We start from the raw sequence: 116,581 nt of genomic DNA, 5'->3' as shown, positions 1-116,581 counted from the left end.
TTTTTTTTGAGACGGAGTCTCGCTCTGTCGCCCAGGCTGGAGTGCAGTGGCCGGATCTCAGCTCACTGCAAGCTCCGCCTCCCGGGTTTACGCCATTCTCCTGCCTCAGCCTCCCGAGTAGCTGGGACTACAGGCGCCGGCCACCGCGCCCGGCTAGTTTTTTGTATTTTTTAGTAGAGACGGGGTTTCACCGCGTTAGCCAGGATGGTCTCGATCTCCTGACCTCGTGATCCGCCCGTCTCGGCCTCCCAAAGTGCTGGGATTACAGGCTTGAGCCACCGCGCCCGGCCGAAAAATTTCAATCTTAGTTATATTTTGGTAGCAAAATATTAAACTACAGGGGATCAGATTTTATTTCTCCAAAATGGGAAACCTGTGAAAATTTTAAGTTTTTATTTGAGCTTTGAAGAAAAGTAAATATTAGTATTGAACTAATTTACATCACTACTTCAGTTGTGATGGTTAAATGACAAAAGGGATATATATGATGTGAAAAATTCATAGAAGTTGAAAGCTCAGCTAACAAATTTCTATTATTTTACAGGAGATAGAAATTTCATTGACATGCCTTAGTTTTTAGAATTAAGAAAAACTCATAAAATGAAGGTTGAACCAGTCTTGCATCCCAGGGATGAAGCTGACTTGAACATGGTGGGTAAGTTTTTGATGTGCTGCTGAATTCAGTTTACCAGTATATTACTGAGGATTTTCTCATAGATGTTCACCAGGATATTGGCCCGAAATTTTCTTTTTTTTTTTTTTTTCTTGTGTCTCTGCCAGGTTTTGGTATCAGGATGATGCTGGCCCCATAAAATGAGTTAGGGAGGAATCCCTCTTTTTCTATTGTTTGGAATAGTTTCGGAAGGAATGGTACCAGCTCCTCTTTATACCTCTGGTAGAATTTGGCTGTGAATCTGTCTGGTCCTGGGCTTTTTTTGGTTGGCAGGCTATTAATTATTGCCTCAATTTCAGAACTTGTTATTGGTCTATTCAGGGATTCGACTTCTTCCTGGTTTAGTTTGGGAAGGGTGTATGTGTCCAGGAATTTATCCATTTCTTCTAGATTTTCTAGTTTATTTGCATAGAGGTGTTTATAGTATTCTCTGATGATAGCTGTATTTCTGTGGGATCACTGGTGATATCCCCTTTATCATTTTTTATAATATCTATTTGATTCTTCTGTCTTTTCTTCTTTATTAGTTTGGCTAGCAGTCTATCTATTCCGTTAATCTTTTCAAAAAACCAACTCCTGGATTCCTTGGTTTCTTGAAGGGTTTTTCATGTCTCTTCTCCTTCGATTCTGCTCTAATCTTAGTTATTACTTGTCTTCTGCTAGCTTTTGAATTTGCTCTTGTTTCTCTAGTTCTCTTGTGATGTTAGGGTGTCGATTTTAGCGCTTTCCTGCTTTCTCCTGTGGACATTTAGTGCTATAAATTTCCCTCTAAACACTGCTTTAGCTGTGTCACAGAGATTCTGGTATGTTATGTCTTTTTTCTTATTGGTTTCAAAAAACTTATTTATTTCTGCCTTAATTTCCTTATTTACCCAGTTGTCATTCAGGAGCAGGATGTTCAGTTTCCATGTAGTTGTGTGGTTTTGAGTGAGTTTCTTGAGTTCTAGTTTGATTGTACTGTCATCTGAGAGACTGTTTGTTATGATTTCCATTCTTTTGCATTTGGTGAGGAGTGTTTTACTTCCAATTATGTGGTCGATTTTAGAATAAGTGCTATGTGGTATTTAGAAGAATGTATATTCTGTTGATTTGGGGTGGAGAGTTCTGTTGCTATCTATTAGGTCCACTTGGTCCAGAGCTGGGTTCAAGTCCTGAATATCCTTGTTAATTTTCTGTTTCGTTGATCTGTCTAACATTGACAGTGAAAGTCTCCCTCTATTATTGTGTGGGCGTCTAAGTCTCTTTTTAGGTCTCTAAGAACGTGCTTTATGAATCTGGGTGCTCCTATATTGGGTGCATATATATTTAGGATAGTTAGCTCTTCTTGTTGCATTAATCTTTTACCAGCTCTTCTTGTTGCATTAATCCTTTACCATTATGTAACGTCCTTTGTCTTTTTTGATCTCTGTTGGTTTAAAGTCTTTTATCAGAGACTAGGATTGCAACCCCAGCTTTTTTTGCTTTCTGCTTGCTTGGTAAATATTCCTCCATCCCTTTATTTTGAGCCCATGGGTGTATTTGCACGTGAGATTGGTCTCCTGAATACAGCAGCACACTGATGAGTCTAAACTCTTTATCCAATTTGCCAGTCTATGTCTTTTAATTGGGGCATTTAGCCCACTTATATTTAAGGTTAATATTGTTATGTGTGAATCTGATCCTGTCATGATGCTAGCTGGTTATTCTGCCTGTTAGTTGATGTGGTTTCTTCACAGTGTCATTAGTTGATGCAGTTTCTTCATAGTGTTGATGGTATTTACAATTTGGCATGTTTTTGCAGTGGCTGGTACTGGTTTTTCCATTTGATATTTAGTGCTTCCTTCAGGAGCACTTGTAAGGCAGGCCTGGTGGTGACAAAATCTCTCAGCATTTTCTTGACTGTAAAGGATTTTATTTCTCCTTTGCTTATGAGGCTTAGTTTGGCTGGATATGAAATTCTGGGTTGAAAATTCTTTTCTTTAAGAACGTTGAATATTTGCCCTCACTCTCTTCTGGCTTGTAGGGTTTCCACAGAGAGATCCACTGTTAGTCTGATGGGCTTCCCTTTGTGGGTAACCCAATGTTTCTCTCTGGCTGCCCTTAACCTTTTTCCCTTCATTTCCACCCTGATGAATCTGACGATTATGTGTCTTGAGGTTGCTCTTCTTGAGGAATCTCTTTGTGGTGTTCTCTGTATTTCCTGAATTTGAATGTTGGCCTGTCTTGCTAGGTTGGGGACGTTCTCCTGGATAGTATCTTGAAGAGTGTTTTTCAACTTGGTTCCATTCTCCCTCTCACTTTCAGATACACCAATCAAATGTAGGTTTGGTCTTTTCATAGTCTCATTTCTCGGAGTCTCTGTTCATTTCTTTTCATTCTTTTTTCTCAAATCTTGTCTTCATACTTGGTTTCATTAAGTTGATCTTCAATCTCTGATATCCTTTCTTCCACCTGATCGGTTTGGTTATTGATACTTGTGTATGCTTCATAAAGTTCTTGTGCTGTTTTTCAGCTCCATCAAGTCATTTATGTTCTTCTCTAAACTTGTTATTCTAGTTAGCAATTCCTCTTTTTTTCAAGGTTCTTAGCTTCCTTGCATTGGGTTAGAATATGCTATTTTAACTTGGCGGAGTTTGTTATTACCCACCTTCTGAAGCCTACTTCTGTGAATTCATCAAACTCATTCTCCATCCAGTTTTGTTCCCTTGCTGGTGAGGAGTTGTGATCTTTTGGGGGAGAAAAGGCATTCTGGTTTTGGAATTTTCAGCCTTTTTGTCCTGCTTTTTCCTCATCTTCGTGTATTTATCTACCTTTGGTCTTTGATGTTGGTGAGCTTCGGATGGGGTTTCTGTGCGGACGTCCTTTTTGTTGATGTTGATGCTATTCCTGTCTGCTTGTTAGTTTTCCTTCTAATAGTCAGGACCCTCTGCTGCAGCTCTGCTGGAGTTTGCTGGAGGTCCACTACAGACCCTGTTTGCCTGGGTATCACCAGCAAAGACTGCAGAACAGCAAAGATTGCTGCCTGTTCCTTCCTTTGGAAGCTTTGTCCCAGAGGGGCACCCATCAGATGCCAGCCTGAGCTCTCCTGTATGAGGTGTCTGTCCACCCTGCTGGGAGGTGTGTCCCAGTCAGGAGACTTGGGTGTCAGGGACCCACTTGAGAAGGCAGTCTGTCCCTTAGCAGAGCTTGAGCACTATGATGGGAGATCCGCTGCTCTCTTCCGAGCTGGCAGGCAGGAACATTTCAGTCTCCTGAAGCTGTGCCCACAGCCGCCCCTTCCCCCAGCTGATCTGTCCCAGGGAGATGGGAGTTTTATCTATAAGCCTGTGACTGGTGCTGCTGCCTTTCTTTCAGAGATGCCCTGTCCAGTGAGAAGAAATCTAGAGAGGCAGTCTGGTTATAGCAGATTTGCTGAGCTGCAGTGGGCTCTACCCAGTTCAAACTTCCAGGCGGCTTTGTTTACACTATGAGGGGAAAACCGCCCACTCAAGCCTCAGTAATGGCTGACACCCCTCCCCCAACCAAGCTTAAGTGTCCCAGGTCGACTTCAGACTGCTGTGCTGGCAGCGAGAATTTTGAGCCAGTGGATCTTAGCTTGGCTCCATAGGGGTGGGATCCACTAAGCTAGACCACTTGGCTCCCTGACTTCAGCCCCCTTTCCAGGGGAGTGAACGGTTCTGTCTCACTGGCATTCCAGGTGCCACTGGGGTATGAAAAATAACTCCTGCAGGTAGCTTGGTGTCTGCCCAAATGGCCACCCAGTTTTGTGCTTGAAACCCAGGGCTCTGTTGGTATAGGTACCTGAGGGAATCTCCTGGTCAGCAGGTTGCAAAGACTGTGGGCTGGAGAGAACTGTTCCTCAAGGCACAGTCCCTCAGGGCTTCCCTTGGCTAGGGAAGGGAGTTCCCCAACCCCTTGTGCTTCTCAGGTGAGGTGATGCCCCATCCTGCTTCGGCTCACCCACTTTGGGCTGCAACCACTGTCTAACCAGTCCCAATGAGATGAGCTGGGTACCTCATTTGGAAATGCAAAAATCACCCACCTTCTGTGTTGATCTTTTTGGGAGCTGCAGATGGGAGCTGTTCCTATTTGGCCATCTTCGATCTGGGATCCCGATAATGTGATTATTATATGTCTTAAGGCAGTCTTATTTGGATTGAATCTGATTTGAGACCTTTGCCTTTCCTTTACCTGGATATTTACGTCTTTTTCCAGGTTTGAAAGGTTTCTGTTAATATTTATTTAGATAAGCTTTCTTTCCCTTTATCTTTCTCTTCTCATTCTTGAACTCCTATAACTTGAAGATTTGCTTTTTTGATGATGCCCAAAACTTTGGAGCTCCAAAATATCTGTTTTGATTATAGTCTTATTACTTCACCTTATTACATTTCTCATCCTGGTCACTTATAGTTTCCTTCAGTTTTTTTAATTGTTTCTTTGTATTTTCAGAGGTTCAGTAAGCTTCTTAAAAACAGTGATTGTGAGTTGTCAGGCAGTTCATACATCCATTTCATTAAGGTCACTGACACCTTATGTTGTCCATCTGGTTATATTACATTTCCCTGATTGTTCTTGATCGCCGTTCTCATGCACTGATCTCTGCACAGTTGAAGTAGGAGGTACTTATTCCAGTCTTCACAGATTGGCTTTGTCTGGGAAAGCTCTGTGGCAGATGTAGGTGGTGCTGGGATGCCAGAAGCAGCCATGATCAGTTCAGGGCTGACAGAAGCCCAGAGCCCAATATGGCAGACACAGCAGGAGGGCAGACCTGCAGCCCAGGACAGATGTAAACAGCACAGCACTGGCTTGTGTCAGAAGGCTGGGGCCTCTGAGAGCTGCCTGCCACTGAGGGCTTTCTGGAACCTGAGGCCAATGGAGTCAGCCCAGTGCAGGAGGGTGGGGGGGACTAGAGACCAAGTCAACCATGTAAGCTTGAGGGTGGTTTTAGAGGATCTGTCAGTGAGTACCAGCTTGGAACATGGGGCTGTGGGGTTCTGCCCAGTGCTGTGGTAGGCCTGGTGTTAGCATCCATGGCAAAGTCGTGTGCTCACTTCCCTCTTTTTCCCCCAGGAAAATGGTATCTGTCTCTGTGTTGTGCTGCCTAGGGTTTGGGGAGGAGTAATGTGGGTAATGAAAAACTGTCCTTCCTACCCTCTTCAATGAGTCTTTTTAAAATTATTATTATTATTGTGCTACAACCAAGTACTACGGCTTTTCACCTGGTTTCCTTAGCTCTTATGAGGATATTTTAGTACATAGATAGTTGTTCAAATTGATGTATAAGACTCATCTACTGTGTGCCGAATACTGAGCATACCCTCCTTCCACAGACTTTTCTATTAGTTAATAAAGCTGTCAAATGCAATAAATAGAATAAGTTATCACATGTACCTCAAATTAATAGGGGTTCATTTCCTTATGTACTAAAATGTCTGAACTTGTAGGCCGCAAGATTGGCTTCCACAGGTTTAGGCATTGGGTTCTTGTTTAAGACAGAAAGAAAACGTGTCTCGATCAGCCACATCTGACCCTTTTGTACATAAGAGAAAGCTTTCCCAGAAGGCCCCAGCAGATGTCTGCTTATTTCTCACTGATCTGAACAATGCCACACAGTCAATCCTACTACAAGGAGACTGGCGAAATGAGTAAAATACTTAGAATTTGTGCCTTTGTTTTTTGGGAAGGGGTCTTCTACAGTAAAGGCAGGCAAAGAAGGAGGCTGGAAATAGGCGCTAAGTTAGTGAACTAACAATGTCTGCTGCAATGGTATCTGTATTATATTTACATAGTTCCAAAATTATGTATCTAATGTTAAAAAATACAACTGGGAGATACCAACATATGAATCTCATTTATATATACTTAATAAAATGTCATTCATTCAATACTATTGAATTCTTATTTGTACAGTAGTAAACACAACCCAAAAACACCTTTTTCTTGTGAGGTTTACCGTCTAGTAGGGTAGAAAAAGATTAAAATATGTATTAGGTGGGAGTATGTACTATGAAGAAAAATAAACCACACTAAGTAGAGAAATTAAGAATGTAGATGTAAGGTAGGTAGGTCACTACTTCAGAAAGGGTAGTCTAATAGGGGTCTAAGGAAGTGACATTTGAGTAGAGATGTGAATGAGGTGAGGGACTTATGTGGATATCTCAGGGCACAGCCTTCCAAGGCAGAAGAAACAATAAGTGCTTGGTATGCTAGGAAGATGGTGAGAAGACTACTGTAGGTATAGGACAGTGAATGAGGGGGTAAGTAAGCAGTGATGCCATCTCAGAAGGCATATCACAGGATACTGTAAAACAACACTTTTAGGGAATCATCACTGTTAAAAGTGCTGAAGTAACTCTGTCACCTAATTTCCACTGTGAAGCTAAAACCAATGACTGTATATCAGGTACACATGTTAGCATGTTTAACTCCAATAACAAAGTTTAGTAATGATTTTAAGTAATCTGAGGTTCATATTAGGTAAGGCTTTCATAGACTCTATTATAAATATATTATGTCCTCCTCATTAGGCATATGGCCTGCTAATCCTTGTCATATAGTTGTGCAAAAAATGCTGGATAAAGCAAATTTTATCAGATTTAATTAACAGAGGACCTACTGGAGCCTTTATTATACTGATCTGCACTTTGAGTCTTCAAAAAGAAGATATGGTTAATAGGGCATTTCTATATTTAATGTACTATGAGAACATTTTGTTAAGATTTTGAGAAAAGCAAACAAGGAAATGCTGTTATATATTATAGTCTATGGATATTTATTGTGCTGACAGTTTGTGTGGAAGAAGGGCATGGGGAACCCTTCCTATTCATATCTATTTGGTTCCTCAGTTAATGAGTTCAGAGAGTGAAGAGCAAGACTACACAAGGCAAATGTGTATTTCTGAAAATATGTTCAAACTCATTTGGTTTCTGAGTTTAAATAGTGAGGAATACCTGTATATAGGTAAGCAGTACATTAGATATTTAATTAAAGATTTGGAAAGGTAACGTCTAAAAATATATTTTGTTGTATTTAGCAAACAATTGTAATGCCAAGTAGAACTTTTATCACATTTCTCATTTAAAGTACAGATTTGTTCCCCTGAAACAATGAAGTTGCAAAGTAAGCATTTTCAGATGAAGGTAATGCTTATTTTTTAAGATGATCATTATTTATCTCCAAAGAGATACATTTATTAGCACTATCATATATTTAAGACAATAACAGACTCATGACATAAAACACGTTTCATAAAATCGCTGATTTTAAAATGTTTCTATCTGCCAAATGCAGCCAAATTAATAATTCAGCTATGTCTAAAATGCCATAATCAATACAACACCTTTAATGCAACTGAGAAACATTATTTCAAAAGACAATTGACTTATGAAACAGACTACTCTGTTCTTGTTTCAAACCAGACACATTGTAAAAACCAAGCTTTTCCAAAAGAAGGGCAGTATCTACTAGCAGACAGGAAAATGTAACGTGCAGCAAACGCAATTACTACTAGGCGCAAAGTAAGCTGTCTACAAAGCTGAAATAAGTTGAGAACAAAATAGCTGAAAGCAATGATTCTCAAATAGTAAAGAGCATATGAGTCACCTGGGGAATGTATTAACATGCAGATTCTAATTCAGTGGGTAGAAGGCCTGAGATATGTATGTCTCTGACAAGTTTTCAGGTGATGCTGAAGCCACTTGTCTATGAATCCCTTGAGTAGCAAGCCCTGAAGTATACTATTTATAAAGTATCTACATCTAAGATGCTGTTGGGAGAACCATATACATGGCTCAAAATGATACTCAAATACTTTCCTTAAGAAATTATATTCAACTAGAAAAAGAAATAATAAATTTTCCAAAAACAAAATCAGACAAAACACCCATAAAGCATGAATATTATAAAATTATTCCTCAAAATTATTAGCCATTTCATCCACCTAATGGTTAAACTAATATCTCAGAATGATGAAATGAGATTATTGAATGTTAAGAACTTCAGGATCTCCTTAGGAATGATTTCATGAATATGACAACAAAAGCATGGGCAACAGAAACAAAAATAAATAAGTGGGACTAATAAAATTCAAACAACTTCTATACGGCAAAGAAAACAATCAACAGAGTGTAAAGGCAATCTATAGAAAGGCAGAACACATTTGCAAACCATATCTCTGATAAGGGGTTAATCTCCAAAATATATAAGGAGTTCTTATAACTCAGTAGTAAAAAATAAATAACCCAATTAAAAAATGGGCTAAGGACTGAATAGACATTTTTCCAAAGAAGACATACAAATGAACAACAGGTATATAAAAATTTTGAATGTCACTAAAGAACAGACAAATATAAATTAAAACCACAGTGAGATATCACCTCACACCTATCAGAATGGCTATTATCAAAAGAAACCAAAAGACAACAAATGTTAGTGAGGGTGTGGACAAAAGGGAACCCTTGCATACTGTTGATGACAATGAAAAATGATATAGCCACTATAGAGAACAGTATAAAGGGTCCTTAAATAATTCAAAATAGAACTGCCATATGATCCAGCGATCCCACTTCTGAGTATTTGTCCAAAATAATTAAAATCAGGATCTCAAATAGATATTAGAATTCCTATGTTCATTGTAGCAGCATTCACACTAGGCAAGTTGTGGAAACAACCCAAATGTCCATTGACAGATTAATGCATAAAGAAAATGTGGGATATAGATATAGTGGGTACTATACAGCCTTAAAAAAAGAAGGAAACTCTGCAATATGCAAAAACATGGCTGAACACTGAAACACTATGCTAAGTGAATAAGCCAGTCGTGGAAAGTCATATACTGCATGGTTCCACTTATATGAGGTATCTAAAATCATCAACTTCATAGATTGCATTAGTCTGTTCTCACACTGCTATAAAGATACTACCTGAGACTGGATAATTTGTAAAGAAAGGAGGATTAATTAACTCACAGTTCCACATAGCTAGGGAGACCCCAGGAAACTTGCAAACACAGAGGAAGGTAAAGGGGACGAAAGGTACCTTGTATATAGCAGCAGGAGAGAGAGCGAGGCGGGCGGTGGGGAGGGAGGAGAAGGAGGGAGAGAGACAGAGAGAAAGTGCCAGACATTTATCAAACAACCAGATCTCACGAGAACTCACTATCACAAGAACAGTGAGAGAGAAATCCACCCCCAAAATCCAATCACCTCCTACTAGGTGTCTTCCTCAATACGTGGGGATTACAATTTGAGATGAGATTTTGGTGGGGTCACACAGCCAAACCGTATCATTCTGCCTATGGACGTCCCCAAATCTCATGTCCCTTTCACATTTCAAAACCAATCATTCCTTTGCAGCCAACCCCAAAAGTTTTAAATCATTCCAGCATTAACTCAAAACTCCAATTCCAAAACCTCATCTGAGACAAGGCAAGTCCCTCCCACCTATGAGCCTGTAAAATCAAAAACAAGTTAGTTCCTTCCAAGATACAATTGGAGTACAAACATTAGGTAAATGTTCCCATTACAAACGGGAGAAATTGGCTAAAAAAGAGAGAGAGAAAAAAAAAAGAGGACATAGGCCCTATACAAGCCTGAAACTTGGCCGGGCAGTCAATAAATCTTAAAGCTCCAACATCTCCTTTGACTCCATATCTCACATCCAGGGCATGCTGATGCAATGAGTAGGCTCCCACAGCCTTAGGCAGCTCTGCCCTTGTGGATCTAATGGGTACAGCCCCTGTGTCTGTTTTCACAGGCTGGCACCAAGCTGTCAATTGATCTAGTATTCTGGGGTCTACAGAACAGTGGTCCTCTTCTCAGTTCCCCTAGGCAGTGCCCCAGTGGAGACTCTGTGTGGGGGCTCCAACCCCACATTTCCCCTCTGCATTGCTTGTATAGAGGTTCTCCATAAGGCCTATGTTCCTGCAGGAGACTTTTGCCTGGACATCCAGGCGTTTCCATATATACTCTGAAATCTAGGCAGAGGTTCTCGAAGCTCAACTCTTTTCTGCACACCCACAGGCCCAACACCATGTGGAAGCCACCAAGGTTTGGGGCTTTCACCCTCTGAAGCAACAGCCTGAGCTGTTCCTTGGCCCCTTTTAGCCACATCTGGGGCTAGAGTAGCTGGGACACAGGGCATCAAGGCCTGAAGCTGCACAGAGCAGCAGGGGGCCTGGAATGGCTCACGAAGCCATTTTTCCCTCTTAGGCCTCTGGGGCGTATGATGGGAGGGGCTATCACAAAGATGTCTGACGTGCGGTGGAGACATTTTCTTCATTGTCTTGGTTATTAATATTCATATAATTGCTTATGCAAATTTATGCAGTGAGCTTAAATTCCTGCTCAGAAAATGGGTCTTTCTTTTCTACCACATGGTCAGACAGCAAACTTTCCAAACCTTTATAGTTTGCTTCCCTTTTAAACATAAGTTCCCATTTCAAACCATCTCTTTGTGAATGCATATAACTGAACATTTTCAGAATAAACCAGGTCACCTCTTGAATGCTTTGCTGCTTAGAAATTTCTTCTGCCAGATACCATAAATCATCTCTCACAAGTTCAAAGTTCCACAGATCTCCAGGGTAAGGGCAAAATGCTGCCAGTCTCTTTGCTAACGCATAGCAAAAGTGACCTTTGCTCCAGTTCCCAGTAAGTTGTTAGTCTCCACCTGAGACCAACTCAGCCTCAGCCTGGACTTCACTGTACATATAACTATCAGCATGTTGGTCAAAACCATTCAGCAAGGCTTTAGGAAGTTTCAAACTTTCCCACATCTTCCTGTCTTCTTCTGAGCCCTCCAAACTGTTCCAACCTCTGCCTATTACACAGTTCCAAAGTCGCTTCCACATTTTCAGGTTATCTTTATAGCAGTAACTTACTCTGCTCATACCAATTCTCTGTATTAGTCTTTTCTTACACTGCTATAAATGTACTATCTGAGACTGGGTAATTTTTAAAGAAAGAATGTTTAATTAACTCACAGTTCCACGTGGCTGAGGAGGTCTTAGGAAACTTGCAATCATGGTGGAAGGTAAAGGGGAAGTAGGGCATGTCTTACATGGCAACAGGGGAAAGAAGGGAGAAGCTCTAGACACGTATCAAACAACCAGATCTTGTGAGAACTCACTATCATGAGAACAGCAAGGGGGAAATCAACCCCCATTATCCAATCACCTCCTACCAGGTCCCTCCCTATAATCCCCTCCCACGTGGGGATTACAATTTGAGATGAGATTTGGATGAGGACACAGAGCCAAACCACATCACAGACCTGAAGTGCAGAATTATAGTTTCCAGGAGGTAGGGGGAGAAGAAAATGGGATGTTGTTAATCAATGTTATGCCTATAAAGTTTCAGGTAAGCAAGATGATAAGCTCTAAAGAGATATTGTATAACATTATATGTATCATCAATGACCATGTATTACATGCTTAAAAACTTGCTGAAAGTAAATCTCATATAAGTGTTCTTACTTACTTAAAATAAAAAGCCCACAAAAGTTAAAAAAAAGAAAAAAGAACCTCAGGGTCTCTTACTAAGGAGATGCTGATCTCCCTGGCCAAAAATGAGATGGCCAGCTAAAAAGGGAATAGTGACAAGTGAAACAAACGGAGGGTGGCAAAAGTATGAAGCTAAGCAACACTACACCCAGCAATAGTCACTTTGAGGAATTCATCTTGAGGAAATGAGAAGACATATAGCAATGAAACACACACACAGAATAGGCTGTATCAGCCAAAAAGTATAACAGTGATCAAAGAAGGGAACTGGTTGACCAGGTGTGGTGGCTCACATCTGTAAACCAAGTGCTTTGGGAGGCCAAAGAAGGAGGATTGCTAGAGGCCAGGAGTTCAAAACCAGTCTGGGCAACATAGTGAGACACCCCATCTCTACAAAAACTAAAAAAAAAAAATAGGTATAGCAACACATGCCTGTAGTCCTACCGACTCATGAGGCTGAGGCAGGAGGATTGCTAGAGTCCAGGAGTTGGAGGTTACAGTAAGCTCTGATCACACAAGTACACTCCAGCTTGAGTGATAGAGTAAGATCCTGTCTCTAAAATATAAAAACAAATAATAAAAAATAAATTAAATAAATTGTGGTGTATCTATAGAAAAAATACATGGGAAAATGTCCAGAGAACACTGCTAAGAACAAAAGGCTAGAGAACAGCATACACAAAATTATTACACTTAAATAAATTCACATATAGGAATAGCAGATTGTGAGTAATTTATGGAGGTTTTCTTGCTTATCTGAATATTCTGTTTTGCCTAAAAGAAATAAGAATTACTTTAATAAAAGCAAATAAATATATTTTTCGTCAGCACAAATATATTGGTTTTAGAGTTATATCCCCCAAATTAAGATTTTAACCTACTTTATTTCTTTGTATGTGAATCAGTTTCCTCACCTATAAAGATGGGAAAAGGCCAGACATGGTGGCTCATGCCTGTAATCTCAGCACTCTGGGAGGCTGAGGCGGTTGGATCACCTGAGGTCAGGAGTTCGAGACCAGCCTGGCCAACATGGTGAAACCCCATCTCTACTAAAAATACAAAAATTGGCCAGGTGTGATGGCATGTGCCTGTAGTCCCAGCTACTAAGGAGGGTTAGGCAGGAGGATCACTCGAACCCGGGAGGCAGAGGTTGCAGTGAGCCAAGATCGTGCCACTGCACTCCAGTATGGATGACAGAGCGAGACTCTGCCTCAAATGATAAATAAATAGATAAGCATATCTATGTCACAGGCCTACTGGGTAAATTAGAAATAATATGTATAAAGTGCTTACCACTTTTCTCTTTTTAATGATATGGCTTACAAATAGTTTCAGAATTCAGGGTTCTGAATTTAGTGTTTAAAAAAAACAAACAAATTATGATTAGTGCAAGCAATCATTCTACAGCATTACCACTAGCAATTCATAACTTACATCTTCTTAATGAAACATAGTTAACAAAATTATTCTTTATAGTTTGTTAAAAATTTTTCTTATCTTTAATACTGGTTTTTAAATAAAAGATTTTATTATGTATAAATATTTATTGAACATCAAAACAGTCAATATTCTACTTGAGAATGCTCTTCCCCACACCTCAACACCCATACACTCAACTAAACGTGTTCTCAATTTTTCTTTTATTTTTCATTATTTGGGGATTTAAGTTTAATGAGTCATCTTTAATAAAATACTCCAATGGGGGGGAGGGTGCCCAAGATGGCTGAATAGGAACAGCTCCAGCCTCCAGCTCCCAGCGTGAGCAACACAGAAGATATGTGATTTCTGCAATTTCAACTGAGGTACTGGGTTCATCTCACTGGGGCATGTCGGACAGTCGATGCTGATCTGTGGGTGCAGCCCGACCAGTGAGAACTGAAGCAGGGCGAGGCATTGCCTCACCTGGGGAGCACAACGGGGAAGCGAATTCCTTTTCCTAGCCAAGGGAAATTGAGACACACAACACCTGGAAAATCGGGTAACTCCCACCCCAATACTGCACTTTACCAAGGGTCTTAGGAAACGGCACACCAGGAGATTATATCCCACACCTGGCCCAGAGGGTCCCATGCCCACAGAGCCTCCCTCATTGCTAGCACAGCAGTCTGAGATCTAACTGCAAGGCGGCAGCCAGGCTGAGGGAGGGTCACCCACCACTGCAGAGATGTAAGTAGGTAAACAAAGCCGCCAGGAAGCTCGAATTGGGTGGAGCCCAACGCAGCTCAAGGAGGCCTGCCCCTCTCTGCAGACTCCACCTCCGGGGACAGGGAATAACTAAACAAAAAGCAGCAGAAACTTCTGCAGATGTAAATGTCCCTGTCCGACAGCTTTGAAGAGAGCAGTGGTTCTCCCAGCATGGAGGCTGAGATCTGAGAACGGACAGACTGCCTGCTCAAGTGGGTCCCTGACCCCTGAGTAGCCTAACTGGGAGACATCCCCTACTAGGTGCAGACCGACACCTCACACCTCACACGGCGGGGTACACCCCTGAGACAAAGCTTCCAGAGGAAGAATCAGACAGCAACACTCACTGTTCAACAATATTCTATCTTCTGCAGTCTCCGCTGCTGATACCCAGGCAAACAGGGTCTGGAGTGGACCTCAAGCAAACTCCAACAGACCTGCAGCTGAGGGTCCTGACTGTTAGAAGAAAAACTAACAAAAACAAAGGACACCCACACCAAAACCCCATCAGTACATCACCATCATCAGAGACCAAAGACAGATAAATCCACAAAGATGGGGAAAAAGCAGTGCAGAAAAGCTGGATATTAAAAAAATCAGAACACATCCCCTCCTCCAAAGGAACGCAGCTCATGGCCAGCAACGGAACAAAGCTGGACGGAGAATGACTTTGACTAGTTGAGAGAAGGAGGCTTCAGTCGATCGAACCTCTCAGAGCTAAAGGAGGAATTACGTAACCAGCGCAAAGAAACTAAAAACCTTGAAAAAAGAATGGATGAATGGATAACTAGAATAATCAACGCAGAGAAGACCTTAAAAGAACTGATAGAGATGAAAACCATGACACGAGAAATACATGACAAATGCACAAGCTTCAGTAACTGACTCGATCAACTGGAAGAGTATCAGCAATTGAAGATCAAATGAATGAAATGAAGTGAGAAGAGAAATGTAGAGAAAAAAGAGTAAAAAGAAATGAACAAAACCTCCAAGAAATATGGGATTATGTGAAAAGATCAAATCTATGTCTGATTGGGGTGCCTGAAAGTGATGGGGAAAATGGAACCAAGTTGGAAAACGCTCTTCAGGATATCATCCAGGAGAACTTCCCCAACATAGTAAGGCAGGCCAACATTCAAATTCAGGAAATACAGAGAACGGCACAAAGATATTCCTTGAGAAGAGCAACTCCAAGACACATAATTGCCAGATTCACCAAAGTTGAAATGAAGGAAAAAATCTTAAGGGCAGCCAGAGAGAAAGGTCGGGTTACCCACAAAGGGAAGCCCATCAGACTAACAGCAGATCTCTCGGCAGAAACTCCAAGAGAGTGGGGGCCAATATTCAACATTCTTAAAGAAAAGAATTTTCAACCCAGAATTTCATGTCCAGCCAAACTAAGTTTCATAAGTGAAGGAGAAATAAAATCCTTTACAGACAAGCAAATGCTTAAGAGATTTTTTCACCACCAGGCCTACCCTACAAGAGATCCTGAAGGAAGCACTAAACATAGAAAGGAACAACTGGTACCAGCCATTGAAAAAACATGCCAAAATGTAAAGTCCATTGATGCTAGGAAGAAACTGCATCAACTAACGAGCAAAATAACCAGCTAATATAATGACAGGCTCAAGTTCACACATAACAATATTAACCTTAAATATAAATGGACTAAATGGTCCAATTAAAAGACACAGACTGCCAAATTGGATAAAGAGTCAAGACCCATCAGTTTGCTGTATTCAGGAGACCCATCTCACATGCAGAGATACACATAGGCTCAAAATAAAGGGATGGAGGAAGATCCACCAAACAAATGAAAAGCAAAAAAAAAAAGTAGGGGTTGCAATCCTAGTCTCTGATAAAACAGACTTCAAACCATCAAAGATCAAAACAGGCAAAGAAGGCCATTACATAATGGTAAAGGGATCAATTCAACAGGAAGAGCTAACTATCCCAAATATATATGCACCCAATACAGGAGGACCCAGATTCATAAAGCAAGTCCTTAGAGACTTACAAAGAGACTTAGACTCCCATACAATAATAATGGGAGACTTTAACACCCCACTGTCAACATTAGACAGATCAATGACACAGTAAGTTAACAAGGATACACAGGAATTGCACTCAACTCTGCACCAAGCAGACCTAATAGACATCTACAGAACTCTCCACCCCAAATCAATAGAATATACATTCTTCTCAGCACGACATCGCACTTATTCCAAAGTTGACCACATAGTTGGAAGTAAAGCACTCCTCAGGAAATGTAAAAGAACAAAAATTATAACAAACTGTCTCTCAGACCACAGTGCAATCAAACTAGAACTCAGGACTAAGAAACTCAATCAAAACCGCTCAACTACATGGAAACTGAACAACCTGCTCCTGAATGACTACTGGGTACATAACAAAATGAAGGCAGAAATAAAGATGTTCTTTGAAACCAATGAGAACAAAGATACAACACACCAGAATCTCTTGGACACATTTAAAGCAGTGTGGAGAGGGAAATTTATAGCACTAAATGCCCACCAGAGAAATCAGGAAAGATCTAAAATTGACACCCTAACATCACAATGAAAAGAATTAGAGAAGCAAGAGCAAACACATTCAAAAGCTAGCAGAAGGCAAGAAATAACTAAGATCAGAGAAGAACTGAAGCAGATAGAGACACAAAAAACCCTCTAAAAAAATCAATGAATCCAGAAGCTGGTTTTTTGAAAAGGGCAACAAAATAGATAGACCACTAGCAAGATTAATAAAGAAGAGAAGAGAGAAGAATCAAATAGATGCAATAAAAAATGATAAAGGGGATATCACCACCGACCCCACAGAAAAACAAACTACCATAGAGAATACTATAAACACCTCTATGCAAATAAACTAGAAAACCTAGAAGAAATGGATAATTCCCTGGACACTCACACTCTCCCCAAGACTAAACTAGGAAGAAATTGAATCCCTGAATAGACCAATAGCAGGCTCTGAAATTGAGGCAATAATTAATAGCCTACCAACCAAAAAAAGTCCAGGACCAGTCGGATTCACAGCTGAATTCTACCAGAGGTACAAGGAGGAGCTGGTACCATTCCTTCTGAAACTATTTCAATAAGCAGAAAAAGAGGGAGTCCTCCCTAATTCATTTTATGAGGCCAACATCATCCTGACACCACAGCCTGGCAGAGACACACCAAAAAAAGAAAATTGTAGACCAATATCCCTGATGAACATTGATGCAAAAATCCTCAATAAAATACTGGCAAACCGAATCCAGCAGCACATCAAAAAGCTTATCCACCATGATCAAGTGGGCTTCATGCCCGGGATGCAAGTCTGGTTCAACAAATGCAAATCAATAAACGTAATCCAGCATATAAACAGAACCAAAGATGAAAACCACATGATTATCTCAATACATGCAGAAAAGGCCTTTGACAAAATTCAACAGCCCTTCATGCTAAAAACTCTCAACAGATTTGGTATTGATGGAACGTATCTCAAAATAATAAGAGGTATTTATGACAAACCCACAGCCAATATCATACTGAATGGGCAAAAACTGGAAGCATTCCCTTTGAAAACTGGCACAAGACAGGGATGCCCTCTCTCACCACTCCTATTCAACATACTGGTGGAAGTTCTGGCTAGGGCAATCAGGCAAGAGAAAGAAATCAAGGGTATTCAGTTAGGAAAAGAAGAAGTCAAATTGTCCCTCTTTGCAGATGACATGATTGTATATTTAGGAAACCCCATTGTCTCAGCCCAAAATCTCCTTAAGCTGATAAGCAACTTCAGCAAAGTCTCAGGATACAAAATTAATGTGCAAAAATCACAAGCATTCTTATACACCAATAACAGACAAACAGAGAGCCAAATTTCGAATGAACTCCCATTCACAATTGCTTCAAAGAGAATAAAATACCTAGGAATCCAACTTACAAGGGATGTAAAGGACCTCTTCAAGGAGAACTACAAACCACTGCTCAGTGAAATAAAAGAGGACACAAACAAATGGAAGAACTTTCCGTGCTCATGGATAGGAAGAATCAATATTGTGAAAACGGCCATACTGCCCAAGGTAATTTATAGATTCAATGCCATCCCCATCAAGCTACCAATGAGTTTCTTCACAAAGTTCATATGGAACCAAAAAAGAGCCCGCATTGCCAAGACAATCCCAAGCTAAAAGAACAAAGCTGGAGGCATCACGCTACCTGACTTCGAACTATACTACAAGGCTACAGTAACCAAAACAGCATGGTACTGGTACCAAAACAGAGAAATAGACCAATGGAACAGAACAGAGCCCTCAGAAATAATACCACACATCTACAGCCATCTGATCTTTGACAAACCTGACAAAAATAAGAAATGGGGAAAGGATTCCCTATTTAATAAATGGTGCTGGGAAAATTGGCTAGCCATAAGCAGAAAGCTGAAACTGGATCCTTTCCTTACTCCTTATACGAAAATTAATTCAAGATGGATTAGAGACTTAAACGTTAGACCTAAAACCATAAATACTCTAGAAAAAAACCTAGGGAATACCATTCAGGACATAGGCATGGGCAAGGACTTCATATCTAAAACACCAAAAGCAATGGCAACAAAAGTCAAAATTGGCAAATGGGATCTAATTAAACTAAAGAGCTTCTGCACAGCAAAATAAACTACCATCAGAGTGAACAGGCTACCTACAGAATGGGAGAAAATTTTTGCAATCTACTCATCTGACAAAGGGCTAATATCCAGAACCTACAAAGAACTCAATCAAATTTGCAAGAAAAAAACAAACAACCCCATCCAAAAGTGGGCAAAGGATATGAACAGACACTTCTCAAAAGAAGACATTCATACAGCCAACAGACACATGAAAAAATGCTCATCATCACTCACCATCAGAGAAATGCAAATCAAAACCACAATGAGATACCATCTCACACCAGTTAGAATGGCAATCATTAAAAAATCAGGAAACAACAGGTGCTGGAGAGGATGTGGAGAAATAGGAACACTTTTACACCGTTGGTGGGACTATAAACTAGTTCAACCATTGTGGAAAACAGTGTGGCGATTCCTCAAGGATCTAGAACTAGAAATGCCATTTGACCCAGCCATCCCATTACTGGGTATATACCCAAAGGATTATAAATCATGCTGCTATAAAGACACATGCACATGTTTACTGCAGTACTATTCACAATAGCAAAGACTTGGAACCAACCCAAATGTCCATCAGTGACAGACTGGATTAAGAAAATGTGCCACATATATACCATGGAATACTATGCAGCCATAAAAAAGAATGAGTTCATGTCCTTTGTAGGGACATGGATGCAGCTGGAAACCATCATTCTCAGCAAACTATTGCAAGAACAGAAAACCAAACACCGCATGTTCTCATAGGTGAGTGAACACCTATGAGTGAACACCAAGTGAACAATGAGATCACTTGGACACAGGAAGGGGAACATCACACACTGGGGCCTATTGTGGGGTGGGGGGAGGGGGGAAGGATAGCATTAGGAGATATACGTAATGTAAACGACGAGTTAATGGGTGCAGCACACCAACATGGCACATGTATACATATATAACAAACCTACACGTTGTGCACATGTACCCTAGAACTTAAAGTATAATAATAAAAATAAGTAAAATAAAATAAAATACTCCAACTCAGTCATGAAAGAAAAGAAAGAGGGGGTATTAGAAACTACTTTACATCCAAGAAAGAAACAATAAATAATTCTGAAGTATGCACACAAAGCTTACAACATATTACATGTTATAATCAGGGTGGTTACAAAGAGCCTAGGTAGGAGACATGGAAGCAGCTAAATTCACCTGGGTAAGTTAATCAAAGTTAAATATTTAAACTCAGTCATGAAAGATGAGTAACTTCCTAAATGAAGAATATAAGGTAGAGAAAGCAAAACAGAGGGACCACTTACAGATGCACTAAAGTCCATGCCATTTTCAGAGAAATAAGAGAAGCCTGGACCAAAGAGAAGTGGCAGGAAGGGGTGAGGAACATGAAGTGGAAGAAGATGGAAAAGGAAATGTGGGGTAGGGCTAAAACATGAATGAATTTGGACACTATCCTTCATAAATGGTGATCATAGATTTACAGGCAAAAAACTGTCATAACCAAGTATAGTTTAACTGTAATTCAAGAAGGAGATAGTAAGGGTTTTAACTAGGATCTTGAACAGTGGGAGTAGAGAAGAAAAGAGACAGTTTAAAAGCAAAAGGGGTTAAAAATAACCAATTATATGCAAATGTGATAACTAATTATATGTGGATAATGAAGGAAATAAAGTCATGAAAGATTCCCATGTTTCTAGCTTTGGCAATTGGCTAAATGATGCTATAAATTTAGATAGAAATTCATGCAAAGTCGGAAGAACTTCAACACGGCATTGTCTATCCTAGAAAACTTTGGAATTGTAGGTGGATCCAGTATCACTATAAGAATAGCTATTTTTCACAAAATGAGTGTGTAAAACCTGTCCCAGAGTATGGCTACCTTGGCAAATGTATATATTTATCCTAAGGATAAATAGTGCTGTTTATTTACTGTAATAAATTCATGCTTATTTTAAGTATTTGGTAGAAAAAAACACCTTTGTAATCTTTGATGTTTTCTTGCAATTCTTTTGATTGTGATCGATGATTTAATTATCTATAAAGATACTCTTATAGTCTGGTTTGGTGTTTTATATTTGTTTGTTTGTTTGTTTGAGACAGGGTCTCGTCCAGTTGCTCAGGCTGGAGTGCTGTGGCACGACCATGGCTCACTGCAGCCTTGACCTTCCAGGTTCAAGTGACCCTCCCGTCAGAATTCTGAGTAGCTGGGACTCCAGTGCATGCCAACAAGCCCAACTAATTTTTTTATTTTTGTTCTTTGTAGAGACTGGGTCTTGGTACGTTGCCAGGGCTAGTCTCATACTCCTGGGATAAAGCAATCCTCCTGCCCTGGCCTCCCAAAGTACTGGATTACAAGTGTAAGCTACTGTATCTGCCCCCTGCTTTGTTTTTTGCTTAACATTATGACATAGCCCTTTAAAGGAATATCTTAAACAAAATCATTATGTAGAATTAAGGTAAAATAAGAAGGGGTAACTGCCATTTGGAAAGCCCAGCCATATAAGACTATGAATTAGAAAGCCTAAGGTCATAGTATTGTCACTGACCATGTTAGTAAACTTTATTTATTTATTTTATTTTTGAGATGGAGTCTCATCCTGTTGCCCAGGCTGGAGTGCAGTGGCATGATCTTGGCTCACTGCAGCCTCTGCCTCCCAGATTCAAGTGATTCTCCTGCCTCAGCGTCCTGAGTAGCTGGGACTACCGGCACATGCCACCCCACCCAGTTAATTTTTGTATTTTTTAGTAGAGATGGGGTTTTGTCATGTTGGCCAGGCTGATCTTGAACTCCCGTTCTCAAGTGATCCGCCCACCTCAGCATCCAAAGCGTCCTGAGTAGCTGGGACTACAGGCACATGCCACCCCACCCAGTTAATTTTTGTATTTTTTAGTAGAGATGGGGTTTTGTCATGTTGGCCAGGCTGATCTTGAACTCCTGTTCTCAAGTGATCCGCCCACCTCAGCATCCAAAGTGCTGGGGTTATAGGCATAAGCCACTGCGCTTGGTTAGTGCACTTTAATTAGTCTTTAACAGGAAGAAAAAATGAGATTTATTTATTAGTTTCTGTGGACAAGGTAGTAAATACACAGAAGAAACCAAGACAGCTGAATTAAGCATGTTGCACAAGAGCATACAGCTAAACTAAAAGGGGAGTTAGGACTCCAATCTCAAACTACTGACATTTCTAATTTTCTTTCCAATATACTATACTGCCTCTCTCCAATTACAAGCCAGGTAGTATGATACGTTTTCTGAACCAGACCAGGACATTCATCTGGAGTGCTAGGAAATTATTTAGGGCAGTGGGTCTCAATTCTAGTGGTGGTGAAGAAGAACCAGGCATAGTGTTCCTTTCCAGTTCCAACATTCTGTGACTCTGCAATCTTCAGAAAGGTTATTGAATTTTTCTTTTTCTTTTAAATGGACTTCACACAAGAAAGAATTTGGGGCAAGTTCCTAGAGTAAGTGAAAGCAAGTTTATTAGGGAAGTAAAGGAATAAAACAATGGCAATTCCATGGGCACAGTGGACAATTTTTGGCTTCTTGCAGCTCCCAATCCTATCAGTTTCCTTCACAAATTTTGTCGTATATTACTCAATACACATTGGTCTACAGTTTCTTCTCAGAGGCTTGCACACAATTCCTATGATAATTAGGAAAGAATGTATGTATATAGTCCATAAGCAAAAGCTGTACCTTTTTGTCATTTGTAATTATGTTTCTCAATGGTAATTATTAATTTCTCATTACATTACTTTTTATTTCATTTCTAGCTTCTTTAAAAATTATTTATGTTGGCTGCTGTATTTGCTACAGAGCCCTGTAACTGCTGAAATCTAACCTACCAATGCATTCTAGACAGTCCTGTTGGCCAGTAATTTTTCATTTTTTAGGCTTCTTGACTGTCTAATGCTTTAACACTTATAATAATTGTAGCTACCAATGATTGGGGACTTATGTAAGATCCATGTGTTCAACACTTTGTAAACATTTCTTAATTTAGCCTTACCAACAACCTTACAGTAATACATTTTACATTTCATTTTTTTGGAAGAGAGAACTAAGCCCCAGAAAGGGTAATTAATTCACCTAAATGATCCCTTTCAGTGCTGTGCAGTGTCTGCCCCAAAAGCCCACGGTTTAAACCAACTTAACTATGTTGCTTCTCATTATGGACCTCCACAGCATAACGAAATCATGAGATAAGCAGAGGATGGAGCATACTGGTTAAGAGCACAGCTTCTTAAGCCTCATGGCCAAGGTTTGATTTCAAGCTTCACCACTTACTAGTTTGGTGACCCCAGACAAAATATCTAACTTCCATATGTAAAATGGCAATAATAAAGTAAGCATCTTACAGGCTGCCGTGAACATTGAGTGAACAATATATCCAAAGGGACTGGAGCAGTACCTGGCACATAGTAGACACTATGTAAATGTTTATTGTTTTTGTTACCACTGCTGTTACTATCTATTATTATTGCCATTCTTTGACTCCCATGTAAAAATATTTTTGAAGTCAATCCTTTAGAGGTGGCATACCGTTTAAGAAGGTTTATTCATTTTCATTCATCAATATCAGTCTTACGACTTCTGACAGATATTAGTCTAATAACATTAAAGAGAAAATATTCTCCTAAACTTTAACTCCAGCTGACTTTAGAACAAACATGTAAGAGTTACCAGGCCTGGCTACACACTTGGATTAACTGGAGTGCTTATACAAATTGTCTGGTCACTTGAGTCCAGGAGTTCAAGGCTGCAGTGAGCTCTGATCACACCACTACACTCCAGCCTAGAATCAAATAAACAAAAAAAAACTGTCTGGGGCCTATCCCAGACTTATAATACTCCCAATGTCTGCAGAATTTGTAAAAAATCTCCCCTAGTGATTCTGATGCAGCTGGTCCACAGATGAACATTTGAGAACCACTGCACTACACATTTCTATAAGGCATAAAGAGAAACCAATCCAAAGAGATGAAAATATCCATCTCTTCCCTAAATATGTTCCTAAAGTAAAGCTCTATCCTCTATCAAAAGGCTAGAAATATAAACCTCCATGCTCTGGGACCCTTATAAAGGTGAAGCCATTACATTCTCAGTATTTATTACTATCTAATAGATAGGAAGCGTCTGGCACTTGGTATGACAACAGTTACTATTAGGTGCCAATCAAGCAGTCAAAGATTTTTGACTTCTCAAGTGTTTAGTTCCAAACTAATAAAATCTAAGGGTTACTAAAAAGCAAAATATCCTAACACAAAGACTGGTCACTTAAAATAAAGGAATATTTTCCTATAATTTCATGTGTGCTGAGATGAGCACTACTCTTTGACTCATAAATGTCTGTAGTGGCTGCAAAGGCTTTTTGCTCTGGAACACTGCTTTATTTTCTTTCTTCCTTAGGCTTAACCCCAATAATAAACGTATTCACCTAATATAGGTAAGATGATAGCACTGCATCAAGGAGATGGCACAAAATTCTCCAGAGCTTGCTGGTAGAGCAAAACTCAGCAATTAGCATCTGAGTAAGAAGAGAATCTTAAACATGTCACAACATACACTATTCCCCAAACTATTACTGATTAGTTTAAAGGCTAACTCAAACTTCTGGCTTCAACATTTCACATAATGATTTGGGACCTATATAACTAATGAATTAACTGAAAGAGAGCACAACTCTTCCTCATCAAACTCAGCAAGTCTGTGGCATCTAGTTTTCATTAAATTTCCTCCATTTGAGGATAAATGGAGTGTCTTGCACATATACTTAGTTTATTCAAAATAACATGAGGAAAATTAGATTTTCAGGGCACGTTGCTCATTAATAAGTACAAAAACCTCACACACACAGGCATCCCAAATGAAATCTATTGTCTTTGTCATTAATACACCTCTAGTCTGTGACTGTCATTACCTCTATGGACCAAAATGGACACTAGCAGTCTGAAGGTCTTGGCATAGCTTTGTGCTACTTGGATGTTATTTATGTACCAAGAAGATGTGATTTATTGTCTAATGTTTCTTTACTCAGATTGGCTCCAGGCAACACTGTGAGGTAGGTCAATATTATCTTTAGTGCTACACCTTTTACCTAAGCAGCCCTTGCTTTCATGCGGCTTTCTCTTTTCAGAGCCCACTGAGCCTTTTCAAACAATGCCTTGTGCCTTTTACTTTTCTTGATCCAGCTCTGCCATGTAAACTTAATTGCCCTTTGTCCTACTTAGGCAAGACCTAATGGACTAATCTGATCATTTCTGTCAAATTATGATACTAATGGTGGATACATAATGAATTATGCCTCCCAGAACACACACTCATTTTTGGAACCCCAAGAAAAACTAGAGAAGTGAATAATGTGGAAATTCCAAAGAAGGTTAGAGAAAACATTAATTTATTTAGAAGCTGTCAAGACCTGCAAGTAGTATCTACCTCTTCTCTTTCAAGGTTGGCCTGACTCAAGAATTCCACCAAAATTATCTGTGGTAAGCAGAATATTACTTCCCTCCCTCCCCTCAAAGAGGCCCATATCCTAATCTCTCGAACCTGTGAATCTATTATGTTAAATGGCAGTGGAGAATTGAGACTGCAAATGGAATTAAGGCTGCTAACTAGTTGACATTAAAATAAGGAGATTATCATGGATGAAGTGGGTGGGTCCAAGTGTAATCACAGGGTCCTTAAATGAGGAAAAAGAAGACTGAAGAGTCAGAAACAAAGAGATGACACTGTGAGAAAGACTCAACCGGCTATTGCTGGCTTTGAATATGGAAGCTGTGCATGAGCCAAGGTTCAGGCTCTACACGCCAGAAAAGGCAAGAAAACAGACTCTAACCTGGAGCCTGCAGAAAGAAATGCAGTCCTGCTAACACCTTGATTTTAGTCTAATGACAACCATTTCCCACTTCTTACCTACAGAACAATAATAAATGTGTGTGTTTTAAACAACTTAATTTGTGTTAATTTGTGACAGTGGCAATAGCAAATGAACTTACTATCAAAGTACATAGATAGTGCTAGTCCCTTCATTTCCTTAAAATACATGCTTGGCACTTATCCCACTGGATTATGCTGCTCCTTTATCGAAGCTGCCTCATTTGTATTTCCTACGGATTAGACAACCTAAATAGACTATCCATTGTTGTGGCTAGAGATAAAAGGGAAAAAATTCAGCAACCAGAAACAACTTAATGTATAATGCAAAAATATCTTTAAATGTTTTCATTGGACAAAAAAAGGTATAATTAGTGACAAGAAGTCATTGACTGGTGTGACCTTGTTCCAATCACTTTTATTGATGAATAAAAGGATGATTTACCAAACCCAAGTTAAGAAACTCTGCTGAACATCAATGTATATGAATGGTTCACTGCAACCTACTAGCTAACATCATTTCACTCCTCTCTACCAGCACCTCAATCCACACTGAAGCACAATACCTGCTACTGATTTTATGCTGAATTTAGAGGAAATGCCTATTTTCAGAAAACTACACATGCTACCTGAAACTTGAAACCAGAATACATGATATGTCTAACCCTAACCCTTAAAAATAAGTTATCCCAAGTATTAACACAGAGTAGTTGTTTTATTCCCTCTGGACAAACATACAATAAATGTCCCTGAAAAGCAGTTTAGCAAAAGCATTGACAGATTCTTAGCTAGAGACAGATTAATAGCAAGAGAAAGCCTTATTACGATTCTCTAAACCCTTTCTCATAAAGCACAAAATCTTTTACGTTTTCAGTCATCAAACGACTGAAAATACACCAATCCATATCCTACCCCAGTAAATGAAGTTCTTTGATGGAAAACATTATTTTGATTGTTTTGCTCCAGAAGGGAATTTGGTGCCCTCTGGTGTTGAAAAACAAGATGATCCATTTCACCATTACAAACCAGCACTTCAGAGAGGGTCACAAAAGCACAGAATTTAAGAGCTAAATAGCATATTTCAGGACAGCACAGATATGTAATTATTTTTTAGTAGAAAGTTTTAGGCCAGCTGCGGTGCCTCACGCCTGTAATCCCGGCACTTTGGGAGGCTGAGGTGGCTGAGTCGCTTGAGTCCAGGAATTCAAGACCAGCCTGTATAGCAAGACCATATCTCTACCAAAAATACAAAATAACTTAGCTGGGCTTGGTGGTGTGTGCCTGTAGTCGCGCCTAATTGGGGGGCTGAGGTGAGAGGATCCCTTGAGGTAAGGAGGCAGAAGTTGCAGTGAGCTGAGATCACGCCACTGCACTTCAACCTGGGTGACCGAGTGAGACCTCGTCTAAAAAATAAAAAAAAAAAACAACAAAAAAAAGGAATAACAGAAAGTTTTGGTCATGGATTATTATTCAATTTTTTTTCTGATAGATTATTTAAACAGCATTATTTTGAAATTGAGCCTCTTAGGTAAAATAATACTTGGCTACATGATCTGTTGGAGATTTTCCCTCTAGCTTTACAAGGAGAACAAAGGTGAGCGATCTAAGATTCTGCACCAAAGTAATGAATAAAAAGGGTATATTAGGGTAATGACTTACAATGATTTTTTAATGTTTTACAAAATACTGGAGACATAAAATAGAACAGAAAATAACATCTGCGATAATACCGCCCAGCTTAAGAAATAAAACATAACTAATAGCATTCCAGATTATATGCTCCTTCCCCTTCATAGATAACAACTCCCTCAAATTTGGCATTTTATTTTATTTTATTTTTGAGACAGGGTATTGTTCTATCATCCAGGATGGGGTGCAATGGTACCATCATGACTTACTGCACTCTGAACCTCCTGGGCTCAAGCGATCCTCCCGCCTCATCCTCTCCAGTAGCTGGGACTATAGGCTTGCAAAACAATGCCCGGCTAAGTATACATTTTTTGTAGAGATGGGGGTCTCACTATGTTGCTCCAGCTGACCTTGAACTCCTGGGCTCAAAGCAGTGCTCTTGTATCAGCCTCCCAAAGGCTAGGATTTCAGGCAAGAGCCACCATGCCTCGCCAAATTTGGCCTTTTAATGATTGTTGCTTAAATATATTTTTCAGTTTTCAGCCCTCTGACACTATTATATTGCTTCTAAGATTAAATATAAACTTTAAAATATTACTTTGTAAAAAGGAATCCCAGGGGATAATTAGTTGGTATGCTGAGCCAAGGAGAGGATTCTAGGTACCACCCCAGTTTGGGGGCACATGGAGGCTGATATTGTGAGGTCTCCACATGTGAGAAGAGTAGGTAAGATTTGCATCTCCACATGGGACAGTTTTTAAGGAGGTTTAAACAGGACAAGGAAGCACTGCTAGCAAGTGACTATGGTTTTAAAAATGGGTAAGGGCAGACATGGAGCAATGAGAGAGAAAAACAGGTTGGCAGTGTATATCTTGGTTGACATGGTAAATAAAGCCAACTGTGCAGATTTAGAATATAAAAAAGACAGGCTTTCCTATGCATAAGGCCAAAAGAGCTGAAGGTATCACCTAGTTCTATTCATCAAACACAGCTAGCACTAAGCTCAGACCAAAATGGTTAATTCCAGTTTTCTGTGTGTGTTACTACTCTGAGACTAGCTGATGATTGATTTTTTTCCCTTAACAAGCTGGTTTTACGTAAAACTTAGCATCTTACTCCTTTTAGGTTGCTAGTAACAGAATGCCCAAGACTGGGTAATTTATTAAGACCAAAAAATGATTTTCTCACAGTTTGGGAGGCTGGCAGCCTAAGGTCAAGGGACCAGCATTTGCTGTGGTGAGGGCCTTCTTGCTGCATCCTCACATGGCAGAAGGTGGAAGGGTAAGAGAGCAAGCTAGCTGAATGCTGCATGCAGCCTGTTTCAAAAGGGCTTTAATTCCATTAATGAGGAAGGAGTCCTCACGCCTAATCACCTTTTAAAGGCCCCATCTCTGAATACTATCACATAGGCAACATATGAATTTTGGAGGTGACACGTTCAAACCATAGCACTTGGGAAAGACAGCATGCATGCATCTTTGCTGTTCTCTTACCTCCCAACTGACATTTCACCCCAGTGCCTGAGGAGGTCAGTGCTCCTTTCTCAAACCTTTCCTATACTCCAGTGACCTAGTAGCTCATGTAAATCAGGTAATGCAAGTAAAATACCTTCCATTGTACCCAGCATATAGTAAAGCTCATTAAATATTAACCTGCTGTCATCATCTCACCACTAACATTTCTCCCTCCCATTCTCTCTTTCCCCATTGCTCGTAATCAAAACTCTCATTCTCTCAATAGCAGGGTAAGAAAAGCTGTATGAATGAACTAAACATTACTTGTACATAAATATTTATACCATCTTACTAGGTGCCAGGACCTATATTAGGTGTTGGACAGCATAGGATCAAAATATTTTCTCTCTCCCAGTATGGTTCTTTATCTACCCTTCTCTGCCTGGCAACCACTGAAATCAGCTGTCTTTCCCTCTATAACATCCGTCAGAATTCTCTTTGCTGCTGTTAATAAGTCTTTTGTCAAGGACTCTTATCACCTAAGTCTAAACCTCTTTTAATTCCTTTTTGTTGACCTCTCTTCCTTTCAATAGTTTTTGACCCTGGAATAACTTGAGATATAAATATGTACACACACACACACACACACACACACACACAGCCCAGCCTAGACCAACTGAAGGAAATCTTATAGAGCCAATCATGCTTGCTCCTTTGTGACTACTTTAGAATTCTCAGTTGCATCTTAAGGTCTTGGCCAAAGCAATCACATATTAAGTAAACTGTGGTCCAAAATTCTCTATGATATGACATTTCTGCAAATACCTAAGCAAATGATTACTGAAATTCATGTGTCTCCCCCTATCTACTTCCATTTCCAGGAAGGGACAATATTTCATTCATTGTTGTATCCTCAATACTTGGCACAGTTTCTGGCAAAGAGTAAACTACCAAGTGATCATTAGTTACATGAAGGAAAGGATGAATGAAGAATAAAGATATATGATAGTAAAATGTTTTCTGAATCATCAAAAAAAGATAAAATATGTGGGAGAAAAACTTTCTTTCTTGAAAGGCTGTGGAGTAATGGTTAAGGGCACAAACTTTGGGACACAGGTCTATGATCACATATTAGGTTTGTAGGCCTAGGGAAGTTATTTAACCACTCTGAGATTCAGTTTATCCATCTATAAAATAGGGATAATAGAAATTATTTCTAAAATTGTGTCAAATTAAATGAAATAATGCACTCAGAAAAATAACTGGCATCTAGAAAGGTGAGGTAAGCAGAATAATGACTCCCCAAAGATGTCCATGTCCTAGTCTAAGATCCTGTGAATATACTACCTTACATGGGAAAGGGAACTTTGCAGCTATGATTAAGTTAAGAACCCTCAGATGGGAAAATTACTTTGGATTATTCAGGTAGACCCAATGTAATCACAAGGGTCCTTAAAAGGGTCAGAGAGAAGATGAGATGAAAGAAAACAGGAGTTGCAGTGATGCCATATGGCTGGAAGGGGGCCACAAGCCAAGAAATGAAGGTAGGCTCTAGAAGCTGGAAAAAGAAAGGAACAGATTCTACTACAGAGCCTCCAGAAGACATATTGCCCTGTCAACATATTGATATCAGCCCCATAAGGCCCGTTTTCAGACTTGTGACCTCCAGAACTATAAGATGATAAAACTGTGTTATTTTAACCAATGTTTACGGTGATTTGTTATAGCAGCAATAGAAAACTAATATAAGAGATATGTAAGCATGACAATTATTTTTCCTCTCTGTTACAAAACATTCCCAAGTTAACATCAACAGTGATAACTCATGTTGATAGTACGTGTTCTTCTAATAAAGAATGGCATTTTATCTCTGTAGTCTTCCTCCCCGAAATTCATGTGCAGAGAAGAGATAATATAGCATGTTTGTCTTCACTTACAAGGCTGGCCCTTGTGTCATCCAGAAACTTGAATTTTGGGAGAGCTCCCATCATCCTAATTGATAATAGTGACTCACCGTGCCTAAACAGTACAATGTGATTTATGCTTAACACCTGTTTTCCTTCCAGAAGTTTGGAATTTTGGTATGTGCCAGATAGAGGGTACCTATGTGACCAGTTCCCAGTAAAAACCTTTGGTACTTGGTCTATAATGACCTTCCTGGTGCCCAGCATTTCACATCTGTTGTCATAACTTACTGTTGGGGGAATTCAGCACATTCTGTATAACTCTATGGGGCTAAAACTCTTGGAAGCTTGCACCTGGTTTCCTCCAGATTTCACCTGATGCACCCCACCCTTTGCTGATATTGGTTTATATCCTTTTGTTGTAATAAAACATAGCTGGAAGTATGACGTTCTGCTTAGTTCTATGAGTCCTCTTAGTGAATCATCAAATACGGGAGTAGTTTTGGGAACCCATGACACAACCGATAAGACCAGTCTAATCATGGCGAAAACATCAGGCAAATCTCAGTTGAAGGGTCTTTTACAAAATACCTAACTAGTACTCCTCAAAACTGCCACGGTCATCAAAACAGAGAAAGTCTGAGAAAATGTCAAGAGGAAACTAATGAGGCATGACAACTAATTGTAAGGTGGTATCCTGAAACAACGAAGAAAAGAATATTAGGTAAAAACTAAAGAAATCTGAATACAGTATAAATATTAATAATAATGTATTGATATTGGTTCATAAATTGTGACAAATGTATCATACTAATGTAAGATATTAACAATCCAGGAGACTATGGGTGGAGCATTTGGGGACTCCCTGTACTATCTTCAAATCTTTTCTATAAATCCAAAACTATCCTAAAATAAAAAAGACTCTTTAAAAAATACTTGAGCATCTATTATGTACAAAGTACTGTGCTAAGCATCAGAAAACTAGATCTATATAATTACTTCAGGTAAAGGCATTATCAATCATTAGTTATTTTGTTCCATACCTGCTCATTTAGCTGTATGCTAGCAGAAAGGCCAAATTAAGATATTTAGTTTTATTTATTTAACTTGACTGCACATTTATATCTTATTATTCTAGATGATGACTTCCTAGAAGGTAGAATAAAATTAGAATTATCAACTTACTGAGCATGTCCTAGGTATTTTTACAATCATAAAATAAACAAACAAACTTACACTGAAATAATAATTTGACAGAAAGTAGAGTCAGTAATACCTACCTGTTTCAATATATGACTAAAGGTCACGATGTTCTTTTACTCTATTGATTGTCTTCTTTACTAAACGACTATTTTGTGACTTTCTATGTTTAATAAAACCATAAGAAACGTATTATAAACTCAAAATTGTCACATTTTCATTACTGCAGCTTTTCATTTCAATAACCATTAATTTTCTCCTTGAGGAAGAGAAGAATGAATGGGGAATAATTCTCCAATATTTCCACTGCATAGATAATCAAATATATATTGGGAGTGTGATTTGTATAAGATTTTAAGATGATGAATCAAGAGATGAAATATTAAATGGGCTCCTTTAAAAACTGTAAAAATTTCAAAATGACCCCTATATGCAGATCCATGAAAATGAAACTTAGTGCCTTTGTGGAAGATATGTCTTTGCTAGATAAAACCAAATAAGCAGGTCTTCAATACAACTTATTGGCTTCTATTATCCCCAGTGTCTAAATCATACCTTTTTAATAATATAAGTCCCTTAATTCATTTAGCTCACTGAAAATAATGTAACAGAATTATTGTAGATGACTCAGTGATTTATTACAAACCATGATATATGGTCAATTATTTTAAATTTTCAAGTACAATACTCCACAGACACATAAGGCAAAACTCCCTCTTTTCACAACAGCGTCCTCTGGCCTTAAAGAGACATCTTCTTTTATTCATACTAAATAGGCCAAAAGGTAAGAAATGCAAATGCAGTAGAATGAAATGCTGTTTAAATAGAATTATTTAGAAATACTAAGAAATACTAAGCAACTATACTAATGGTAGCTTTAGTTTCCCTCAATTCAGTGAAAAAAATGTTTTGCTCTAGGATTAAATGTTTTATTAATTTTCTCAAAATGCTGATATATTGGCAACTTCCTAATTACACTAATAACTTAGATAAACTAGATGGACCAAATGAAGTTGCAAAACAAATTAGAAAAAGTTTTAACTGCATTAAAATAAAAATACCACATAATAAAACTTATAGTATTCAGCTAATGCAGTAAAGGAAATTTATAGCATTAAATGATAAGGTAAGAAAAAAATCTCAAATCAATAATAGAAGTTTCTATCATAAAAATATTATAAAAGAAGGACAAATAAATTCAAAGCAAAGGAAGTAAAGAGAAGAAATATATGTAAATATATACATATTTATATATAAACAAATTTTGAAAACAGTAAAACAATTTTAAAAACAATAAAAACAACTGAAAAAGTTGTTTCCTTGAAAATATCAATAAACTTAACAAACCTCTAAGCAAGACTGAAAAAAAAGGAGAGACGCCATCATTATCAGGATTGAAAAGAGGTTATCATTATAGACCTAATAGACATTAAAATAATAACAAATAAGGAATACTATGAACAATGTTACACATGTAACTTTGACAACTTGGATAATTCTTCAAAAACAACATCAAAATTTGCCCAATATGAAGTAGATAACCTGGATTGTCCTGTAATTATTAGATAAACTGCATTCATAGTTAAATGCCTTTCAACAAAGAAATCTCCAGGCTCAGGTAGTTTCACTATGAAACATTTAAGTAAAAAAATGTTATCCTCGGCCAGGTGCGGTGGCTCATGCCTGTAATCCCAGCACTTTGGGAGGCTGAGGCAGGTGGATCACGAGGTCAGGAGATCGAGACCATCATTGCCAACATGCTGAAACCCCATCTCTACTAAAAATACAAAAAAAAAAAAAAAATTAGCTGGATGTGGTCGTGTGCGCTTGTAGTCCCAGCTACTCAGGAGGCTGAGGTAGGAGAATCACTTGAACCTGGGAGGCAGAGGTTGCAGTGAGCCGAGATTGTGCCACTGCACTCCAGTCTCGCAACAGAGTGAGACTCCATCTCAATTAAAAAAAAAAAAAGTTATCCTCATTATTTTCCAGAAAACACAAAAAAAGACAACTAACTCATTTAGTTATATTCTCAGAGTATTATATACTCTATTATATACTCTATATTATATAGAGAGAGTATAATACTCTATATACTCAGAGTATTATATACTCTGGTACCAAAATCAGACAAAGATATTACAAAGAGACAATTTCAGACTAATATTCTTCATCAACAGAGGCATAAAAAAATCCTCAAAAATGATTAGCAAATAGTATCTAGTAATACACATAATAATATAGCATAACAAAGTGTAGTTTATGGTGGGAATGCAAGACTGGCTCAATATTTGATAGTGAATTATATTAACATTGAAAACACATGATCATATCAACTCATACAGAAAAAGCATTCTACAAAATTCAACATCCATTCATGAGAATATTATCAGCAAACTAGAAATGAAAGAAAATGTCCTCAACCTGAAAAAGAGCATACAACTAACATTATGTTCAATGGTGAATGCATGCTTTCCTGCTAATATCAGGAAAAAGACAAGGATTTCTGTTCTCAACATTTTCATTCAGCATTATACTATAATGAAGAATTGGAAACTAAAATTTAATAAAACATTAGCATTTAGCAACAGCATTAAAAAGAATAGGAATAAATCTGACAAAAGACATCAAGAATGTATACTCTTAATAACAGTTTTAAACATTAGCAATAAATAATTGTAAGTCAAAAACGTTTTAAATAACAAGAACTCCTCTCAAAAGAAAAAATGCTTGGTATAAATCTAACTAAACATGCACAGGTTCTGAATGCTGGAAACTGCAAAATGCTGATGAAAGAAATCAAAGACTTAAATAAAAAGACATAAAAAGAAAGACAATGTTCACATATTACGAGAGTCAACATAGTAAAGATTTCAACTCTCCCCAGGTTTATCTATAACTTCAATATAATTGCTATCAAAATCCCAACGTGATGTTTTATAAATATAAACAGACTGATTTTAAGTTCTACATGGAAAGTCAAAAACTTAAAATAGCTAAACCATTTTGAAAAGAGTAATAAAGTCACAGGAAAAAAGGGGTACTAACAAAAGCACAGACAAAAAGATGAACTGCACAGAAGAGAGTCCAGAAATATACCCACACATTTTCAGACAACTGATTTTTGACAAAGCTGCAAATGCATTTCAATGAAGGAAGGACATTGTTTTCAACAACTGGTGCTGAAACAATTGAGCATCTCTATGTAAGATAATAAACCCCTTAAGCCTAACAACTTATTAAAATTAATTTTAAATGAATCTTAATTCTCAACGTAAAACTTAAAACTATAAAATTTTTTGAAAAAACCATAGGAGAAAATCTTCATAACCTAGCATGAGACAGAGTTCTTAGATATAACAACAAAAGCACAATCTATTAAAACGTTTTTTGAGAAATAGGACATCATAAAAACTAAACAGGTTGGCTCTACAGGAAAAATAATTAAGGGAATAAAAAGAAAAGCTACAGACTGAGAGAAAATATTTACAAATCACATATCCATTGAAAGACTTGTATCCAAAATATATAAAGAACTCTTAAAAGGAAGAAAATAACCCAATTAAAAACTGAGTAAAAGATTGTATTTTTTGAGACAGGCTGGAGTGCAGTGGTATAATCATCGCTCACTGTAGCCTTGGTATCCTGGGCTCAAGCAATCCTCTCATCTCAGCCTCCCAAGTAGCTAGGACTACAGGCACACACCACCACGCCCAGCTAATTTTTTTGATTTTTTTTGTAGAGATAAGGTCTTGGGATGCTGCCCAGGCTGGTCTTGAACTCCTGAACTCAAGCAATTCTCCTGCCTTGGCCTCTCAAAATGCTGGGATTATAGACATGAGCTGCCACACCAACCCAAAAGATTTGAAGACACTTAACTAAAGAATACGTACAAAATGGAAAATAAGCACATATGGTCAGCATCCTTAAGGAAAAGCAAATTAAAATCATGATGTGATACAAATGTCTATATATTTGAATGACTAAAATTTTAAAATATTGAGAATAACAGTGCTTGCTTTCAAGGATACACAGCAAATGGAACTCTTTGCTGCTTGGAATGCAAAATTGTACAGCCATTCTGGAAAACAATTTGACAATTTCTCATATAATTAAATATATACTTACCATATGATCCAGCAATCCCACTCCTGAGTATTTACCCTAGAGAAATAAAAAATTAGGTTCACACAAAAATATGCACATGAATGTCTGTAAAAGTTCTACTCATAATTGTCAAAACCTAGAACAACCTGCTTGTCCTTTAGCAGCTGAATGGATAAATTGTGGTTCATTCATACAATGGAATACTACTGAGCAATGAAAAACAACAAACTATAAATACATGCAACAACTTGCATGAATCTCATAGGCAATTTTACTGAGTAAAAGAGGCCAGTCTCAAGGTTGTATACTATAGGATTCTATATTTTAACAGTATATTAATATTGTACAACATTATCAAAAAGACAAAAATAATGGAGAACACATCAGTGGTTTTCAGGGATTAGGAACAGGATGAGCACGTGATTATAAAGGTACATAGCACAAGGGAGTTTTGGGAGTGATCAAAATGTTCTGTGTGCCCATTCTGTTGGTCATTACATATAAACCTTTACATGTGTTTAAGTCATAAAGCTGTATGTAGAGAATAATTTTATCGCATGATAATTTAAAAAATAAAAATGAAAAACAAAAGGACTATGCTGGATAAAAAAGAAGTTTGCTGGTTAAATGTGGTTCAGTGCTATGTCTTTCCCCAAAGTAGATGCTCAATTAACTTTTGCTAAACAAAAACCCTGAAACTGGCTGTAATGTCTGCTTCAATATCCATCTCATTTACATCCCTAAGATTCAAATATTTAAATAACTTTTTGTACTGTCATTAATGCTTTCTGTCATGGTATAGATCACTGAAAGATGTCTAGCTTACAAACATTTATTAAAAACCTCAAGTGAAAGTCAGAAATCCAGATATATCAACCAATTATTCTAAACTTTTAAAAAACTATCATTAATAATAGTAACTTTTACTTTACATATTATATGTTTATCCTCATTTTAAAAAAGGCAAGATCGATCTGTACTGAAGTCATTACTCAGACACAGTATCCCAAACAAGCATTTAATAAGTGTTCACACAATCTTTATTAAATATGGAATGAAACTGCACACCTATGCCATTAATTTGTCTCAGATATTTACTCTTTCTAGGATTTGCCTTTTTGCTTGAATTAGCAAAACAGACTTAAAAATTGTAATTATTCTGGTTCTAACTGCGATGTATACTTACATCACTAACACAAAATTTCTGTGCTGCTATACACTTCAAAATTCTCTGTGCTAAATAAACACTGGGTGTTTGTTTGCCTGTAGCTTCTGTGCTACCAAACTCAGTAGGATCCTGCCATGTCACTTCCTATACTGATCTGTGACAACAGGTCTAAGACTCATTAATTCTGATCAATTAGCTAAGCTATATCATATGTATGTGAATGAATACAAATAACTTCATCTATACAAAAAAAAAACACACTTTAACTTTATACTTGCTTTGCTCTAAACTGTGTACGAGTATTCCTATGATGGAAAATGATCAATCATGTAGCTGAGGTTTTCAAAACTACCTAGCCTAAGAATTAAACACATTTTTAAATTGCAAAGATGTTATTTGCATATATTTACAGTATGAAGTATAATTTTCATACTTCTTTTACATTTCTATTTGCTACAGAATTATTTTAGAGCCCTCTACATTACATTAATCATTTTGAAAATATTCTTTCTGAATATTCACTTAACTTATGACCATCTCCAATTTACCTATATATAGGTCAAGTCTCAATGAAAAATTTGAACTTTGCAGTTTCAGTTAAGTTAAACTATGAAGCATGTTATAATGATGCTAAAACACATTCATTTTTTACATTCTGTAATATATGCTTTGATGTCACATTACACTATCACTTGTAAACAAACCAAACTGAAATGCATTTTAGCAACCAAAAATATAATAAAAAATTACCTATAGAAATAATTATATAACTGAAAGATGGCAAAAACACTCAATCTGAAACATTCAATGCAGTAATTTTATTATATTGAGTCAAAACTAGAATCATAAGCCATAAGTTTAGTTAACTATTTTTTTAAATTTTTTATTATAATTTAAGTTTTAGGGTACATGTGCACAACGTGCAGGTGGGACTGTAAACTAGTTCAACCATTGTGGAAGACAGTGTGGTGATTCCTCAAGGATCTAGAACTAGAAATACCATTTGACTCAGTTAACAATTTTTAAAAGAAAAAACTAATATATCAAGTTGCAGCTTTCTATATTTTAGTTCTGTTAATATACAACACAGATTAATAAGGACACTATTATAAATAAGTAGATAATAAAGTCAGTTTGCAAAAAAAAAAGTTTATTCAGAAACATATTGGTTCGAACTTTCAAATGTTCATGAGCATCTCATCCATTGGCTTTAATTGCTTTCTTTCCACAGCACCTAACATTTACTGTTCAGTTCCTTCACACATCCTACTCTGGAGCATATTACTATGGGCACTGAAGTAGATCAAATCATAGAGAAGCATAGTCTCCTACAAAATTACAGTAAGGGTAAACTACCCTTTAGATAATTTTCACAATTTAGCACAGTTAATCATAATTAGATCGTGTGAGCCCATGATTAAGGCTCCTTGAAATACCCACTTAACCTATTATAAAGTGATGAAAAGTGAATGACTTTGTCACCTGATTGAATTTACTTAGAGAAACATTTTTTCAACCCAAAATAAAAAAAAAAAAAACATTTTTAACCCAAAATAAAACCACTGCAAAACAATCCTAACATGTAAAACATTTAAAATATAGTAAAAAACAATCCAGTGTTAATTAGAGATTAATATCCCTCTAAAATATTACCAGAATTGGAAAAAGGTTTTTTTCTAAACATGCATGAAGCATAGAGACTAGGTTATACATGCCAATTACAATACAGCTGCATGATTATTGAGTGCACTTAGAAATAGCATTTCCAGAATTATTAAAACCAAGTTTTTATTATACAGATGTTGAAAGTTAGCTCCACTCCCCAAACTCCAGTATTTATAATACAGATTTTTTAGTAAACTCTTTTGAAAAATATTACCTGTTTCTGTAGCCATCTTTCACGCCTTCGTTGTTTCCTTCTTAGATTCTTCAACTTGCTCCTTTCTCTCTTATTGAGCCTCTGATTAATGCTGCCCAATGAAAAACTGGCTGAGTGCAGGAAGTCCAGAGGGGAGAGGTGCTCTTCCTGGTCTGAGGCCTCCAGCATGCTCCTGCCAGTTGAGGGCAGGTCCATCAGGAAAGTCAGATTGTTAGTATTAGTATGGTCAGAGTACACTGAAGAAGCTTCTAGACCACATTGAAATTCTCCTCCTCTTTGTGTCTGGGTCTCATGGGGGGCCACTGAAAATCTTTGCAGCAGCATACTAGGATCAAAACTGGATGGATTCTGAAAGGAACAGCTATTTTTACTAGATTGTAAAGGCAAGCCTGAAAGGTCAATAGGCTGCGTTTCATTTAGTCTGGAATAGGCAGTAGTCTTACTATGTATTTCATATAAAGTGGGTAATAAAGTCAGTTTCTCACTGATGTTCAGATCCAGACTATGTGATTTTCTATGAAAAGCTCTTGTAGTGCATCTGCCAGTCACAAGCTGGGGAACAAAAAGCTGGTATTTTGGTTCTGATGCTTTGGAGAGCAGTTTTTCATTCTTCATCTCAAAATATGTTGATCGCACCTCCAGGCAGAGTGCTTCTGTTAATCTTCCAGGGTCATTATTATTTCGGGCCATGTTTAAAAGCCTGTGATTTCTGTTTTTAGAGCCACCACCTGTCAGCAGAGCTTCCTTGTCACAACCTGACTGAACTCTAGGATGTGACAAGTATTTCAGTGATGGTCTCATTAGTCCGCCTGCCTGTGCTGGCTGATAATCGGTCCGGCTCTTGGAGAGATGTACAGCTGCAAGCTGGCCACAGGAACATTTTGGAGTGCTGACAAAATTAAAGCCCCCTAAACGGGCCCCACAGAAAGGGCAATTCAGTTTTCCAACTGTCCACTGGGCCTACAGGTAACAAAGAAAAATAAAGACAGTGCTTTCATTATAAAGAAACCGAAGAGAATTTTTTCTTCTTTACAGCCAGCCACATGAAAGTTTTCTATGCCACAGAAAGGCTAGCTTTCTGTTTTCTGATTAGTAGACTGAACAGCAAATAAAACAAGCCTTCCAATAAATAAAGATAAGCAGCGCCAAAGTTTTAGAATAACACATTGCAAATCATGCCCAAGCAAACAATATTCCTAAGAATTCTAAATGAGAGTCTCTTGAACAATAGGTTAAATATGGATACAGTGTGAACTAAAGAAAAATATGCTATGGAACCAGGAAGCGAATCAGTGGACAGAGCTTAATTTGCAAGTAAAATCTCACAGAAAAGTGTCTGTTTTGATACACTTCTTGCATACCAAGCACTGTGGGAGGGAACGTTACCCAATCAAGAGAATAAAGCTCTTCCTGGCTTTTTACATACAACCAAAAGATATTGATTGCATACATCAGACAGTGCATTTTCTATGCTTAGATTGGAAATTAATAATGAACTGTCTTAAAATTATCTTTTCAACTGAGATAGTGAAATATCTGCAGTGTCCTAATATATTTTAAGTTCAAGACACTTATAAACAGTGCACTGGCATTCTCCTAGAAAATTGTTACAGTGTGAGAAGGGATATCAAATGTTATTTTTTAACAAAAAATTAAGCTGCTCAGTGGAGAAATGTAATTATATATTTCCAAAGTCCTACTACTTATAATTTTCTAAGACAGGAGTTTTGAATTGTAAAAAATAACTATACATACAAGGTCAGTTCTCGCTCTTATAATGTTTCATTAAGGATCCTTTAAAGTGTAGAATTTTCAATTTGATTATACCAGTGAAGGTCATTAATTATCCTATTTATTTTGTATGTTTGTGCATTTATGTGTATATATATAGATATGAATAACACATACAGAATATTCCATTTATTGAACAGGACCTATTCTTGGTGCTGGGAAATACAAATGAATAAAAATATAAAGTCCCTGACTTCATGGTGCTTATATTCTAGGGTGGGAGCTAGGCAATTAACAAGTTAAATAAGCTATATGTGTATGTAGGTAAATATGTATATGTGCAGGTATAATATATATATTTATGTCATACATATGCTTCTGTATAAGTAACATATTATATGTGTGTATATGTGTGTGTAAAATACAGATAGGTATATAAAGCAGAGAAAGGAGAAAAGAAGTGTGAAGAGGGGTAATGGGAGTGAGGAACAGTAAGAGGTTGGCCAAGCAATGCATCTAAGAAAAACAGCTCTAAAAGGAGGACAAAAACATTCTGAAGGTTGTATATTCTTAATTTTACTCAGAAACTAAGAACTTACTTTTTGGATCAGGCAGTTTATCCATTCTGGGAGGGCTTCTATATTCATGTGCCACACATGGCAAATATTTTGAGCATCAACTGAATCATCTGTATCCTGTTAAATAAAAATAAATGATATTACTAATTACCAGTTCAGAATTTATTTCACAGGTTTCATATTTAAGTAAAACTCAAAAATACAGTCTATTTTAGTTATAAAGCAAATATACACTGCCTTCCCTTCCTAACTCCCATAATAAAAAAACAAGCCCACAAAAAAGATCTTTTTAAAATTTCTTCAGAGAATAACTACCCGTGATTTAAGACAAAGCCCTTCCATCTCACTGAGGTCATCAATGAAATTTACAATTTAGCAGTCAGTTACTGAATGAACACATCTAGTGCCTTTTTCTGCATGTGAGACAAAATAGTGTCTTTCATGGCAACTTTCTCCAGCCCCAAATCTCTATTCTATCTGAATTCTACTAATGACAGAATAAAGTTGCCACATTCTCTATCAAGATGCTAGATGAATGTGCAGAAAGATGGGGAGTAGAATGATGGGATTCAGGACACACTACCCCAAAATAGGCCTCCTTGGCATACTGAAAAACAGCAGAGGCAGGAAGGTCTTACTAACCTTTCCCCTGCCCTTTTCCCCTGAAGCAGGTCAATAACCTAGGAGGGATTTTCTGACCTCGCATAAAGTATGTCGTAAGACTCTTATATGAGAGATGCTAAAACTGTCCTTATAAACTTTATAAATTAACCAAGGAAGAACAAGGGGACAAACAAAAATAAGCCAAGCTTGCAGCACATTGAGCATTAATCCCCAGGTCTTCTTGCTCTCTGACCTGCTTCCTCATGGCTATTTGGTGCCTATTGCCCCAAATCCCACAAATCCTAGATTACCGTTTCCCTTAACTGCTCTATAGGTAACAACTTCAACATTATGAAACTCAAAGTTTCCCTTTGAGATATTCCTCTAGGTCCTGAATACCAATGAAACTATTAACACCAGCTGGACTGAAAAATCCCATTGATGCCAGCTGCTCTGAATGAAGGATACCACCAGAAGTTGACTCACCAAAGAATGTAGTTTCCACATCCTGATGATTTCATCCCTCATTCCCCAACCAATCAGCCACCCCAATTTTCCAGTTCCTCACTCTCCATGGTCTCCTTAAAAATCCCAGCCCAGAACTCCTCAGGGAGATGAAGGATTTGAGGGTCTCTTCCCATCTCCTCACTGGACACCTTGCAATCATGACATTCTTTCCCTGCTGCAAATCCTGCTACTCAGTGTATTTGTCTGTTACTACACAGTGGGCATATGAAACTGTTAGTTGTATAACAGTGCCATCCCCTACACTAGGATAAAGGTATCTTCAAAACTTCATTTGAAATTGGCCCTCTAAGTAAGTTTACCAATTCATCTAATAAACTGGGTGGGAAGAGGTGTACTTCAGTGCAAGTCTGTATATGGATAAGCATATTACCTTTTGAGAGGTAAATTCTTCAATTTTAGCATGAGAAGAGAAATTTAAAAGTCACATTCTATCTCCACTGTTCAGCAGCAAGCAAACTGCATGAAAACAAACACCCTAGAATGATTTTTTCATAAACCCACAACATAATACAAATATAAACTGATGTTATCAGATTTTCCCCCTCAAAAGAGAAATTCTGGCATCTTCAATCATTGATAATCCTAGGGTTCCAAACTTTAATTATTCTAAGAAATCTGTGGATGCCAATTTCTACAGAGAGTTTGAGAGAGAATATCAACACTCTGGTAAGTTAAAGGTTCTCTTTTGACTAGCACTGAAGAAAAAAGCCTGCATCAAGATCATGAACTCTGTGAAGAGCCACCTTAGAGGAGTATTTCAAAAAATATGGTCCTTAGATCACTAGTATTAGACGTGAGTTGGGTTACTTACTAAAAATTTATACTTGTGGGCTACACCTAAGAGTGTCTATAAATAAATTCCTACTTATGATTTTCATATACACTAAAGTTAAGAACCCACAGACATCATTTTTTAGTGTTCGATTTTGCGTGCTTCTGTCATCTGCCTTTTCTAAGTTCTAATAGCGATTTATTTACAATAACAGTTCAGTCATGACTAGCGTTTCTCTCCAACTCATATATAAAATTTTTAAAGAACATTGGGAAACATATTGGAAGTGACTCAATAAAACTAAACAGTATAGCTTTATCTATTTTGCCCCAGAAACAAAATAAAGGTATGGATAAGTTTTTGAAAAAGTAGAATTAATTTTGCGAAACATCGATATTCATACACACTAGCTCCTTTCATTAGGAGCTGACAGTTATGAAGATTAGTATAACTCTAATGAATTCTTTAAAACAATCTTATAGAGAATACAAACTGAAATTGGCAAACGAAGTAACCTTTTCATTATCAGATCCAGAATTTTGCTCTGACTTTTCAAGATTATGTCTACATACAGAGGAAGGAAAGAAGGGTGGGAGCGACAGAGGCAGGGAGGAAATTTCTACACTGGTAGAAAGAACAACAGATTATCAATGTCAAAATAGTTAATGGCACTCAATCTATCAATATTTATTCAGTGATTACTAAATACAGTGTTGACCACACAAAGCAAGTAGAGACATACTTATTAATATGCCAGGGATTGTGTTGCATAAAGGTACTTCTATTATTTGTATTAATGTTTTAATATTTCACTGTTCTATGTCTTATTTTACTATGTACATTTCATTATTTCATTTAATCATATAAATTTATCATTTTTTAATCACACAGTATTGATCATAACACTAAAAAACCACTACCCACTATAAATTTCGGAAATGCTCTATGCATATTCCTATGAGAATAAACACTGGAGTCACAGTTGTAGGTGGAAGTTTTTTTTTTTTTTTGAGATAGTCTCTCACTCTGTTGCCCAATGTACTTATTCTTCTTATTTTCACTAAATAACAAATATTTATATTGTGCTCACTATGCACAGGCACTGTCTTAAGAGTTTTTACTGTCTTACAGAGAACAACACTGAAATAAGAGATCCCAAGCTTCCACATTGCCTCTTATGCCATATAAAATACTATAGTTTTTAGGGCAATAAACTTTCTTATATCTCCAGCCTGTGTATGTTTTAAGGCATGATACTGCTATTCTTCTCTAAGCTTATAAAACTAAAACTGAAGCATATCTTATTTTTAAATTAACTAAAATAAATTTATGTAGGGAGAGGTATGTTTAGAAAAAATTCCACAGCTGATTCTGCTTTTGTACCCCTCAACCCACCCTCCTTCATTTGAGAAAAAATAATATAAAACAGCATATATTTGTTTCTTTTAAATAGCTAAAATTTAAAGTATACTTTCATCTCCTCACAACCAAAAAAAGAGAAATAGCAATTGATACAGGTAGGAAAGCATAAAAAGCTGGGTTGAATTTATAGCATTGTTTCATTTTCTGAAAACTTTACATATGGACCAGGGTAAACACAGACACCTCAATTATAAATGAAACTGCCAACTACTTTCACCTGTATTTACCAACACAGTCTAAGAAAATATGTATTTTTTATTTGTAATATTTATTTCCAATATAATTCTACAAGTAAAGAGGATGTACCATTGCTTCTAAGTTTTAAGTCAGTTAATTTTGTAAAAGCACACAAATATATAAATGATAAAACCACTTTTGATGGACATATTTTAAGATGAATGATGAAACTGGAGGCAACCCAATTTAAGGAATTTAAAGCCATCAAAGTATTAGCACAACAAGTTATCTCCTCAGGAAAAATTTGACTGAAAATTAGAACTGTTTCACTAGGATTTAAAAAAAATTACCAGACAGATTTTCTTTATGTCTCAAATTTCCCACACGAAGGAAGGAGGAAGGAAAAGGAGGAGAAAATAATAGCAATTTCACATAATAATGTCAGAAAAATGTTGACAAAATTATATTTGTAAATGAAATAATTTGTTCAAGCAGCAAAGGGAGCCAATGTATTGTTATTTTAATTTTTTCTTTAAGTGTTGGGAATATTCTCAGTTGCTATAACAGAAAAATATCACTTAATTTTAAAATTACAAATTTGATGCCTTATTTTTTATCATTATGTGATCTTTAATATTTTTAATTAAGTGTAACAAGTTACATGCAAAAAGTTGGTAATATTATATAAAATTTTGGAAGATGTTTAACCCTTGGCATTTCCAATGTAAGCAGTAACATTCCCTCAGCTAATTCTTTAAATGCGAACCAACTATATTACTTGACTACCACAGCTAACACCACAGGGAAAAGATTATGTAACGAGGCCGAGCGCGGTGGCTCACGTCTGTAATCCCAGCACTTTGGGAGGCCGAGGTGGGCGGATCACGAGGTCAGGAGATCAAGACCATTCTGGCTAACACAAGTGAAATCCTGTCTCTACTAAAAATACAAAAAAAATTAGTCGGGCGTGGTGGTGGGCACCTGTAGTTCCAGCTACTCAGGGAGGCTGAGGCAGGAGAATGGCGTGAACCCCGGAGGTGGAGCTTGCAGTGAGCCGAGATTGTGCCACTGTACTCCCTGGGTGACAGAGCGAGACTCCGTCTCAAAAAAAGATTATGTAATCAAAATGTTATTTAAATTAACATTATTAATTGTCTAAAGTGTCACAAATGTAAAGGAACCAAAATTCTATTGGACTGCCTAGTTTGTCTATTTGTACTTTGAGAAGGTACTTTAAGGGTTAAAAACTTTTTACAATCAAAAGGTCACGATGAATTGAAAAAAATGAAAACCTCACCCAAAAAGCAAACAGGCTCCCTCCCTCAATTCTTGGTACCTTTCTAATTCACTCTTCACACTATTACCAAACTAATCTCAAAATTCAAAAGTTATGTTACTTCCTCTCATTAACTTCCCAGCTCCTAGGATAAAGATCAAAATCTTTGACTTACAAGACCATACATGATTTGAACAGTACCCAACTTTCTACTCTCAGATCTTGCCAAACTTCCTCTTCATCTCTGAACTCCAATCATGGCAATCTCTTTTAGTAAACTGGGGATCCACCACAGGGCCTTTGAACATGCTGGTCCTGAATCTTGGAATGTTCTCCCACCTGTACTGTCCTCACTTATCCATCATATCTCCACACAAGTCACTTCCTCAGAAAAACCTTACAGTTAGGTCCAGCACCCTATCTATATCCTACTCTTATGGCTTCCTATACTTTTCCTTTTTGCCACTGAAACAGCTAATAATTTATATCTATATGTATAATCAATATTTGATATTTATATAACTGGTCAATATTACAAATATTAAATTATTTCAATATTAAGTTATAAATATCAAACTTTTAATATGATTAATTATACTATAATTAGAATATATTTATAAATGTTATAATATTAATAGAAAATTAAATGATAAATCCTGAAACCTTCCCAAGGACATACCATTTCTCTTCTGCTCATCTTTGAATTTCCAGTTCCTATTACAGGACCTGTGCAGTCTCAGTCTGCTTGGGATGCCATCACAAAATACCAGAGACTGAATGACTTAAACAATAGCAATTTATTTTCTCTCAGTTCTAGACGTTGAAGGTTTGAGATCAGGGTACCAGCATGTTCTGGCTCTGGCGAGGGCTCTCTTTCTCGCTTGCAGGTGGCTGATTACTCACTGTGTCCTCACAGGATCTCTTTCTCTTTTCTTCCTTTTATAGAGCCACAGTCCTATTGGATTAGGCCCCATCTTTATGCTCTCATTTAACCTTGATTAACTCCTAAAGACCCTATCTTCAGATACAGTAACACTGCACCTTTAAAACATGCACTTGGAGGGCACACAATTCAGTCCATAGCATAGCATGTGGTAAGACTAGCATGGAACAAATACTGTCACTAAGAAAAGGGAACACAAAGTATTAAAAATGTAGTAAGCAATAAAAATATTTCTTTCAATATTACAGCCATTGAAGGAAAATTACCACCAGAATAATAAAGCCAGAGAGAAAACAAGCAAATTTTCTAACCAAAAGACATGAGGGAGGAGGTATATACTCCAATAATCAATTCAACATTCATCAGTCCTATTCATGTCAGCCAATCCATTGGCAATGGTGTTATACAGATGAAATACTTCATAGCCTGGTGACAGAAGAAGTCATGACCTAATAATTAAAGTGTTTTATTGTTAAGTGTTTTACTATCCCTCAGCTCCCAATTACCTGAACCCAGTGGAATTTGGTAACTGTCCCTAAAAGTCTCACAACTACAATGAATGTTGACCAATGATTTCTTTTAAAACCAATGGACACTTCTAACTCTCATTTAGGGTCTTTACATACGGATATACAGTTTGTATGCTAACTCTGCACAAATCCAGAGCAAACCTTTCACAAACTAGCTCCCCCTAGAATTGTGCAGTATACAGTCTGCACACTGAAGGCAATGTCTGATCTTTTAGATCTCATTTAACATTTAACATGAATAATCAACACTTTTTTTTCTAGAAAATGTTTGTCCCTTGACTTCCATAATATTGTATCCTAATTTTCAGTTCTATTTTTTCATTCTTTTCTCCTTTGTGAGAGCTTCTCTTTTTGTCTATCCTATAAATGTTCCTATATGATAGGAACTACTTATCTCTCACTCCATTCATACACTGCATGGTAATCTCATCTACTCTCACAGCTTTACCTAAAATTTACATGCTGATGATCCACAGTTTTAGTTCAGATCTCTCTTCTGAATCCCATATCCACATAACCCAGCAGCTTCCTAAGAATATTCTACAGGCCATATAAACTTCACATGTCCAAAACCAACAAAACTAACTAAAACTAAGGACGTCACTCCCTAACACAGATTGCACAAATGGAGACCATTTCTGTTATTTTATTTCTACATCTTTAGGGTCTTTATTGTTGTTATTTTGTTTTTGTTTTTTGCCCACATTTCATCTATCTCAGGCCTGAAGGCAAGGTTGAAGTCCCCTTTTCTCCTTGTGGGCACTGTAGATTGTCTGGAAACTCCATTCTAAATTCCCTTTCTCATGTCTTACTGCATGCCAGTGGCTAGATAACTAAAGCTCAAATGTCCCAGTTTCCCTTACAGTTCAAATTCCATACCAACCTAACTTTGACACATCTGATACATCCGCTCAACATTACAAAAAATTTCCTGTCAATGGTCAGGGCTAAAGAAGTGTGGTCCCGGAGTCAACAGCTATTGATGATGTTTCCCCAGTTTCCTTATCCTCTATGTTGTTCTGAGAGCCATTTCATGTCTGCATGTGGAATACAGGAGATAAAGCCATGGGCTCCCTTGGGATGGAAAGAACCTACAGAGAAACTTCCTACATAAAGCTGGTTATAACCTCAGTATGAGGGTAAACGAGAAACCTGTTTCTCAGAAGGGCACACAAAGAAACTTGCCTATCTCAACTTTGATATTCAGTAGAAGGAGAGGAAAAAACATCTTCCCCTCACGATAGAGATTTTCTTAAACAGTACAACACACAAAGGACAGAACTAATACATTCATAAATTATGAATGTCTGTTCAACAAAGACACCACAAGAATGAAATATAAGTTACATAAACTGGAAAAAATAGTTTCAACACAATAACCAAAAAGAGATTAGTATTTAGAACACAGAATCTCCAAATATCAAAAACAAAACATCCTAATAGAAAAACAGGCAAGAAAAGAAGACATTTTGCAGAAAACACACTTGACCTCTGAGAATGAGATGTTAAATTTTGGTGAAGATGTAAAATCACAACAATGCTGAACTATTGCTGGTGAGACTGTCATTTGAAAACAGCATTGTCCAGTAAAGTTGAACATGCACATACCCTATGATGCTGGAACTCCATTTAGAGTAATACTCATGCCCATGTGTGCAAAGATATGCATAAGAAAGTTCACAGCAGCACTGATTATAAGAGCAAGACAAATAGATGTAAGTCAAATGACTATCAACAAAATGAATTATGAAGTTTGAGATATATTAATATACTGGAATACTATACTGGAATACTATACAGAAGTGGAAATGAACTAAATCTACACTCGATATGGTAATACTGAGTAAAAACAGCAATTTCCAGAATAATCATAGTGTCATTTCATTTACAGAAAATTCAGAAACAAAACACTTATTACATATATGGCTTATTTTTAACTGTATAGTTACTTTAATAGGTGATAAATTTAGCAACCTTTCAGCACAGTACTGATAAAATTACTTTGAGGTTCTAATAATTTGTTCTGTGGTTTCCTTTAAAGGATCCTTTCATGTTCATTTTTAATATTTTGATAATGTATACAGATTTATAAAATATAAAATATGTTTAAAGGGAACTTAAAGAAAATGCCAATATGCCCACTACCAAAATTAAGAAATTTAACATTAACATTACTTTAGAAGCCCCCCTCAGAGTCACTGCTTATACTACTCCTTCTGCTAAGACTTAACCATGATATTGAATTATTTCTTCATTTTAAAATAATTTGTGTGTATTTTATATAATATAGTATATAATTTTTACATATTTTAAAATTACATATGCAATTTTATATAAATGAATGTATTTTTATTTTATAAGGTATTTTCCATGGTTTACATATTTTATTATGTTTATACATTTTATTTTACATATAAATCTACAGAGACAGAAATAAGATTGGTAAGCTGCCTGGGGATGGGAGCAGGACAAAGAGGCCTGAGGAAACTTTATGGGGTAATGAAAATAGCTCAAAATTGTAATATAGTGGTGGTTGCACAACTAAAAATCATGAAGTTGTTATCTAACAATGGGTGAATTTTATGGTCTACAAAGTATACTTTAAAATCTGTAAGAAACAAACATATATATGTTCACATATTACCTTTTCTGCGAAGTCTTCTGTGACCAGCCCAGGCAGAATTTTGTTTGCATTCCTCTTTTAGAGTACTCCTCAAATCAGGCTATACTGGTTGGCCTATTTTCAACAAGACTTTAGAGATCCTAAGGACCAGAGTATATTTTTTCAACTCTGTACCACTCTTCCACTATCCATTCCAATACATCCTACAGCAGTGCTTGAACTGTTCTTGCTCATTAAGTATGTTTTAATGAATGAATAAGTGGGAGTTCTCCAGCTAAATAATAGGATCAGCCACTCTAGTGAGAAGTGACATTGTATGCTATCCTGAAGGAAGAGCAAACGCAGCAAAGAGAGTGTGGAGGTTATGAGCACAGGCTCTGGAGCCTCACTGCCCAGTCCAATTGCAGCTGCACTTCTTAGTAGCAGTGTGAACCTGGGCAAATTACCTAATCTTCTGTGCCTCAGTTTCCTTATCTAGCAAATGGAGATGATAGGTTATCTTCCTCAAAGAGTTACTGTAAGGAATGAAAAATATTTAAAAAGCATTTAAAACAGTTCATAACCAGCAAGTACATAAAAAAGTACTCTACATCATTAGTCACCAAGGAAATGAAAATTAAAGCTATAATGATATATACCACTATACATCTATCAGAATGGCTAAAATTATAAAGACAGAAAATATTAAGTATTGGCAAAGATGTAACTGGAATTCTCATCTGTTGCCACCAGAAGTGAACATAAACTTTGAAAAACTACTAATAATTTCTTAAGAAATTAAACTATATCTACCCCCATGACCCCAAAAATCTATTCCTATGCATATATTAAAAGGAAACAATAAAACATGATCACAAAAATTATAAAAATTTTGATAGCAGTTTTATTCATAACTTAAAACCGGAATGAATGCCAATGTCCTTGGGCAGAAAAAAATTGATAAACTGTGGTATATTCATAGGTGGCACACGGCTCAGGAGAAAAAAGGAACACACTACTGACACATGCAAAACATAAATCTCTAAAACACTACGCTGACAAAAATAAGTCAGGCACAAAAGAGTGCATGCTGTATTATTCCATTTGAAGGAATGTAAAGAACAAGCAAACCTAGACTATGGTGAAAGATGTCAGTGAGGAGACCACTGCCTGCAGAAGGGCAGGACAAAAATTCCTCAGGTGATGCAAATGCATATCTTGATCTGATTCATGGCAAGGCTGATAAAACTTATCAAGCTGTGCATTTAATTTTTGTATTACATATAAGTTATATACACCAAAATACTCTTAGCATAAAAAGTTTTGTATTTTTTCCCAATTAAAATGTTATTTCAAGTCATTAAAAAGTATTTGGTTCGAGACCAGCCTGACCAACATGGTGAAAGCCCATCTCTACTAAAAAATACAAAAATTAGCCAGGCATGGTGGCAGGAGCCTATAATCCCAGCTACTTGGGAGGCTGAGGCAGGAGAATCACTTGAACCTGGGAGGTGGAGGTTGCAGTGAGTAAAGATCGCGCCATTGCACTCCAGCCTGGGCGACAGAGCAAGACTCCATCTCAAAAAAATAAGTATTTGGCACGTAGTAAGTATCCAATCAAAGTTATCTACTATTATCAGTTTAGACTGGCTAATTTGTTAAAGTAGAAGGGAAACCATCATTAACAAATATAACTGAGGTAAAACAATGAAACAAACAAAAACCAAAAGCTGAGTATGTCTCTCAAAAAAGCAGAAGAAAACAATGACAGGTGATTACAGTCACTCTCTGTTAAATTCAGAATTCCCTCCAAACTCCATTAATTAATTACTTTCTAGTTCATGCCTCTTTGATACTACTCTTAGAGAAGTGAAGGAATTTTTATTTTTGTTGTTTAAAAACACTCATTTTTTACCAGGATGAACAAACATACACTTGAATATTATTCAGGTTTTCCTATGGGTTACTTTTATATTATACATGAACTTTCTCTTCTAGGCCCATAGTGAATACAAAAAAAAAAAAAAAAAAAACCTATACAACAAGTTTCCAATTCTTACTAGGAATCTGAATTTAGTTGTGCAGTGATTACTGAGGCTCACTCATAGTGGTAATAAAAACCATTGACTATTATCTTCAGCTTATGCCTATAACATTGCACTTAAAACACTGATGTCATATTAACATTAGTAATTAAAGGCAAAATTAATTTTACCTGTGGAAGGGGGATGCTTTTTGAATACCACTTTAGAATGTTTTCAGTGGGTCAGGTGAAATAAGGTAAGAGTCAAAGAGTCATGACAAAGAACTATAAATATTCTTAATAAGGTAGAGAAGAATAAGTATGCATGTGTGTGGATAAGCCACAGCACTCCTCTACCAGGAAACAAAGACTGAAGTTACCAATACTCACCTTAATCACTTGATTCTCAAGATACTCCATAAAACAACCAGAGCTTGCTATACATTTTCTACATTTCCAACAACGAAGAATACTTGTTTCCTCTTGACTATGATTTTTAGTTATCAATTCTTTGCTTCTTTTCATCTGTGGAAACAATAATGCATTTTTAGACTGTTAAACTGTCAGACAAACTGGACTCTCTAAATCCTTAGCACAGCATTAGCTACAAGTGGAGCATAAAGCAGTGAACTATCATTTATTAAGGTACCTACTAGTTATCAGGTCTTAGGTTTGGGGTATTCTATACATTACATCTGAGATTGAAAATTCCAATTAATTATGATGATACATTATGTTAGTGACTTACCAGGTTATTTTCTTTGTGCAAAAAGTTTTATATCTACTGCTTTTCACTTGACTCTCACTAAAAGTGGTAAACACAATCTGTAGAGTCAATTCAATAAGTTACTGCAGGAGTTTTTTTGTTTGTTTGTTTTTAGACAGGGTCTCACTCTTGTAACCCAGGCTGTGGTACCATGGCACAATCATAGCTCACTATAGACTCGAACTCCTGGGCTCAAGCAATCCTCTTGCCTCAGTCTCCTGAGTACCAGGGACTACAGGAGTGCACCACCACGCTTGGCTAATTTTTTATTTATTTATTTATTTATTTTTACTTTCTGTAGAGACAGGGTCTTGCTTGGTAGCACAGGCTGGTATCAAATTCCTGGCTTTCCAAGCAATCCCCCTGCCTCAGCCTCCTAAAGTCCTGAGATTACAGGCGTGAACCACTGCATCTGGCCTATAGCGGTTTTAAAAAGTCATGACAAAGAACTAAATATTCTTATAAGCAGGATGTTTTGAATAGTCATACCATTAAATTTTAAAAATAACATTTACCGTGTTGTTAATTCTGTGAAGGTTGGAAGTGTCTACTTTAAATTGATAGCAAAAATCCTTTATCCTGAAAGCAACAGTCTCCATTATATTGTACTTATTGGTACAGTTAACTATATACTACCTCTGGTATATAATCAAGCAAGACTCAGAGAACAGCCCCACCAATTTTGCAATCTATTTTTGCACCTGAGATTTTATGTCACTACTTTGATTTAAACCAATCTGGGATAATAGTTTCACACTAATATCTAACAATTCCAAAATAGGTACAGGGTGTTAAATAACTTGTCTGGTAATTATCCATTATAAAGAAAGGCAATATTAATTTATCAGGCTACCCACATGGGCCTGCCTAGTTCCCTGGCCACATTTCATTTGTTCATTCATTTCTCATTCATCCAACACTTACTGAAAGCTACCTATGTGCCAGACAATGAGTCAAACTCTGGGAACACGAAAATGAGTAAAACTTACTTTCTGTCTCAGAGGTGCTCACTATGCTACAGATCAGCAGTTTTTCAACTGTAGCACACAGAATCGCTTGGGAAGCTTTAAAAAAACAGTGATGCCTAGGTCCCACTCCTAGAAATTTTTACTGATTGTGAGATGGGGATGGAGGTAGAAATGGACATTAAAAAAAAAAAAAAAAATCCCCAAGGGAATCTATAGTATGGTCAGGGTGAACACAGAGACGTGTATACAATTAACAATGAAGTAAAATGCAACTATAAGAGAGGGAACATGGACAGACAGTAATCAACTTTAAAGGTAGGACTTAAAGAACTCTGGCTGAGAGGGCAAAGCAAGCCCCTCTAGTTCAGACCTTCAAGTAGATAAGCTGCAGTTTTGTCTCTACTGACCCATCTTCAGAATGCGTCTTAGCCCAGCTGACCACTCCATTTTAACTGCAACCTCAATGATCACCAAAAATCATTTAATTTGGCCAGGCATGGTGGCTCACACCCGTAATCCCAGCACTTTGGGAGACCGAGGTAGGTGGATCATCTGAGGTCAGGAGTTCGAGACCAGCCTGGCCAACATGGTGAAACTCCGTCTCTACTAAAAATACAAAAAATTAGCCGTGTGTGGTGGCACACGCCTTGTAGTCCCAGCTACTAGGGAGGCTGAGGCAGGAGAATTGCTTGAACCCAGGAGACAGAGGTTGCAGTGAGCCGAGATCGTGCCACTGCACTCCAGCCTGGGCAACAAGAGTGAAACTCTCTCAAAAAAAAAAAAAAAAAAAAAAATTTGCTTAATTTGCAAATGTCCTGCCCTCCTCTTTCTTCATTGTTGAAGCACTAACACACTTAACTTCTTTAGTATTCTTCTTTCCTCTCTATATCCTTCTTAGCCTCTTTTATCTTCATCTCCCTTTTAACCAGTGGTCCACAGCCAGGATAGGGACTGTAGGGAGGAGTCATATCAAAATCAAGTATGGAGAAACTCCACATCTGCCTGTGCCCTCCAACCCTGAGATACCTGCCCTCTTCTCCCTGAAATTTTTCCATGCCTTCTTGGGGTACAATTATGTAGTAGAAAAAAAGCCTGTAGGAGATTATTGTAAGTCTTCATTTAAACACTGAAAACTATACTCACTCTGTGCGATAATTCTTCTGTATCAATGATTTTTACATCCATAGATCTGTTTTGGTCTTGTTCCAAAGCTCTAATCCAGTATTTTCAATTTCCAAATGCCAACGCACATCTCTCTACGAATCTCCTTCAGGGCCTTTGTACTGGCTGTTCACTCTTCATAGATCTGAGCTATTCTACACAGTAGCTACTAGTCAGACATGCTTATTGAGTGCTTGAAATGTGACTTATCTAAATTGAGATGTCCAGATTTTGAAGTGTTGATAGAAAAAAAGAACGTAAAATATCTCAATATTTTTAAGTACATGTTGAAATAATACTTCTAATATACCAAGTTAAGGAAAATGTATTAAAAATTAATTTAACTTGCTTCTTTGTACTTGTTTGTGTGGCTTTATAGATAAGGTTTGCATTGTATTTCTACTGGATAACATTTGTCTAGACCTCCTCACCTCTCCTGGGTCTCTGCATGGTTAGCTCCTTTCTCATCATTTAGATCTCGGTTCAATGTCATCTCCTCAAATATACAGAATAAGGAACCCCTTGAATTTACTTAAATACAAGTCAGTGGGCCACAATCTAAGAGATTCTAATTCAGGGTTTCTAGTATATAAATCTTCGCATAAAGTTCAAATTTATCACTTATAACACTGCCAAATATCCATGTCTGAATACACAGTTTGCCAATCATTCAAGTAAAACATAATGTGCCATGAAAAGGTACCTAGTTCAACTCTCAACCAAAACAACTGAACATGGGTTTTTCCTCAAGACCATCATCGGCCATCAGTAGACTGCAGAAGTACTCTATGGGTTCTTCTCATTTTTTCCCACAAAGAACATTTAAAAGATGTACTTAAAAGTAAAGATTTAATAAAATATTATTTACTGCTTCAATAAACAGGTTTTTTGCATCTGTATGGTGGTAAAGAATAAAATGACTTCTAGTACAGATTGTCACCATTGCCTTGATTTTGCTAAGGGACCCGCAGTTTTACCCACTATTGCATTTGTATTATTTGTGCAAATGTCAACACAGTGAAAAAGGCAAACGACATCTTAATATTACCAAGAAAACAGTTTTGACCAGATTCTTTGACAAGGTCTCACAGACACCAGGGGCATGAACCACATTTAGAAAAATGCTACTTTATGCAAAACAGCTGTCTCAAAAATGTTGTTTTTGAAAATCTTACTTCTCAATAACACTCTTCAAAATATTTAGGAATGACAGATGAGTCCCTATGGAGAAACATATTTATAACAGATTAAGTTGAAATTTTTTATCATACAAAGCACTGGAATTATAATCTCCATAACAAAGTTGCATTTATTTGTCTATCCTTTGCTATTTGCTACACTTTATGGTAAAATACCAGCATTTGGCACAGTAATAATTCCACATTCCTGGGTCTTTAGTCTTTGCTGACCTTTTTATTTGTTATTCGTAAATTTAAACTTGAGGTGGACAAAATTATAAATTAAAATTAACCTAAAGTTAGAAAATACGAATAAAACAAAACAATTTTTAATATTGAAACAGAACTCAGATATCTTCTCCAAAGCAAGTTGGAAGGGGGATATAAGCATAAATGCTGTAACTGCCAAATTTTACCAATCTTTTATGAAATAATCTTTATAACCTATAAACTGTAGTCCAGAAAACAGAAAAGAAAAAACAGATCCTCCAAATAATTCTATAAGAGTAATATAACTTTGACATATTAATTAGACAAGGAAATATAAAACTAGACAAGGTGAGTATGAGAAAAAAATAAACCAATCTATTTACAAACATAGATGCTAAAATTCTAAATAAAATATTAGCCAATAGAATCCATCAATGAATTAAAATAATAATACATTTTGACCAAGTAAGATTACTTTCAGGAATTCAAGAATGGTCAAAATTGGGTGAAAAACTATTCAATATACTGAAATGGAAGATTAAAAGAAAAACATGCTCACCTTAAAAACTGCAAAAAATAAAACTCTTGGTGAAATTCAACATTTAGTCAGAAATGAAAAACAAAACCAAAAACCACCACCCTAGCAACAGAAGGAAATTTCCTTAACCTGAGAGAAAGGGAATTTATCAAAAACATTAGCAATTATATATTACTTGATGGTGAAACTTTAAAATCATTCCATTAAAATCAGGGAGAATACAATGACGCTCACTATTTTTCCTATTATCCAAATTTGTAGCACAACTCCTAGCTAATGCTAGTAAATAAGAGATACAGCATCACAAAGCGTTAAACAGTGAGGGAAAAAAAAAAAAAAAACAAAAAACAAAAAACAAACTAAGTTCCTGTTAATATATGACTTCATTTTTTGGTTTTTAGGTTACAGGTGTTTCCATCTTGTTAGAAATACAGCAGGCCCTTGAATAACATTGTTTTATTCAATATCACCTAGTTATAAAATTGATGAGGAAAGGAAAGTCAATTTCCATTGTAACATTATGAGAAAAATAATCAACTCCTGACCAGAGCCACTGTCTGTGTGGAGTTTGCATACTCTCCCCATATCTGTGCAGGTTTTCTGTGGGCACTGCAGTTTTCTCCCATGTCCCAAAGATGTACATACTAGATTAACTGGCATGTCTTAATTGTGCCAATCTGAGACAGTGTGAGTGCATCCTGTGATGGAATGGTGCCCTGTCCAGGGCTGGTTCCCACCTTGCACCCTGAGCTGACAGATTAGGTTTCTGCCAGCTGCAACCCTGAACTAGAATAACTGGGTGAATATTGATCTTATTTTCTTAAATGTCTTGATTTCTTAAATGTCTGTATAGCTTACATTTACTTTAATACTTAATATTAAAAGTGTTTTGGTCTTTACTTAAAAGTCTGATGATGTTTTTGTGACCAGAAATATGCCATAGGAAATTAACTCTTATTTACATCAATTAGTCAATGGTAAAATTGGTTTCATTATACTAAATTCCAATAAAAGTTGTAGTTTCCAAGAACTTATCAATGACATTAAGTGAGGACTTACTGCACATAAATAACAACAGTTAGCAAGTTTGTTCCCTGATGCTGAGGAACTGGAGAGAACACATGTATGAATAAACAAAACTTACATTACACACACACACACAACACCCCTTTGATATGGTATTTCTTTATTTCCTAACTACACAGGAGGTGGTTAATAACTATCTACTTACTAAAATGATTTTCACTACATCACTTTCATATAGTTGGTATATAAAACTTTTCCTATATTAGTAAATATGCTTGGTTTAAACATGTTTAAATTCAACTTTTGGACTTACATGAAATAACTCTCAGTATTACTAATCAGTCAGAAGACACTCTACACCCAATATGTACATTTCTCACTAGGATAACTGGTGAGGATAAGATCATGGAAAATATTTTCCTATATAGTTTTCCTTATTTGAAGGAGAAACTGTACTACTCAAAAAAAAAAAAAAACAAACAAAAAAACAAAACAAAAAAAACTCCTGGGATACAATGTTAAATTTATAAATAAGTCAACATAATACCTGATAAGCTTCTGTGATACTAGAAATACACTAATTTCTAACATACTATTAGCTTTCCTACTCTGGGTACTGCTATTTTACATACATAAATACATGTTCAGTTTGTGAAAAGTCATTTGCTGTATACTTGTGATCTGTTCCTTTTTCTATATGTATATTTCAATATGAAAATTTCTTTTAAAACTTGTAACTTTAAAGTGTGTCTCTTTTCCTTTCCCTCTTTTCCTCTCATCAATATAAGCTTATGCTTGCCTCTGTTTGATAACAGTAGGTAAAGAATGCCCAATATGGGGCAGTGTCTACAGTCACAACTCTTATTATTGGGCCCTGGTTAAAAAGTCAAGGTTTTAGGGTAGGTAAAAGTCAAGTCCTTGCAATGAGACAAGAAATCACAGATGTGTTTTCACACCATTGCCCATATGGGGATTACTTATCCATTACCAAGGAAAAACTGGAGAACAAGAAAGTGTGGAAATGAATCCAGGCTGATCTTTCTTTATTAAAGTGATATACAACACAGATAAATTTATATGTGGATAAATAGTACCAGCCCTTGTCACTACCAAAGAACTGGTTAAATGCTAAAGAAGACTTTCACAATCCAAATCCTAAGCAACTGGGAATGGGCCAAGATAGAAAGATCTAATGTAAAGCTGAGAACCTCTCAAAACAGGTAACTTTGTGATTTGCTATCCTTTATATTGACTGATGTTAATTCTTTTATTAAAAAAACTTTATTAAGATATAAATGGTATACAAAAATTGCATATATTTAATATATACATTTTGATGAGTTTAGACATATGTATATGTCCAAGATTCTACCACCACAATCAAGGTACTAGATATATCCATCACTTCCAAAAATTTCCTTGTCCTTTGTAGGGTTTGGTTTTGGTTAAGAACACTTAAAATGAAATCTATCCTCAAAATATTTTAAAGTGTATAATACTGTATTGTTAACTATAGGTAATATATTGCATATCAGATCTGTAGAACTTATTCATCTTACATAACTAAAACCTTATACCCATTAAGCAACAGCTACCGATTTCCTTTCCCCATTCCGACTGTCACAATTCTATTCCTTACATCTATGAGTTTGGCTATTTTAGATAACCTCATATAAGTAAAATAATGTATTTGCCATTACGTGACTGCCTCATTTCACTTAGCATAATGTTCTCTAGGTTCATCCATGTTGTCACAAATGGTAGGATTTCTTTCTTTTTCGATCCTGAATGTTTCACTGTATATATATATGCCACACTTCCTGCAAGCATTCATCTGTCAATGGGCACCTGGATTTTTCTCTCCTTATTTTGGCTACTCTGAATAATCCTGAAATGAACATGAGGATGCAGTTATCTCTTTGAGATTGTTATTTCAATTATTCTGTATATACATCAGACATAGGATTGCTGGATTATGTGATAGTTCTATTTTTAATTTTCTGAAGACCTCCATACTGTTTTTTGTTTGTTTTCTGAGATGGAGTCTCACTCTGCTGCCCAGGCTGGAGTGCACACAGCAACCTCCGCCTTCTGGGTTCAAGCGATTCTCCTGCCTCAGCCTCCTGAGTAGCTGGGATTACAGGCATGCGCCACCATGCCCGGCTAATTTTTGTATTTGTACTAGAGAAGGGGTTTCACTGTGTTAGTCAGGCTGGTCTCGAACTCCTGACCTCATGATCCGCCAGCCTCGGCCTCCCAAAGTGCTGGGATTACAGGCATGACCCACCGTGCCTGGCCACTCCATACTGTTTTTAACAGTGACTACACCATTCGATATTCCCATCAAATGTGTACAAAATTTCTCTACATCCTGGCCAACACTTACATTTTGTTTATTTGATAACATCCTAACAGATGGGAGGGAATATTTCACTGTAATTCTGAACTGCCTTTCCCTGATGATTACTGATATTAAGAACACTTTCATATATTAGTGGCCATATGTCTTCTTTGCAAAAATGTCTATTCAAGTCTATTACCCATTTTTAATTGCTTGTTTGCTATCTCAAAATCAGGCATATATGATCAAGCAATCTTTGACAAAGGTGTCAAGAACACAGTGGGGGAATAGGACAGTTTCTTCAACACATGATGCTGAGAAAACTGGACACCCACATGCAAAAAAAAAAAAAAAAATGAAATTGGACCCCTATCTTACACCATATGCAAAAATCAACTCGAAATGAATTAAACACTTAAACGATAAGATCTGAACCTGTAAAACTCCTGGAAGAAAATAGAGTTTTTTGGCATTGGGTTTGGCAAGGATTTCTTGAATTTGACACAAAATGGACAGGTAATAAAACCAAAAATAGACAAGTAAGACTACTTTAAACCAAAAAGTTCTGCACACAAAGGAAACAATCAATAGAGTGAAAAGGCAACTTATGGAAGGGGATAAAAATATTTTGAAACCATTTAGATAAGGTGCTAATATAAAAATATATAATAATCTTCTAAAATTCAATAGCAAAAAAATAAGCCAATTAAACACTGACATATTAGTCTTTAAAGTCATTAGACAACAGAAAAAATATGTTTGTATTTCATGCATTGACCTTTGTAAAATAGTCTATATTTTCTATCAGAATAGTAAAGACAGACAATTTTCAACTTTAGTGCTTTCTAGCAGTTTCATCACTTTGTATAAACATCTAAGAATCTGGCGGGGGAGGAGAAGGATGAACAGGTGAAATGTAGGAGAATTTTAGGGCAGTGAAAAAATACCGTATGATATTGTAATGGTGGATACATGATGTTATACATTTGTTAACACCTACGGAACTATACAACTCCAAGAATGAATCCTAATGTAAATTATTAATTTTAGTTAATATTCATTGATCAATTGTAACAAGTATACCACATTAATACAAGACATTAATGATAGGAGAAACTGGAGGGTAAGAGGAAGTATTCTGTACTTTCCACACAGAAACAAATGGGAACTTTCTGTAACTTTCTACTCATTTTTTCTATAAACAGACTAGTCTAAAAATAGTCTATGAATTTAAAAAACTAATTATTTCGACATCTAATAACAATACCATCTACTCAAAGTTATTGGCATTCATTAACAAAAAAAGGAGAAGTTTACTTTTGTCTTGAGTTTTCACACCCTTCTTTCGAAATTTAAATGTAAAAAAAGTTATACTTTGTCAGTATGATATATGTACTAGTCTGCTTGGGTTTCAATAACAGAATACCACAGACTGGGGGGCTTAAACAACATCAATTTATTTTCTCAAAGCTCTGAATGGTGGAAACTCAAAATTAAGATGCTGGCAGGGTTGTTTTCTGGTGAGGCTTCTCATTTTGGCTTGCAGACAGCCACATTCTTGCTGTGTCCTCACATGGCCTTTTCTCTGTGTATGTGTATTTCTGGTGTCTCCTCCTCTTCTTTTAGGGACAGGAGTCCTACTGGGTTACAGCCCCACCCTTTTGACCTCATTTAACATTAATTACCTCCTTAAAAACCTTATCTCCAAATTGGGGGTTAGGACTTCAACATATGGATTTAGGGGAGAGGACACAATTCAATCTGTAACATTCCTCCCTCTGGACCCCCAAATTCATGTCCTCTTCACATGCAAAAAAGCATTCACTCCATCCCAACAGCTCCCAAAAGTCTTAACTCACGTTAGCATTAACTCCAAATCCAAAGTCTCATCTAAATATCATCTAAATCAGGTATGGATGAGACTCAAGGTATGACTAATCATGAGGCAAAATTCCTCTCCAGCTGTGAAACTGAAAACATGCAATGTATACGCTTCTCAGATACAATGGTGGCACATGCATAGGGTTGCCATTCGGAATCATTCCAAAAGGAAGAAATCAGAACAAAGAAAGGGGTGGCAGGTCGCAAGCAAGTTCATAAAGTAGCAAGACAAATTCCATTAGCTATTAAGGCATAGTAATAATCCTTTCTGGCTTAATGGTCTGACATACAGGCCCACCATAACAGTGGCTTTGCTTTCTTGGCCCACTGAGATGGTAGGCCTGCTCCCTTGGCTCTGGGTGGCAGCCTTGCCCCTAAGGCTATGGACACAAGTATACAAATATTCAACCACTAAAACTGAAGAGATGGCCCTATACTCTGAAACTGAGGAAGAAACAGCCTTAGCCCTGTGAGTCTGTGTGCTCTGGGCCTGTGGAGGCATCTCTGTATCATCTTCAGGTCCTTATCTTTTGTTGAAGTTGATAAGGCATATTCATAGCCAGATAGGCCTGTGGTCCTTTTCTGTAGAATCCCAGAAGTCTGAAAGCCTTCCTTTATTTTGTCCTGTCTTGTCTCCTTTAATCCAAAATGGCAGTATCTCTGCTGCTATAATCCCATCACAGTTTTATGAATGGAAAGATTGTCCAACCATACATTGAGTGTCCTCTCCAGAGCATGCTTTCCAATATTTATTATACAATATAAACAGTCTGAGAATTTTCAGAATCTTAATTTCTGGTTCCCTTTAGCTTAAAATTCCTTGTACAATTCATCTTTCTCCTTTTGAGGTGACTGTAAGTGGTAAGGAGAAAGTGGGCCACATCTTCAACATTTTGCTTACAAATCTACTCTGCTAAATACTCAAGGTCATCACTCACAAGTTCTACCTTCCACAAAGCACTAGAATACAATTCAGCCAAGGTTTTTCTTTTGTTTTGTTGCCACTTTATAACAAGGACTACCTTCTTCCAATTTCCCATAACACAGTCCTCATTTCTATCTGAGACTTCACCAGAATCATCTTTAACATCCACATTCCTACCAATGACTCCTTCAAGTTAATCTAGGTTTTTTCTAACAGATGCACCAAAACTCTTCCAGCTTCCATACGTTACCTAATTCCAAAGTGTTTCTACATTTTTATGTGATTGTTACAGGAGAATACCAATTCACAGTACCAAAATATGCAGTATTCTGCTTGGGCTACCATAACACAATACCACAGACTGGGTGGCTTAAACCAAAGAAATTTTTTGTCTTATAGTTCTGGAGGCTGAAAGTCTAAGATCAAGGCATTGGCAGAGTTTCTTTCTGGTAAGACCTCTCTTCTTGGCATGCAGATGGCCACTTTTCTGCTGAGTCCTCACATGTCCTTTCCTCTGTTTGTGTATATTTCAGATGTCTCTTCCTCTTCTTATAATTACACTAGTCCTATCAGATTGGGGTCTCACTCTGTGACCTCATTTAACCTTAATTTTCCCCTTATGACCTCATGTCCAAATACAGTCACACTGGGAGTTCAACCTTTAACATATGAATTTTGAGGCAGGGTGTGAGGGACACAATTCAGTCCGTAACAGTACCTATAGAACTCAAGACAGTCCTCCCAATTTTGTCATTATTAGAATGTTCATGTTTATTATGTGTCTTTTCTGTTATACCACATGCATAAAGTCATGGTACAAAAAAAACCCCACCAAATTAAATATTTCTCAAAGGGTAAAAATCCTGTTAGTGAACAAGAAAGAAAAATCAAGAAGAGAAATGACCAAAGAATTTAGAGCTCCCTTAGCAATTATCAATATATTTCTTAAGATAAAAATTCAAGTGAGGTAAAATTGATAAATTTATAAAAGGAGCAAAGTATACCAACTTAGAAAATAAAATGCTTAAATAATTTAGCCAGTTCAAACCATCTCAGGGCAAATAATATTTCTAAGTTTTGTCTTTTTTTTAAAAAAAAAACTATCCATACCTCCTGGGCACTTAAAAATATGTACATATATTTTGTTTGCTTACAAGCACCATAATGTATTTGTAACCATTAAGTTTAGCATAATTAATCACCTAAAGGTTGTATACTATAAGTGTTCAGTATCTTATGTCTCCAGAAAATGAGAAACAGCATTCCTTTTGTAGATATAAATAAATACCATGTTCTTAATGTAAGGGAAATCTCATTGTTATACAGGGCACAGCAATCCCAACAATAATCCATAACTGCTTTGTTGAAGTGGGCCTTGGAATCCGTGGCTGTTCATATGAGCAGAACACCATACATAATAACTCTGTCAGATGAGCTGCCCAGATATTAATTATTTTGTAAAACTGATTACATGTCAGCTCACCCTACTGATACTGAATCTTCTTGATGTCTATTGTGAGTACGGAGGAACTGAAATAAAAGAAGTCCAAATCCAAGCAGGCCACAGCAAAGAAATGCTAGCAACACTATAGTCAATGATCTGTGAAATACTGCAAAAACGTAAAATAGCTGAGTTTGCAAAACAGATAATCACCAAATCTGTTTGTGACTCATTTAAGAATACCTTAGGACACAAAAAGTAATCCTATATTAAGTAGAAATTAAAACAGCTTCTCACAGTTATGGCTAGATGCCGATGGAATGTATGTGCCTTACTTAGTTCAATGAATATTTCAAGCACCGGTATTATTTGGTGACAGAGTTTGTAATCCAGGATCCCTCTCATATTACTGTTCAATCTTTGTGAAAGATATCAGATACTTCATCTACACAAACAGATTGTGTCAGGTGATTTCTAAACTGTCATTTTATAATTCTATGCTGCATTAATGAAAACTGCATTTGAAACTGCTAATTTATTAATTCAAACTGTCCAACACAAATGACAGAAAGAGAGACCACAGTCTTCTTAAATAATTGTTGGTGTTACATACTTCTGTGTTTGAACATGATAAAGTCAACTTCAACAGTTTAAATGGTTCTGCATATAATTTGGTGTTCACATCTATAAGTATTTTTCCCATCTCCATCTAGCCACCTCTCACCTTCCTTATCTCTACTTCTCTTCTATCTTCTCTGGGTTTCTTGAGTTAGGCATAGTGCAATGCATAATAAACAACCTTAACGACAAAAAGTAATATGAATTTCGCATTGTACTTGCTACCAGTACTTCATATCTTGTCCCATAGGTTCTTAAGTCACACACTTCAATTAAAGTTGAATAGCATTTTATTCTTGTAAACTGACTCATTTTTCCTTTTTTTTTCTTACAAACATATCTCAGGCACTTAGACTTGAATGCCCACTGCAGTCCTTCAATCCAAGTGACACCTTTAAGAATTCTAAAATATTACTGAAGAAATGCAGACATGTGTTCTGATTAGTTCTGTCCATTTTAATTGCTACTTCTCTTTCATAAAAGAATGAATTTTAAAGACGAATGAAAGTAACAATAAACAGGACCCATATATTCACTGACTTTTTACATACTACTTTCTTATGCGAAAAATATATGAAAGGTAGAAATTGCATGCAGAATTAAGAGAATTGTACAAAATGCTGAAATACACTTTTCAAAATGGTGTGTGCATGTCAGTATTTATAAGGGACTTTCAGAAATCACCATATGATGAGTACACAAGTTCTGGTTCCAAAGAAGAGTTTTCATTATTTTTGGAGATTCTTGAGCAATCCAGGACATGATACATCTAAATACAATTTTAATAAAGGTGACAATAATATTTCTGATTGGACCATAAAGATACAGTAAAGAAAAAAATAAAATCAGGAAATTTCTTTTCAGTTAATATTCAGTAATTATTTGCTGAAAAACTATTATTTTGTCACAGAACATGAAGAATAACAAAGACATGTGCTATGAAAGCATATGAGAGGGTGAGAGGGGTTCTAAGCCAGTTGACTGGGAGAGAACAGGCAAAAATTGTCAGGGTTCTCAAAGGAAAACATCTAAATAAAGACTTGAGCCTGAACTCAAATGGAGCCTTCTTCCCCCCAACTGCTTCTCAGCTTGACGTCTTAGAAGGGGAAATATGGGCTAAAACATATTTACCTTATGTGAAATATATTAATATGACATAAAGCATTGTTTTAACCAAATGTGGATAGTAAGTATTTGTCTAATTTGCTGTACTCTTACTAGATACATATATTCTTCTTGCTGTATCAGCAATCAAGAAAGGATTCAGATGAAAGGCGGCTTCACAGACAAGCACATTGACTTGGCTTCAAAATCATTTTTACTTCAGGGAAGAGGAATTGTCACACACAGAGACATTTTGTTTGATACAGACGCAACTATACTAGGTTACCCAAAAGATGTGGCTCCAAAAAACTGCCAGATAATGGAGGGAAAAAAAAAACCGAGGTATCTCCTAGCAGATAAAACAGTGACCAATAAAGCACTGCTTGGGAAGCCGAGAAATTTGGGCTTGTTTACTTATTTATCCCCCATCTTCCCCAAAAGAGAGTTTTACATTTCTAGAACTTTTGTTTGCTCTGTTGGTAAACAGCTTTTACCTTTGTTCATCTGATACCTTCGTTCATCTGTTACCTATGCCTTTGTGTAGTACTTATGTCTTTGAGTCACCAGATACCACACTAATGTGTACATCTGATTCTTCCTCTACTTGTAAGCTCCCAGAGAAAGGGTATAAGCAGTAGCTCAAGTTTTTGTTGTCCCCCTCAATACCACAGACAGTCTTGTATGTGAGTATATATCTTGCTGAAATGAATTTATGGCAATTAGAACTACTGTTCTCTCTTTGGGCATTGAAAGGAAATTCAAACATATCAGGTACAAATCACATTCTTTATTTCATATAAATTCACCTAAGAGTCAAACCAATGTTTAAGTACATTAGGTTGTATTACATGGGAAAAAAACCTAATTAGAAACTAAATTATGATTTACATACTCATATGATTCTGGTTGAATCAAAATGCTTGTCCTAGTATACAATACACTTCTACAAGCTTCTGCCCTTTTCCTACTAAACTCTTAATTTACTCATAATTACATAAAGAAAATGAGATAAAGCAGTACTTTCTAAATGAATTATTATATTTATTTTTAAATAAAACTCTCTGAGTGTAAAACAGGACTATGTTTATGAAAAGTATCAACTAACTCTTCTATCAGACAAACCCTATTATGATGAAAAATGCTGCTACAGGAATATAGCCAAAAGTTAGATTAAGGTGATAGCAGTGAAGGTGTTAAGTTATGGTCAAATTCTAGATATATACTGAAAGTAAAGCAGAGATGATTTCCAGACAGATTGGATGTAGAGTTGAGTCTACAGGGAGCTAAGGATCTCCAAATTCTTTGTCATAAGCAACTATAAAGATGAAACTGCCATCAATGGGTATGGGAAAGGCTGCCAGTGAAGCAGAAAGGACAGTCAGGAGTTTGGTTTGTGACGTACTTAGGTATAAGATCGCTGAACAAAAGATTTAAATTTGGGATGGTTCTCTAAAGCCATGAAAATAAATGATATCTACAAGTTTGTGAGTATGGACAGAGAAAAGACCAAAGACTGAGATCTGGGTTTACCTAAATTTTCTGGGGATATATAAACTCTCATTCATTTCCTCATGGATTTTGCAGCTTGGGAAATAAACTTACCTTTATCATGAGACTAGCATGGGACCTTGAGAACCTGTCCCTCCTGGAAACAGAGTTTCACACCGTATCTGCCAGGTGTTCCAAAGGTATAACCAGCCCAGGGATACTTTATATATTTCTCAGTTTGGAAGTCTTTCACTCACCCTAATAGTATAAATTCAAATCCCCAAACCTGAAATTTAGGATTCTCAGGTGATATGGAAGATGTCAGAATCTAAAAATGAAGTTAAAAAGAGAAAGAATCCAATCAAGCATTTATTGTACCTTTGCAATACAGACAATTTCACAGTAACCAAATAGTTGGTGAACAAAAATTCTTCAGTATAGAAGCACAGTGCTAAAAAAAGGAATGGTGATTATATTAAAATTACCATTTTTGACCCCTGATGAAATAATGGATCTAGATAAAACCATCAATAGATGCTAAAACAATTAGAAAAAAAGATAATAAAGCACCCTATAATGGGCAAATAAGGCTGTTACCACTTACACTCAAAGATCAAACCAAAATCACTAAAAACAGGACAACTGTATGAGTTTGCTAGGACTACCATAACAAAGTACCACAGACTGGGTAGTTGAAACAACAGAAACTTATCGTCTCACAGCTCTGGAGACTAGAAGCCAAAAATCAAGACATCAGCAGGTTTGGTTTCTTCTGTGACCTCTCTCCTTGGGTTGCAGATGGCTGTCTTCTCAATGTGTCCTCACATGATCTGTCTTCTGTAGGAACACATACCCAGTAGGTCTTTATGTGTCCAAATTTGTTCTATGTATAAGGACACCAGTCAGATCGGATCAGGGCCCACATTAACAAACTGATTTTAACTTAATCACCTATTTAAAATCCCTACCCTCCAAATACAGTCATGTTCTGAGGTACTAGGAATTAGGCCTTCAACACATGAACTTGGGGGTGCCCAATTCAGCCTAATAAAGCTATTATAGAGATTGATTTTTAGAAAATCCATTAAAGAACACAGTCTGAGTTTCAGGACATGATATGTGGTTTGATGACTATATGTTACTATGCTGTTTATGAAACTATCCATCAAAAAATGTATACTTTCTAACTGGTCGCGGTGGCTCATGCCTGTAATCCCAGAATTTTCAGAGCCCAAGGCAGGCAGATCACTTGAGGCCAAGAGTTCAAGACAAGTCTGGCCAATATGGTGAAACCTTATCTCTACTAAAAATACAAAAATTAGCCAAGTGTGGTGGCGCACACCTGTAATCCCAGCTACTCAAGAGGTTGAAACATGAGAATTGATTGAAGTTGCAGTGATTGAGGTTGCAGTGAGACAAGATAGCACCACAGCACTCCAGCTTGGGCAAGAGAGAGAGACTGTGTCAAAAAAAATAAAAATAAAAATAAAAAGGTACACTTTCTCCCTTTTTAATAGGCAATAGGCCAGAAAGTGGTATATCCTCCATATATTCAAAACTAAAATTTCCACATATAAAACATGAAATCAAAGTATTAATATTATTTTTAAAACTAGCTATAATGTTTAGTGGCATTAGTTCCCTTAATCATCAAGACATTCCTATGAGGTAGGGACTGTTAACTCCATTTTATAGGTGAGGAAACTGAGTCCTAGAAGTTAAGTGACTTCTCAAATTATTCCCACCACTTTGTGAGGAGGATGTTCTTATTTTGTAGTCTTGAGATTTCTAAGGATGAGAAGAGCAAGATGCATTGAAGTTCTGACAGAATTCTAAGCTGATGGGCACATACTGGAATGGAGGATGCAACAAACATCATTGGTTGTCCACCCCAACCTGCTGGCATCTTAGCTGGCTACAGTAGCAGAAGGTAAGGCAAGGAAGCAGCAACTAGCTCCAAGGTGGAAAGTCAAGATCTACATTCAGTCTTGATCACCTTTTGGGTGACATTGGAAGTACTCTCCTTTAGCCATTCTAAAAATAAAACAGGGTCCAATACATTGACAGGGTCTGAAAAAAACTCTGCACACACTACTATCTTGCCATATGAATACTGGCAGCCTTCTTTACTTTTAAACTTTTTCTTTGCTTTTGTGTACTTTTCTCCCTTTCTTTGGGAATATGGAATCTGCATCAAGACATACCCAATTTGCTATCACTTATTTTCCTATAAACTTACTACTATCTGGCAGCAAATGCCTCTGGAGAAAGCTGTTCTATATAGTTCTTCACCATGTATCTCCCTGAAATTCAGTGATACTCTTAGATCTTACACTAAGATAAAGATTTAGGTTATAATACTAAAACAGCCAAGCTGTCCCAGTTGTTTCTTCTGTCTTCTCATTCACTGAGGCCCTTGGAGGCTCCTGAAGTATGCAATTTAGCTTATTTTCTTTAAATGTTTCCAGACACTAATGTTTCCTACATTCTGAAGTTCCTCATGACTCTCAGTAAATTCAACACTCCTAGTTTCACAATAAAATATTTAATGGTGATCAGTGAAGATCTTCTAATCCAATTGGATTGATTCATTTTGTGAAATTTCTTTAAAATAATTTTTTTTGTGAATCATATTAAGAAAGCAGCAGTTGCACTTTTCCCTCATACAAAATCTTATAAGGAACCCCAAAATGTCAACCTGACCAAAGAAATTAAGCGGTTAAATATTTCACTATTTGCAGAGTCCCTGAAACACAGTTTGAGCACTACTGATATAAAACACGGTGTTCATAAACCACTATCAGTCAAATTACTGAAATTAATGTTTTATTACAATTATTTTCATTAATAAATCTTCCCTCGTTCCACAGTATTTCAGAGGTTTCATTTCAGGCTGCTTTATTTCTTTTTCTTCGCATACACCGGGAGATTACAGAGAGATCTGCCCAAACTTTGGTGTCAGACAGACAAGTTGAGGGAAACTACCCATGATCACTTTTCTGCCCATCTGCTCCTATCTAGGCAAAGGCTGCTGACATACAAAGCACTCCATCTTGTTCACCTATCCTTAACAGGCCTTTACTACCTGATTTTTAGCTCAATATTCTTCAGCGAGGGCATTTTTCAATACCCTTTATTGCCTACCTATTTTTCTGGGAGCAGAAACCCTTTTAAAAAACTGTAATTGCCATTGATACCACGCATAATCAACAGGGTTCTTTTTGTGTCAGATCTGCCAGTGCTTTGTGGTACCTATGTGTGATGGTTAATACTGAGTGTCAACTTGATTGGACTGTAGGATGCAAAGTATTGTTCCTGGGTGTGTCTGTAAGGGTGTTGCCAAAGGAGATTAACATTTCAGTCAGTGGACTGGGAAAGGCAGACAGACTCACCCTTAATTTGGGTTGCACCATCTAATCAGCTGTCAGCGAGGCTAGAATAAAGCAGGCAGAAGAACGTGGAAGGAGCAGACTTGCTGAGTCATCCAGCCTTCATCTTTCTCGCATGCTGGATACTTCCTACCCTCGAACATCAGAATCCAAGTTCTTCAGCTTTTGGACTCTTAGACCTATACCAGTGGTTTGCCATGGGTTCTCAAGCCTTCAGCGACAGACTGAAGGCTGCATTGCTGGCTTCCCTACTTTTGAGGTTTTGGGACCCAGACTGGCTTCCTTGCTCCTCAGCTTGCAGATGACCTTGTGATCCTGTGAGTCAATTCTTCTTAATAAAATCCCCTTCATATATACATCTATCTTATGAGTTCTGTCCCTCTAGAGAACCCTACTACACCATAACAAATTCCCCTTCTGCCTAGTTGCTTCCTGAAATTTGCTGGGAACACAGGAAATGAAAGAAATTCAGCAGTTTCTGCCTCACAGAGTAGTATCTGAGAGGCGAAAAGGGATGTCTTCCCATTTTGCTGTTGGTAGAGTTCTATGAAGGAACTGACTACAGGGGAAGAATAATGCCTTTTAGCCTGTATTTATCAGGTTGTTTATATCTTGAGGCAAGGGTGGGGTATGCAAGCGCTAAAGTAGAGAAATTCCTCTCAACCTAAGGCCAAATGCTTCTTAATTAAGGTACTGCCTCCTGCTTTCTGTGTTTCTGAAGTTTTTAAATTTTGGTTTTGTGGTAAATTTTGATTTTATTCTACATCTTCATAGGAACTTAATGAAAAATGAGAAAAGGGTACATTGGAGGCCGCTAGCTGCCATTTCTGAACCAGGAGACTCCCTCATATAATTTTTTAAAAATTCATAATTTTACATAAATTTTAATGAGAAACTGTATGGCATGTTTACTTATTCATTTATTTATACCCTGCCTTATCTACAATTTTTGAAAGTAAGATATTACAGAAAGCTGCAAACCTTGATCTCAAAGTTGTGACTATAGGCTGGGTCATGTTTCAAAAAACAGAGTAGAATAAAGTGGCAAAGTGATACACTGATAAAATTTTAACTTCAGTATAAGAAAAGACAAAATTAATGGCAACCCACATACTGGAAGCAGAAATCTGCAAATATAAGCAAATGGTTAATAGCTACAATTAATTCTACAAATTTTTTAAAAGAAAAATATCCAGCAGAAAAATGAACAAGGAGTGTGGAAGTGCAGTTCCTAGGGGAGGAAACCCAAATGGCCAACAATTACATAAAAAGTGTTCAACCTCACCAGAAATCAGGAAAATGAAAAATAAAACAAGGTTCCAGTTCATACCCATCACACTGGGAAAAATTAAAAAGTCTTACAATACCAACTATAAAAATGATATGAAGCCACAAGAATCTCAAAAACTGCTACAGGGAGGTATAACTAGGCACAACCATGTTGGAAAGCAATTTGGTAAGGTCTGGTAAAATAAAATCTGTCTATCTGTGGATGTGCAGTTCTACTTCTAGGTTTGTATATGAATAACGAAACATATCATATGGGAATGTTCATTTTAGCAACACTTTGCAATAATATAAAAAACTAGGAACAACCCAAATGTGCATCAATTGATTTGATAAATATTTGTTCATTCATACAATGGAATACTACATGGCAATAAAAAGTAATAAAGCTATATGTATCTAGAAAAAAATCAGTTATTTTAAGTAAAAAGGCTGCAGAAATATACACATTAAAGAATAACACAGCATAGTAAGAGTTATGAAAAGGTTTAAAGCATGTAAAACAAAGTAATATTTTGTTTACTGATACATGCATGTGTAGCAAAAGCATAGGAACATGCATAGGAATGACAGACACCAAGTTTAGAATAGTAACTTCTAGAAGAAATCAAAGGAGGCTTAAATTTTATCTGTATTTTTAGGAAAAATAGTAAAATGTTAATATTTTCTAATGCTAAGTGGTGAGAACACACAGATGTTCAGTATATTATTCTCTATATTGTAAATTTGAAATATTTTATTTAAAAATTTTTTAATTTATTTGTTTTATTAGGAATCTGCAAACCACATATTTTCTATCCCATAAGTATTTGTGAATATGAAAAATATAAAACATTTGCTTTGAAGAGCACATAAAGCAGCATTAGATTTCCGTTTAAGCCTCAGTTACTAAAAAGTATGATATATACTGGGGAGTGTGGAAGGAGCAGCAACAACACTTGGGTCAAAATGATTACCTGTGCAAGCAGTTCTCATTTACTGTGCATCCAAAATATCTGAAAGGTTTTTTTTTTAAAAAGAATAGACGCTCAGGGCTCATCTTAAACCTGCTTGAATCAAAATGTCTACATTGAGGACCATATACACAACAAGACTGAAAACCACTTGTCTATGAAAATGACACAAAAAGAAAAATGAGCAATCCTGACTGATTAAGAAAAAACATGTAGTTGGAATGGTGAAGGTACCATTCAACCATGTAGTTGAATGGTAATGGCTATGTGGACAGTTCCATGTATTCTACCTACGCACTCTATAACCAATGGAAAAATATAAAAAAAAAATTAAGAAGACACATTTAACAATAGTACACAAGTTAATACCACAAGAAAAGGGGACAGTAGCTGTATTTCATATGCAATGTATCAATCATACCATGTTCTTGGATGTTAGTAACTGAATTAGACCAGAAAAACATAGGTGCCTTTCAAGAAATAAAAACAGCACAAAAAGGCATAAAACATTAACTGTAACTGAAACACTCTCTTGATATGATTACAGTGCTGGATATTCCTTGCTCCACATTCCAGAGTCTACTCTTTACTTTCTTAACTTTCCTCTAATTCCTAGGAGGTTGACTTTTGGACTGCTACAACAAGGCTCTCTGGCCTTTTGGCTTCCAATATTGTCTGCCAATGGAAAGTATCAAGTGGAGATGAAAGGACTACAAGAGTGTGAGGCTGGGGGTATATATTCCCTCTGGTACTCCCCTGTCAGATCACAGAAAGGCCAGAATTCTTGTCAGGCAGCCTTTCTTTTCTTTCTTTTTTTTTTTTTTTTTCTTTTTGAGACAGAGTCTAGCTCTGTCACCAGGCTGGAGTGCAGTGGTGTGATCTCAGCTCACTGCAACCTCCGACTCCCTGGTTCAAGCGATTCTCCTGCCTCAGCCTCCTAGAGTAGCTGGGCTTACAGGCACATGCCGCCACGCCCAGCTAATTTTTGTATTTTTAGTAGAGACGGGTTTCACTATGTTAGTCAGGATGGTCTCGATCTCCTGACCTCATTATCCGCCCGCCTCAGCCTCCCAAAGTGCTGAGATTACAGGTGTGAGCCACCATGCTCAGCCCCAGGCAGCCTTTTCTACATAGTTACCATGTGGGTTTCAGTAATGGTCCTTCTCTTGCCTCTTCAGGCCTAGGGATGATAATGACTCTCACTATTGCTAGTCTTGGGGTGCTTCACCACCCATTGTTGGTTTATTTTAACCTAGAGACACCTATTTAAACTCATCTCGGTTACCTCATTTGAATATGTCATCTATTTTCTACCAGAACACTGACTGACATTACTAAGTATAAATTATGCTTTATACCAGAGTATCAGAGTAATAAATTTATTCTGTAGATCTAATCTTATAAGCTGATCTCTACCACTGTTAACCACTGTTCTAGGTATTACGTATGATTCAAGAAAGAAAAAAATACTTTTATATATATATATGGCATAATTTATGCTTTTGAAAAAAATCTAGATAGAGAACAAGCTCATAGCCAAACTAAGTGAAATAATTAAGAACACAGAAAATAACTAGCAATTAAGCACTATCAGATAAACTAAGGGCAATAAACAAGAATTAGGGAGTCGGGGAAAGCTTTGTGAAGAGAGTAGTCTTCCAGTTGGGTCTTAAAGTGTAGAGGGGATTTAAACAGCATTAGCCAAGTAGAATGAAGAGATACGGACATCTAAAACAAGGAAAATAAATAAGCCAAAACACTAAGTTGGGAAAGTGTAAGGTTGTTTGGCTAGCAGTAAGTATAATGTTTGACCTGAGCAGAGAAAGCTTTATTTCTGACTCTATAGCCTTATTAGTTCTAAGTCAGACACATGTAGCTATATAAATATCTATTATACACTTTACGTATCATCAGAAAACAGTCTGGGAAATAACAAATTCCACCTTGAAACCAAAGATCTGAGCAAAATTTGGCCAGAAAGATAGAACTTCTCCTCATGCAGTTAATTTCTAACTCTATTAAACAAACTTTGAGTAGACAGCCCCCAATTTACCAATAATACCATTGGCCCACAGATCTATTCTGTTCATTCCTTGCTGCCCAAAATATGTGTCCATACATCAATTTTGGCCTCTAGGATACATTTTTTCAGCAGGTTTCTGAATAGGCTAGGCAATTCTCATTCAGAACAAGCCTCACTGTTTACTTCAGCAATTTTATCAAGGATGTTTTAAAGCTGCTTTTAAACAGCTGTGGCTGTTTCTAAGGTTTTCCAGATATCGAACCATCAGTGAACTAATCAGGTAAAGAGATTATAGAACATAAGGACAGTTCAATTACTAACAGAATATTCTCCAGTATTTCTGCTTGCTATAGAAAAATTTATCAAGATTTAAAAACCCCAGGAGTTCCAATTTCCTCAGCCAGCCTTTTTATGAAACTCAGCCATCATTTCTCAAAAATTTTCTAAAATCTAAGAAAGCAAGAAAACACCTTGTTAATAGTGATGTCACCAAGATGGCTGACTAGAGGTACCTGGCATTCCTCGCAAAAAGGGACTTTTTCGTGAAGAGATTAAAAAGAACAATACAAAAGATCAGCACAACAGAGCTGGTTTTCTGGAAAGATAAACAAACTTGACAAAACTTGTAAGAAAAAGAAGACAGGAGGCTCAAATAAAATTATAAATGAAAAAGTGGATATTACAAATGACACTACAGAAATACAAAGGAAAATATTATGAAAACTATACACCAACAAATTGGAAAACTGAAAAGAAACTGACAAATTTCTAGATACGTACAACCTACCAAGACTGAACTATGAAGAAATAGAAAACCTTTACATTAAGATTAGCAATAAATGAGGAGATTGAATCAGTAATAAAAAGTCTCCCATCAAAGTAAAAGCCCAGGATCTGATGGCTTCACTGCTGAATTCTATCAAACATTTCAAGACTAATACCAATTCTTCTCAAAATTTTCCAGGATTTATAAAATCCTAAAAAGTCCCATCAAAAAACTGTTAGAACTAATTACCAAATTCAGTAAAGTTGTAAGATACAAAATCAATATATAAATTCAGTAGCATTTCTATGTGCCAATAGAGAATTATCTGAAAAAGAAATCAAGAACGCAATCTCATTTACAGTAACTACAAAAAATTAGATACCTGGAAATAAATTTAACCAAGCATGTGAAAAATCTCTATTGTAAAAGTTATAAAATATCGATAAAAGAAATTGAAGAGGATGCAAATGTAAAGAAAGATATTCTGTGTTCATGAATTAGATTGTTAAAATGTCCACACTACTCAAGGCAATCTACAGATTTAATGCAATCCCTATAAAATACAAATCACATTTTTCAAAGCAATGAAAAAAAATCCTGAAATTCATACAGAACCACAAGAGACCCCAAATAGCCAAAGTAATACTGAGCAAAAAGAATAAAGCTGGAGATCATATTATCTGACTTCAAACTATACTATAAAACTATAGTAATCAAAATGGCATGGTACTGCTATAAAAATAGAAAGGCCAGTGGAAGAGAATTGAGAACACAGAAATAAATCCACATACAACCAACTGATTTTTGATAAAGGTATAATAAGCACTTGTTAGAAAAAGGACTGTATTTTAAATAAATGATACTGGAAAAACTGAATATCCACATGTAGAAGAACAAACTAAACCCCTATCTTCTACCATATAAAAAAAAAAAAATCAGCTCAAAATGGAAATGGATTGGCCAGGTGCAGTGGCTCATGCCTGTAATCCCAGCACTCTGGGAGTCCGAGGCAGGCAGATCACCTGAGGTCGTGAGTTCAAGACCAGCCTGACCAACATGGAGAAACCCCTTCTTTACTAAAAATACAAAATTAGCCGGGTGTGGTGGGCACATGCCTGCAATCCCAGCTATTTGGGAGGCTGAGGCAGGAGAATCACTTGAACCCGGGAGGCGGAGGTTGCAGTGAGCCAAGTTCATGCCACTGCACTCCAGCCTGGGCAACAAAAGTGAAACTCCATCAAAAAAAAAAAAAAAAAAGGAACTGGATTAAAGACTTAAATGTAAAACCTGAACCTATAAAACTGCCAGAAGAAAACATGAGGGAAATGCTTTATGACCTTGGTCTAAGCAACGATTTTTTTGGATAAGACCTCAAAAACACAGACAACAGAAACAAAAATAGACAAGCAGGATTATATTTAACTAAAAAGTTTCTGCACACCTAAGGGCACAATCGATAAAGAGAACCTATAGAATGGGAAAAATATTTGCAAACTATGCATCTGAGTTAATATCCAGAAGATATAAGGAACTTAACTCAATAGCAAAATAATAATCTGATCAAAAATGGGCAAAAGACCTGAATAGATGTCAAAAGAAGACATATATATGGCCAACGGGTATATGATAAAATGCTCAACGATCACTGTTTGGGAAATATAAATGTAAATTAAAACCACAATGAGATATCATCTTACCCCAATTAGAATGGCTATTATTGAAAAGACAAAAAAATAAATGCTGGAATGTATATGAAGAACGAGGAATTCTTATATACTCTTGGTGGGAATGTAAATTTGTCCAGCCATTATTGAAGACAGTATGGAGGTTCCTCAAAAATTAATAATGAACTACAACATGATCCAGCAATCCCACTACTGGGTATATATCCAAAGGAAAGGAAATCAGTATGCTGAAGAGACATCAGCACTCTCATGTTTATTACAGTACTATTCACAATACCCAAGATATGGAATCAATCTAAGTGTCCATCAAAGAATGAATGGATAAAGAAAATGTTGTATATATACACTATAGAACACTATTCAGTCAAAAAAAGAGATGAAGTCCTGCCATTTGTGGCAACATGGATGAGTCTGGAGGACGTTATATTAAGTGAAATAAACCAGGCACAGAAAGACAAAATCTGCATAATCTCACTCATGTGCAACTGATAACAGTTGATGTCAGGCTGGGCGCGCTGGTTCATGCCTGTAATCCCAGCAATGTGGGAGGCCAAGACAGGAGGATTACGAAGTTAGGTGTTCAAGAACAGCCTGACCAACATGGTGAAACCCCATCTTTACTAAAAATACAAACACTAGCTGGGCGTGGTGGCACATGCCTATAATCCCAGCTACTCAGGAGGCTGAGGCAGGAGAATCGCTTGAACCCGGGAGGCAGAGGTTGCAGTGAGCCAAGATCACACTATTGCACTTAAGCCTGGGTGACAGACTGAGACTCCATCTCAAAAAAAAAAAAAGTTGATGTCATAGAGGTACAGAGAACAGCAGTCACCAGAATCTGGGAAGTAGAAAAGGGGAGAGAGGGAAAAGGGAAAGGGGAAAGGGAAAGGGAAAGGGAAAGGAAGAGGGAGAGAGATTGGTCAAAGGTACAAACTTGCAGTTACGTACAAGGAATAAGTTTTGGTGATCTACTGCATACCAAGGTGACTATAGTTAATGATACTATATTGCATATATTTCAAAATAACCAAGAAGAGAGAATTTTGAATGTTCTCACCATAAAGAAATGACAAATCTTTGAGGTAATAAATACCTTGATTTAATCATCATACAACATGTACATGTATCAGTACTGTACCCCCAAATATGTACAATATATGTGTCAAAAATGTGTCAATTATTGTTGGGGGAAGTCAGGGAGCCTGAACGGAGGGACCAGCTGAAGCCACGGCAGAAGAAGATAAATTGTGAAGATTTCGTGGACATTTATTAGTTCCTCAAATTAATATTTGTATAATTTCTTATGCCTGTATTTACTGCAATCTCTGAACATAAACTGTGAAGATTTCATGGACACTTATCACTTCGCCAGTCAATACCCTTGTGATTTTCTATGCCTGTCTTTAATCTCTTAATCCTGTCATCTTCTTCATAAACTGAGGAGGATGAACATCACCTCAGGTCCCTGTGATGATTGTGTCAACTGCACAAACTGTTTGTAGAGCATGTGTGTTTGAACAATATGAAATCTGGGCATGTTAAAAAAAGAACAGGATAACAGCGATGTTCACGGAACAAGAGCGGTAACTTTGAACTGGCCGCCGGTGAGCCGGACAGAACAGAGCTATATTTCTCCTCTTTCCAAAGCAAATAGGAGAAATATCACTGAATTCTTTTTCCCAGCAAGGAACATCCCTGAGAAAGGGAATGCGCCCCGAAGGTAGGCTTATAGATGGCCCCTTTAAGGCGTGCTATCTTTTATGGTCTAAGCAAAGGGATGAAATAAGCCCCGGTCTCCTGTAGCGCTCCCAGGCTTATTAGGACGAGGAAAATTCCCGCCTAATAAATTTTGGTCAGACAGGTTGTCTGCTCTCAAACCCTGTTTCCTGATAAGATGTTATCAATGACAATGCGTGTGGAAACTTCATTCGCAATTTTAATTTCGCCCCATCCGGTGGTCCTGTGATCTCGCCCTGCCTCCATTTGCTTTGTGATATTTTATTACCTTGTAAAGTATGTGATCTCTGTGACCCACACCCTACTCGTGCACTCCCTCCCCTTTTGAAAATCACTAATAAAAACTTGCTGGTTTTTCAACTGGGGCACATCACAGATCCTGCCAACATGTGATGTCTCCCCCGGGCACCCAGCTTTAAATTTCTCTCTCTTGTGCTCTTTCCCTTTATTTCTCAAACCAGCCAAGACACTTAGGAAATAGAAAAGAACCCACATTAAACATCGGAAGCGGGTTCTCCCGATAAATTATAAATAAAAGTATAGTGAAATTAAATGGCTATTTACAAAAATATGACAACAAAAATTGTATATACATTCAAGAAACATGTAAAATGATTCTCATTTAAATGTTATTGGGTGGGTTCTACTTTGGCTGGGAATTCAAGTAATTAAAATTTATCTCTGTAAAAGAAAATAAAAACCTTAAGTAAATTGTTAATATATACTGTATCAAGGATATTTGGTTTTGGTTAATATGATTCTATTTTTTGTATAGTCTGTTGTATACTTACGGACAAAAACCTAACAGGCAAGGATGCAAGGATGGCAATTTTTCCGGATCTAAGAGTCACTACCAGGATAATTATTTTTCATTTCCCAGTGGTTCCAAACCCAAATAATCTTTTGCCCCAGGTCCCCCGAATTCTAAACAGTTCACAGTGGTGGAACTATGTTCAGTTTTTTTTAGCATTCCCACTGACCATGATAGTCAATATCTATTTGCTTTCACCTAGAATAATCAACAATGTACCTGGACAGTCATGCCTCAGGGGTTCACTGAAGCCCCCTCCTACTTCTCTCAAGTGCTCCATCAAGACTTGAGCACACCCTCCAGTATCAAGGGTCAACTCTCCCGCAATACATAGAGGACCTCTTTGTTCATGCACTGAGGAGGCATCCTAAGAGTATTTCATCTACCTATTAACAGTTAATAGAGAAAGGACACAAAGTCTCCATAGAAAAATTATATTTATCATCAGATACTATTCACTATTTAAGGAATGATCTAAGTGCTGTAAGTATCTAAGTCTCCTAATAAACTTAGGCTTATCCATGATTTTCCCAGGCCCACAACTAAGAGACAACATGTTAGTAGAGTTAGTTGGATATTGCCATCTACAGGTTCCTAAATGTTTACTCTTAGCATCCCAACTTACTGAACTCACTAAAAATTCAGTTCCTAAACCCATTCCTTGCGGGAGCTGGCGGGGAGGGGGGGACATGAGGCAGCCTTTGTAGAATGAAAAAGGGTAGTACAACGACCCCTAGCCCCCTGCTTTAGAATTGTCCAATGATTCAAAACCTTGAATCGTTTTTGTACATTAAAGCAGGCATTGGGGAATACTCGCACACATACCTGTGCCTGCATTTTATCTAAAAATCAGTCTGTCAGCATTTACACTGACAGTCACTATGCATTTGAAGTGGTTCATGATTTTGAAACACTTTGGAAGCAAAGAGGTTTCCTCACTCCTTCAGGCATACCAACAAAAAGTGGCCCACAAGTTGATAACCTCCTTGCTGGATACTGATGCCCAAAGAGATTACTGTTACAAAAAAAGAGGCTCAAACAAAGAGAACTGAGGCTGAATATCAGGTAAATGCCCCAACTGATGTTCGTGCCAAAAATGTTACCCAACTCTGTGAGGTCTTTTGTCTATATCCAACAGCTGGAAACAGTAAGGCATGCTCCCTGCTACTTAACTTTGCCTCTCTACAACCAGATGCTATTAGTTATTGGGGGGGAGGGGGAGAAGGCCTCTACAAATTAAAATGAATTTTGGGAATGAGAAGGATGTATGAGAAAGATGTTCTTGTAATTTCTTTTCCAAGTTCTGGGAAGGCCAAGACAGCTACTTGGTACTCCAAAGGTCACTTAAGGGGTATTTGTTATGCCTCTTACATTCCCTTATCCATAATGGTACTGACAAGAGAGATCAAACGATCAAAAAGTTTTGATGGGAAAATTGTTATAAAGTTATAAAAGCTATTTAAAATCAATATTTAACCTGACAAACTCATAATCCAAGAAAGTCTCTTTATGTTCCCCTGGAATGACCGGCCCTCACTCCAACCATTAGGCCCATTTGAACATGTACAATTAGACTTCATCCACTCCCACCAAGCATGTACTTGCAATAGTCTGTAAGTGCCTGTTATAATCTGTGTGTTCTATGGATGGGCTCAGGCCTTCCCAGGTCAAAAGGCTGACATGACCTTACTGTAAAACAAAACTGCCAAAAGGAGTACTTCACACCTGGGGTATACTGAATGCCATTTCAAGTAACTGAGCCACTCATTTTACTGGACAGTAATTCATGCACTACTTAAATTATTACAAACAGTCTAGCATTATCATTGTCCTTATCCCCCTCAGTCCTCTGGTAAGGTCGATAAAACTAATGGGATACTTAACCTCAGAATTTCCAACTTATCTGAAATCACTAGAATTCTTTGGCCTAAAATTCTGTCTCTGGCTCTTATGACTCTTCAGAGCAACAGTGCTGGAAAACACAAGTTAACTTCTTATGAAATTATTGCTGGTTAGTCTATATCTTTGGCTACCACACCAAATGTATATCCCTAATTGACCCATGTTGAAATGACCCAATACTGTACTTTCTTAATGCACTATGCTAAAAGTTATCACCAACAGGTAAAGGAAGACTTTCAAGACACAGATCCAAAAAGGCTTGTTGGATCCTGGTGATTGGGTGTTCCGGAAATGCCATCAAAGAAAGACTGCTTTTGAATCCCCTGGAAAGGACCCTACCAAGTGCTCTTGACTGCAGACATTGCAGCTAAACTCAAAGGTGTTGACCCCTGGATTCACATCTCCCTCATAAAAGACCACCTCCTGATGCCACTTGCTTCTCTTCTTAAGCCACAGACCTTAAAAAATCACGTTAACCAGGATAAGAAGCTGATGACTTCACACTGTGGACGGCTTTCCCCAAGACATCAGAAAAACATCCTCCATCATAATAAGACTCTTATCCCTCTTAATTTTTCCTTACTTATGCCTTTTCCGCTTGGCAGGATAATATTGTCACAACCAGTTGCTTCTGTAGGTAACTTCACAGAGTGTTGGATCTGTCCTGCCAAACCCAAATCTTTACATAACTTAAAATATCTTTTAGTCCACTCAGTGGCTAACTTAAAAACATCCCTAACACAACTGCTTGTTCAAATTGTCCCTATTATAGAGTCAGATTTCTAGATCCACTTGTTCTCTCTCCCTGTTTTAATTTAATCCAGTCATGGGATATAAGAACCAAGTCCAAATGAGTGTATCATAAGACAGGATTGTACCAAAAGCCTGAATAGAGTTTCTTGCAAACTGACTTATGTGCAAACATATTACAGTTATTTTAACTTATAAACTCTGCTTCAGCTTCTTGGCTAGAAACTGCTAAATCCACCATTCCAAGCAATATATCCATGAACAACAGAACTGGAAAGCAGTCTTCACGTGCACCCACAGGGTGTATCATTATTTGTGGATAATTCTGTGGCCAACCTTATACACAGGCAACCTCATGCCTTGACAGGTAAAGGATGAAGGGCCATTGTAGGCTTAAAATCTTAATGGTAAGTTTTCACTCCATAATCCAGAAGTGGAACACTGGCTCACTCCTCCTAACCTATGTCATAGATTAAAGACAACACTGCCAAGATGCATTAACCCTTTTGGATGGGCTTTGTTAAGTCCCTTTTCCTATGGCTTGGAGTAATACAAACGAAGCAATGATTATAATTTATCCCTCACAATAGCCTCTATAGAAGATTCTACTGCAATGCTATAGCTGCACAAGACTTCTTTGAATTCTCTTGTTAAAGTTACACTAGATATTAACAGAATTGCTCTAGATTTCTACTGGTCAAAGAGAGAGGAGTCTTTGCAGTTGGTAACACTTACTGTTGCACACAGATAAATTCCGGTATTATAGAGACTCGGTTGCAAAAAAAATTAAAGAACAGGCTACTTGGTTAAAATGAGTGGATTCATTGTCTGTCTCATTCTTTGATCTGTTCAATTTTAGTTGGTTTGGTTCATGGGAACTTTGATTAAGGAGCACATTCCAAACTCTTGGTATTATCTTTCTGATAGTCATAACAGCAGTCTCCCTAGTGTGCTGCATTCTCTCAAAAGTTTTAAATGACTGCATGCAGCAATCTGCTGAATGTCAATGATCTCTCTCCAGCTGATATGATAAAAACTCAAAGAAACCTATGATAATGAGGACACCTAACCTATTAGTGACATGTTGAGACTGAAAACCCAGGATGATAGTAACTGACAGTAGCGTTAATGCCCTAAGTTTTGGTCACATTCTCACTTAGGTGAAAGCTTACTGAAAGGATAGAATTGTTAAATAAAAATTTACAATAGGACGTTGTTTTAGAGGGAGCTCCTCCACTAGGCCCCAAGAGATCAAACCAAAACGGAGTCACTCATGCTCAGTGCCACATAATCAAACTGAAACTTTAAGGAAGTAGGTCAAAGACCAAACTAGTTTTTCCCGAAAACAGGAGATTCACTGCAACAGGAAAGGGGTTAGTAAACCTGAGCTGGCATAAGTAGTCCCTTCTGCTTTAACACTTAAAAGTAACCTTAAGTAATCTGATGTTAACCAACAGACTTTTAAAAATTACTCTGTTTCCTTGTTCCCACCTTACAAAAAACCAACTATTCTGCCATGCCTAAGGCATGGAATTCTATTTTATGGAATGAGATGCTACCCAATTTGAGAATTGCTAATAAAAGCCAATTTGATATTTAAACTAATTTGTCAAAATTTTTTATTTTGACATTGGTGTGGTCAGGAAAGTCTGTTGCACACACAACTTAATAACTTTTTTTGAAAATAGCAATTTTATATTTTGAGGCTATATTGCCTCGGCTGTATTACACTCAAAACATATAATATGGAGCCACGTTTTAGTATTCAAAATTGTTACAAAGATTTAAATTTAAATTTATGTGAAATTCAAACTTCTCTATGAAATATACTCCCAATCTAACACTGTTCCAGTATGATGTGATCTACTTAATGTACTCTATTTAATATGTAAGTAAAATACATAATTTCTAAGAAATCAATGTGATGAAAAGAGATAATTGATGGGTTACAATAGAGACTACATACAAACATACACATACGCACAGAACTTCAGCCTACAGGTAAGCATTGTCCCCTTTGTAGTAGACTTCTGGGAAGACTGCAAACTTATTCTAATAATGTCTATCATTATTTTAAACTATTTTTAAACTGCCCTTTTGAAACTGCCTTCGTAGCCATCAGGACAACCCTTTAAATATCCTTAACAGTGGTAAAATCTTGAAGGTAGAATTGAGTTTTACAACCATGTAGAAATCATTCTGCCAAATTTAGCAAAGAAAACAGGTACTCAAGCTGAATTAGATTTTTGATAAAAAATAGAAAAAAACAAGTGTTTATGAACGTTATCATGAAATGTTTTTATTTTGCTTGTAAACTGACTAGAAATTTCAAAAAATACAAAATAATTATGAATGGCAGCACTACGGGAATAAGTGTTTAGCCTCCTGAGGTGACTACTTGGAATGACCACTCTCTAAAAATATAAACAGCAGCATGTTTAAGGAGGGAAAATGTTTCAAGACTCTGCAATCACATTTCAAAGTTACAAAGCTGTTTTCTTCCGTGGAGTTCAAACTACTTTCGAGATATTACTTCATTAATTCCCCAAATATCCCTATGAAGGGAAGGACAGATCACCATCCTTTTTTCAGATGGCCAAATGGAGGTGGTATAAGGGACAGAGAATTGTGTTTATTCCACGAAAGCAACAATTAAGACTAAGCATACTGCCCCCTTGTACTATGTAGTTAGCAAAATTTAAGCGAAATTTTTCATCTTTATGCTCCTTGATGAAAAGACATTGTAAGAGTAAAAAGCATTATTATTCAGGTAGCTATGTCATAAAATATTACAGAAATAGATTAAAACGATTAATGTATTGCATTCTTGCCTGGAAGAATTCCTGCTTCATGAGGAGCTTATTAAAGAGGCTGGTGTTGGTCCTCAGACACACTCAAAAAAGTGCTAATTAAGTCTATTTTATCAAGAAAGAAAGCTTGTTTTTTTCAATATTATTTTTTGAATTTTTGAAGGAAAAAATCTTCATTTGAAAAACCAAACACATAAAAAATGAAAGAGAGGAAGAAAAATGGACTAACAAAATACCATTGACAAAACGAAGAGCAAACCCTAGGGAAACTGCTAAATTTTTTATGGTTCCAGACAGATAAAGTACAACGTAACACGCACACAATTACGAGATAATTTTCATTAAAGTAATTCAAATGACTATCCTCCTAAAATTTTTATTCTTTATGAGAAAAAACTTGCTGCTCAAATATTTCGGGAAATCTAACAGCTCGCCTCCTCGATTCTACTTATTAAATATTTAGAGTCTCTGCTATTGTCACCAAGTATCTTCGGGCTGCCAGTGGCACTACATTTATACAGGAGATGAAAGTTTGACAGATAAAAGACAACGGAATTTTACTTCTTTCCACGACTCAAATGATACCACTCATTTGAAACCAGAGTGATTATGATCTTTCAAGTATCACTTTTAGGGGTACTATAACAGGAGTCTGAAAGGATTCGACTCTATTTTTTAAGAAAGATTTTAACAATTAGTAAATAAAAATACAAAATACAATGAGCATCAGATCGTCCATCTTTGATCGCTAAATTTTGTTTGAGGCTAAGAGACCAACTGGACCAAGGACAACTCTAGTCAGACAAGTTCTAATCACAGCTTCCACAAGGACTGACTGCTTAGTTTTGATATAATCACTTTTCCCCCTGGGTGCCTCAGCTGTCTGGTCTATAAAATGGGATAATAGTAACCTGTCCGCATAATGCACCTTTGAAGTTAACTAATGAAAGCTCTCACAGGTGCACTTACGAAAGCACTTAGATGCTACGAAAATAATGAGCACTATCTCGAAAAAAAAACAAGGTAGTATATACGTGTTAGTGCTCATAGCAGCACTAGTAATTTCCCACCAAAGGACAATCTCTCCACCTCCGCCCGGATGCATTTCAGAGCTTATGACCTCTGCCTAGTAGAAAGTCGTACACTCCGGACCCAAGGCTGCAACAAAAGCAATTGCGACGCCAATACTGAAATGGACCAGACAAAGGAAAGTGGATCCGTGCGGAAGGCACTGGCCGTGGAAGGGCGTGTGTGGTCCCCACAAGCTCCGAAATTAAACAGGACGCAGTTCCCCACCTCAGACCTGGAGAGTGTTCAGTACTGGACCCCTGGCACCCACCCTACCCTCCCCGGCCTCCTCCGCCACGCCTCCGGCATCTCGCGTCTAGGGCTCAGCTTTTTCCACCCCGTGTGATTCCAACCTCAAGGCGGGCGCGCCCCGAGGCCGCTCGGAGAGTCTCAGGTGCGAAAGTTAAGCCGCCGCCGCGTCACCGGAGGCCCGGGCGAGAGGCGGCCAGGCCAGCGGCAGCCCTAGCCCAGCCCCTTGGCACGTCCCCGCTTGGGCCAACGTGGAGACCCGGGCCACCGCGGCTGGGCAGGGCCCGGCCGAGGCCAGGCCCCTCCGAGAGGCGCCGCCGCCGCGCTCCGCCCGACTCCGACCCGCCGGCCTTTACCTGTGTCCACGTCCCGGAGCCTCCGGCTTCGCGCCCCCTCCCGGCGCTCCCGGCCGCCAGCAGCCAGGCTCTGAGGAGTTGCTGCGACTCCGGCAGCAGCGGCGATGCCGGTTCGGCGAGACGGGAAGCGACAGGAGCCAAACCCCGCGGAAAGCGCTCTAGCTGTGCCGGCAGCCCCGACCCCGCGGCCTCGGACGTGGCGCCCCGGCGCTCGCCCGCCGCCGCCAGCTGCCCTGCTCACCCCACCTCTGCGGGTTCCCACCCGAGCCGCGCGTGGGCGGCGCCGGGCTTTGACCTCGCGCAGGCAGACAAGCGCCGCGGGCCAGACGGAACCGTGGGAAGGTTTTTCTCCCTTGTCATCCCCTTACCAGAGCCATAGAAATTATCAGTGTGGTCTTCCTTGTCCTCACTCGGCCTTTTCTGGAGTTCAGAGATCCCATCCAACTGCTGGGTCTGTTCCCTGCTAAAATCTTAGGCCGGCGTCCCAGCCACCCATCCCCATTCCTAGGACTTTCTAAGCTGGGTTTAGTTTTCCCTTTGTATATCATTATCTTTCCCTTTGTATATCACTACCTGGATTTAGTTTTCCCTTTGTGTATCACTATCTTCGTTGCTTACCTTCTTGTGCCTAAAGTTCCACCGGTGTGCAAGGAGATTAACCACTGAAGTGCACCTGACTGACACTACGCTTAACAAATTACAGTTGGGAGGTGAGTTGATGACTGGAGCTAAATCAAAACTGCTTATTTAGGGAGTGAGGGGGCCGCTTGCAGTAAATGTTGACTTGCAGGTGCCTCATAGATGATCAAACGACTATAAATATTTGGAATATAAAAGACAAGTTTTATTAGTTGGCTTGAGGAGAGGGAAGGAAGCTAGGAGGGAACCTCAAAATAATATATAGCTTTGTTTCTCTGCTAGATACAGAAATTTTTATTTGCCTAAAGTGGCTTATTTGGAAACTTGTCCTAAGATTAGGGCTGTATACAGTGACTTCCCATCTGGAAATACAAGGAAATAAAGAACAAAATGAAAGACATCACAAGAAAACGACAGACTAATATACCTTATGCATAGTAACGTAAAAATCCTCAACAAAATGCTAGCAAGCCAAACCCAGCAACTTTTAAAAAAAATTATACAACATGACCAAGTAGGATTTATCTCAGGAATGGAAGTTTAGTGTAACATACAAAATTAATGTAAGCACTACTTTAGTAGACTAAATGACAAAAACCACATGATCATCTCAAAAGATGAAGGAAAAGCAATTGACAAAATCTAACACCCTTTCTTGATGTAAACACTTCAACTAGGAATAAAAGGAAACTTCTTCAACCTAATAAAGAGCCTCTATGAAAAATCCATAATTAACATCATACTTAATCTTGAAAGAATGAACATCTTCACCTAAAATCAGGAATAAGACAAGGATGTCAATTGTCGCTACTTCTATTGAACATTATAGTGGAGGCAGTAGCCAGGGCAGTTAGGCAAGGAAAGGTGGAATATCTAACAGCTAGTAGGGAAAAGAGAAGAAAGATAATTACCAGAAAACCAGGACAACAGTTATCAGAACTAAAGGATAGAAGCACATGAGCTCTCAGTTTAATAGATAAAAATTATCTATAACAAAGTTGTGAAATTTCAAACCACATGAGTCAGAGAGATCTTAATAGCTTTCATGGAGGAAAAAATAGGAGATGATTTATGAAGATTTAGAAATCAGAATGGCATTGGATTCTCGACAGAAGCATAAAAGATAAATTCTGAGAAAAAATGATTTCCAATTTTGAAATTGATGAAGTATGAGGTCTAAAAAGACATTTTCAAATATACAAATGTTTAAATAGTATTTTCATGCATTCTTTCTCAGGAAGCAATTGGAGGATGTATTCTATGACAAAGTGGATAGGCAGAGAATCTGTTGAAGAGAGAAGTGAAAGTGCCATCCGTAACAACTGTGGTAGGCAGAATGTATCCCCCAAAATGTCCACATTCTAATCTCTGGATCCTGTAAAGATGTTACAGTATATAGAAAAGGGACTTTACTGATGTAATAAAAGTTACTGACCCAAATAGGGAGACTATTTCAGATCACCTAGGCAGGCCCAGCCTAATCACATGAACCTTTAAAAGCAGAAAACATTCTCTAACTAGAATCAGAAAGATGAGATGGCAAGAAATGTCAGAGAGCTTTGAAGCCTGAGAGAGACTTGACCTTCCTTTGAGGGAACCACCTGGGAAACACACAACAGGGAGAATGTGGGCAACTTCTAGAGGAAAATGTTGGCCTCCTGGCTGAATTTGCAGTGCTTCCTTTTTAAGGAAATAAACTTTTGGAGGTACAAGATTTATTACAAACAGACCTGAAAGAAGAAAGACAAGATGAAAGTCTTGATGCTTCTGATTCAGTAATGTAATATAATCTCTTATTTCTGATGAAATCACAGGGATGAACTCAGATAAATGATAAAGTTAACAAGTTTGGCAAATAAAAACACAGGATGCCCAGTTAAAATTGAATTTTGGATAAACAGTGAATTAATTCTTAGTATAAAACATGCTAAAAATGTTTGGTTACTAAAAAGTAAAATTTAACTGGGTGTTCCATATTTACTGAGCAACCCTAAAAAGTGTACCTTCTGAGCAATGATTCTCAAGCTTGGAAGCACATTGGAATAACCTGGAGTGCTTGTGAAAATACCAATGCCCTATTCTTACTCTGGTACAATTGAATCAGAATTTCTTGGTGTGGGATATCAGACGATTCTAAAGAAAGGCCAAATATGAGAAGCCATGACCCTAGAGAGGAATTAATTTGCACAGGTGTGATAAACTAAAAACAACCTCTCCGGTCATTTTACAACCAGAAGAGAAGAAACACTTTTTGCTTTAATAAACATCTTAACAAATATTCATCATCTCCAAGGTACAAATGAAGAGTATTATTTTCAATATTTCAGGGAAGATCATTTACATTTTAGTAAAAAGACAGACAAAAACTCAGCTTTATGATTATAAGATACAACATAAGTACAGATTTATTTTAACTGCTAGGTAATTAGTATGTAAATATTAACTAACATCTCTCATCACACCAGATATAATGGCTAGCTGAATCCTTAGTCCTCCCAAAGCACCTGTGTCAATAATCTTATTACCTAACGGTTGGATTTTATAACCTCTGGCATAAATTATAATGTCCAACCAAGGCTGAAATAATAAAAAAAATTTAATTTCTTCCTACAAACTCAACATTGTGTGATGCAATTCATGCCATTTGAGGCCCTAGCAGGACATTTGGGTTATTTGGAGACAGCAGGAAGTTCAAAATTAGAGGCTTGAGTTAATGCACAAAGGTATGTGAGATTACCAAGAAAAGAGTAGAGAATTATTAGGAAAACCTTAGATTTAGGAGGCAGGGCAAAAGAAAACCTAATGAAGTTCCTAATAGAAGGACTGGAAAGCTAAAGCTTCCTATGCAAGTTTGAAGAGCAAATGGATAGTCGAACTGGGCAAAGAGGCTAAAGAGAATGAGAAAAGGCGACTGGATTTGCTGACTCTTGAGGCAGTGTAGAATAGCACAGGTGACGGCCGGGCGCGGTGGCTCAAGCCTGTAATCCCAGCACTTTGGGAGGCCGAGACGGGCGGATCACGAGGTCAGGAGATCGCAGACCATCCTGGCTAACACAGTGAAACCCCGTCTCTACTAAAAATACAAAAACTTAGCCGGGCGAGGTGGCAGGCGCCTGTAGTCCCAGCTACTCGGGAGGCTGAGGCAGGAGAATGGCGTGAACCCGGGAGGCGGAGCTTGCAGTGAGCTGAGATCCGGCCACTGCACTCCAGCCTGGGTGACAGAGCGAGACTCCGTCTCAAAAAAAAAAAAAAAAAAAAAAAGAATAGCACAGGTGTGGAACTCTTCCCTGGCTTGAGTCTCAAATCTTCCAGTTACAAGTGTATAACCTGAGGACAAGTTTCTTAATCTGTTCCTCTGTTTTTTCACCTGTAAACAGGAGATAATAATAGTAACATCATAGAGTTATTGTGAGGTTTTAACGATTTTATTCAAGCAAAGTGCTTAAAATGATACCTGGTATATAGTAAGCACTCAATAAATATCAGCTGTTGTTGTTAGTATTAATGACAATCTTTAAGAAAACAGCGCCTAAGGCACTGCTCAATCCATTCCATCCAGAAGTGTGTTAGTTAGGACTCATTTCAGTGAAATGACAGAAACCTAACTCAAGTTAGCGCAAGGAAAATATTCACTAGTTTGTTTGGATAAGCCTATGATAGCTTCAGGCACGTGTGGCATGTGTGGATCTAAGTGTTCTTATTGTTAGAAACAAATATTCAGTGCCACAGAGTGAAACTAGCACTCAGGCAAAAGTTCTCTCAGCAAGGAAATGTACTTCTATAAAAGGGCACCTCTTGCATGCAAGGCAGAGGCAAGGGAGAGCACACAAAACAAAGGAGAGCAGAAGTTTTTTTATTCCTAATGCAAACCCTGTTCCTGTGTCCTCCCACTGTGGACTGGGGTCAGACCACACAATCTAGGCTAATTCCGATTGGCTGCTGTTGACATCATCAAAGGAGGCAAGGGGCGTTTGACCGGAAGGACAGGTATGGTACCTCTTGAGGTGTTCGGGCATAGCAGAGATAGGGAGGGCTGATAGATGAATGGGTAAGATTACCTTTTAGAATAGAACAAAGAATCAGGAACTGAAACCCGTTGAAGAGGAACTATTTGTTCTTAACAACAATTTCCCACTCTTGAATTGATACGTTTTGTTATTCAAACTTACCTAATATGACTCGGCTTTGTTGTTCTTCCAGGAGAAAGAATCTATTAGTATAGGATTGGGAAGAACTAGGGAAGGTTCTGGTAACAGCTGTTTCTATAAGTCTTTGGACTAATGTACGAATGCAGGATATGACGCAGCATCCAACAGGAATAAACACAGCTATTGTGACTGCAAGAGAAGTAATAGTAGAGGCCATGAGTCCTTTCCAATTACCAAACCATTTCCCTAACCATCCTGTGAAAGGGTCGTTTATCCCAGATTTTGTGGCCAATTCATTTGATAAGGAGGTAAGACCTTGTAAAGCTTTTGTAATTGTTCCATCAGGGACTGTATTGTTGCAGCATTGGGTTCCTATCATAACACAAACTCCACCTTTTTCTGCTAATACCATATCTAGGGCCATTCTGTTTTCCCAAGCCATCTGGCTAGTAGGCCCTAATTGTTTGGCTAATTCTTTGACAGCATCCCTAGTGTAATTAAGTAATCGCTGCTGGTTATAATAGATGTAATTTATCTAATCTACATTTTTATTAATAGTTAGCCATGGAAATGATGATTCAAATCCTGCCGCTATTTAGTCTTGGGCTTAGAATCTATCAGGTACCCCCTGTGGGACTCCAACTGCAGCTATATAAACATGAGAGATGAAAGATCCATGAGGGGCCTCTCTCATTTTACGGTGTTGTGGTTTCCCTTTCTCTGGTTGATGAAATGCCAGAGTGAAAGGGATGGCCAGTTGAGTTAGAGCGCAAGTGCCGCTCCAGTTACTTGGCAGAGTGTCCAGTAGAGGTCCACCAAAATATCACCATACATCAGCACGGGGATGAACAAGGGCAGACTGATTGGTAAACTATTAGAAATATTTAAACTCACTGCATCCCTTCAGGTATCCAAGAAACGCCAAATGTTGTCCCTGTCATGAGAGATGTGAGGTAAAATTGGCATCTGGAGATGGAGGCTGGATGGCCCTCAGGGGCTGACCTGCAGGATGTTGAACTTCAGGGAATAGCAGAGAGAGAATTTGACAGAATTCATTACCCCAGGCTGTGGGGTCTTAGAAAAGAGCCACCATACAGCTCATGCCTGGCTGGTCAGAAAACCATCCAAGTGGAAAGGGGATAACTCGGGCCTCTGGCCTACTTTGCGCACAAGCGTAATAGTCGCTTTTATTTAGAGTGCGAACAGAATATTCAATCCATTCCATCCAGGCATTTCCATCATGGTATCCTGTTTCAATTGCCAGTGTTTGTTTTAAATTTTTAACTTCTACAATAGCTACGTTGGTTTTGTCATTAGGTGGAGAAGATCCTTAGAAGAGGATAGAGGTGGAAATGTGAGGGATGAGGATGTAATGAGGTGCAACTTGAAGAATCCTATAGGGTCTTTTCCTGTTACATCTGTTCCCATACCATAAAAACAGTTCAGGGTAGGGGAGGAATCTTGGAGAGTTGGGATGGTGATGGAAATTTGCACTGGGTTACATTGGTTATGTTGACAATTGGGAGGGGCACTTCCTTTAGTAAAATGATTATAGGGCTTTAGAACTGCTAGCGGGAAATCCTCTGAGGGGACCCATTCTTGACATTGAGTGGTCCAAATGACACATTCCCAAGTATGACAAAATGGGAGAAGCACCTGCTGTGGATAGGGCAGAGATATTTCCCTGCTGCTGCAAGCTGTCTCTGGCTTTGGAGATCCCCACAAGACATAACTAAACAAGCATCAAAGGTCATGGTTTGGAGTGAGTCTGATCTAGTTGCATTAATAATGAGGTGGCTAGCAACAGAACAAGGAAAGAAGAAGGAGTAATAGAATAAATGAAAGAGAGCTAAACTTTCCTTAGCTTTAATTTGGTAGGATTTTCCCCTGGGACTATAGCCCATGACCCTGGAGGGGGCGGCACTTTCTTGACTCAGGTGTGATGGGTCCATCCTTTCTCGGTGGTTCAGACTGCAGTTTCAGTTGTTAGGAGCACTAGATATGGTCCCTCCCAGGACAGTTCAAGTTTCTCTTCTTTCCAGCTCTTAATGAGGACGTAGTCTCTGGGCCAATGCTGATGAACTGGAAACTCAAGAAGTGGGGTTTGTGCTGAGACCTTTAGTCCTAAGGGAAGATAAGGTAGAAGATAGACCAAGTATGTAGTTCCTAAGGAATTGATCTTTGGTCTCAAAAGTGGGAATATCACTAGTGGAGCTTAAGTATGGTAACCCATAGAGCATTTCGTAAGGGGATAGACCAACGTCTTTTTGCGGGGCAGTTACGATCCTGAGTAGAGCAACAGAGAGACACTTAGTCCAGGGTAGTAGAGTTTCTAAAATTAACTTAGTTAGAGGATTCTTCAAAGTCTGATTCATCCTTTCTATTCTTCCTGATAAGGATGGATGCCAGGGGTTATGACATTCACATTTGATTCCTAAAGCTTGAGTAAGCCCTTTAATGATAATTGCAGTAAAATGAGTTGCATTGTCTAAGTCAGTATTTTCTAGTAGCCTGAACCAAGGTATTGTGTTCTCTAGTAATACTTTAACCACATTATTAGCTGTTGCACTGGGGAGGGGAATGGCTTCCACCCAATGAGTGAGGTGGTCTACTATTACTATTAGATATTTAAGGCTACCTAGTGGGGGCATTTCAGCATAGTCAACTTGAATACTTTGAAATGGCCTTAATCCAGGGCTTCTGCCCTCAAAAGGTTGTTTCCTTAGGGTCTGTTTATTAGTTTTCTTACATATTAGGCAGCTGTCCACAACTTGGCTTACTAAGGTATAAATTCCTATACATCCATAGACTCCGAGAACTGCATCACACATAGTTTGAGTTCTCCAGTGAGTCCCTTGATGTAGTTGGGACAGGATTTCTCCCATAAGTGGTTTAGAAAGCATTTCCCTTTGGTCTGGTAATGCCCACCTCCCTTCTGAGTTTTCCTTAGCTACTAGTTTCTCTAATTTTTCCTTTTCAGCAGAAGAGAAGATAGGGATTGCAGCTAGTGGGGAAAGACGAGAGTCAGGTGGAAGAGAGGTGCTTTTTGAGAGAGGGCAGCTTGTTTTGCAATTTGATCAGCAAGGTTATTTCCTCAGCTTTCAAAGGTAGAATTGTTCTGGTGCCTTGGGACATGCACAATAGCTATTTCTTCTGGTAATTGTAAGCTTTTTAAGAGGTCAGGAGATCGAGACCATCCTGGCTAACACGGTGAAACCCCGTCTTCACTGAAAATACAAAAAATTAGCCGGGCGCGGTGGCGGGCACCTGTAGTCCCTGCTACTCGGGAGGCTGAGGCAGGAGAATGGCGTGAACCCGGGAGGCGGAGCGTGCAGTGAGCCGAGATCGCGCCACTGAACTCCAGCCTGGGCGACAGAGCGAGACTCCGTCTCAAAAAAAAAAAAACAAAAACAACAACCTTGAGTAATTAATTATTTGTGGGCAAGGTCCTGCCCTTTGCTGTTAATTAGGCTCTGCTCAGTCCAAATGTTTCCGAAGGTGTCCACTACCCCAAAGGTGTACTTGGAGTAGGTATAGATAGTACCTTCTTGCTTTTGTAAATATTTTAGAGTCTGATTTAACACAATTTGCAAGTTTGAGCAGACTAATTATTTGTCAATCTTCCAGATTCTATTTCAGCAAGAACTGCATCTATGACAAAGTATCCATTGTGTGTTTTTCCTTCAACCACCGGGGAGGAGACATCTATAAAAAGATGACGTCCTGTTTAAAAAGGGGTTTCTCTTAAATCAATTCTAACCTTAGTATGGTAGTCAATGAGATCTAAACAATCATGTTCAGGATCTTTGGGGTTTGGATTCCCAGTTAGGAAAGCAGCAGGGTTAAGGGCACTGTTAGTGGTGAGAGTGAGGTCATCTTTTTCTAATAGAATGGCTTCTTGTTTTAGAATTCTTGAGCCTGTAAGCCATCTACTTGCCTTTGGGTTTAATATTGTTCTAACTTGATGAGGTGTGCTAATAATTAATTTTCCCCCAAAGGTTAGCTTTCTACTTTCCTCAATCAACAAAGCAGTGGGCGCTACAGTTTGAATACATTTGGGCCATCCACAGGTTACTGGGTCTAGAATTTTTGACAAAAAGGCCATGGGCTGCCAGTGGCCCCCATGTTCTTGGGTAAGTACCCCTGAAGCTACTCCCTTATTTACATTGACAAACAGGTGAAATGGTTGTTTGAGGGAAGGCAGAGCTAAAACAGGGGCAGTTATGAGTAAGTGTTTCAATTCTTTAAATTCATTGACTTCCTCTGGGGCCCAAAGGAGGGAGTGAAGTTTTTCTTGGGTAAGCTTGGAGTACGGAGACTTTGCTTTTAGAGCATATGAATCAATCCACAAGCGGCAATATCCAACTAGCCCTAAAAATTTTCTAAGCTCTTGTTTTGTACTAGGCAGGGATAAGGACACAATTCCTTTGACTCTTTCAGGTCCTATTCTTCGCTTACCTGCACTTATCAAGTGCCCTAAATACTTGACTTCAGGCTATACAAATTGGAGCTTCCCCTTTGATACCTGTAATCCCTCCGCTTGCAGGTGATTGAGAAGACTGATGCAGAAATCAGATACTTGTTCTATGACTTTCCCCAGACACAAGTATGTCATCTACATATTGGAGCATGCATATAGACTCTGGGACAGATATCTTCCCTAAAACTTGTTCAAGAATTTAGCCAAACAGATTAGGAGAGTTTGTAAATCCTTGGGGCAGGACCACCCAGCAGTATTGTTGCTTCTGCCCTGACTGAGGATCTTCACATTCAAAAGCTAATATGTCTTGGCTATCTTCAGCTAAGGGACATGCCCAAAAGGCATCCTTTAAATCTATTACTGTAAACGACTGATGGTCATATGGAATCTTGCTGAGGATAGTATATGGATTGGGGACAATAGGGTGAATGGTTTGGACTATTTGGTTAATGGCCTGGAGGTCTTTTACTAGTTGATATGACCCATCTGATTTCTTTACAGGTAATATGGGGTATTATATGGAGACATACAGGGTTCAAGTAATTTATCCTGAATAAGACCTTCAGTCCCAGTTTTCAGGCCTATGGTGCCTTCTAGAGGAATTGGATATTGCCTTCTGCTTTCCCCAGGGGTTTTCAACTTTGTATGAATTGTGGGGCATTCTTAGTTTCCCTCAGTTCCCTTCTTTTGACCACAGATTGGGATGAATGTAACTTTTTTCTGTGGTAGTGAGCAGGTTCAATGAAGTGAAAAATCCTTCAGGGCAGGCATGCAGGCCTATGCCTAGTTTTAATATCAGGTCTCCTAGCAGGTTTGTTCCTGCTTCAGGGATTAGCAGGAATTTAATACTGGCTGACTGATTTTTGTATTTAACTTCTGTTTCTTCTAAAACTTTGGCTTTAAATCCTTCTCCTTTCACCCCTAAGATGAGAAGTTCCTCTAATGAGCAGTTTATATTAGAGGGCCAATAGCAAACAAAGGAACCAGCAGCCCTGAATCTGTTAAAAAGGTGATAGCTCATGTTTGAGTCCCACCTCTAAATTTATCAAGAGATCTTGGTGGGACTTGAGATGGAAAGGACAGAGCCCCTGGCCTCCCTATTCCTCCTCGAATGCCATGAGCGGAACAATTTCTTTTTCCTTTTCCCACTGGGGGCATTCTCTTTTGAAGTGGCCTGCTCTTCCACATTTGAAGCACCTATCCTGAGTTCTTCCTCTCCCTCAGTTTTGGGATTCTTTGACCTTGCTCCCCCATACTCTTTAGAGGGCCTGGTAACTGAGGGTCCGGGTCCCCTAGTTGGAGGCTTGGGTCCTCTAAACAGGGGTTTGGACCCTTTATAATTCCTGCCCCGACTGGAGTCTCTGTTTAGAAACATATAGGCTTGAAACCATCTGTTGAAAGGTGGATAGCATAAGTTTCGGTTTTTGTTTTTGCTTTTCTTCATCTCTCCTCACATGTACTTTTTGGGCTTTTCCTAGGAGTTCCTCTATGGACTGATTTTTCCAGTTTTCTAGTTTCTGCAACTTCTTTGCTACGTCTGGCCAGCTATTTGTGGCAAAATGTAGCTTTAACATTCCTTGCCTGAGAGGGTCTTCTGGATCTAAATCTGCATATTTCCTTATTTGTTCCCTCAGTCTTTTTGGAAATTTCATGGGGCCTTCATCTTTTTCTTATTGTATGTCACAGGCTCAGGAAAGAGTCAGAGTGAGGGGCACTGACTCCTGAATTCCTTTAATTATCATTTCCCTAAGATCTTTCATGTGTTCTCAGTGTACTGCATTGTTATTTTCCCATTGAGGATCTTGGGCCAGGAATTTCTGGTCTGCTGCAGGAACGTTTTGGCTGGGAGGGTGTTCACATTCCCCAGTTGTCATAGCAGCCCTGCAAATCATCGCCCTTTCTTTCCCTGAGAAGAAGGTACACAGGATGAACATTGATTCAGCCCAGGTGTATAACTGGGGACCTAGGAATTGATCAATTTGGTCTGCTACCCCATATGAGTCATCTAGCAGTGGCTTAAGTTCTTTTCTTAAACCTCGAACCTCTGAAATAGTCAAAGGAGCATTTGCAAAGCCAATAGCTCCTCCTCCTTGGGGCACCTGTCTCAAAGGAAAGATAGTTGGAGCTGATTCCTTAGAGGTAGAGGGGAAAGGAAGATTTTGAATATCTTTTTTATATTGCTCTACTTCATGTTGCAGTCCCTTTAGGGAAGGATACTTAGGCTGACAAGGAGCAGGCTCATGGGGTGGCGGTAATTCCCAAGAGTCAGACTTATAAGGGGGAGGAATAATAGGAGTAGGAGAAGGATCCGGGACTGGGTCTGGGGCAACAGCAGCTGCCTACAAAGGGGGCAGGTCAAGAAGGGGAGAATTAAACAGGGGAAGGTTGTTTAGAGAATCCCAGGAGTTGGGAGTCCTCTGCCTAGCAGTTGGTTTTACTACGCCTACTTTGGGGAGTGTGAAATCTGATCCTTCCCCTGCATTCTTTAAGGGAAAGAGGAGAACAGGTTCTTTTCTCCAGCAGACGGCATAGTCTCTTTCTTCCTGCGAAACTGGAATTTTGTCATTCACATACTGAATTAAAAGTTGACAGACCCAATCCTCATCTGATCCATATTTTGGCCAGAAGATGGCAGGTTTGAGGATGGGTTCCTTGGCCCAGATGAAACAACAATACTTTAGCATCTGTTGCTTTTTCTTGTGCCTAGTCATCTCATTCTCCTCTCCATATTTTAGCATGAGACCTAAAGGACTATTGGAGGGGATATGACTATCCCCTTCCTTACCTTTGCCTGTTGTATTAGGAGTGTTTCCAATCTTGGAGGTTTTGGATGCTCCCTTGAGTGTGTGTGTGGTCCAACCTCTCTTACTAGAGATCTCTTGCCTTCCCTTTTCTCTAGAGGCTCACGCCCCTTACTGGAGGTTTCTAGCACTCCTTTCCATTTGCTTCGTCCTATCTGGCCACTTCCCTTGTGGGAAATCAGATCCCTCTTAGCATTGACATGCTGATATAAGCCCCATGGCAGGATCCACCCTAAGCCATATGAAGTGACCACAGCACCACAGATAGAACCCACTCACCCCACACAACAGTAGTGCTTATCACCATTCACACAAGCAGCACCACAAGCAGTGATCATTTACGCACACTTTCAACCTCCAAGATACCTCGACTACCAAGGAAATACTTCGCTGCCCCTCTGCAGCTTTTCTTACCTTGGGCTGTGCACGAAGTTATCTGGTCACCATGGTGTTTGTATGCAAGCCTTTCCTTCCCACATTGCTGAGAGTCCGGGTTTATTCATCACAGCGGGTGGTGGCTGTACCTCTAGCCCCTGAGACCACCGCAAGGAGGCAGTGGGATGCATCTCCCCATGGGAGATGACCAGAGACCCCTTCCCCAGAGGAAAATGGGAATCCTGGGCAGGCCCCCAAATTGTTAGAAACAAAGATTTGGTGCCACAAAGTGAAACTAGCACTCAGGCAAAAGTTTTCTCAGCAAGGAAATTTACTTCTATAGAAGGGTGCCTCTTGCATGCAAGGCAGAGGCAAGGGAGAACACACAAAACAAAGGAGAGCAGGAGATTTTTAATCCATAACTCAGACCCTGTTCCTGTGTTCTCCCACTGTGAGCTGGGGTCGGACCGTACAACCTAGGCTCACTGCAATCTAGGGTAATCTAGGATACTGTTGGACATCATCAAAGGAGGCAAGGGTGGGCGTTTGATGGGAAGGACAGGTCTGGTACATCATGGAGTGTTTGGGCATAGCAGAGATAGGGAGGGCTGATAGATGAATGGGTATGATTACCTTTTAGAATAGAACAAATAACTAGGAATTGAAACCCTTTGAAGGGGAACTATTTGTTCTTAACAACAAAATGATACCATCAGCAATATATTTTCACCATTTTCCCTCTATTTCTCTGTGCTGGCTTCCTTTTTAGGCAGAATCAGTTTATATAGTGGCAAGAGTGGCCACTAGTAGCTCCAGGTTTAAATTCAACCAGTTTGGCAACTACTATGCAAAAAGAATACCTCTTTAGTTCCAGCAAAGTTCTGGAACTGAGCTTCCAGTAGAGACTTGGACCACATGCTCATTCCCACAGAGAGAAATAACTAGCAAGTTGGTCTTTTGCATATCATTTGCTTACCCATAAAACTGTGTGTATGGGTAGAAGGGAATCAGTCCCCTACTCAGACCACAAAGGTTGAAAGTGACATAGGCGTAGTTACCCAAAGGAATATTGGGGTGCTGTTATCAAAACAAATGGAAATGGACATTTGACAGGAAAAAATAAAAAATGTTCAGTATAAGTGGTGAATGTGTAGTTAATTGAGTACAAAGTCAAAGATTATGAAATGTCAGAGGGAGCCAGCTGAGGCTTGAATGATGGCAGAAATGTGTAGGTGGGTTTTGAGATTTTCTTAAAAATGATCAGCAACCCAAGAAGAGAAACAAAAACAGTAAATTGATGTGATTTACATGAAGTTCAGGATTGGAACAGTGAGCGTGGTCACAGGACAAAGAGCAAAAGGAATGAAGGTGTCATGAAAGAAGAGCTGAAATGGTAATCCATGGGGCTCAGATTTGTCACGGATGCAATAAAGCCACAGAAACGTTGAAAAAGTAATCCCTGCGAAATGGGAATTTTGTCATTCACATACTGAATTAAAAGTTGACAGACCCAATCCTCATCTGATCCATATTTTGGCCAGAAGATAGCAGGTTTGAGGATGGGTTCCTTGGCCCAGATGAAACAACAATATTTTATCATCTGTTGCTTTTTCTTGTGCCTAATCCTCTCATTTCCTCTCGATATTTTAGCATGAGACCTAAAGGACTATTGGAGGGGATATGACTATCCCTGTCCTTACCTGTGCCTATAGAAAAGTCATGATGAGGGTGTCAAAGAAAATGATGAGACAAGTCTTAATCATTTTTGGAGATTTATTCACCAAAGTTAAGGATGCTCACAGGAGACAGGTCTATGCCTTTCTCCGAAGATGATTTTGGGGGCTCCAAGTTTAAAGGGGAAAGGGCAGGATATTGAGAAGCACACAGTTTTCACTTAAACGAAAGGGGCAAAGGAAAAATGTGGGGAATCTGCATCTTACATAAGATAATACAGACAAAATGGGGTAGGGGAACAATCTGATACACATTTGTGTCTGGCAGCCTGGGTGACTGCACCTGTCAAGATAAGCTATCAGTTAGCATTGCCATGGTGAAGTTGTAACAGCTCACCAGGAATTTCCTTGTTGGCAAAACATGGGGAAGGTGGGTAGCTTTTCATCTTGTAGCTATTTTATTTAGGAATCAAAAGGTGGAGACAGGTTTGCATGACCCAGTTCCTAGCTTGACTTTTCCCTTTGGCTAAATGAGTTTGGGGTGTCAACATTTAATTTCCTTTCACAGGGGGAAGATATTGGACAGAAGATAGTGCTAACATGTACCTCCTATTCAGATGGACAGTACGGCATGTGAAGATTCACACCGTGAACTTTTGCTCCAAGAACCACTGCAGGAGGATACCAGGAAAACCTAAAGAATTCACAGATCTTTGAAAGAAGCACGCGTCACTGCAGATTCCATGAGACAGATGAACAACTATTGAGTTTCCGTAGTCTGAAAGGGGGAAAACCTGCCTTCAAACACATATTCGCACTGGGGAATCTGAAAATACAGATCACCAGAAAAGGATTTAACCTTATCTAGAGCTGGAATGGATTTAGGGAGCTGTGTGAAATATAAAAGTAAAAGCAACAATGGGAAGAACCTTGTAGGCACTCCCATCCTTCAGCTTGAGCACAGGGAAGCCATCCCTGATTGTATTTCACAGGAGTCCTCAGGGAAGGCACTCAGCAGAATTAGGGAAGGGTCACAGGGTCTCAGAAGCTTCCAACTGAATTTTGCAATAATTTTAACTGGGCACTAACTTTTTTGACAGAATCTGGGGGTGAATGGGAACTGCTGCAGATACAAGAGCAGGAGTTACAGCCAACTTTGTTGGCAGATGGGGAGGGGCAAGGCCTGAAAGCAGTGCTTCCTTGCTAAGTGGGGTAGTTTATGGCCTGAGGCAAGGTCTGAGTTTCAGGAGAGCAAGCTGCCTGGATCTAAACTTGGCATTGTTAGTAGGACATTGTGGGAGCGAGACCAGCCTTGCGTACTGCGTGGGAGATGGGTGAGACCTTTTGCTACTAGCTATTCCCCACCTACCTGGTGAACAATACTGCTAAGCAGAGTCAGCCGTACTACTCCTCTCTGGAACATAACCTCATTGGTCTGAGAACCACCCTCCCAATCCGCACAGTGGCATGGCAAGCCCACCAGAGGAGAGTCTGAGCTCAAACTTTAGAGCTTTATCATCCCATCCATTGCCTGAGTAACCAGAGTACCTAACCTCGTCAACTTAGGGGAGGCTTATATCCGACTACTAATAACACAGCTGGTGCTCTCTTGAAAGCACCATCTCCTGGCTGAAGGCCAACCAACTCAGGCCTTTACAGCAACTCATGACAGAATGACCCTGCTCCCAGGAAGGAGAAAACAACAGTTAATACCACCACCTGCAGTATCCTGGCTAACCAGAGGCCCTGAGTCTGTCCACATGAAAACTTCACCACCAGCATCATCAGCATTCAAGAAAGCCAGCACACTAAGCCTATCTGCAACCAAAGACTCTCACAGAATCTACTTCACTCTCCTGCCACCTCCACCAGAGCAGGTGCTGGTATTCACAGCTGGGAGACCTCAAGACGGACCACATCACAGGACTCTTTGCAGCCATTTCTTAGCACCAGCCTGGAGTTTGGTGGCCCCACTGGGTGGTTAGACCCAGAAGAGCAATAACAATCACAGCAGTCCAGCTCTCAGGAAGCCCCATCCCTAGGGGAAGGGGAAGAGCAGCACATCAAGGGATCACCCCATAGAACAAAAGAATCTGAAAAGCAGGCCTCAAGTTCCAGATTTTCCCGCTAGTGGTTAGTTTCTGACAGCAGAGATACAATTGCAGTGCTGGGTGCAGTAGGGAAAGTCTGCATCTCTACCCCATCAGGCAGGCAGCCTCTGTGATGGTGAAGGGGCTTGGAGAACGGGTCCTTGTTGCCCTCTGGCACTCCACCACAGACTCAGCTACACAGCTGGGGCTTCCCTCACAGGAACACAGCATGGAGGCACCTATAGACAGTCTTTCTGGAAAAATCCAGAGTAAGTGCAACCCCACAGGAGGACCACACTCCAGACTCAGGCCTGCATGAGAGGTAGAGTCACAGTTCCTTCTACATCTGGCTTTCTACTGCAGCAACCTAGACCAAAGCACTTACCATCTTTATTTTTATTTAACAAAATATGAGATGTGGCACTGCAATTATGAAAAGAAACATGGCCCTCAGGGAAAGCTAATTATTAGCTTTCATATATTTTCTGCCGTGGATTGTAATCCTCAAGAGGATAGGGATTGTACTTGACTTATTTTTGTCTTCTTGGTGACACACTTGTTAGGACTGGCATAAATCTCCTGTCTTAATAGGGGTAGGTGTATTTTGGTTCCCAGATTCTAGCTATAATGATAAATAGACTTGTTATCTGAAAGGGAAACCTCCCTGTAGACATTGCCAAAAGGTTTGCCTGAGTTTGCTGAGATAATATGCCAAATTTTCTGGCACCTGATTAAGTTCCCTGACCACCTGAATGTTCATTCTGTGAACCTCTAATGTGGGTCTCATTCTCCTGGACAAGCCTTGCCTTTCTGTCTCTTCCTATCTGTCTTTCTGTTTTTCAGCCAGGGCGCAGTCCTAACCAGCTGAGTTCTCTGGCCTTACCTCCTTCAGCTCAGACTCCCTGGTGAAAGCTGTTTTGCCTAATTTTCCGTTAGTTGCCCCTCTGAATTGCTGACCCAGCATGATGGCCGGTTGCTGGGCTGGTGAAGCTTTGCTGCCCCCTTCTGGCGAATGTTTAGCAAATGTTCGTAATGAATTTGGGAAATAGAATTGCATGCCTTTCCAGATGCTAGTGTGTAATGAAAAGCTGCATTTAAAAAAATTAAATACTACTTATTGAGAAGATCCTGTGTGGAAGAAATACGAGGCACTGCAGATACAGTGGTGAGTGAAACACACAAAAATCTGTGCCCTCATTGAACAGTCGGGAGGAGACATACAAGACATACATAACGGGAAAAAGTAAATCCAAAATTACACAAGCAATATAGCTGGGAATAGAGATATGGAGTAGGGAAGGGGCATTTAAATTTTAGATAAGGTCAGGGAAGACCTCCCTGAGATGTAAAGCACATGAAGGAAGTGGCAAAGAGAACAGTAAACACTGAGGCAACAGGCTGTTGGAATGTTTGAGGAACATCAAGCAGGCCGTGTGGCTGCCGCACTGCAGCAGAGTGACTGAGAGGGAGAGTAGTGCATAGGCCAGAAAGCTGAGTGTAGGCAGGAGGGGGCAGAGCACACAGGGCCAGATGGGTAATTTTATACATAGGTATACATGCATACATACGTATACACATACACATATGTATATGTATACACAGACGCAGAGACACACACAGAGATACACATAGAGACACATACATACATGCAGAGTCATGCAAAGACACACAGACACATAAACGAGACACACACCCACAGACAAATGCAGAGAATAGAGACAGACACACACAGATACATATGTAAAGTCATAGGCACAGACAGACACACACACACAGACATACACAGAGAAAAGAGACACACAAATACAGAGACATATGTACAGAGTCACACACACAGATGGGAGCAAACACACAGAGAGACAAATATATCTGAATCAGACTGGAAACTATTGGAGAGTTTTGAATAGAGGGGATATGTGGCAATGCATATTTACACTGATCACTCTGAAGATTGCATGAATAATAAATTATAGGTGTGGCAAGGGACAAACAATGAGACATATTAGGAGGCGAGGAGGACGAGCAGAGAGACATATTAGGAGGCAAGGAGTAACAATGACTCGGACCAGCATGGTAAAATGGAGGTAGTGAGATATGGTCCAGTTCTGGGTGCATTTTGAAGACAGAAGATTTGCTGATGGATTGAATGAGGGGTATAAAAGAGAAGACTCAAGGATAACTGGATGGCTGAGCAATTTAATAGCTGAAGTCATTTATTGAGATGGAGAAGTCTCTGGGAAGGCCAGGTTGGAGGAGTGAAGGTAGAGAGAACAAAAGTTATTATTTGGAAATGTTTAGTTTGAGATGCTTGTTGGACATATACCAAAGAGGAGATCAGAGGAGAAAACTAGGGTAGTGATACAATGTTTGGCGACACACCCTAAAAATGGTACTTAGAGTCATGAAACTGGATGAGGTCAGATTAAGAACATCAGTTCAATGTGGCAGAAGTTCTTATCACTTGCAACCTGAACATGGTTCTGACTTCAGTGCAGTTTCGAGATTTAAATGCCCATTTTGCAACGTGGTGACTTTATTGTCCTATTACTTTTCTCTATTTGAACTGTTGTAAAACATATAGCTCTAGCTGTATTTATCTGTTTTTCATGTGGCATGACTATCTGTTATGAATTAAATTCACCTGTTTTTTTCTCCTTATTTCATCACAATTATAATAGCTGCTAGCAGCAACAATTGTGAGCACAATTGCAAATAAGCACACTTGCAAATACTGGCAGTGTTAGGGTGTGCTTGTTATATCTTCCCAAATCCTCTTGTTAAACTAAAAATATTTCTACATAACCTTTAAGACTCAGTTTAAATGTCATCCCCTCTGCGAAGCCCTTGTCTCTGGGCAGTGCCTACTGCTCCTTTTCCTGTATTTTCATCATGCCTTGTTTATACCTTTCTTATAGCCTTTGTCATGAAACTGATTATTAGCTTTCATATCTTTTCTGCCATGGATTGTAATCCTCAAGAGGGCAGGGATTGTACTTATTTTTGTCTGCTTGGTATCACAGTTACTATCACATAGTATGTGCTTGATAAATAAATACCACTTATGCTAAATACAATAATGAACTTTTCATTTGGGTCACTTTTATGTTGAATAAATTAAAATTATATAATTTTATAAATGTCTTAATTTCTAGATACTTCCAAATAAAGCAAGAAAAGGGCTGTCTGTTCCTCTCTGGGCTATGTAAATGGCTGCCTAGGTTTTTATTTTGTTTGACATTAATTTAGATGGCCAAAGAAGATTCTGTCTGAAGAGCTGTCGGACTTCATTCCCCACTGCTGCTCTTTGGCAAGTCTCATATCAAAGGCTGTTTGGAAGTTTATCCGTGTTGAGACTTTCTGGCTTCTTGTACTAGTTTGGAACGAAAACCTATTCGGGAGATTTACAGTGTGTGGTTCCCTGGTATGGGTTGAAACTTTTTATCAGGGATTATTAACCCCAGGCCTATTTCTAGGCAAATGTTTGCCCATGAATTTTGGTCCTTTATGTGTTTTGTTCTAATCCAGCTTAAATGTTGTTTCCATTAGCTGTATTACTTTATAAACCTTTATTTAGCTGTTAAATAATTTTCCATATAGGAAAGTGTTTTGGAGCCTCCCTGTTCCAAGAAGTTCAGATAGAAAATGACAGCCATTCAAGCTTCTACTTAGGCAAAAGATCTTTAAATAAATATCTACTAAATATTTCCTATGTGCCAATTGTTTTGAGTGCTAGAGACACAGTAGTGTGTCCAATTAAGTTCTTGTCTCACAGAGCATACTCTTTAGTGAGGAGATGACAGGTAATAAACATTAAATAAACAAGTATGATAATTTCAGATAATGATATGCTACGAAGTAAATACAACTGGATGTGAGAAAAAAAAGTGTGAAAGGGTGACTCACAACTGAGTGTATGGGTGCCAAAGCATTGTGCCTACTTAATGTGTCAGTACAGGCATATGCTACAACGTGGATGAACCTCCCTGTTCCAGCTGTTGGATTCTTCTCTGAGGTCCCAGTGTTTTGGTTCGTCTCCACCACACTCTTCTGAATTTATTCTCTGAAATGTTTCTGTGTTCTGTGTTGAGTTCTGTACCCTGGAAGGCTGATGTCCACAGACCATTACCTGGGTTCTCTGTCCTATGGCTTCCGGTTGCAAGCATTGGCTGGTGATCAGAGGGTGGAAGGAAAAAGAGGTTGAGATCTTTTCTCCTCTCTCTCCCTCCATGACTACAGCATAGTGTGGCAGTCCTGCATTACTTGACAGCCATAGCTCCTGGCAGATGGCACATCTTCTTTGCTGCTTCAGGACTAAGGGTGATAATAGTGTGAAGCTATAATAATCACACTACTCACACCTCTATAAATAGGACCTTCATTTAAGTTTCTTCTCCGAAGCCCTTTCATGTGTGGCTTCCATTTCCTGCCAGGAACATGAATGATACAGCAGGAATGTTAAAGAATAATCACCCATGTAGACAGATCCTCCCTCAGTCCATTTCCAGTTTCTCAGATATTCTAGCCCTGTCTCTTTCACATTAGAGGTATTTATATATATTTTGCAATTCATGATGAAAATCTTGGAAAGATCTATTCTGGGGGCTCCAGAGCCTCTGAAAAATAGTATCACACAGACCTGATCCCTTCTTTAAGGTTGTTTTTACCTATAATTTGGTTTAATGAGCCCACACTATTATTGCTATGCATAGCAGTTTTTTCAGGTGGTACTGTAAAATCTAAATCAAAAGGTTTATACTTCAAGGTATTGGAAAATCTCTTTATATTAAATGGAAAAATAATATTTTTGGTGAAATAAAGTCTTAATGATTTAAACAATGTGACTCTTACTATAACTCTTAATAGTGAAAGTGTATTTGCTGCATTATTTACTCAGTGGGGTAAGAGTACATCTAATTTATTTTATCTGCGAATATATTGAACTCTGACTCACCTCTATGGTTATCAAAAATCATGTCTTCTTACATCCAAGAAGTTAAAAGTAATCTAACACAATATTCTAAATAATAAAAGATTAATCTCTACCATAAAATCCTCAATAAATGGCTTTCCAGTTTTTGCTATAATGTTTTCAGTTTGTGAGATCTCATCATGCCACCTTAAAAGGCCATCCATTCCATTTATATCACCTTTAAGTATTAGAAAGTATTATTGATCTCAAATCAACCTCTCCATAACTTCCTCTTTCTCCCAATTTTTCTTATTGTGATAAAATACACATAACATAAAATTTACTATCTTAACCATTTTAAGTGTACAGGGCAGTAATATTAAGTATGTTCATATTGTCATGCTATCATCACCAGCATCTATCTCTAGAACTCTTTTTAATTTGCACGACTGAAACTATATACCCATTAAACAATAATTCCTGTTTTCCTCCTACTGGAAACCACCATTCTACTTTCTGTTTTTTTTTTTTTATGATTTTGACTATTCAAAATACCTCAGATAAGTAGAATCATATAATTTTTGTGTTTTAGTAACTAGCATATTTTATTTAGCATAATGTCCTCAAGGTTCATCCACATTGTAGCATATGCCAGAATTTCCTTCTTTTTTAAGGTTGAAATATTCGTGTGTGTGTGTGTGTGTGTGTGTATAATGTGTGTGTGTTGCTTTCATTATTAAAAGAAAAACTTCAGCTGTATTAAATTTAAAGAGTTTAATTGAGCAATGAATGATTCACAAATTGGGCAGCCCCCAGAATCACAGCAGATTCAGAGAGACCCCAGGGAGACCATGTGGTCAGAACAAATTTATAGATAGAAAAAGAGAAGCGACCTACAGAAATCGGAGGTAAGGTACAGAAACAGCTGGGTTGGTTACAGATTGACATTTACCTTATTTGAACACAGTTCAGTGTATTACTGGTTGAAGTATGGCTGTTAGGATTGTTCAAGACTCAGCCACTGTTATGGGTGCATACTGTTAAGTCAAGTTTTCAATCTTGTCTACCCACTAAGTTAGGTTGCAGTTGGTCCACGAGGACTCAAATATAGAAGTATGAAGTCCTCTCAGTCCATATTTAGTTTGCTTTAACACCATATTTTAGCTATTGTGAATAATGCTGCTATGAACATGGATATACAAATACCCCTTTGAAACTTTGTTTTCAGTTATTTTAAGTACATATTCAGAACTGGAATTGCTGGATCATATGGTAAATCTATTTTTAACTTTTGAGAAATTGCTGTACTATTTCCCACAGTGGCTGTAGTAGTTTATGGTCCCGCTAACAGTACACAAGTGTTCCAATTTCTCCACATCTTTACCAACACTTATTTTTTTTTTCCTGTTAGTAGTCATCCTAATGAGTGTGAGGTAGTATCTTATTGTAGTTTTGATTTGAATTTTCATAGTGATATTGAGCATCTTTTCATGTGCTTATTGGCTATTTGTATATCTTCTTTGGAGAAATGTCTACTGAAGTCATGTGCCCATTTTTGAATCAGGTAGTTTTCTGTTGTGAAATTTAAGAAATTCTCTATGTATTCGGGATACTAATCCCTTAAAAGATATGTAATTTGCAAATGTCTTCTTGCAAATATTTTCTCCCATTCTGTAGGTTGACACTCTATTTTATCAATAGTGTGTTTTGATGTACAAACATTTTAAAACTTATGAAGTCCAATTTGTTTATTTTTTTCTTTTGATGTCAAATCTAAGAAATAATTGTCAAATTCAATGTCATGAAGCATTTGCCCTGTGTTTTGTTCTAAGAGTTTTATCGTTTTAGGTCTCACATTTAGGTCTTTGATATGGTTTGACTGTGTCTCCACCCAAATCTCATCTTGAATTGTAATCCCCATAATCTCTAGGTGTTGTGAGAGGAAACTGGTGAGACGAAATTGAATCATGTGGGCAGTTTCCCCCACGCTGCTCTGGTAATAGTGAGTTCTCGTGAGATCTCATGGTTTTATAAGCATCTGGCATTTCCCCTGCTGCACTCATTTTCTTTCCTGCCACCTTGTGAAGAGGTGCCTTTTGCCACGTTTGTAAGTTTCCTGAGGCCTTCCCAGCCATGCAGAACTGTGAGTCAATTAAACCTCTTTTTGTTATAAATTACCCAGTCTCAGGTATTTCCTTATAGCAATGTGGGAACAGACTAATATAGTCATGGATGCATTTTGAGGTTTTTGTTTTTTTTTTATATGGTGTTAGGTAAGGGTCCAACTTCATTTTTTGGCATGAGAATATCTAGTTTAGCCAACACCCTTTGTTGAAAAATGGACTTTTCTCCATTAAGTGGTCTTGACATTTCTGTTGAAAATAATATGACTATACATGTAAAGGTTTGTATCGAGAGTCTATATTCTATTCCGATAGTCTATATCTGTCTTTTGATTGCTGTATCATTGTAATAAATTTTGAAATGAGGAGGTGTGATTCCTCTAGCTTTGTTCTTCTTTTCTTGGAGTATTTTGCCTATTTGGGGTCCTTTGAGATACTAACTCATATAGTTATGAGTTTTAGGATGGGTTTTCTTATTTCTGTAAAAAAAGTCATTGGGATTTTGATAGTGATTAAATTAAATATGTAGATTGCTTCGGGTAGTATTGAGATCTTAACAATACTAAGCCTTCCGGTCCATGAACAAAAGATGTCTTTCCATTTATTTTTGTCTTCTTTGTTTCAAAAATTTCAAAAAGAATTTTCACTCTACAAGTCTTTCATCTGATTGGTTAATTCCTAAGTATTTTATTCTTTATAATGCTATTGTGGTCTAAATGTGTCTCCCCCATAGACACATATTCATGTTGAAACTTACTTGCCAATGTAATAGTCTTAAGAGGTGGAGTCCTTAGGAGATGATTAAGTCATGATGGCCATCCTCATGAATGGAATTAACACTCTTATAAAAGAGATGTGAGGGAGCTGTTTGCCCCTTCTGCCATGTGAAGATATAGCAAAAGGCACCATCCTGCAAGTAGAGAGCTGCCCTCACTAGACATTGAATTTTCTGGTGTTTTGATCTAGGACTTCCCAGGCTCCAGAAATATGAGAAAATGAATGCCTGTTCTTTATAAACTACCCAGTCTCAGGTATTTTGTTATAGCAGCAAGAATAGACTAAGACAGATGTTATTGTAAATTGAATTGTTTCTTAATATTCTTTTCAGATTGTTCATCATCAGTGTATAGAAATGTGATTGATTTTAGTGTGTTTCTATCCTAAGTAGCTGAGATTATAAGCATGTGCCACCATGCTCAGCTAATTTTGTATTTTTAGTAGAGATGGGGTTTCGCCATGTTGGTCAGGCAGTTCTTGAACTCCTGAGCTCATGTGAACTGCCTGCCTTGGCCTCCCAAGGTGCTGGGATAACAGGCATGAGCCACCTGCACCCAACCTGTTTTCATTAATCTTTAAGTATTTTCTAAATTTCCCTGTGATTTCTTTTTCATTGATTAGTTGTTTAAGAGTATGTTGTTTAATTTCTAAAAATTTATAAATTTTTCAGTTTTCTTCTGTTATTGATTTCTAATTTCATCCTGTCATGGTCAGAGAAGATGCTTTGCATGATATCTATCTTTTAAAATCTATTGAGACTTAATTTGTGACCTAACATATAGTCAATTTTGGAAAATCTACTACATGCTCTTAAGAAGAATTCATATTCTGTTGTTGTTGAGAAGAATGTTCTGTATATGTCTGTTAGATCTAGTTGGTTTATTGTGTCGTTCAATTTTTCTACTTCCTTCTTTATCTCCTGTCTGGTTGTTCTATTATTGAGAGTGGGATATTGAAATCTCCATCTATTTATTGTAGACTGTCAATTTATGTCTTCAGTTTTGTTAATTTTTTTCTTCATGTAATGTATGGTCTGTTAACTAGGCATATAAATGCTAATTATTATTTCATCTTGCTATATTGAATCTTTTATGAATATATAATGTCCTTCTTTGTCTTTTGTAACACTTTGAACTTAAAGTTTATTTTGTCTGACACTGGTATAGGCACATCTCCTTTGTTTTAATTGCTATTTGCATGGAATATTGTTTTCTATACTTTCACTTTCAACCTATTTGTGTCTTTAGATAAAAAGTGAGTCTCCTGTACACAGCATATAGTTGAATCACATTTTAAACATATATTACTTCAATCTCTGTCTTTTGATTGGAGAGTTCAATCCAGCAATATTTAAGTAATTACTGATAAGAAGGAACTTACTTCTTCTTTTTTTTTTTTTTTTTTTTTGAGACGGAGTCTCGCTCTGTCGCCCAGGCTGGAGTGCAGTGGCCGGATCTCAGCTCACTGCAAGCTCCGCCTCCTGGGTTTACGCCATTCTCCTGCCTCAGCCTCCCGAGTAGCTGGGACTACAGGCGCCCACCACCTCACCCGGCTAGTTTTTTGTATTTTTTAGTAGAGACAGGGTTTCACCATGTTAACCAGGATGGTCTCGTTCTCCCGACCTCGTGATCCGCCCGTCTTGGCCTCCCAAAGTGCTGGGATTACAGGCTTGAGCCACCGCGCCCGGCCTAAGAAGGAACTTACTTCTGTCATTTTGGTATTTGTTTTCTTGTCCCTCATTTCCTGCATTACTATCTTCTTTATTGTTTAGTTGATTCTTTTGTAGTGAGACATTTAAAATAAATTCTCATTTTCTTTTTTATATATTCTATAGCATTTTCTTTGTGGTTGTCATGAGGATTATACTTAAGATCCTAATTTTGTAACCCCCTACTTTGAATTTATACCAGCTTAACTTCAATGTCTTACAAAAACTGCTAATTTAACAGCTGTCTCCACTTCTGTGAATTGTTAATGTCACAGAATTGCATCTTTCTGTGTGTGCTCTCAAATATAAGCTATTAGTTCTATTAAATGTGTTTGTCTCTCAAATTATGTAAAAAACAAAATGTGGGGTTACAAACCAAAGTAATAATAGTACTAATTTTTAGGCTAATAATTATTTTTTAAAATGTCTCTTAAATCATGCGGAAAACAAAGAGTTATGCACTATTGTTATACTAGTTTTTATAATTGTCAGTGTATTTACATTTACTGAGATCTTTCTTCATAAAGCTTTGAGTTCTGTCTACTATTCTTTTATTTAAACCTGCAGGACTCTTATTAGCATTTCTTGAAGGGCAGGGCTAGTGGTAATAAACTCCCTCAGCTTTTGTTTATCTGAGAATATCTTAATTTCTCTTTCATTTCAAAATATGGTTTTGCCAGATGTAATATTCTTGGTTGATGGTTTTTTTTCTTCTAGCACTTTGAATGTATCAGTCTGATGCCTTCTGGCCACTGAAGTGTATGATGAGAAATTTGCTGATAACTTTATTTAGGATTCCTCTTATATGGTGAGTCACTTCTCTTGTTGGTTTAAAAATCCTATCTTTGTCCTTGGCCTTCAACAGTTTGAGTATGTATCTCAGTGTGGGTCTCTCTGAGTTCACTCTGTTTAGAGTTCATTAAACCTCTTGTGTGTTTATATTCATGACTTTCATCATGTTTGGAAAGTTTTGGTTAATTTTTATTCACGTATTCTCTCTGCCTCTTTTTCTTTTTCTTCTTCTTCAGCTCCCCAGTGCAGAGAGTGGTCCACTTGATGGTGTTCCACATGTTCCTTAGGCTCTGTTAACTTTTCTTCAACCTTTACTCTTCATGTTGCTCAGGCTTGATCCATTGTCCTGTCTTCAAGTACACTGATTCTTTCTTCTACCTGCTCAAATCTACCTTTAAATATCTCTAATAATTTAATAATTTCATTTGTTGTATTGCTCAGATATTTTCTTTTTGGTTTCTTTTTAAGCGTTTTTCTCTTTATGTATATTTGAATTATGTTCATACATAATTTTCTTGATTTTCTTTGTATCTTCCTTCAGTTCTTTGAGCCTTTTTAAAAGACAGTTATTTTAAAGTTTTTATCTTGTGGATCTACCATCAGGTCTTTTTTACAGGGAAAGTTTCTGTTGGATTATTTTTTTCCTTTCGATTGGCCATACTTTAATGTATCTCTGTATGACTTTTGATTTTTTTTTTTAAACTATGGAGATTTGAATCTAAAAGTGTGATAACTCTAGAAATCAGAATCTACCCCCTTTCCAGAGTTTGCTGTGTTTTGTTTTTGTTTTTGATTATTTAGGATATCTTTGTGCCAAGGATCAGCCTGAATGTAAATTTAAGGTCTTCTCAGGCATTTTCTGAGCCTATGCTTTCTGCTGGGTATTTATGGTGATTTCTAATTTCCCTCATATATGTGGTTGCTTTTAAATGTCCTACTTGTCAATGTATGGCTCTCAAAAAATAAAAAAGAGAAAACGAAGGGAAGGAGAGGAAGACACTGCCTTTTAAATTTCCTGAAAGTCACTTTAGCTAGAGGAGGCAGGGCTTGCAACAATGCGGGTAGGTGCAAGAATAATGGTCACTACCTCTTTGTCCACACCTCTGTGGTCAATAGTGGCAATCAGTGATAAGAGCACAGATCCCTGATATTTGCAGAACTGGATCCTTTTTTGCCTACCCTGGCTCCCTTAACATGTGTGCAAGCTGCATGAGAAACACATACACAGCTGCCTGCCATGAGGATGAAGGGTGGGGGATGGTAGCTGCTACTGTATTAAGAGCTGAAATTGACCAAAAGTAATCACATTTTACCATCTTAGTCTTCCTCTGAAAGTTACAAGCTTTCACTAGACTCCAGTTCCAAAATAGTTACATTAGACAGATCCTGCCAATGTAATTGTTGTTTAGATGGGGAGACAGATTCCTACTATGCCATCTTCTCAGAATGCTCTCTGTAACTACCTTTTATTGATTCTAGTGCGAACTGCTCAAGGTTGTGGTAAAAAAAAAAAAAAAAAAAAAAAAAAAAAAAAATTCCAGCTGAAAGAATTAGAGGTAACAGTGCCAGGCACTCACACAGGACCAGAAATAGTTTGTATTACCACCAGCCAGATTCGAAAACCTCCAACTATAGAAGACAATAGGTAGAGTATACAGAAAAATTTTGCTTCAGTGGTGGGGAATAATTAACTCTAAACTAAATACTGCTCCATTTCACCTAATAAATCTTAAAGTAAGATCTGAATAAATCAAATTGTTTCCAAGTACCTTAACTGAATCATAGGAAAAAATCCTCAAGAACATTTATATAAAAACAAAAATATCAAAAGTACCCAATGAAAAAAATTCACAATGTTTGGCATTACCTAGTATGTAAAAAGTAAAAAAATACAACCCGTAGGGGAGACACAAATCTATCAACAGGGACTAAAAAAATTGTTAGCAAACAAGAATTAGCAAGCAAGGACACTAAAATAGTTATTTTAACTGGATTGAAAGATGGAACATTTTTAAAAGATCAAAATCTAATTTCTAGAGATGAAAACTATAGTATTTGAAATAAAAAATATATTTATAGATGTGTGGTATTATTTCTGAGGACTCTGTTCTGTTCTATCTGATCTTTGACAAACCTGAGAAAAACAAGAAATGGGGAAAGGATTCCCTATTTAATAAATGGTGCTGGGAAAATTGGCTAGCCATAAGTAGAAAGCTGAAACTGGATCCTTTCCTTACTCCTTA

General features: G+C 37.9%; 1 protein-coding gene and 1 pseudogene across 2 annotated transcripts; one reads left to right on the top strand and one right to left on the bottom strand.

Annotated features, from left to right (window-relative positions):
• Positions 1-35,791: 35,791 nt before the first annotated feature.
• Positions 35,792-87,931, bottom strand: RNF180 (ring finger protein 180). 2 transcript variants are annotated; one of them, XM_025388408.1, is made up of 5 exons: positions 87,824-87,931; positions 52,783-52,917; positions 41,538-41,633; positions 39,208-40,167; positions 35,792-36,217 (listed from the first exon to the last, which is right to left on the bottom strand). In XM_025388408.1, the coding sequence occupies exons 2-5, from the start codon at positions 52,915-52,917 to the stop codon at positions 36,158-36,160; spliced, it is 1,251 nt and encodes a 416-aa protein (XP_025244193.1). In that variant the 5' UTR covers positions 87,824-87,931; the 3' UTR covers positions 35,792-36,157. The 2 variants fall into 2 exon arrangements, with proteins under 2 accessions (XP_025244193.1, XP_025244194.1); XM_025388409.1 differs by lacking the exon at positions 39,208-40,167.
• LOC112626132 lies at positions 59,163-59,326 on the top strand (annotated as a pseudogene).
• Positions 87,932-116,581: the final 28,650 nt, after the last annotated feature.

Source organism: Theropithecus gelada, chromosome 6, assembly GCF_003255815.1.
Source record: "Theropithecus gelada isolate Dixy chromosome 6, Tgel_1.0, whole genome shotgun sequence".
NCBI classification, from domain to species: Eukaryota; Metazoa; Chordata; class Mammalia; order Primates; family Cercopithecidae; genus Theropithecus; species Theropithecus gelada.
Note: the sequence above shows the minus strand (reverse complement) of the source record. Positions and strands in the feature narration are given on the sequence as shown.

Coding starts and splice junctions, on each gene's coding strand:
- RNF180 (XM_025388408.1), bottom strand. CDS start 52,917: ATGAAAAGAAGCAAAGAATTGATAACTAAAAATCATAGTCAAGAGGAA. Junction 41,634..52,782: donor TTGAGAATCAAGTGATTAAG/GTGAGTATTGGT, acceptor TTTATTTAACAG/GATACAGATGATTCAGTTGA. Junction 36,218..39,207: donor AAAGATGGCTACAGAAACAG/GTAATATTTTTC, acceptor TTATTTCTCTAG/GGTAAATACTCAGGAGTGGG.